The following is a 144,179-nucleotide window of genomic DNA, read 5'->3' as shown; positions in this document are numbered from 1 at the left end:
CAGCTTGTTACCTGTATAAAAGACACCTGTCCACAGAAGCAATCAATCAATCAGATTCCAAACTCTCCACCATGGCCAAGACCAAAGAGCTCTCCAAGGATGTCAGGGACAAGATTGTAGATGATGATTGCTCATGAAATAAGATGTCTGATGCAAGAGAAGCGGAACCTCTGCAATGGTGCATCATTGGCAGTGATGCACTTTTCTGTTGAAAAACTTGTCTCGATTAATAATGCACCTCATGTCATCAAACATGAAAGCAGTCACCTTGGAACCCTAAGCAGAGCTAGATCTGTACCTGATGTTTGATGTTATTTTCCATCAGGGCCTTTTATGTGGTGAAGAACTGTGGTGTGCTTACTAAAATTGAGGAAATTCCAAGTGAATGTAGGTGCGAAGTAGGCGTACCTAATAAACTGTTTATCAACGATGAAGGCTAAAGTCTAATATCTGTCAGTGGCCCCACAATGCCTTTAGGGTTGAGTAATGGGTTATATTACAAGTTGTCACAGATGGAATAATACGAGTGACGTGGCACAAATTATTACACATACTTTCTTGTGATTTTCATGAGTTAATCTGTAATAATGCTAGATTTCCTCCAAGTGCGAAAGATGGAAAATTCATAACCATTTTTTGGGTGCAATTTATACTTTTATTGGACAATGTTTTCACTTTGAGTTTCTCCACCAATGATATTTTGGGGGCGGGGGAGCATTACAGAGTAAATAATCCAATTTGTTCACATTAATTAAATCACCTACTATATTTCATGTGAACATTAGTAATTCTGTTGCACCCAGTCAGCGAGTCATCTGACATGGGCGCCCGAAACCAAACCTTATATTAACATCTCTTATGTTTGAAAAAAATCTTAGTCCTGCTAGCACATTTATAATCATTTCAAAGATACTTTGATATTATGATAAAATGAAGTTGGATACAACCTTCGTTTTCAAGAATGCCTTCTTGGTGATTAGCGTTGTGCAGAAATGGGCTTTGAGGCGCTGTTCGTGTTCGTGCCGCTGAATCTACTGTTTATGTTTCATTATAGGCATTTCCTCATAATTTCTTCATCCCTTTATTGCAGAACAAGCAAAAATAAATCTATAAAGTAAATAACACATGCAGTGTGTAATATTTTGAGCTTGAACATATGGACTAATGCTCTCCTTACCCAGTCACTGACTTTTGGTCTCCTCTAGACAGAGTGAAAGTTGGGTTGTATCGTGTGATTTTTGTAAGAATATAATTATGAAACCCTGGGGTTACTTATGCAATCATAACATTTTGTTTGTAATTAATTTCGCAAACTATATGGATTTTTACCTCACTGTTCAATAAGATCAGAGTTTTGAGTATATTCATGACATATAATCCCAATGAATTCCATTTCAGTTCCAGGTTTTAACATTACAAACTAGGGAAAAGTTCAAGGGGGCGAATACTTATGCAAGTCCAGGAGTTTCTGAGAAAAAAATCGATTATTGTTGGTTTGGTACGAAGATTAACTAAATTGTTAAGAGATGTCATATACCCCAAAAAAAGTGGAATATTCAATGTTTATTTTATACAGTTATCTTGAAGGGTGCCAATAATTCTGATACAGACCTTATTATGACTGCTGTATCTTTTGCTCTAGCGTTTTACTCTTTGCAAATGTTTGCACATGTGTACACTTGCATATTTTTTCTCTGCAAAAAAAAAAAAATTAAAAAAAAAAAGGCAGCAAGTATTATTATATATGGTTTATATACTCGGTGGCCACTTTAATAAGAACACCTGTACCACACAGAAGTGGCGTGTTGTTGAGAGAGCTCAAAGGAGAATGTCCAGACTGCTTTGAGCTGACAGGAAGGCTACAGGAAGTCAAATAACCACGCTGTACAACCATGGCGAGCGGAAAAGCATCCCATGACATGCAATACTTCACTTTGTAGGCACAAGCTCGCTGAAACTGGACAGTTGAAGATCGGGTGACGTTCAGCTGCCAGGTTCGATGCTCAGTGCGTTGCTGCCACGTGATTGGCTGAATGGATAATTGCATGAATGAGCAGGTATACTAGTGTTCCTGTTCAAATAAGCGTATACTGGACTACATGGATATATAACAGTGCACAAAAAAAGACAGACTGTGATATTCACGGTTAATTCTATCAAAAGGTTTATTAGAATACACAAACAGAATGATGCATCTTATAGGACCTGAACAACAATAACAGTCTCGTTTTTTTAACGTCCAAAATATAGATGGTGAACATTTCCTGCTTTATCAGTGCATTTTGGACTTTATTTATTTATTTATTCATTCAATTCAATTCAACAACCCGATAACAGGATAATGTTGTGCAGATATGAATTTTGAAATCACTTACATGAATAAGTCTAGTGTGCTTTGATATGGTTAATCGGCTAAACCACTAAAAGTGTATCTGTGTGTGTATTTATATTCTGAGCCCATATATGTGACAAAGCTACAGGAAAAAAAAAGAAATCAAACACTGATGTATCAAGATCGGATATAACCGTGAAAGTCACACGTTGCTCTGTAGCTCTGTTGCTATCGTCTCACCAAAAATCCCAAGCCAGGAAGGTGAAAAGTCCACAGCAGGTGAACATGTCGGGGGAAATGAACGAGTTGAACCTATGATGAACTTCCTGTTTTTTTTAAAGTAAAATACGTTAGAGGTACTTCCCTTCTCTCCCAAATTATACTGTGAATATAAGACGCCAAAGAAATATTCGCTGGTATAAGAATACAAATAAGAAAAGCAGATTGGCTCACTTATATATATATATATATATATATATATATTTACAAAGACATCTTTACGGGGGGGGGGGGGGGGGGGACACCACCCATTTTGAGCAAAGGTAGTTTTCAGTAACTAAGGTTTTTTTTTTTTTTTTTTTTTTTTTTTTTAAGTAGACTTCTACCTGGGCGATCAGAAGGAAATCTGCTCAGTATGACACTACATCTTAAATCAAATGTTCATTTGGTGAAATAAATACATTGTAACAATACTGAAAAAAAAATCGAACACTGATAGTGTTTAACGTGACAGCAAAAAAAAAAAAAAAAAAAAAGAGCGCTCGTCTCTCGCTGATCTACAGATGATCCAAAACCACTGGAGGCCCACGTGTGCCAGGTCAAAGAGAAAAAAAGGAATTTGCATTTTTATTAATTATATATATATCTTTTGAAACAGCAGCCTGTCAAAATTCTGACTTCTGGCCCAAAATAACAGAACTTCAACGCCTCCGACTCAGAAAACCTGTGGTGCCATTCTAAGTCCGTATCATATTACGATTCATTTGGTCAATAAACTATTCTACAATGTAAAAGCTACTTTTATGTGCAATTAGCATGGCAGCTTCATGGTCCAAAAAAAAAAAAGCACTTTGCTGCTTTGTGATTGGAACTTGAGCTTGTGCTCCTGTGAGCCAATCCTAGCTTATAGACGTCACCAAAACACTTCCAGTGGTCATTGCAACACCGTCTGTGTTAATGCTCTTCAGGCTGTAGTGTCAGCAATCAGGATTGCATCAGCATCCGGCACCTTTCCTCTGATCCTGAAGCATGTCTGTAACCCTCACTATGTCCTCTTCTGGCACCTAAAGGAGAGAAACGTTTAATAGCCGAGTGTAAAAGGATACTGAAATTCACTGCAAAGTCCTGAAATGGGTTTATAACGGGTTTTTAATAGGCTTAAAGGAATATTCCAGCATTTTCTTTTTACAATAACCTCCCTTTACAGCAAAGATTCTCAAAGTGGGATCTGTGAATCATAACCAGGGGATCCATGTTTTGTTTGTTTTTACAATGTTGGACATTACAACCTTGGAGTTATAAATTTGAAATAATTGTTCAGGCGGGAGTGGGGGAGGTGGTGACATTTTTTTAGTCACTTTTTTTGCTATGTAGAAATAATAATATAATAATAAATTTTATTCACGGGCGCCTTTCAGGACACTCAAGGACACCTTACAATTAATAAAGATACATAAGCAATATATGAAGAAACAACATACAATAATATAAAAAAAGCTATATCAAACAGAATAAGCTATTCTAAAAAAAAAAAAAAAAAAAAAAAAATTAGTTTTAAAAAATGATTTAAAATATAGTTCCATTATCACATGTTGTTGCTATATGGCAACATACAATTAAATTTGTCTATTTAACAGAATACTCCAAATAGATTAACCTGTTTAAATGATTTAAAAAATGATAAAATGTTAACATTTCAGATAGTACTTTAATTTTTAAAAAAAATTTTTTTTAAGTAATTTTGCCTAAATATTGAAATATCAAATATTTCCTTTTTTTGTTTTCGGTTGTGTCAAAGTTAAAGCCCATTTCTCCAGTTCCATAGGAAAATATTAGTTTTGCATTATTATCCATCGAAAAAAAAAAAAAAATGGAGATAAATTAATTTTTGCCATATGGCAACATCACGCAGTAAAAGGTCAAGAATAGTTTTGATAAGTCTTTCTCTCGTAGTTTTAGAGTAAACACGTCTTCAGTTATCTGCAGTCATCTGTGGATAGAGATTAGCACTTTAAAAGAATACTTTAAATAAATTCAGATACATACATTTATATGTATACGTATAACACGGCTACATTGCTCGTGGTATTTCTTACTGCGCAGAAATGCGACTGCACTCGCTTTCTAAGTAGGATTTTACTCATTAATTCCAAAAAAATCTGTCTTACAAGATACTATCTCAAACCTCAAAGTCTTATCTCTCCTTTCATCTAATGCTATTACTCTGAAATACAGAAGAAGATGCCACTTTTAGTGAACTGTCAGCATGATTAAAGGTGACTGACTGACAAATCATGCACCGCTGTGTGCGTTTGAAGTGCTGTTTGTGCAGTGAGGGTTTAAAAAAAAAAAAAAAAGTTTTATGCACAACTTTTTTTTCAGTAAGGGTGGAATTACTATGTTAAATAAAATAAATAAATAAATAAACAGGAAAAAAAAAAAAGTACTCAAGTGAAAATGTTAGTATCAAATCACGTTTACTGTGTGGAAAATTTATCCACTAATAATAATAATAATAATAATAATAATAATAATAATAATAATAATAATAATAATAATAAAATGAAACAGCAGATGTCCTGGTAAGAAACACAAATGCTAAAAAGAAGACAAAATCAACAGGAAAAATAGTTTTACATTTTAAATTATGATGCAAACCTTTATACGGCCCCCTCCTGTTAACATATAATCCATGAAACCGAGCACACTACGTTTATATATTCATATTTCTATATTAAATGTTCATATTAAGCTTGCATTATTATTATTATTATTATTATTATTATTATTTATATTAATTCTGTTCGGTATTCAAATTTCTTTGTCGTCTTTATTTTCTGCTATGGGCATATGGATTCTCTATAGGTGTGAGACTGAACGAATTTTTGTGAAATAAAAAAAAAAAACGTAAAAAAAAAAAAAAAAAAAAAAATAGGTTGACTCACCAGGGCATGGTCGAAACTGAATGTACTGATATAGTAAGCCGAGATATCACAGTCTGCTAAGGGCTGAGAAATCTGAGCTACGATCCCACACTCATCTGAAAGAGAGAAAGAAAGAGAGAAAGTGAGAGACAGCAGTTAATCATTAAGCGTACACCGACACCGCTCTGTGATAAACCATGTCTCCTGTCTGTTATACAGAAACACTACAACGGAAATCTATGTTCGAAATTAAAACATAGCCAGCGTCTGGAGTGGTGTTCTTCTGCGACAAAGTTCAACAGCATCCCTTTCCTGCCTAGCACGATTATTTGCTCGATCCTGTCAGTACATTATGCTTGTCGGTTTTTATGATGTTCCATCCCAGCTTAAATGGCCTTGTAAATGTGTGTAAAGACGTCCTGGGGGGGTGGGGGTGGGGGGTGGGGGGTCAGTCTCACCGAAACCGAGTGGCTGGCCTCCGATCCGCACCATCCTCCAGAGCTCGCCGGACGAGCTGGTGAAGAGCAGATCTGCTGGGAATCTGTGCACACACACACACACACACACACCATTACAGAGTTTAACTACTTTCCCAGAGGGAAGAACTGATGCTTAGTTGTTACCAATGGAGACATGTAAACAAAAGCTATGTATTATGTTTACTGATGGATTGGATAAACCTCCTTAACAATAGCTTTGATACGACTTTCTCTCGTGTCGGTCTCATCCCAACACCTTTACTGTTATGGTGCGAGAGTGTCCTAATTTCTAAAGCGTGTATGATCACATGCTTTACTTGTTTACTGATGAACTGTAACAGCTGCCTATTATGGCGAGTTTACACCTATACACCACGCCCCCATCCCCCAGACAGACGACAACAGGGTAGGTTTCTATAACCCCAAAAGAACGCCGCAGTGTTCAGCTCGTTACGTTTTGAAACACCTGTATTACGATCGGTTACGTTCGAAAAATTTGCTTCGAACCGTTTTTGAATACATCTCCGCAAATCACCACAGATATGGTACTTCCTGCCATGACGATCCGTTGCCGGGAACCCAAGAGGGCTAAACTGACCGTACGCTCAGGGAGGGATTGGTGGGAAACTCTCTCTCCGCTATCAGTCATAGTGACACTAGACAATCACGGGAATCTGTGAGAACCGGGCGAATAGTGGTTTCCTCAGACTTTGTTACGCCACCTCCTGACGGTGCATGAGCAGCATCTCGAAAAGATGCGATCGGCTGCAAGTATTCAGCCGAACCCTGGGCCGCCGAGTGAAGAAATTCATAAGAATTCATAAGCATTCCCGTTTCCGAGATGCTTTTCAGCTCACCACGGTTGTAAAAAGTGATCGCAAACATTTACTGTAGCTTTCCTATAAGCTTTACTCACTTGAGCCGACGTCCCGCCCGCACAACCGCCTCTCATTCGATGTTTTCTTCCACCCCGCCCTCCCCCCCATAGCATTCTGCGTAACCTCTGGAGAGAAGTGTGTGTAAAACTTCAAGAACGCTGTCTGAACTCCTCGAAGGAGACACAGGAGTGCGGTACGGCGTGTGCTGCGATGTGCGCCTTACTGTCGCTGTGCCTCTGTACCCATCACGAGGGAGACGTAGCCATCGATCAGAGAGAAGGAGAAGAACTTGCACTCCAGATCAGCAGTGACATTCGCATCTTCTTTAGGACTGCACACACGATACGAGAAAAAACAAAAAACAAAACAAAAAACAAACATAAACACATGAAAATGCACCGTGTTTCCTATCGCTCCGGTAAACCGTATTACTCGGGTGGGTACGCGAAAACAGACATTCGGTGTCGAGCTCAAAATATTCGCAATGCAATTAGTAGTGATACGAAAATGTACTTCGGCTAAAAGAGAATTCAAACTAGGAAAATAAATAAATCAATCAATCAATCAATCACAGGATAGTATAATAAACTATGATAATTCATGCTACTTATATTAGCATTGCACAAAAAGTGGGAGTTTTGTTCCCTTGTTTATCTCGATTCCCACAAGAAAGGAAGCGACACTGTCAAAATATGAACGAAGACGCATCAACCTCCCACACGGCCTCAATAACGTGTGAGGGGCAATAAATGGAAGCAGGGTGTGATGAGTCATAAACATGAAAGATTTTTGCTCGCTTTGGTGCACTGAAACACGCACGCATCTCAAAAGTTAGAATATCGTGGAAAAGTTCCTTTTTCCCCCGTAATTTAAATCAGAAAGTGGAACTTTCATATATTTTAGATTCATTACATAAAGTGAAATATTCCCAGCCTGTTTTTGTTTAAATCTCGACGACTACGGTTTACGGCTCACGGCAATCCAGTATCTCAAAATATTCGAATAAAGGATTTAGAATACTGAAAAGTATGTTCATTTATGCACTCGATGGTGGAGTGCCAAAGACATGCATGGTCGGCTAATTGGCGTGTCTAAAGTGTCCGTAGTGTATGAATGGACGTGTGGGACCAAATCCATATTAATGCTGATGGGTTTGGAAAGGGATGTCCAACAAGCTCATATAGGTGTGATCATTATGTGTCTAAATACGTTTTGCCATATAGTATAGAGAGAAAAATCCAACTGCAGCCAAAAACTGAAACATCTGATTGGTTTTCCCAGGCAGTCACCCAGTTAATGATTCAGAAGTTTTACCGTATTAACAGTTGTTCCAGACAATCGTAACATTTTTAGACCTCCGGCTACTGACAAACATTCCCACAGTAGAGTGATGTAATGCGGGCGGGAGTGTGTGGGTTTCAGTATTGTCAGCTAAATGCTAGGTATTATAAAACGACATGGATAATTCCGTGATTATCTGTCCTACTTGTTTTAAAAAATAGCCTGCAGTGATCACATACTTAAAAAAAAAATTTAAATACGAAAGAAGGAGGATGTGCAGCACATGATAGTTGTTACGCAAACCGTTCCTCCATCGGTTATCATCTGATAAGAGGTGTGAACGAATTTCCTCACTCTTAGACGTTCGAAATGCTTAGTGCTTGGTGTAATGAATAAATCTGATAAATGTAGATAAGACTAGTCGTGGGTTTTATAGTTAAAATAAAAACAAAACAAAAAAATACTTTAAAAAAAAAAAAAAAAAAAAAAAAAACCCTAAACGTCTGCACACATGAATTCTGAGTGATTTCTTCTTCTTCCTACTGAGTGAACATTCATATAGATACGTTTGCACAGATCTTATTATTCGTATTATTATTATTCACAGTCATTCGTGCTCATATATCGACTCGAACCCATCAGACGTGCGTTCACTCGGAGCTGCTGTCATTTCCGTACACGGACTGAAACTTCAAAAGCAGCAAACCTGCTGGAGTAGAAGAGGACGTCGATGAGCGTGGTGGCGATGCCTGGCAGCGTGTCAGGATCCAAGCTCATCACACAGAACTGGTTCCTTGGGATCAATACTGGGTGTAATGTAGAACGAGGGGCTGAAAGCAAGTGCGCGCGCGCACACACACACACACACACACACACACACACACACACTGAACTCAGTGCTACAGATTCGAGTCATGTGTATGAATGTAGAAGGTTGGGTTTGCTCAGTCTCACCCTCTCTGCCGTTCCCATGCAGGCCGTTGTTCACGTCCTGGCTATGCACCGGCACCGACTCCCCATTCACCTCCCGAAAAATGTTAAACTCCTCAGCCAGGGTGTGGATCACCACCGACAGGTCTTTCTCTCGCACCTGAGCAACCACACACACACACACACACACATCAGTGCATATACCTTCAAATATAAAGAGTGATTGTAAAGCTGAATAAATTATTGGTATTTTAGCTGACCTTTGACCTTGTCAGTTTCTCTCTCACTCACTCTCTTTCTGCCCATTCATATCCATCTATCAAACAATCTCTCTGTTCATCCAACCAACTGTCTGTATCGTTCGATTCGTTTATCCATCTAGCTGTCTATTCATCTATCCGTCTATCCATCCATCCATACTTCCATTAATTCATCTATCTATCTACTTATCCATGTCCATCTATCCATACATTCATGCATATATCCATCCATTTGTCTATCCATCTATTCATATATACATTCAGATCATCCATACTATAACCATCATATCCAACTATCTATCCATACATCCATCGATTCATCTATCCACTCATTCATCTATCAGCACCGATGCAATCTGAGGAGTGTTGGGCCGACGGATAGATGGATACAAAGATGGATGGATGGGGAGGTAGATAAAGAGATGGATGCATAGATGGAGGGGGTGGACAGGTGGATGGATGTATAGGTGGAAAGATGGGTAGACAGTTGGATGGATAGATGGCCCATCCATCCATCTATCAATCAAGCTTACATGGCCCATCCATCCATCCATTTAATGATCTGCCTGGCCATCTGTCTACACATCCATCTATCCATCCATCTTACCATCTGTCTGCCTATTCATCCACCCGACCATCTTAACATCTGCTGCCCATCCATCATCCGTCCGCCCATCCCACTAATTTTATGCGATAGAGAAGAACTTCTACTCAAAAGATTTATAATTTGAAGGAACACAGGTCTATAACGTACAACTGAACACACCTGTGAATAACACTTGAGCAATTATCATGCAGCAACAAGTCAGACAAGAACTGCCAAAACAACAGGAGTACTAAATGCACCGAATTATCACAGCTCAAATGCATATTTAATTTCCTTCACTGTAATTAAACAGTAACGCTGCATTCCTGTTCAACTTTAAAGTTTAAAAAAAAAAAAAAAAAAAGTCCCATAATTATAACCTGAAGCACTTCGTTAATAAATCATGTATAAAAAGGTACAGCATGCTGACGCAACTATTTAACCGCTCAGGTTTTATCTGCTGCTGTCAGCACCTTCCGTTCCGCCAAGAGTGGTAGGAAAACATTTATATTTACGTGACAGCTTCGTCACTAAGTCCAAACATTTCCGATGACTACCTGAATCGTTCCGCAGGTTGGTGATCGGCACATTTTCAGGTGTGTTTAAAAAGGTGTTGATAAAAATAATGGAAATCGATTAAGATGCGATGTTTTTAAACGCAGCAAGTGGTCATGCTAGTAATAAAAAAAATAAATAAATAATAAATAAATAAAAAACACAATCTTAATGCAAGCTGTATAAATAAATCACAGAAATAAAGATGTCAAATCTAAATCAAATCAGGAGGAGCCTGGAAATTCCCAGCCCTCGTTCAGAGCCTGGAGGCAAGATGGAGGAGTTGGAGGCACACTAATGACATCAAGACGGGATTGACTGAAACAACAATTATTCAGGGACTCGGGGACACGTCACTGAAACGACATCCGATGAAGAACGTCCATTTGAGGACACTTTTCATTGTAATAATGTTGGGATTCCAATCCACTTCCATACCAGGATGAAGTCCGTCTGATAGGTGGAGAGCATGAAGACGGACACGTGCTGCTCGGCCAGCGGGGCGATGACGGACTTGGCGATCTTGGTGACACCGACGGCCTGAGAGCTGCTGGAAGCGTTGCCATTGGAGACGACATTGAGGGGCAGCCAGGTGGAGCCTTCCACTTGCAGGTGCTCAGAGTGGGGAAGATCTGGAGGAAACAAGGGCAAGGGAGGTGAGGTACGAACGTACAGTTGAAGAAATCAAACAAAAGCAATTGAAATAGTTCAACACAACGAATGCTTCAAGTGCGTGCAGAAGTTACATTTTCAGATGAATTTGTGGAAACCACTTGAAGCATTGGTTGTGTTGAACTATTTCAATTGCTTTTGTTTGATTCGTTCATTGCAAACAGCTGAAAGTCTGTACATTTGGACGATAAACCTGATTTGCAGTGGAGGTCATTTTGACTGCAACTGTACATGGAGTACGTGAGCGCTAACATGCAAGTGCAACAAAAAGACGCTGACGCTTTGAAGAAATTTCGAGGGGAAAAAAACCCCCCCAAAAAAACCAAGTGCCAAGTCATCATAGAGCGGATCTAAACAGAAGGAAATCAGAGCAACAAGGTTCTCTCAAAGTTCAGATGGTGAAATCTCTCTTAGCAAGCTTGTGATCAACCAGAGTAGGTGGCTATTTATAAAATCAACAACAGGAAGTCGAAGCAAACGGCTTATAGTGAAAACTGTCACTTCTCACTGGCAAAAAAAAAAAATAAAAAATAAAAAACTGCTGGTGTGCCTTTGAACCAATAACATGGGGAGCGACGCCGCCGTCTGGATGCGTCATTGTGTACAGAGGAAAACCTACGCATTCATCATCCATGCCTCTTTCAAAAACTGTCACGAAAGCCATTTTGATGATTGCCGATAAATATCTTGACACGGACTTGCTTCTACAAAACAAAACAAAACAAAAAAACCAAACGCCAGCGCCTAGAGTACATGTTTTCCCGTCGTTGAGAAATTCGTATTCGATGAATATGCAAATTAGAAGCAGGGATGTAGTATGATTCAATTTACGGAGGTGATTTGAAATAAACAGATGAATCAATTTGACCTGCGGTGAAATGAGGGCCTATTAGCCTAGAGTCAAACTTTACAACAAGCTCTCGTTCCATCTTTCCGGCTGAGCGTTGAATCGTATCGGCCCTCGGGTGAGACTTTTTGAACTAAAACAGATTCTTCTGAACTTCGCCTGAAAACCGAATTTCTGAACTCATCGAATGAGTCATTTGAGAATTGCCCACTGACTTCTCATTTTAAGGATCATCCTGGATGCATCATTGCATCAGTTCGTTGCCAGTAGTCAGGGCTCGGTGCACAGAGCCACCAGAGGTAAAAAAAAAAATGAAGCCAAGTCAGTACGCCACTTGCCTTCATTTAGGCAGAAAACCAACTAGAAAGAAGGCTAGAATTCTTAAATTAATAACACGAACACTACAGCTTGATTCGAATTGCTTTGTTCGACTGATTCATTAAAAAGCACGAAAAGGATTTATTGCTTGATTGGGTTTATTGATCTCATTAACCGCACCCTGATAAATACCATCCAACAACCTACAATGTTGTTGGACTGGATTTGATTCTGGGTCCACTGACTATTATGTAATCGAATATGGTCAAAAATTGTACTACAGCCTGCCACTAGAGGTCACCTGCTCACATCGTGTATCGTATACTGTATACAAGCTATAGCAAGAGCTCTTCCGCTGGTTTTATAAAATCCTGGCTGAATTCTATAACAGACTGTGTAACGATGTGTCTTCTCCGTTTCATACTGTTAGATGAAGATCTTATAACAAGAGTTCTGTGACTGAAGAAAACGACTAGGTTCTGTTTAGGTCATCGATCAACATGATACAAACTCGTGGAGAAAACAGACTCGAATAAACAGAAACATTCGTGTCATTCTATGTCTCCCTCTGTTGGTGGATTTTAGGTGAATATCACAACGGTGGCCTCGCTCTAAGATTTTAATAAAGGAGTGGAACGCAACGGGGTCCTGCAACGTGGTCCTGCAACGTGGTCCTGCAGACCTGCTGCTGTAGCCCATCTGCTTCTGGTTTTGACCCTGTTGTGCAGTCGGAGATGCTTTTCTGCTCCCCACGGTTGTAAAGCGTGGTTATTTGAGTTACTGTCGACGTCCTGTCAGCTCAAACCAAATCGGCCCAATCTTCTCTCACCCCTCTCACTCTAGACTCTAGCGATTGTTCCCAGGAGCGCAACAGGTTCTGAAATACTCAAACCAGCCCGTCTGGCGCCGACTACCAAGCCACGGTCAACTCTTATGTGAAAAAGAATTAAAGCTCTTGACTCGTATCTACATGATTTTACGCACTCAACTGGCTGATTGGATAATTGCATGAAAGAGCACAGACGTACACGTGTTCCTATTAAAGTGACCGGCGAGTGTATTTCATAAAGGTCAACATTTAGAAATAGTACAATCCCACTTGAAGATGCATCAGAACGTGCTAAAGGTCCGTACCTTCTGGACGATTCCTTTCCCATTAGCCTAAAACTGTATACTGGTTTAATGCCAAAACTATCAGTTACAGCAGCTTGACTGTAACTTTAACCATAAACTAGAAACCAGACACAGCTACAGTTATGGCAGTTTAACCGGATGCTATTTTTATTATATGTGCTCTTCAGGGCAGTTCATCAAGATCACTTTTACAGCTTTCCTGAGCTTCAGAATAAATACTAGCTGTACTAAAAATCTGGTGCTAACATAAAAATATGCTAACAGCTAACAGTAGAAGATTTCTCTTGGTGAGCGAAAGTTTGCCAGGTGAAGACGATGAAGAAAGCGGATAAATTCCCAAGAGTAGGTTTTTATTAAACCCCCAGTACAAGTGTAACAGAATGAACACAGCCGTATTGAGCAACATTATCTAAGCTAGCCAGCTAGGAACACAGCACAGCTTGTATACTTGTAAGTAATTGACTTAGCTAATGTTACCACTCCAGCTGGAACTATTTGTCTGTACTAACGGCCCAAGCTCAAAAACAAGCTAGCTAATGTTTGTACATCATTTTATCTAAAACAAGCACTAGTGAGTGACTAACATTAGGCCAATGCTGCGTTCAATTTCATATGCATGGCCAACTGTTGTGGTATTAACCCCTTTAAAACTTGGAACGTTTTCATAGCTCTGACTTCACACAGCGTTAACGTTTTTTTCAACACGACGGAGATCATAAAAGTGAAGTGTAACCGTCGAGTCTCTTAGTTTTTTAGTAATCTACCACCATATCTGAGGTAAATATTGATATTACCTATACTTTTGTGGTGTTTCCACTGTTATTCCGCCTTTACATTGCTTGTATAAGACATAAGTTACATGCTAGCTGGTAAACCTTCGGACTCAGTGCTGAGCATACAGTGTCTCACCTTACCATGTCTGGAGCACCAATTTAGTTTAAGTGTATGCACCATACTGGGGTTCTCAAACCTTTATTTATTTATTTATTTATTTATTTAAACAGCCAATGACCCGTTTAACTGTAAAATAAATTCCACAGATTCCACCGATTTATTTTACCAACACGGTGCAGCTATTAAAATATTAGGCTCGTTATTAAAATGACCTGCTCTCCAATTTAAGAAACACTGCCATAATTATGACGTCGCATAAACCAGGAAGTCAAGGTCACTAGCAAGCAAGCTAACACTAGGCTAACTATTAGATTGTGTAAAACCAAGTACTGGCAATCTAGTTAATTCTAGGATAAGTATTTAATTGCATGAAACCAAGGCTGAATATTATACCGTGTAAAACCAAGCATTAGCAAGCAAGCTAACATTAGGCTAACTATTATATTGGGTAAAAAAAAACAAAAAAAACATGTACTAACAAACTAGCTAACACAAGGATAACTATAATATAGGGTTAAAAAATTAAGTACTAGCAAACTAGCTAACACAAGGATAACTATAATATAGGGTTTAAAAAAAACAAGTACTAGCAAACTAGCTAACACAAGGATAACTATAATACTGGGTTTAAAAAAACAAGTACTAGCAAACTAGCTAACACAAGGATAACTATAATACTGGGTTAAAAAAAACAAGTACTAGCAAACTAGCTAACACAAGGATAACTATAATACTGGGTTTAAAAAACTAGTACTAGCAAACTAGCTAACACAAGGATAACTATAATACTGGGTTAAAAAAAACAAGTACTAACAAACTAGCTAACACAAGGATAACTATAATACTGGGTTAAAAAAACAAGTACTAGCAAACTAGCTAACACAAGGATAACTATAATACTGGGTTTAAAAAAACTAGTACTAGCAAACTAGCTAACACAAGGATAACTATAATACTGGGTTAAAAAAAACAAGTACTAGCAAACTAGCTAACACAAGGATAACTATAATACTGGGTTTAAAAAAACTAGTACTAGCAAACTAGCTAACACAAGGATAACTATAATATAGGGTTAAATAAAACAAGTACTAACAAACTAGCTAACACAAGGATAACTATAATACAGGGTTAAAAAAACAAGTACTAGCAATCTAGCTAACACTAGACTAACTATTTAATTATGTAAAACCAAGCTAGTGCTAGGCTAACTATTATATGATGTAAATCCAAGCACAAGCAAGCGAGTTAACACTAGGCTTACTATTATACACTCGACGTCCACTTTATTAGGAACCTGAACATTCATGCAATTATACAATCAGCCAATCACGTGGCAGCAGCACGATGCAAAAAAATCACGCAGATACAAGTCAAGAGCTTCGGTTAATGTTCACATCAAACATCAGAATCTCTGTAACTTTGTAACGTGGCGTGATTGCTGGTGCCAGATGGGCTGCTTTGATTATTTCAGCAACTGCTGATCTCCTGGGATTTTCACACACACACACACACAACAGTAACTAGCGTGTACACAGAATGGTGCGAAAAACAAAAAACACTGAGTGAGCGACAGTTCTGCGGGTGGAGACGCCTTGTTGATAAGAGAGATCAGAAGAAAACGGCCAGATTGGTTCGAGCTGCCAGGAAGTCTATAGTAACTCATATAATCACTCTTTACAACCACAGATTATATAAAGTAGCATTTATTTGTAACATATTTAGCTACAACAAGTAAATAAAAATCTATATTTTTATCTAAATCTGTGCACGTGTGTTACCTTTAAATCCTTCCTCATCGAGGACGACGGTGTAATTTTCTGGCGTTTCTGTCAGACTGAAGAATTTGCATCTAAAAAGGAGAAAGAGTGAGATAGCAAGAGAGGACAGAAGAAGGGAGAGAGAGAGAGAGAGAGAGAGAGAGAGAGAGAGAGAGAGAGAGAGAGAGAGAGAGAGAGAGAGAGAGAGAGAGAGAGAGAGAGAGAGAGAGAGAGATTAGAAGAGTCAGATCGGACATGGTGTAACTAAACAAAAACGATGACAGATTGCTGCTAGGAGTTTTTTCCCATGGTGCAACAGTTATGGCTGTGAGCTAGACACATGGGCCCAGTCGTTCAAAAAATTTAATCTGGATCAGAATAGTCCGGATTTGAAAATCCCACATTTTGCTATCCAGGATCAAGTAATCCATCTTAGTTTTGTGTCGGTTTTTCAAAGCAATATTGGATTGGATCACCCAGATCCAGATATAAACCTTTCAAGACGACCAAATCCGGATTACTGGTGCCCTAAATCGGACTAGGTGTCACAATGTAAGCTACTAGCTATGTAAAGAACAACGGTTGGTTGATTATCCGGAATGGGGTCACTAAGTGTTTTTATTTGAAATGCGTTTTATTTGAAACGCAAATACACAGTGGATATTTTAAACACGCGTTTTAAATCATAAAAAGTCTGAATGTCCGATAGTTAACGAAATAAGAACGTTCAGCGTCCTTCGTGCGTGGAGAGCAATGAGGGACGCAGTTGTAAGAAAATACTTGTGACTGGTTCGTCTCTGATGATTTTTTCATTGTAATTAATATACAGTGAAAATTTGTTAAAATTATATTATATATATATTATTTTTGTTTGATATTGACAGCTGTTTAAGGGATTATTTATGAGGACAAAATGGATGGATGGATGGATGGATGGATATACACTATATGATACAAACGTTGTATTATTGGACCAGTTTTATTACATTTTGTTCCTGAAATCCTCCCTGAATGCACCCTTCTCCTGGGGATCAGGATAATCCTGACATTTTTGGATAACAGGTATCCCAATCCTACTAAAAAGTTTTGAACGACACATACTGAAGGTTTGATCCTGATCAAAAGCAAGATTGGATTACGTGATCTGATCATGTGCCGTCTTTCGGAGATGAAGATGCTCCGACTGGCTGTTCTGCTGGAGGATAGGCAAGAAGCCATCTTCTGATTAATACAACATTCAGGGACAACGAGGGGACATGGGGTGCGTGTGTGTGTGTGTGTGTGTGTGTGATTACATCATCTCAGGCACTGACCCAAATTTTTCAAGGGAAGGCAGTGAAACCGAAGAAAACATGGTCTAATTTATTCAGATCCATTGTCTCAGAACCATTTGGGTTGAACCATGTCTACACAGGGGGTGGGGGTATGGGGGTGTGGGGTGTTTACAAGTGAAATATCTAATGCTAGAAACGTAAATGTTGAACTTTTACTTGTTACTAGGAGAAGCAATGACAGGGGATTCGACTCGTCACGTTATTACACTTTAGCTGTTAGATAGATAGATAGATAGATAGACATTTTAGCTGCGTGTTACATAGCCTAAACGTTTTAGATTTTATCGGTCTGGTAGTCATGCAAACAGTGAAACTCAAACATTAACCCCCCCCAACCTAATCTGATTTTTAATTTTTTTTTCCTTCGGTGATGAAAATAGACTACAAAATTATTTCCGTCATATTTTGGTCATTGGACTATTAACTTTCGGCTAGATGATGGAAAACGACAACGATCTTACTCAAATAAAACTGAACAGTCACTGGGTTTAGTGTTTTATCCCCCCCCCTCTTCAATTTTTTATAAACATAGAACAGCACGTTTGTACGACTACGATGAACGTACAACGTATACGCAGGTCAGAGAAGACCATTTAGCATTTCGTCTAATCTGGCAGTTCGGTTCTGACATCCTCGCCTTTGTTTTCATTCGTCGTGGAAAATTATGTCAGGTTTCGTTATATATTTATTTTCACCAGACGGGGTGAATTATTATATTTCGTTATCGTCTAGTTTACATGACGCCAAAAAAAAAAAAAAGGTTGCTGAACATGTTTTGTCTTGGTTTTAATCAACGACGTTAAACAACCATGAAGCAAAAACTAAAAAATGTAATAAACCTCCTCATGTACAACACCAATATTAGCATGTGGCAGGATGTTATGTGATGTTATGACAGGACTAATGTGTTCAATAAAAAAATATACATTACAATTTGTCTTCAAGAAAAAGGATTATATATGCAGCGATTTAATTATTATTATTATTATAAGGAAGCTTATCGTAAATAAATGTGTTGACTGACTACATACTGTATATTTATAAGGAAACAGTTACATAATCGTAGAATGTAATGATTGATCCTGATCAAATCCTTTCCCTATCTGAAATAAAACTTGTCCAATCTTGTTCATAAAATGAACCGGTATAAATAATCGTTATTTCAAAATAAAAAAAGACACAATCACATCATAACATAAGCACATCGTTCCTCAAATGTTCCTCTTGTGCACCGTTAATCCATTCATCTTTTGCTCTCCCATGAACCGGCGCCCCGCTGAGCAGCTGAATCCTGTTTGAAGCGCGACTCAGCAGAAGCGAGTCCAACAGAACCGGTGTTCGAGCAGAAGGGGAAAGCGTACAGCTCCTCCCGCAGAGCTGACTCGCAGCAACAGCATTGTGTTAGCTACCCTCACACTTCCTGTTCACCCCCCGAGAGCCCCTAACGCTGCACTTCCTGCGAGTGCTCCGAGCCCTTCGCACGATCAGAGTCGCAAGAAAACATCCTTTAAGACACGAAGATGACGAGAGAGCAGAAAACAAAGTCATGGTGACATGACAGTCTAGTTGTTTTCCTCGTCACGCCACGATCCGAGCGGTTTCATTCTTCAACGCAAACCTTCTAGTAGCTCGCGTCGGCAGTAATGCATACCTGGGTCATATAAATAAAACAGAGTCGTATAATGTTTCTTGGCGTTCTGGATCGGCTTTTCCAAACAATTTCGCGAAACACACCCAGAAGCAGTGAAGAAAGCATCGACGAGCTTCAAGCCAACCAACTACGTAACAAATATGGTGTTCCTGTGGGCAATTCCATGCGAATAGCAAACTTACGATGGAAAACAAAACCTTCCTTCTGCATACTGCCAATGTTTATAATTACTGAGCTGGAGAAACCAGTGCAAAGTACTTCAAACTGTACTTCCACCTTCAAGATGCGTCACCAGGAAATGGTTTTCTAGTCTTCAAACAACGAAATTTGTGTGACTATAGTACACAGATCCATAACACCAAAAAAAAGTGTCAACAAGTGTCAAAAATTTCACACGTGTGAGGCTAAAACATTCCCAAGCGTAGCGTGAAAAACGGGCCATCTTAACGCGAAAAGGTCGCACACGTAACTACGCACACCTTTGAAAATGGCAGGTTTTCGTGGTGTAAAAAAAAATGGGACCTTTTCCCACCCTCGACGTTTAAAAATGACGTGAAATACAATCAAACATTTTAGGCAATAGATATTCAAAATAAATAAATAAATAAATAAATAAATAAAAAGTTGCAATAAACTGGATGTATAAGCGTGAACACTCTTTCAGAATTGGGGAGGAGGCCGTGTCAAGAATGAACCGATCACATTCGATCTCACGTTCAAAAGTAATCATCATGCATCGGTCATTAATGAAATGATTCTGATTAACCCTAAAAGACGACCATCTGTTTCTAGGATTTTCTTCACACCGCTGGAGCCATGGTCCGCAAAGAGCTTACGAACCAAACATGCGTGGCTTTTCACATGTTGAAAGACGACCGGGAGACGGGTATTAAAGGATTTTCAAAACGTCAGATGTGCCGTGGAACACAGTAAAGGCCGTCATCAACAAATAGAGAAAATAGAGCAGCAGAGTGACATCACCAAGAACAGGACATCCCTCCAAAATTGATAAAAAAAAAAAAACAAGACAAAAACGTACCAGGGAGGCTGCCGAGAGACCCACGGCAAAACTGAAGGAACTGCAGGGATATCCGACAACGACTGATTACTCTCTGCATCTCACAACATTTTCCTGTATTCTTCACTACGGGGTTGGACGGCTAGACGGAAGCCCTTTCTCACAAAAAAACAAACAAACAAACATCCAAGCTCATCTAAATCACCCCAAACCATGTGGCAAAATGTGTTATGGTCCGATGAGACCAAATCCAAAAGGTATAATAATTCCATAATTCCAAAAGGTATGTTGTTTGGTACAAAAAAAAACAAGCACATCAGCAAAAGAACACCATACCAACAGTGAAGCATGGTGGTGGCGGCATCATTCAAGGTGGAGGGATGAACGATTAGCTACAAATACCAGTCGATTTTAGTGCAAAACCTCCCGGTGTCTGCTAATAAGCTGAAGATGAAAGCGATTTCACCTTCTTTGCACGACAATGACCCAAAACTTACACCCAAATCAACAAAGGATTGGCTTTAACCAAAAGAAGATCAATGTTTTTCATTCATTTCAAAGAAATGTCTTGAAACGTGTCTTCTTTATTATCATATAACGTCTTATAAATTCCACAGGAAATGTAATCTCATGGGTACAAACACTCACGTCACATCCATACCACCAATCAACTTCAATATATCTGTGATATATAAGTAAATATCGTTCTCTTAAATATTTAGCTGGATGTTCTGGAGTTTCCATGAAAGGCTTCATCATATACACCAATATAGAGACCGTTATCTATTCCCTTTGTTTGATCCGACGTCCAGGAGTCTGGACTTTCACCTCTAAAATCGCGAAACATGCTGCACTGGCCATCGATGTTGTATTTGAGCCTTAATAATGCTCTTAAACATCATCCGAGGGACAAGCAAACCCAAACACATCCACACTGATTACAATGTGAAAGAGTCAAACAAAAGCCCTCAGTCCACCACTGAACTATACCACAAAGCCACAACCTGAATTTCTACAAACCAGTCTTTTATACAAGCATGTTTATTCTGTGCTCGTTCGGTTCGCTCTGTTGACTTCAACTATTCACCTTCAAGTCTTCTCAAACTACTGAGTCATCCATCTTCAGAGCAATGCTGTGAAGATATTGTGCTGGTGTTACGCAACAGGACGTACTAACAGACGCCAGACATGTTAGTACATATGATAATAAATGCAATACTGAGCATCAGTGTCGTCAGACAACAAGCACTTCTGTATTGGACGTTTTTGCACGGACATTTGCGTTGCAAACATCCGCTAAGTTCTGTGAACTTATCTGAGGAACCCAAGAGGAACGGTCATCAATTTCTGCATTTCTTACTTTAACACACTAGAGTAATCTGTCATAGGTGAATACTCAAATACGGCCTTTGGATTTCTAAGCTACTCTAGCTTCTCAGGACATATTGCTAAGGGTAATATTTCGTGAACAAGCTGGAGAATCTTACTCAACGTGGTGCCAGGAGGCAGCTATCTAGTCTACGAACAAAGAAATCTTACTCTACACTACAGTATCACCACTGCAACAGTCAAGTAAGCATGTTTACAACATAGCGATTGCTACATTTTTATTCTGGCCAGAGTTTCCCTTTAACCACGTGAATGTGTGATTTCTATAGTCTGTGTAGAATTGTTCCAAAACACAAAAAGTGTGCCATACATACCACCAAAAGGTGCCATTAATTACACACACAAAAAAAGTTCCATCTGTAAGGCTAAAACACACCAAGCCATAATGCACAAATGTCCCATCAACAACACACAAATGCCCCACCGGTAATGTACAAATCTCCCACCCATAAGACTAAAATGGTCCCACCGCCAACACACAAACGTCCCACTTATAAAGCGCAAATGTCCCATCTATACCGCACAAATGTTCCATCCGTACCACGTGAATGTCCCATCTTTAACGCACAAATGTCCCATATACAGTGCCCTGCAATAATACTGGGATCCTTTCTAAATTTTTAGCAAAGAAGGCTGTGAAAAAAAAATGTCTTTATTGTTTAACCTTTTGATCTTTTGTTCCAAAAATAATCTGCTCTCATGGATATCAAACAATTGCAAACACAACAAAGGTTTATCAAAAAAGAAACATTTGATAAATATGTGTGCAACAATTATTGGCACCCTTTTAGTCAATATTTTGCGCTACCTCCCTTTGCCAAGATAACAGCTCTGAGTCTTCTCCTATAATGAATGATGAGGTTGGAGAATACATGGTGAGGGATCTGAGAGCGTTCCTCCATACAGAATCTCTCCAGATCCTTCACATTTCGAGGTCCACGCTGGTGGACTCTCCTCTTCAGTTCACCCCACAGGTTATCTATGGGGTTCAGGTCAGGGGACTGGGATGGCCATGGCAGGACCTTGATTTTATGGTCAGTAAACCATTTTTGTATTGATTTTGATGTATGTTTTGGATCGTTGTCCTGCTGGAAGATCCAACCACGGCCCATTTTAAGCTTTCTGTCAGAGACGGTCAGGTTTTCATTTAACATCTGTAGATATTTGATAGAGTCCATGATGCCATGTATCCTAACAAAATGTCCAGGTCCTCTAACAGCCCAAAAACATTAAAGAGCCACCACCATATTTAACCGTGGGCATGAGGTACTTTTCCATATGGCTACCTCTCTGTGAGCGCCAAAACCACCTCTGGTGTTTATTGCCAAAAAGCTCTATTTTGGTTTCATCTGACCATAGAACCCGATCCCGTTTGAAGTTCCAGTAGTGTCTGGCAAACTGAAGACGCTCGAGTTTGTTTTTGGATGAGAGTAGAGGCTTTTTTCTTGAAACCCTTCCAAACAACTTGTGGTGATGTCGGTGACTTCAGACTGTAGTTTTGGAGACTTTTTGACCCCAAGACGCAACTAACTTCTGTAATTCTCCAGCTGTGATCCTTGGAGATTTTTTATCCACTCGAACCGTCCTCTTCACAGTGCGTTGAGACGATATAGACACACGTCCAATTCCAGGTCGATTCATAACATTTCCAGTTGACTGGAACTTCTTAATTATTGCCCTGATGGTGGAAATGGGCATTTTCAATGCTTGTGTATTTTCTTATAGCCATTTCCCATTTTGTGAAGCTTAACAACCTTTTGCCGCACATCACAGCTATATTCCTTAGTCTTACACATTGTTATGAATCACTAAGGCAATTTCAGCTATGTTTTACCTCATATTTATACCCCTGTGAAACAGGAATTCATGGTTGAACAATTTCCTGTGTACTTAAAAAAAAAAAAAAAAAAAGTAAAATCAAATGGGAATTTACTTCAAATATATTTTTCTCATATGAATTCATAGGGCTGCCAATAATTGTTGCACACCTATATTTAACAAAGTTTTGTTTTCTGATAAACCTGTGTTGTGTTTGCAATTGTTTGATATCCATGACAGCAGAGTATTTTTTTTTAATGATTTTTCTGATCAAAACTGTAAACAATAAAGAGAAGTTTTCACTGCCTTCTTGGCTCATATTTACCAACGGTGCCAAACACCCTACCCATAACTGTCTCGTTCATAAGGAACATATAGCCCACCAATAATACACAAACATCCCACCTCTAATTCACAACTGTTCTTCCTATAAGACACACACGTCCCATCTGTAACACACAATATGTATCATCCCTAACACCAAATATCCCATCCCAACTCTATATCTGTAGGCTTTAATCATGGTTTCATATGGAAACTAACCATCAAGATTGGACACAAACATGTTCAAAGCAGTCTCTACAAATGAACAGATCCTATAGAAGTCTGGGGTTGAAGAATCTGGACCCTGGTCAATCATGAGCAAGGTTTCAAAACAAGCTGCTTTGAAGTGAACACACTCCAGTGAAGGCTGAAGGCCACAGAGAGAATCATCAGCAGTAAAGATCATGCAAAAGCACAGGAATGGAGTCATGAAGGTGAGAGAACAACAACCTCACCTGGTTCTGTTCCGCAGGAATATTAGTTTGATCAGTGGGTGGGTGTAATGCTGCAGCCCACTTCTGCTGATGCTCGTTACTCTCAGTCTATGATCTAGTATGTGCAAGTCCATTGCTTCTTCTCGAGAAGGAGAAGGAGATGAAGAAGAAGAAGAAGAAAACACCACGTGTTCAAGTCCCACAACCACAAGTATCAGCCTTAAGGATGGATCTGCTCGTGTAGCTCCGCATTCCCGAAATATATACTGGCTTGTTTTTTTGTTTTTTTTTTAAACAGCCATTATTATTTGCCAAAGGAGACACGTTGAGACTCAGGAACTGCACAGCAAAAGAAGGAGGAGCCAAACCACGCCCCCTGTAGTTAAATCGGTAGTCAAACTAAACCCCGCCCCCTCTCTTTTAAAGAGACAGCGTCCTTCTCCTCCTTTTCTCATGAAGAGATTAGCCTACACACCTGTGTGGTAATTTACCGCTGTCAAAATTGGACATTTTCTACGATTTATTTCTTAAAAGTCCATATCATCCTCTAAACTGAACTAAAACATGATTCTCTTGTGTACGTAGTTCATATCACAAGCACAAGTTCTACCATTTTTAAGCTAGGTTACACCTGAAAGTGAAAAAGAAAACAATAGCATTTAAAGATTTCATTCCATTTGTAATGTAATGTAAAAGTATTTTAATACACACACACACACACACACACACACACACACATACATATATATATATATATATATATATATATATATATATATATATATATATATATATATATATATATATATACACATAAACTAGACGTTTTGAATGGGATGTTCTGGCTTTGATTATCAGGCACATCCATAATCAGACTGAGGTAAAATCACCTGAGGTAAAGGTCACGCAAAGGTTTGAACCTGAGCCTCAGCGTTGTCTGTGCAGACTGAATAAGCTCTCTTGTTTGTTTTGATGATGATAGGATGGCACATCACGAGACATTTTGAGAGCAGGCGTCTGATTACGAACTAAGTTGATTCGGCGTATGTCCATTTTGCTATGGCATTTAACTATCCAACAACCTTGATCATGAGAAAAGCACACCTGGCTAGCAAAGTTTGGCTAGCAACGACTGTGTTTGTTAAATTTACCCAACGTGACCTTGTAGGAAGATCGCCAAGGCGATGTTAAAAAGAAACGAAGCAAAATAACCTAAATAAAACATTTCCACATTATTTTTGTACGTATTTATGTTTTCCAAAAAGTAAAGAGGTCAAAATATGTCATTGGCAGAAACATTTGGGGCAAAAGCTCCTGTTTTGGGCTGTTTTCTGAAATTCTGAGAAAATGTATGGTTTGTAAAGAAACTTTATTTATTTGTTTGTTTTTTTGTGCTGTGAACACAACTGGACAATATTCTGCACTCTATTCTGTACAAAACACAGTGCATTAAGTGGTATTCTTTACCTGCTGGGATGCATATGGGCACCTTTTATAGGGAATGATAGGATCACAGTGCTTTTAACAAGATATACTCTAGCATGCTACGGAATGCCAAAACTCCCAAAACAATACACCGTATACCAAATTGGGTGCTGTTTTGAACATACCATTAGGTTATTATACTGTGTACGTTAATACCAGTAAATCCAGTAATAGCAATATATATATCCCAACTCAATGCAATAAGACCGGTTGCACCAAGAAGGCGTACACTTTGTCATGAAATACTGGACGGGTGAGTGAAGTTCCTTAGAATCTCAAATTACACACTTCTATTTTCTACTCCCCAGGAGCTATAATTAAAACCACAATGTACAACACTGTGATGGTTTGCTGCAGAGCAAAGGGTTTGTACAGTAATTATATTTATTATTATAATATAATGTTATAATGTATTATATATTTATGATAATGTAAAATAAGGAAACCAGAATAATCCTAAATCTTTTATGGAGTCACTGTTTGTACCAGTTTTAAGTGAACTGTGTGGTAATTACAGGAGAGCCAACATTGTTGTACATATAAGCATAATTGGTCAGGCTAAAAAGAAATGATAGATTATTAGATCATTGAAGCATTAGAATGTCCTAAATGTCCGCATGCTGTTAGTATGGACTCTTAACCAGATTTTGTTTATTTGCTGATTCTACGTTTTAAAAAAAACAACCCTGTTACTCATTTAGCTGCCAAATCCAGCTGTTGTTTTTCCTTAAAAAAAAAAAGTTGAACTTTCGCTTCATCGCCATGACAGCAGGCAACAAATGTTTTTACTGAAATGGCTATAACGCTTGAATGAAATAAGATATTTTCACCAAACTTGGCACATTATATAGATTTATACACAGACACACACATGTATATAGGCTCCATCTGAGGTCACATGCACAAAATGGCAGAGCTTGGCCACGTGGTGGTGCTATAACAGGACAAAACATAAAAATTGGCATTAAATATAGAACCACTTTTCCAATGGACTTTGTCACGTCAGTGTCTATGAGGACAGTTGTGAATCTTGAAAAACATGACCGCCATCAACCAATCAATGTTCATCAACTATTAAACAAGGTTAACGAAGGCCGATAAAAACAAAAATCGGTGGGCCTGTTTGACTCCCTGCCCCTGAAGTCTATGCAAAATTTGAAGAAGAAAAAATTGCCACCAGGAGATGCCATTTATATGCTATATGCTATGCTATATTGTATAGTATGCGCACACAGTATTGAAATCATATGTTTGATCTCCTCGTTCTGAACAATTTTTCCTCATGACTCACTGGTGCCAATCAAATTGTTCATTAAATGTTTGCGATTTGTTTTGAATGGTTAAATGCATGTTTTCCTAGATTAACTGTTGGGAAAATCATTTCATTTTTTAAGAGTTAGGGCTAAATGGCACCCGAATTGTGGAATCAACTATAAATTTTATGTAAGAGTTTTAATACAGTCCGTTGTTGGTCCATTTTTACTCCCAGCTTTTAATTAAGAACGTTTTTGGTTCTAGAGAGACTTCTAGAGAGACTAAGACTATTTTTTAGGGTCTCTTAAGCTTTCTACATCTTAGCCGTGGTCTTACTGGATAATAAGCAAAATGTGGCCTGGTTGCGCTGGAGCAATGCATCTCCAAACCATCACGATTAACACCGCCATGCTTGACATTTGTTCACAACATCTTTATTGTTGACTGCAGTGGTTTTCCTGCAGAGGTATTTTCCTGAACACATTACCCTGCTCCTCTGCAACCTCCAAAAAGACCTGTGCAAATTTCTTATGCAAAAATAAGGCAGCAAATTTGACTGCAGCAGATACCTCTGATATAGTACGTAGCCCTGTTAGAGCTGTACTTCATGATAATACAGAGTAAACACTGGTATCATTTAAAAACTGTGGACTCACAGGAATATTCATTTTCATTCGATATTTTACGACAGATAAATGACGGTGTAACTGATTGTTCTTGTGGCTGAAGCTGTCAGCTGCAGGTATAATGCAGTCCAGAGGAGTTGAGAATCCACCCGATGGTCACCGTGACACATGGCCAGCCTGTGGGTCACTGCAGAGGTGAGCTATTTGTGGGGATCAAGATCCTTGACTCCATACTCTGGATTAAGGGTACTGTAAAGAAAATGAAAGTGTTCAGCTTCAACTAAAGAAAGTGTGAAAACAAGCTGTCCCTTTTGGTTGTATATCAACCAAATAAAATGTTAAGGAAGTAGACATACGTGACGCTGAGGCCGTCTTCAATAAATTTGTCAATAAAATTGTAATTGATGGCTGTATGTGAGCAATAATACTCCTTTGGATGTGCTGTTATTTGAAAATAATCAAAATTGGGTGGTAACAGTTGAATATTTTCTTACAACCGCATATTCACAAGAGTTTTATTCCTTACTTAATGCATTCCTTTTTTTTTTAAAAGTAAGATCATGTAGCTTAGTAATGTTATTTGTGTTAAGTCTATGTAGATGTAGGTATGTTTATGAAAAAGACATTGGGTGAGACAGACATCTGTTACTTGATCAGATCTGGAAGTCGAGTCAACACCTTGAACTCTTTGTCAAGTTCCTCAAACCGTTCCTGAGCATTTCTTGCAGTGTAGCAGGGAGCATTATCCTGCTGAAAGAGGCCACTGTGATTAGGTTTGATGTTGCTATGAAGGGATGTACTTGGCCTGCTACAATGTTTAGGTAGGTGGTAGGTGTAAAATAACATCCACGTGAATGTCAGGACCCAACGTTTCGACGACCCGGTCGTCCACATGATGTAAAAGAAAACGTGATTCATCAGACCAGGCCACCTTCTTCCATTGCTTCATGGTCCAGTTCTGATGCTCACTCACATGCCCATTGTAGGTGGTGGACAGGGGGTCAGCATGGGCACTCTGACCAGTCTGTAGATACGCAGCCCTGTACTCAGCACGCCGTGATGCACTGTGTGTTCATAGCCAGCATGAAGTTTTTCAGCAATTTGTGACACAGTAGCTCTTCTGTGGGATTGGACCAGACGGGCAAGCCTTCGCTTCCCACGTGCATCAATGAGACTCTGTCTGACTCCCACAAGACCTGCCGTTTTGGATATGCTCCGACCCAGTCATCTAGCCGTCACAATTTGGCGCTTGCCCATTTTTCCTGCTTCCAATACATCAACTTTGAGAACTGATTGTTCACTTGCTGCCTAATAAATATATCCCACTCCTTGACAGGTGCCATTGTAACGAGATAATCAATCCTATTCACCTGTCAGTGGTTTTAATGCTGTGGCTAATCGGTGTACATCAGCCTCATAGCTTTAGTGCAAAACTGACGAATCAAAAATCAGACACCAGACTTTATTTGCCCACATCTGATTAATACCACTAGATGGCACCAACACTTTGTCTAAAACCCACGTCCCACGGCAGTGACGATCACAGTGTGTGTTGAATGATCCAGAATACTAAACACTCAAGGAATGTAGCCCTCCAGGACCTGTAGTTCACATCCCTGTACTTAACAGAGTGTGTGTCTCACCTGTGTAATATACACTGACATCCCAGCCCTCTTTCAGCCACGCCGCGTTCCTCGTCTCTTCTCTGGACTGCAGGTCTTTATAGGCTGAACAAGGGAAATAAATATACATTAAACATGCATTAGATATGCATTTATTATTTGGGAATAAAATATATATTTTTTTATATATAAGTAGGTTACAGGATCAAAACATCATCTAAAACAGTAGTGCCATCAGCATTATATGGAAAACTATGTTAATAAATTAGTATAAATGATTATATGAATAAATATTATAAAAGATTAGCTTTTTTTTTTTTACCTACCATCTATAAAATTAGTAAGTAACAAGATAATAGTATAACACACTAAAAAAAACAAACGCAATGTAGTTTTTAATGAAACCAGTTTTCACGTCTGGTTAATTTTATTATTATTATTATTATTATTATTATTATTAATAATAATAATAATAATAATAATAATTTTTATTTTGTTTCGTTACAGTTTATACCGTATGATACCGATACTCATGCTCAGCGTTCTCAACGCACTAAAAGTTGGCTCTGAATTTCAGCAACCCGAAAAATGACATACCCCAAAGATGGTGAACGACATATAGCTCTCCAATCTGAGTGAAAAATCCTCCCACTGCTTCGTTGTTTTCTTGGCGGTATTTGATTGCTCGAGCCCTGTCAAGCAGAAAAGATTTGGCGACTTTAAAACCGGAGTTTTTCCTACAGCACGATATAAAAGAGTTCAAAGAAATGTCGCGCAAAACCACTTTAAAGCCACGCTCGTGCTGAAAAAGTGTCATGCGATAAAGCATATACAGCAGGCTTACCAGTGATTTCCCCATTCTATCATCGTGCCCGGCTTTCACGTTTCACATGCACAGACCAAAAGAAGGAAATTATTACATAATACTGCATTTTGAATCATTTCGATACAAGCAGAACAAAGCGAGATCTAGTAGTAAATATCTACACTGGTACCATTTTACATCAAGGACCCAATACTAACATTAGAAGGTCTAACTTTGTTAAAAGGCACATGGAGTACATTGTTTATTTCATCTACAGAGTGTGTGTGATTACCACAGACAAGAACTGTGGAAGAACAGAAAACCAGGTCTAAGGACGGTTGTTGGAGTGTCGAATTTATATGTTCATGTTTATGTCAAATGTCTTCGTATAAATTCGATACAATTCGTATAGTTAAACACAGACCTAAGAGTAATAATGTATTACAGCGAGCGCATTAATATTAGTAATAATAATCAGACGTGGATTATTTTCCCGTAACGGTACATCCTGAAATGTTTTATCGTGTCAACTTAATGTTTATCAATGAAAAGTACATTGTGCTTTTTTATCCGTTAATAGTTACATTTAATGTTGCAAATGAATGTCCACGAAACAAGTTATTACCAGTTACCACTTACAGAAGCTAGAAATATTTGTTCCCTCACCGCCCTGTTTTTGCTCTCACGAAGTTACTAAACACAAGTTTGTGAGAAACCAGAAAGCACAAAGTCCTTTGTCTTGAACGATCTGAGTGGTACAATTTGCTGACACTGAAAAGTCCTCGCAGAACATTTAGCAAGGATCGCATGTTTTTTCTTTGTTAAATGACCTGTTTCTTATTAGCCATAAATGATAAGCATATTAGAATGAGCGTATTAAAATAACGCTGTGATTTGAATGACGTCCGGCACTACCGTCAGAGCTGCTGTGACCAATCAGCGTTGAGAATTAGATAGGTACAAAGAAAGCTTCTGAAGTTCTGAACATAGACTAGTCGTTTGTGGATACAATACTGAAGTAAAAAAAAAAAAAAAAAAAACACTACACATTAAAACGACATTTTAATTCAGAAATAAATGTAAACATTGGCATTAATTTCACTATTTTACAAACTATACGTATGCCTTTATCCAAACATGTTTTAAATAGTGAAAAGTATTCATTCATTCAAGTGGGTAGTAGTGTACTGTAACATTTCATAAATGGAGTAAATTAACAGGGTTTTTTTTGTTGTTTACCTTTAATCTGTATGTTCTCAGTTCGTATATATTCGGACCGGGTCGGGGTACAGGATCATTCCAGAAGCTGAACTCGAGAAGAAGCTGGTTCTGCCTAGAGATCAGCATCTTATTCCTCTCTTTGCGAAACTCAAGATATACCTGGACATATCAGAGAAGTATGCAAGAAACAAGATAAGGAATGGATTAAAACACCATACTGAAAACTCAACAGGATATAGAGATCCATCCATCCATTTTCTGTACCGCTTATCCTTCCTTCAGGGTCACGGGGGAACCTGGAGTCTATCCCAGGGAGCATGGGGCACGAGGCGGGGTACACCCTGGACAGGGTGCCGATCCATCGCAGGGCACAATCACACACACACTCACACACCCATTCGTACACTACGGACACTTTAGACATGCCAATAAGCCTACCGTGCATGTCTTTGGACTGGGGGAGGAAACCGGAGTACCCGGAGGAAACCCCCGCAGCACGGCGGAACATGCAAACTCCGCACACACAGGGCCACGGTGGGGGATATAGAGATGATTAAAAATATTCATTCATTCGTCTTCAGGGAACACTGGGTGTGACACGGAAACATACCCCGAATGCGTTATGTTTATTAAAGGATATTAAAGGTTTAGAAATGTTTCTAATCGTTTCCTAGCCAATAAAGAAAAAATATGAAGCAATTTTAATATGATCTCGAATTATTTTTTTGATGTATAGCGATATGTTTCGAGGGGATTTTATTTTGTGCTTACAGACAAAACATTAATGAATAATACATATTAAGATACCTTGTTTTCTTGGACTTTGTTTAAGCATTCCGTCAGAGCTGGATATCCACCGTAGTATCTCCAGAGATGCACTACGAGAACCAAACATCAGGTGTCACAACAGCACCATATAACATGTTAAAGCTGATAAAAAAATAAATAAATAATACTCAAAATATCTAACTCAAACCAGCTACAGGAATAAAGTTGGTGTTTCTTTGAAAAAGAAAAAAAAAACCCACCTGCTTGGTCCTGTTCTCCGTACCACGTGTTCCAGCTTCCCACAACTTCACAGGGATAATCTGGATCATTGTGCAGCTCTCTCTGAACTTCCGTTCTCACAACACACACACCGCGTTCACTTTCTTAAATGTGTTTCAATGGCTAATGTACTTAAAGCAAACGCTCCTTCTGTACGTCTGGTCCCTTCCTATTTAATCAAGCATTCGGCTAGTTAGTAAACTTTGTCTCGTGGATCATGAGACGAAGCCGGATGAGGTCATGACTCCGCATGATGTTCTGATAACAACTGCATTAAGCTTGAGTGATAATAACAAACTCAAGGACAGGACATCCTGAAAACTCAAGTGTATTCACATGAAGAGGAGCTCTACTCACGATAGCTCGTTGTACGCCTCCAAACAGTCGGGCTTGACGTTGTGAACTGGAAGGAAAAATACAACCGTCGTTGATTTTAAGCAATGATTTTTGCCTAATACATTTATGCATAACTCGCTTTATTCAAATATTCCTGCATGAAAAAAAAAAAACGAAAAAAAAAAAAACACAAGCGCATTTGTTTAATGTCAGGCTAAAATAATTAAGCCCATCTGCTTTGACGGTTTTATAAAAAACAGCTTACACTGGATTTTGTAAAGGCCACTGGTCGCTTTCTTGGACAGCAGATTGGAGTGGGCATCTTTCCTCGCATCCACTTTGTGTTCAAACACAGAGCTCCACCAACCACCATCGCTCTTATCCGCCAAGCTCCTAATCAGTTTCAAAGCAAAGCAAGGTTTATATAGCTTATTAACATTTTTGAAAGTTTATATATATAATGGCTGGAATTATAAAATGTAGGGTTTAGGTTTGCCAAAAAGCCAGATGGAAATGGATAAATAAATAAATAAATAAATAAATTCATTCCTTCAGGGCTACAGTGGATCCAGAGTCTATCCCAGGAACACTGAATGAGACACCAGTCACATTCACACCCTCATTCACACCTAGGTTCAATTTAGACTCGACACGCCACCTAAAGGCATGCTTTTTCGAAAGTGGGAGGAAACCTGAGAACCCAGAGGAAACCCTCGTGGACATGGAGAGAACATGCAAGACTTCACACAGACAGTAACATGAGCTCAGGATCGAACCCTGGACCCTGGAGCTGTGAGGTGGCAACACTAATTATACGTTCATGTAAATGGTGAGTCTCAGTAACTACATATAATCTAAAGAGTAATGAAGCGGTAGTTCTGACAGGTGGTTACATGACTGTATAGTAATTTGTAATTATATCCATAGTGCAAGCTATACTGCATACTATCATGATGAATAGCATGTATAATACAATAGCATGCGCATCCCACCTGTTCGTTCATGCCATTATCTAATCAGCGATTCAAGTGGGAGCAGAACAACGCGTAGAGAGCTTCAGTTAATGTTCACATCAAATATCAGAATAAGGAGAAAATGTGATCTCAGTGACCGAAATCCGACATTTGAGGATTAGAAAAAGACCAGGTGATGTTCCCCCCCCCCCCCAATGTTCAACTGTCCAGTTTGGGTGCGTCTATGCCCACTGTAGTGGTCTTGGCTGACAGGAGTAGAACCTGAGTAGAACCAGGAATAGACCTCAAGATTTGACATGTTGTGCTTTCTGAGATGCTTTTCTGCTCACCACAGTTGTAAAGCGTGGGTATTTGAGTTACCATAGAGCTTCCTGTCAGCTTGAACCTTCCTGTCTGGCTATTTGCCTATGAACTCTCTCATCAACTAGACGTTGCTCTCTGCAGAACTGCCACTCGGCATTCCGTGTAAACTCTACAGACTGCTCTGGAGAACATCAGCAGTTTCTGAAATACTCGAACCGTTTTTCTGTTTGGCATTAACAACCATGCCACGCTGAAGGTCAACGAGATCACATTTTTTCTCTCCATTCTTCATCTGCATGATTTTAAGCATTGTGCTGCTGCTACACGATTGGCCGATTGTACGAACGAGCAGGGGTACAGGTGTTCCTATTAAAGTGGCCAGCGAGTGGATAATGTGCTCAGTAGTAGTTTATAGCAGCTTATGTATATTCTCAAACTTTTCGACCCTCTACAACCTTAAACTTAGTACAGATATGTATACTTTATGAACATTATTTAAATGTGTACAATAATTTGTCTACTTATTAGAACCATGAGGTTTTCTATATACCTGACCGTTCCACAAACAGAACCCTAACCCTAACCCTAGGTTACTTGTTTTTGAGTTATTGAGATTTGGATTAAACCCATTCAATTCAAGCGACTAGTCCAAAGGTTAATATTTATAAGAACTGAATAAGAAATCTTTAGTAATTTCCAAACACTGAGACCAAATAAATAAATAAATAAATAAATAAATCCTGGGCCCCACTTTGAGAACCGTTGATGCCACTTGGAATTTGGGCTATAATGCAACCAAAACTGCATACTATCATAGGTTGCTAAATAGTGTGCTAAATAGTACACACCACAGGTGCAGTAATTACTGAGTAATTATACTTCAATTAAAGTATAAATAATGTGTCGTAATCTTTCTCAGTTAAAAGTAAAAGTGAAAGTAAAAACGATTACTTTTTAAATGCTTAAATATATATATATATATATATATATATATATATATATATATATATTTTTTTTTTTTTTTTAAATGTTTTTAAGTAACGAAATGAAGCCAATATCATGTTTTCATGTGGAAATGAAACATTTATCGCGTAACTAAAACTTTCCGAAGATTATTTTCATTTTAAAGCAGCTACATGAAAACATCATTCAATCTCTGTAAGTTTGCTGCTCGTACGTGCGACTAACGCTCCGTAGTTTGCTAATAAAGAACCAGTAATAAATAACCAATTGCTTCCTAGCTAATTGTTAGCTACTGGAATTTTTGTTAGTCTAATTTGGCATTAGCAATGAAAACAGGCTACAGGTAGTTAATGTTAGCAAATTAGCTAAACCTATCTTAACATGCTTAGATGGAGTTCATGCCTTCTCGTGAGGTAAAAGGAGACGCCTCATTTTATATATTTAAGTCTTTGTTTATCCAGAATATTGAGGTTGGGCCAGGGGCGCTCGTCCTAAAGTTTCACACTGCAGTCCGGTGGCTTAGCCATATTCAGATGCACATGCACATGGATAGTTAGAGTGCTAAGTACATTGTGTAGCATGAGAATGTTACAGCAGATGATCATGATCATTGGTCATTAGCTTCTAACCTGAGCCCATTCTATGATATTTTCAATGAGTACTTTGAAGCTTTTTATGTAAGCTTTTTCTTTTTCTTTTCCTTGGAAATGTACTCAAATGTATTCAATTTCAATAATACTCAAGTAGAGTATAAATATGGTCAAATACCATACTTAAGTATACAACAAAGTACAACTAGTTTCCACTGTTGTACTCTGCTACACACTCTGTAGTATATTGATACATGTAACTTATTAGGTTCTAACTATTTAGTAGAGCAGTGGGAGGTTTTAGATGGAGCCCCAGCGCTCTGTGACAACATGAGCCTTGATGACGTGCCGTTTTGACGTAAGGTACAATTTAGGATGCTAACACATGCTTTGGGATGCAGCCACAGGTATAGGAATCTATAATTAGTGTCACATGCAAAACCTGTAACCATGATCCAGTTGTAATCATTCAGAGTGGCAGAGTGAGGTTTACCTGTGCAGCTGAACACCTGGGCGGAAGAAAGTTCTCCATAAACCCCTGGGGTTCCGGAGCAGAGTCAGACAGCTTGTTGGTGCCATGATTTCAGTTTGTTGGTTACTTTAGAAAAAAAAAAAATCCCTGCTCTTCTGCCCTAACAGGTCGGGGAGGTTTCCAAACACTGAGTGTGAATGATTAACCAGTTTTCTATCTGTGCGTTTAATCACTGAGCCGTGCAGCTACCTTTGCACTTGGGCAACCAATCCTGTGACGTAACACACTTTGCTTACTTTGAACCCAGTGCTTTTATATACAGCGCCCTCCCCTAACACTGGCACCGTCGGTGAATATGAGCAAAGAAGGCTGTGAAAAATCGTCTTTATTGTTTAACCTTTTGAGCTTTTGTTCAACATTTTGTTCAAAATTACTCTGCTCTCATGGATATCAAACACAACACAGGTTTATATATATATATATATATATATATATATATATATATATATATATATATATATATATCTTTGTTAAATACAGGTGTGCAACAGTTATTGGTACCCGTATGAATTCATAAGAGAAAAGTATATTTGAAGTAAATTCCCACTGATATTTAAAAACTTTTTAGTACACCTGGGTGACTGGGAACAGGAAATTGTTCAACCATGACTTCCTGTTTCACAGGGGTATAAATGTGAGGTAACACATAGGCCAAATTCCCTTAGTCATTCATAACAATGGGTAAGACCAAGGAATATAGCTGTGATGTGCGGTAAAAGGTTGTTGAGCACAAGCATTGAAAATGTCCGTTTCCACCATCAGGGCAATAATTAAGAAGTTCCAGTCAACTATAAATGTTATGAATCGACCTGGAATTGGACGTGTGTCTATATCGTCTCAACGCACTGTGAAGAGGACGGTTCGAGTGGACAAAAAATCTCCAAGGATCACAGCTGGAGAACTGCAGAAGTTAGTTGCGTCTTGGGGTCAGAACGTCTCCAAAACTACAATCCGAAGTCACCTACATCACCACAAGTTGTCTGGAAGAGTTTCAAGAAAAAGAGCCTCTACTCTCATCCAAAAACAAACTCGAGCGTCTCCAGTTCGCCAGACACTACGGGAACTTCAAATGGGATCGGGTTCTATGGTCAGATGAAACCAAAATAGAGCTTTTTGGCAATAAACACCAGAGCTGTCCGTTCATCGCTGTATATTTTCCAGGGTATTTTTTTCTATCCTTCAATTTACACTTGTTGCCAATCAACATCTTGGATTATGCTTGGCTCACAGTTGAACACTACAGGGAATCTTTTTCAGCGTTTTTAAACGTTTTCCTGCTTTTTGTAAGCAACTAAACGATTTTATTCCTTGCTCAATGCCACCCAACGCTGAAGAGGAGAAAAACAGCTGAATATGTGGATGTGTTGGAAGTCTATCTGAGGTTATAAACGCCATCAGCACGAGAGCTCGGTCATGCGTGGGAACATCGCTGTGTATAACAGCTGTTCGTATTACACACAGCAGGTGCCGCTCTCACTAACCCTTCAGTCAGTTACATAATTGAGAATAGACGTCCATGCTGCTCTGTTTCTTTGTGTATTCTTTGCGGTTTTTAATACATTCGGGAGACACAGGTGTACAGCAAGTGACAGATTAGAATCGACTGCTCTGGCAGAGGTCAGCTCTGTAGATTTTGGAAAGGTCTTATTTTGCCACCGTGTTTCACTTGGAAGTTTGGTAGAGTTTCTTTGATCGAGTTGAACAAGTCTTCAAACTCTTGGTCCACGCTAATGTCCTGTGGAAAAGAATGACAAGAGCATGATGTCATCATGTAGTACTATAAAAGACACAGAACAAGAGGTTAATGCTTTAAAAATCCTCCAAAATGTCTACAATATGAGGATTGAAAGATGGCCAATTTCTCTCGAAGCACCTTTAACAGGAACCTAGAAATCATTGCGAGCTAGTTAGCCAGCTAGCCATCGTGCTATAAAGTGAGCGTAGTTTCCTTGGGATCTATTTCAACTACCAGAGCAAAAGACAAACAAATTATTTGGCCATACTGTGTCTTGCAATGTCAGTTGCTTGATGTTAAATTCTTAATTATGAAACTGTGGTATAAAAGCGATATCGCACTCACAATACTGTGCTGATATTCAGTATCAGTGCACTCTCGCGTGTGCGATAATATTTCATTAGAACAAGTGCATTAATATAAACCTGTGATTTGTCTTCTACCCCTAAAGCTTCTATCCCTACAGAGCTTGTTTAAGAAAATGATTCAACAGTTTCTGACCAATTCGAATCAAAACATCAACAGCGCCGTGGTTTAAATGATGAAACACAAGGGGGGGGATCTGAACATCGCATAAAAACGGATTTTGTGTTATTTCATCACAAGACGTAAGAGCCAATCAGGCTCCGATATGCAAATGCGGACCATACGATAGGGGTTTAGAATGTTGACAGAATCTGGATTTCTTGATGAAGAAAAAAAAATAATAAATAAGAATAACAATACATTTAAAAATGTAATAAAAAAATCTGCACTGGCTCTAACCCTAACCCTAACCCTAACCCCCTAACCCTAACCCTAACCCCAACCCTAACCCTAAACCCTAACCCTAACCCTAACCCCTAACCCCAACCCTAAAACCCTAACCCTAACCTTAACCCTAACCCTAACCCCCTAACCCTAACCGCTAACCCTAACCCCAACCCTAACCCCCTAACCCTAACCCCCTAACCCTAACCGCTAACCCTAACCCCAACCCTAACCCTATCCCTAACCCTAACCCCTAACACTCTCCTCTAGAACGCAATAAAAATCTCGTATGATAGCACTACTCGAATTGTTCTCCGCTTGATGCATCGCTTTGCTTGCGTTTCCTCATTTGTAAGTGTCCTCTATTGAAAGTGTCAGCTAAATGAATAAATGTAAATGCAAGAAAATATGCGTTTTTTTCTATATCAAGCAATTTCTTCGGCTATTCAATACAGAATTGTCTAAACCAGTGGTCACCAACCCTCTTCCTGCATCTCTAAACACATCTGTTTTAGTTGCACTTCTTAAGGCGATGATTAGATGGTCAGGTGGGCACGATTATAGTTGGAGCTAAAGTCTTCAGGCAGGTAGATCTCCAGGAACAGCGTTGGTGACCATTGGTGTAAACTATTTTGGGCTGACTTTAGAGGAAGATTACATACAGAAAAGTCCAGGTACTCCATTGAAGATGAAGGGTTTCCTTCTACGGCTTTAAGCACCGCAAAACATCCGGCCGACCGAACTGGATTCCGAGCCATCTACAATGCCATGAGAATCATTGGAATATTATTGGGAAAACTCTACGCGTTTAGTTTCGTTGATATGCCACTTTGAATGTCAGAGTCTAGAGAAACCACATTCCTTCACTCTTACTTTAAGAATCCGAAGGTTGTTGTTTGCTTTGAGACCCACAGCTAAGTGGACTGCTCCTTCAGGAGGTATGCGGTTGATACTGTGAAAAGAGGAATTATATACATAATAAATAATAGTGTTTTATAACGACTGACGTACGTAACAAACTAAACTCGCCTTTTCACTACCGAGTCGATGTGAATAGCTTTGAAATGGGACTGATTCTGTCACTGCAAGAATCCATCAAATCAGGTCAAGACCCGCTTTTTCTGAGCTGTGCCCGAGGCAAATCATACGTGACCTTTGTTTTAAGACATGGCTGATAAGTATCAGAAGTCCAATCAAGCTTGCTTTGTCTTCTCTCACTATCTATAATAGATACCAGCCAATCTGTTACATGAAATGCTGCAGAGATCTTATGGGTGATTTGATGATTTGGATAGCACTTTTCTAATCTTTTTTTTTTTTTTTTTTAAACATTGAATTTAAGAAAAATGTTTAATTATTCCTTAAAAAAAAAAAAAAAAAAAATTCTACTTAAAACTAAAGTTGGGAGCAAAAAGGTACTAGCGACGGACTGTATTAAAACCTTTACATTAGAGTTTATAGGTGATTCCATGATTGTGGTGCTATTTAGCTCTTGTAAATCTTTTAGCATTTTTTTTTTTTCTCAACATTAAATCTAAGAATACATGCATTCAACCAAATCTAGTGTGTTAAACCCATCTCAGGTGACAATATTTAATTTTTCCCGAAAGGATGACTTGAGGAAAAGGATGTTTCAAGTATAAGATGTGAAACAAGTGTTTTAATGATTATATTTCAAGGTAAAGAGCAGGAAGAGTCAAAAAATACTGTTTTCTAAGTTCAGTAAAGGTGCTATTAATACTTTAAGTTTTTTTTATTGTTGTTGTGAGTGACACTTTACCTGTGTTATTTATTTATTTATTTATTTAATGTCTTTACCTTCACTTTACATTCCCATTTGTAAACCCAGAATCACCGTTGTACTCATGTTCCAAGGAAGTTCCATATTCCAAGTCATAATGTGGCTTTGATAGTTAAACAGATAAAGGAAATGATCAAAGAACGTACCTGATATTCAGTTCCTCCAGCGTGTTGTTGTCTTTAAGCCCCTCACCGAGAACCGATGCTCCCTCCTTGCCCAGTCCGTTGTAAGATAAGTCCACAGTTTGCAAGAATATGTTAGCCTTTCAACAGTGACAAAGTCATTGTGAGTGGATTATACTGATTACTGACCTCGCTTCATCAAGGAGTGTAAAAATGAGCCAAAACTATAATCATGCTAATCACGTTAGCTTGCTGACAAAATACCCTGAAGTATAAATGTGCTAAAATACACTGCAAAATACTGCAACTGGAAACCGTATTTAAAAAAAAAAGAATTGCAATGATACAGAAATGCACTTTGTAAAGAAAACATGAGATCAGTGGTGCTAATTCGCCTAATATAGCTAGTTTTCTGGTTGATGTTAGCAAACAAAAGCGCTGGCTATCTTTCAGAAACCACACTTGGGATAAATTGTGAGACCTCTTTGGTTTCTAAAATATTACTGTACTACAAATGTTAGCCTGATGTTATATTTCACTCCTGTTTGTTGGTAACAATGTGGCAAGATCATAGCTACGTCACGACATCGCTAGCTAGCATCCAACTCGCTGTCTAGCAATAGTGACCATGTGAAAACTTTATAACATTAAAAAAACATCTATTATACCACAGCACTGATGAATTCTTGATTCCGATTGGTCAAAAGGTTTGTTTTTTTAGCAGCTCTGATAGTAATTCTAGCTATAAAGGCAAATAACAGGTTTATATCAATGCACTCGTTCTATCATCTCTATATACATGTATAACAGCTTACACAGTATGACGGACACGCCATTTAAACCGATTCAAAATGTATATAATTGATGATATGACGTTTGCTTTAAGATGTTGTCTCCAGTGTAAGCATTATATATTAGTCAGAGGTACATTATACAGCCAAAAGTATGCGGACACCTGACCATCACATCCATATGTCTTCGTTGAACATTCTATTCCAGATTTAGTCCCCCTTTACAGTCATAATCACCTCCACTCTTCTGGGAAGGCGTTCCACTAGATTTTGGAGCGTGGCTGTGGGGACGTGTCTGTTTAGCCACAAGAGCGTTAGCGAGATCAGGCACTGATGTCGAGTCAAGGAGGCCTGGGGTGCAGTCGGTGTTCCAGTTCATCCTAAAGGTGTTCAGTAGGGTTGAGGTCAGGGTTCTGTCCAGGACACTCGAGTTCTTACAATCCAACCTTAACACACCATGTCTTCATGGAGCTCGTGTTGTGCACAGGAGTATTGTCATGCCGGAACAGGTTTGGACCTCTTACTTCCAGTGAAGGGAAATTGTAAACCTACAGCATGTCAAGACATTCTATACAGTCGTGTGCTTCAAATTGCTTGGCAGCAGTTTGGGGAAGAACCACGTATACGTGTGAAGATCAAGTGCCCACAAACTTTTGGCCATATACCGTACATACACATACACATAAGTATAAACTTCATGCTTTAATAAATATGAAATTGTACTCTTAGGTTAAATTGCCGTTGGATAAGAGTAACTTTTTCACAGCAAAATATTTGCTATGACTATCTAATAGAAACTTTTTCTGAACACCACTGTTTGTGCTGTATGAAAAGCTCTTCAGGATTAAAGTATTCAAAGTTTAATCACGGTTCTTGGGTTGATAAATATCTGAGTGGGTTCCTGAAAAAAGCGCTATCACGTTTACCGAAAGGCCTTTAGCTAAAGCGATGGCTCCTTTTCCACGAATGCAGTTCCAGGACAGACTGAGTGACTTCATTCCCGTGTTCTCAGCTACAGCAGCGCCCAGAAGTTCCCCTAAGGGCCAGGGAGAGAGAAGAGAGTGAGAAAAAGAGAGAGGAAATGAACTCACACGGATGCTATTGAAGTATGTGGAATGTGATTATCTGAGCGTTCCCAGGTAAGAAAACGTTCAGGCATTTGCTCAGACATCAGTGGAATGCCCTCAGAAATGAAGAGCTTCGTTACATTTACCTCAGCAACATCTTACTGCTATTATCGAAATGTTTACAAAATGTAAGATTTAATATGTAGTTAGTGAAATGTCTGTCTGACGTTTTCTATGTAACGTCGTCTAGCAGACCAAATCCAGACAAGCACTATCATTATGGGGATGCTCTTTGCTAGCCAGGTTAAAGGTACAAACATCCATCCATCCATCCATTCATCCATTTTCTGTTATTATCCTACACAGGGTCACTGGGGAGCCTGGAACCAAACCTCTGTAGAGCACAATCACACACTACAAACAATTTGGAAATACCAATCAGCCTACATCGCATGTCTTTGGACTTGGGGAGGAACCGGAGTACCTAAAAGAAACCCCCAGAGCACATGGAGAACATGTAAACTCCATGGACACAGAGCGGAGGTGAGATTCAAGCCCACTTACGCTGGAGGTGCGAGGCAAACATGTCAACCACTAAGCCACCGTGCCCCCCTACCCCCATTTTAAACATATTAGGAGAAAATCCAATATTGCAATTCAGTGTATTTCATTAGATTCTTCATTTCGGGGTCCTGTTTACATTTTCTCCCCCAAGGCCAAAGGTTTGCTTGGAACAGTTTCAGGATAATCATGTTATCCTGGTCGGTGTCATGGTGGATCCGGAGCCTATCGCAGGAACACTGGACACGAGGCAGGAATATACCCTGGATGGGACATTAGTCCATTTACCCACTTATTCCCTACTTATTTACACTCAAGGCAGTTTAGCGTACCCAGTATACTGTACCTACCAGCATGTTTTTGGGAAGTGGGAGGAAACCAGAGAACCCAGATACATGCTCAGAAACTCCACCTAGACAGTAACCCCGGGTCAGGATTGAAAAACTGAAGATCCAGATGTACCACTGTGTTGTGAGGTGATTTCAGTTACGGGAAATTATTCATCACAATTGCAATTCACCTTACAGCCAGCAGAGGGCTCTAAAAATGGCAGCTTTTAAAAGCCAATTAAAGTAGAAATAGATGAACTATGTAGTGTTTTTGCTTTATCATATTGCTCTATGTTTGTCACAGTGGCAGGAAGCTAAACATACGGCTCAGTGTATTTGCACGATAGCTTTAGGAAGACACAGATATTGCCATATGTATGATCAAGAGAGAGGTGCCAGTTGGATGTGTTCTGACTGTATGATTCATAGCTCTCTCGTGGAATATTTTTCTTTTTGAATTATACGTATCACAAGACACTCTTGTCATTCAGTGTCTCGGAGCCAGAAGGCTTCCATCCACAATCCTCCCACCTGACACACTTCTACGGCTCATCGTTCATTGTTCAGACTGTTTAAATCACTGCTTATATCGTTCCATACTGTTGTACTGTTACTGTGTTTCATTGAAAGAAAACACCAGTGTTCAATCAATTCTCCGAAACTGGTAACAGCTCCAATAACGGGCCGGGGAGAAAAAAAATCTGAATGATCCAATAACAAAACCTGTTTCTCGCTTAATTTTCCAGGACAAACAGACCTGGCTTTTGAGGAAGGGGAGTAGACTGCAGATTTTCTTTCCATCAAATCAAATAAATACAGAGGTGTGACGCTGAGGGATTTACCTGCTGCTCTCTGCCTTTGATTTGTGTAAAGGGTATGAGGATATCTGTGGCTCGTCTCAGTTAAACAGCACAACTGAACCAAATCTAAATGTCATTGTGGACTTGTCAAGAATGCCTATTTTCACATGATTTATCTTCTCGTCCTGAGACTGCACAGCCTCAGGCCGGTCATCTGTCGAACGACTGGCTCTGTGGAAGCAGTCTGACGATATGGTTTCTCTGAAGTTGTTCTTGCGTTGCTGACAAACCAACAAGGACTTAATGTTTTTAGTGCTACATAATGCTAGTGACTAGCCCCATAATAATTCCTATTTAACGCACCTCAGTCCAAATGAGCATTTAACTGGCAGTCGAAGAGGTATAAGATGCAGTACTATGAGTACCTTGATGTCTATACTCATTTAGATGATTTGTGACTGAAGGCACTGTACTGATCAGACAAATTGAAGTAATACAGAATTGAAGTAATGCAGATTTGCTTTTGGAAACTGAACTGTCAGTCATTCACCTTCAGCAATTCATCTTCAATGTCTGGTAACAGATGGCATTTCCACTCAACACTACACCGGATAAGGAGAAACCTTTAAAATGGAATCAGACTGAATTTCATATTTTGCTCCAAACACCACCCGTAGCTTGCTAAACCTCTGCATAAAACCTCTTAAACGAATATGAAAAGGAGTTTATTTTGCAACTAAGACACATTTCTGCATTAAAGGAAATCCTTGTGACCCTTGTATCCAAACCTTTGATACCATGAGGTATGAGGCGAGAAGAGACTGGCTGCAATCCGTCCCTAGGAATCTCAAAGGGAAGGACTCTCAAAGTGACAGACCACTACATTCCTTATAATAAGAGCACAGGACTGTGAATGACTCCGAAATCAGCCTCTCGTCGTTAGCTTTCATCTCTCTTCCTCAGGCTGTACCTGCTGCTTCTCCCAGCCGGTTGTGGCTCAGGTCCAGATGTTGCAGGTGCTGGTTTTTGGTCAGCGCCGGAGCCAGGTGTTTAGCCGCTCGCTCGTCCAGATGGTTCCCAGAAAGGTTAAGGGAGATGAGGGAGGTGTTCTCTAGCAGCATGCTGGCCAGAGCCTTTATCCCACACTCACCGAGTCTGTTCTCTGAAAGATCTATTTCTGCAAGAAGGTCAGCAACAAATGCTTTTAATGGAGTGTTTACAAGCACTTTCAGGCATTTCCATATGATGCTTTCTTTAAAAATTGGTGAACCACAAAGTATTGTTAACTAGCCATGGTCTGTGTCTGAACTAAAAAGGATAATGCTGCTTCACTGAAATAATAATGATAATGAGCATCACTGAAAAATTTCTGTAAATATTTTCATGCATCCACGTCTTAGCTGATGTCAAACACACACACTTGCTGATGTGGTTTAGGCCACGGTATGACTTCCTGTCATCTAGAAACAAAACCTCGGGTTGCCCCTGAATGGTGTAACTTTACGGGGGCGGCCATTTTGGACAGGAAGATGACAGAGAGGAAGTTAAAATGATTTGAAACTTAAAATGATAAGCATGAACTGCTATTTTACTAAATAGTTTATCCACAATGGGATTATGTAACGTGTGTAACGACAGGATTTGTGATTTACAGATTTGGGGAATTCCAACAATCATAGTTGTCATAATTCCAGGCAGGGGTCAGAGATCTAGCAAACAACAGCAATAAAAAAAAAAACACACAGAACAGGTGCACACATTAAGTAACAGCCCAATGACGGGACAGGGGCGGAGTCAGGACCAAAACACACGCGACAAAAAGAAATAAATAAAAACAAAAACGCATGGAATCAACTCATATCAACTACACCGTGGGCTGAGAGGGGAAATTTATAACAGGTGATATACATTTGAAGAAATTATATGAAGATATAAACAAATCCTGCTTAATGAACTACATTTGGAGTACATTTAAAATTCTGTGGAAAACTAATAAATGAAAAATAGTATGTGCAGTTTTATAGTATTGTTAAATAAATAAATAAATAAATAAACAAACAAATAAATAAATAAAAATTAGATAGATGAATAGATTAAAAAGGTTTAAGCTTGCACACATAGTAGTACTGCTTAACGTAAGTTAAGCTTAAGTTAGCCAATCGTCTTTATTCTCTTCAGCCTGAAATCCTTATTAAATAACAACAGTATTTTTTATATCCCTTAGACACTAAAACCAATCTTGAGCTTTCATCACATCGTCTGACCTACTAAGCAGGTAATGAGACGCCAAAAAAAGCAGCTGGAATGAAATGAAAGCTATTTCTGTCTAACTGCTAAAGATATATATATATTGACTTTTAACAAATGTGAGCAAAGCCAATAAGGTGTGTGTGTGTGTGTTGTGTGTAGACAGGGTTGACGTGTGCTTTGTGTGTACGAAAGAAGACGCTCGTGAAAGACAGAAAAGCACCTGTGATGTAAAGGTTCTCCTTCAGCATGTCAGCTATGGCGGCTCCACCTTCTCCCTCCATTCCATTATCTCGCAGATTCAGCTTCAGAATGGAGGTGTTGGTTACCAAGGGAACTGCCAGGGCTTTGCTACCCTACAGAGTGCACTTTATTATTTAGTCTCTGCTTCAGTCGTATGAATTGTGGGGAGACATTCGTTTAGATCTAATCTGCTTTAGATGCAATTTTATATACTGTTATCAAGAGTTCCGGGGTCACCTGAGGGCCGAGTCCGTGGTGCATCATGCTCACTTCTGTGCTCTGTATGTTCCTGAGGAAGTAGGACACTGGAACCACGTTGAACATCTCACACGCCTCTCGGTAACGCGCCTCGCCTGTGAGGTCATACCTCCCTGGCTTATCTGCAAAGTGTTCATGACGTCATCATCATCATCATCATCATCATCAGCGTGGCTTTGTTATGTATGGAATAACACACAAAAGACCAAGCAGTTATCTGACAATTATAACGAACGGGGTGGTGTGATACGCCACAACACGCATTGGAGTGCCGCTTAGTGATGGGAATTCCAGCTCTTTTGATTGAGCCAGATCGTTACGTTCAGCTCAGCAATAAGAACCGGCTCCCCAAACGGCTCTTCATTTAGTACCACTTCTGGCTTTTATAATTCAGCCAAATTTAGCAATATTTTTTGACCTACGATTACTTCATGTGCACAGAGACCACTTAAATGATTCGCTGTGATTACACTACACCTTTAATCGTACATAATTGTGAATTATGCTTGGCAGAAAACCCTGGAATAATGTAAAAACATCGAACACTATTACACATGTGTACTGAACGTTATATTTATATCGAATATTCCAAAACACAAACCGTTCCAAACAAATCACACACTCACTGCACCGCTGGATGTACAGTTCTGATATGAGGCTGTGAAGGTTGTCAGTAGACCCTGCTCCATGTGATAGTTTTACCTTACAGATTCTACATTTGTCCTTTATGCTGTTTTTTGTCAATATTCGGTCAGTGCGTGGCGTTCGCGTGGCCGAGCAATGTGGCGAAAAGATCATCCTATTAGTCTGTCTTGTATTCATTTACAATAAATAAATAAATAAATAAATCGGCTCTCAGGCGACTCCAATTGTTCACTTAAAGGAGCCGACTCATAGAGCCGACTCGTTCGTGAACGACAAATCACTAGTGCCACTATCAGATCAGGGAATTCAACCACGCTGTGGTATAATGCTGCCTTTAAGTCCTTTTGGAGAAGTTTGTGCGTATAGTGTAAGTGTAAAGATGGGGATACAAAGTAGTGTGTGTTCAAATGGTTTTTTGGTCGGGAAAAAATGGATGGTATGAGAAAACCTCTTCTGCTTAGATTATTTTTGTATCATCGCCAACAAAAAGTCTTGTTGAAAGGAAATAAAGAACTGAACAGTTAATATGTATAATTTCCATTTAAATCTTACCGGCTGCTGTAGGCGTCACATTCCTATCGGGGGCCACAATGACTTGTTGTTATTTGACACGCCCCCTACTCGGAAAGTCGATAGACTCGTAGAAAAACACGGGTTCCTGATTTGTAATTACGACATGACGTAGTGACGTTCACGCGCTTTCACCTCGCAATTACGATAGAGTTGTGCTCATAAATTTACACACCCCTGGCAGAATCTGCAAAATGTTAATCATTAAAAATAAAATAAAATAGCATTTTGGTGTTTATTTAGTACTGCCCTGAATAAGCTATTTCACATAACAAATGTTATATATACACTACAGGTCGAACGTGTAGACACACTCATTCTTTATTTTTATTTTTTCCCCCCAACATTTTAGAATAATAATGGAGTCATCAAAACTCTGGAGTAACACAAATAGAACTATGGGAATTATGTCCTGATTAAAAAAAAAAAAAAAAAAAAAAAAAAAAAATCCAAAATAAATCAAAATAATTGTAGCATCTAGTAGACATGCTTTTTGTCTAGAATTTCCAGAAATGTATTCTCGGCGTTTTCTCACCCGATTTCTTGAGGAATTCCCCTGAGATGATTTTTAAACAGTATTAAAGGAGTTTTTTTTTTGTCTACATCACCGATTTCATACGTTTAATCACGCACCTTCAGATCAGAAGCTTTTTAAGATCAAGATTTCAGTCGAGTGTCCACAAACTTTTGACCCGTTGTGTACATATAGTCCACAAGACACAAGATGACTGGACTTTACACAAATGAACCAGTTCAAAAGTTTCCACACGCTCGATTCTTAACCCCGTGTGTCGTTACCTGGATGATCCACGACTGTGTTTATGTTCTGTGAGAGTTCTTCACGACTCCCTCGTCTGTCCTGAGAAGTTAAACTGCCCACTGTTCTTCGGAAAAATCCTCCAGGTCCTACATGTTATTTACTTTTCCAGCATCTTCTGCATATTTGACCCCTTTCCATCAGCGGCTATATGATGTTCAGATCCATCTTTTCACACTGAGGACGACTGAGGGACTCGTACACGACTACTACAAAAGGTGCGAACATTCACTGATGCTCAAGAAAGCAACACGATACATTAATTTCAAAAAGAAAAAGAAGAAGTATTTTTTCTTTACCGTTTTTGTCATTGCTCATTGCAGCACTAAGCCTCTTTTTCTATATTCCTCAACACATTTACGACAAATCCGGGGTCTGTTCTCTTTGATTTATATTTGATATTTGATTCGATCCTCACTTGCACAATGAGCCTGATGTTTACGTTTTTTTTTTTTTTTTTTTGAAATCGAAAAGAAAGCTCCGTTGTTCGTCATTAAGACGCCAAATTATGATAAATGAAGAAGAATTCCCAAGGCGTTCATTAAGGCATGCAGAGGCGCAGTGCATTAATACAGCAGATGGTCATCTCTAATAAGCTGAATAAACAGCCAGCTAGAGCTAGAGACAGCAGACATGCTACTGAGGGGGTTAAAACAGATTTATGTAGATAGATGTAGGAGACCGCGTAGGCGTCTCTGTATCTTCGGAACGAGCAGGTGAGAAATCGAGAGAGAGGGAACTTTGTTCACACTCTGTCTGAAAACAAAAGTATGACTCATGACTGTTAGGCCGCTTTATTTCCCTGTGGAGCATCGACCACACACTCTCTGGCCCTTAGCTTTCTGACACCATCTATCATAACAGAAATCGCCCACGATCTCACTCTCACTTTTTCACTTTTAATAAGAACTCCTGCTACATAACCTTCAGGCTCCAGCTCCGTGTCATAGTCTTCATCCACAGTGAAACACGCTCCAGCTCCCTCCTGTCCGTCAACCGCTTCACTGCTCCGATCGCATTCCTCCTCCTCCTCCTCCTCCTCATCAGCGCCATCATCATCTTCGGATTTCTCCCCTGCACTCAGCTCTCTCTGGCGGCAGCCACTTGCCCGGACGACTGTCTGAGACACACACGTTTCTTTCATTCCTATTAGTTTTCTGATTAGTTAGTTACGGTCTGCTTCACCAGCCTTGAACTGATACAAAACCTCGTTTTTATTCCCTTTCGACTCTTATTCAGACTTGACATGAAATGAAACTTGACAAGATTTTGTACTCTTGTAGCTTTGAGATGGATGAGACATGAGATAATAGATTTTACATTATGTTTATTAACTTACACGTGAGGCGGAATCCAGTACAAGCTTAGAGCCGAGTGTTAAAGGAGTATTGTAGTGCAGAAGTTGCGTTTTAACGCTTAACATTAGCTCGTAGCTATAAGCCGCTTTGTTCTGTAGTGAACCTCGACGTTAACGTTTGTGACTAGCGCCATGGTCTATGAACAGACGACCTATATCCGTTTTTAAACTGAAGCGGGGGCGGAAATAAACACCATCATTAACTGTTTTCATCACTTCACTAATAAGACCAGCGAGAATGTTGGTGAAATTTTCAAAAATCCTTTCCTTTCCTTTCTCGAGGGGATTGAGCATTTCAGCTAAAGCTAAGTGTATGGATTTCAGGATCTGCTTGGGATCGTGTTTTAAAAAATGAGTCACGTAAGCTGTTCCCAAGTTGACTTAAGCGTCGACCCCATGTTGACGATCCCTGCTCTACTGGTTTTAGCTACACCGTCTGTAGTGTAGAATCCTTTGAGAGGAACAGAAACCTGTTTCATCCAAACTCCAAACTTATAACGGAAGTCTACGGGGCAGACGTTCAACTCTTTCTTTAAACGTTTCAAAATATTTCACAATACGAAACGAGAAATGGTTCAATGTCCTCCAATAATAAAGGTGATAGAGTGAGATAGACTTATGATATACATTTTTATATGTATGTATGTATGTATGTATATTTATATGTATGTATAATGTGATTTTCTTACAATTTATTTACTTTTTTCCCCATGTACGGCGTCCCTACCCCCCAACCCCCCAGCCCCAAAATTTTCTTGATGTCATCTCAGAATTTTTTTTCTTTGCCACTGTCATGTCTGGCGTGCTCCTTAGAGATTCAGGACTCAATTCAATTTGAGTTGTATAGCGCTTTTTAACTATAGACATTGTCCCAAAGCAGCTTTCACAGATTCTGTAAATTTAGACCTATTTTGAAAAAAGTGTACAGTACATTTACAAATTTGGATGTAGCTTTAGATCCGTAATAAACGAGCCAGAGGCAACCTAAAATCTCAGCAGGATGTGAGGCTGGGATTTGATCTCACGACCTCCTTGCTATTGTTGCTCATTTCGATGCTGCACTCACCTGGCTGTCCACGCTGCCTCGGCTGTAGATGTTGCGAGGTCGGCTGGGTGGCCTGCTCCTGATCCCTCCTAACGTCTCCTCCTCGTGACCTTCATCACCGTCATCCTCATGAACCGAGGGCAACAGCGTCTCTCTGGCTACCTTTTTACCCACCATCTGAGTCTCGGAGTCTGTGTGCAGGGTTATCACTGTGTTATAAATGAAATTATACTCCACATATCAAATCGTATACATATAGTAGGTTTAAAACTTCCACAGACTTGTCATACCTTCAACCAAAAAGATTTGAAGCGTCTAACCGGTGTGTATTTTAGGAACGCTGTGTAAATAAATCAGTGCAGTGCTACCACAGTGACACACACACACACACACACACACTGACTAACTGCACAGCTTCAGCTCTGAACTTTACACCACATGCTCCAATCAGCAGGGGGTCTGAACAGATGAGGGCGGGGCTTGTGTTCAGCTGGGTTCACTTTGTTGACAGGTTGCCATGGTGCTGATCCTCCACTCACATCACACTTTCTCATGTTTGGGACTGAGAACAATTGATATGATTTTTTGGAACAACTCAATCGCTAAGAACTGTTACAGGAACTATTTAAGTAATAATAAACGCATAGATCCAGTTCCCTCCAGAATGATTGGAACTTTTCATTAAAAAAAAAAAGTTTTAAAAATCATTTAAAAAGAATTTCATAATTCAAATTTTCCACTCAAACAATAGGAGAAATTGTTTATCATAATTGTTTATTTCACAAAATAATTAACGACATTATAACAGTTGTTTTATTTATTTATTTATTTATTTCAATAATCATATTTTCTCTCCAAAATATGCATGACAAATTATCGACACCAATACTGAATAGTAATTGCAAACAAACTGTTTATGCTGGGGTTGGCAACTCTAGCTAACCAAGATCCCATTGCTCATACACAAACAAACAATACGGCACACAGTCATTTCCCACAAGTCACTGTGATGTGATATTTTCAAGCCCTTGCATTTGAAAATATCACATATAAGAGGTACTTGGTGGTATGCTGTTATAGGAAAATGATCAACAGCAGGGTGTTTATTATTTCCCATTAACAGCACTTCACGAAGTGTTATTCCTCTTATACCGTCGCAATTTGTGTATGATTGCACTTTTTTAAAACATTAAAGAACCCCATACTTTTTTATCCATTTATACTTAGTGTTATCGCTTACAGTCCCCTCCGAATCTACTGGAACAGCATGGCCAATTCATTTGTTTTTGCTGTACGTTTGGGTTTGAGGTCAAAAGATGACTATTTGAAAAGAGTTTAGATTTTCGGCTTTTATGTCCTGGTATTTATATATAGGACTTTAGCAGGGGGAGAAAAGTGGAAGGTTTTAGACTGGCCAAGTCAATCACCAGACCTTAACCTGACTGAGCAGCATTTCACCTCCAGGAGAGGAAACGGAACAGAGACCCTGCCCCTGAAACAAACATCTGAAAGAGGCCGTGGTAAAAGCCTGGAAAAGCATCACAAAAGAAGAAACCAACAGTTTGGTGATGTCAGTGAGTCGCAGGTTTGATGCAGTTATTGCAAGCGAGGGATATGCAACCAAATATTAAATGTTATTTACTTTCATTTACGTCAAGCCTTATCTGTTCCTATACTTTTGCTCGCCTACAAATTGGGTGGTCTGATACAAAAGGTTCTATGTCCTGTGTTGTTTAACACGTCTAGATGAAAATACCAGGAAATAAAACGGAAATCCTAAACTCTCGTCTCATATCCATGTTTTGATCTCAAACCCAAATGTCTTTGGTGTACAGCACAAACAAAACCGAATCGGCCTTGCCGTTCCAATAATTTAGGAGGGGAAGCTTTAACCAGTCCTTCCCTCATCAGCATCTCATTCTTTCCCAGTCTTGAAGTTAATAAGACCAAAAAAAAAAAAACCCCACAGCTTGTCGTGTCATTGAAGACGCAGAGATCGCAAACTCCTCCATCTTGAAGACTCCCATGGAAGAAAACCTAGTGACTGTTACAAAGCACTGACACTGGAGACTCCTTTACATGATAAACCAACTTTAACTTCATGTCAGTGATAATACACGTTTGTTCAATAAACAAACAACTTTTATTAGTACTTTTAGATCATGTGGAGCAGCCATCATACAAGTCTCAGCAAGTGTAAGTTGCTACTATAGAAATAATAACATATTAGTACGAGAGCATTAATATAAACCTGTGATTTGCCTTGGAGCCGGAACTACTTTCAGAGCTGAGATTCTAGAAAACTAATTAACACCTAATCGAAATCAAGAATTTACCAAAGCAGCAATGAAAGACATGGCACTACAACTCATGACATATAAATGTTATTTTATTATTAAGTAGATGCAAAGTATTCTGGAATATGCAATAAAGAAAATGCGTTAAAATGGCAAACGCTTCAAGGTTCATGTGTTGCACAATTTGCAGGTTCACAGCAGTGACTAGAGTTCTTTTTTTTTTTTTCTTTTTCTTTTAGCAGCAGCGGAAGAAACAAAAACGGAAAACAAAGAAATAGTCCCTCGAGCTTTTTTTCTGTCATGATAGTTGACTAGACACAGTGCTGAATAAGAGGAACAGGACACAGTGGAGTCATGCATTTGCTTCAGATTCTCCAAAAGCAAAAGGAAAAATTAGAGACTAGACATCAGAACTATACCCCCCCCCAATCTTATTTCTAAACGAGCAACATTTGAACAAACCAAAACCCCAATACAGGACCCATAATCAAAATACATTCTTAAAAAAATTCCCATACAGGTCGAATATATTGATGTAGCCTCAAAACATGTATATATAATTAGCGTATATGCACTTTTTATATCATAGAATGGATGGAAACAATCGGTCGCAAAACAGCAATGACAAACAGAGATGCCCGTAACGAAACAAAACGAGTTCATTCAAGAGAACTTGACATTTTGGGTAAAATTACACTTCAAGGATTTATGAAGATACAAAGTAAAGCACGGCCAAAGAAATATACGGCAAAAAATATCACTATACTTGAAAAGCATTTGATTATTTATGTATTTATTATAATTTTTTTTACCATTTATAAGTATGTAACTGAATGCAAGAAAAAATTATATATCAATAAAAATAAAAATAAAAAACATCCAATATCTTCTTACTATGAGTAATCATGAAGATCAGGGCTGAAGCTAAAATATTCTTGATGCAATTGGGCAGAAGGCTCCTATTTTTTTCTTTTTTGAGAATATATAAAAACATGAAAATGAGATAAAACATAAACATCTAAAATATATCAGTAAAGGAGAAAATGTCTTCTTTTTTTTCCCATTTAGAGAAATGATAAACATGTCATTTATTAACCAAGCCATTATAGCGCCTGCGTGATGGTCTGGTTGTGTGACATTAACTGAATTTCCCTCTGGGAAACTCTGGTGTCTATATATCTTTCGAAAAATAATCTCCAGAACGCCATTATGTCGTAGGAGTGTAGGGAAGAGCCTTCGATATGTCTCAGAGCCCTTGGAGGAAAGATCTCGTTATGTAATTAGTGTTGATTCCTCAATGGATTCCAAAAAAAATAATAATAAAATAAAATAAATTACAATTATGAACGTATTGCCTTCACACACTTTTTTAAAGACGATCGCAATTCAGTTATACACTTTCATTCTAGATCAAATCTTTTGTAGCTCTCAAATTGATATTAGCACTGACCTGTCATGTCATATATTTTCAACATGTTAGTTAGTCAAGTAAATTAAATGTTCATAGGGATAAATTAGGCTTGCATAGGGTCTTGGTGACGTCTGACTTAAAATTACGTAAGCATTTACGAAGGCTTATTCCAACATCTAGAGTCACAAAAAGACTGCTTTTGTCCATTTGTTTTCAAATTGACATAACGCCTAAGTCAAGTGACCTAACACTTCCTGATCTGATTTAAGTTACAATGACAGATGACTTTGTAGCTCACATTAATTCTGGTACAGTTCCCTCTGAAACCATTGGAAAGGCCAGGCCAATTCATCTGTTTGGGCTATGCACCAAAGACCTTTGGGTTTGAGATCAAAAGATGGATATGAGATGAGAGTTTAGGATTTCAGCTTTTATTTCCTGGTGTTTACATGTAGATGTGTTAAACAACATAAAACATAGAACCTTTTGTTTTTGCAGTTGTTTTTGTTTCAGGGGGTGTCTCCCTTCAGTCTTCTCTTCAGGAGGTGGAATGCTGCTCAATTGGATTAAGGTCTGGTGATGGACTTGTCCAGACTAAAACCTTCCACTTTTCCCCACGATGAAGTCATTTGTTGAGTTAGCAGCGTGTTTTGGATCGTCGTCTTGCCGCATGATGAAGTTCCCGCCGATTCATTCGGATGCATTTCTCTGTAAACTGGCAGACAAAATGTTCCTGTAAACTTCTGAATTCATTCTGCTGCTACCATCAGGAGTTCCATCATCAATAAAGATTAGTGAGAATGTTCCAGAAGCAGCCATGCAAGCCCAAGCCATAACGCTACCTCCACCATGTTTCACAAATGAGCTTGTATGTTTTGGATCATGAGCAGAGCCTTTCTTTCGCCACACACTTTGGCCGTTCCATCAGTTTGGTAGAAGTTCATCTTGGTTCCAGAACTTTTGTGGCTCGTATTTCTTTTTGCGAATTCCAATCTGGCTTTCTGATTCTTAATATTTCTGCTATCAAAGTCTTCTTTGAACGGTGGATTGTGAGACCTTCACCCCTGCCCTCTGGAGGTTGTTGGTGATGTCACTGACTGTTGTTTTTGGATTTATCTTCACAGCTCTCACAATGTTTCTGTCGTCAGCTGTTGTTATTTTCCTTAACTCACCCATTCACTGTCTGTTACTCCGTGCACCAGTGGTTTCTTTCTTTTATAGGACATTCCAAATTGTTATACGGTCTACGCCCAATGTTTGTGCAATGGCACTGATAGATTTTCCATCTTTTCTCAGCTTGAAATTTGGCTTGCTTTTCTCCCATAGACAGCTCTCTGCTCTTCATGTTGGCTCATCCTTTTTAACAACATATGCAGTCTTCACAGGAGAAATTGGAGGCTAAAACCAAGAGTAGATGTTCAGAGCTATTTACTGTTTAAAAAAAACAATCTAACCGGACACACCTGGGTAACAAGAAACACCTGTCAGTCACATGTTCCAAAAAAAAACAACATTCTTGCTCACCTACAAATTGGGTGGTTTGATACGTGCTGTGTTCTATGTCGTTTAACACGTCTACATATAAATACCAGGAAATATAAACTGAAATTCTAAACTATCTTCTCTTATACATCTTTTGATCTCAAACCCAAATGTCTTCAGTCTACAGCAACAACAAATGAATTGACCTTGCCGAGCCAATAGTTTCGGAGGGGACTCTATATTGGAGTCATATAATGATGATGATGATGATGATGATGATGATGGCATCAAAAACAAATTCATACTGATGTAGTGACAGACACTGTGTAGTATAACTAAAAGCAAATCTTAAAAGCAGAGATATGAAGAACTTTTTTACATAATGGACAGAGACGATATACATAACTCGGTTATTACATCGTAATGATTGATGCTCTGCTACATGATTGTGTTATAAAGCAGGTTATCATGCCTGAACACTGACCTACAACCTACAGTCAGCTGACATTACCTTCTATGTATGGAATAAAACATGACAAGGTGTGCTGTTCCCCCTTCCTATCACACCTCTCCATCGCTCATTATTTTTCCTCTAACAGTACATCCCGAAGTGTTTTATTCCTCTTACACCACAGCAGGAAAGCACTGAGACTGACACTGGAGAGCTCCTTCCATACATGTTAAATAAACGAGTCCTAACAGAAAACTTTACCATATCAACAATGAAATGTTTTCTTTGTTAAATAAGGGCACTTTTTTTTTTTTTAACACTTATTAGTAAGCTTAGATTATGTGGAGCCGTACAGGTCCATGTAAATGAGCTGTTACTATAGAAAGAACATATTAGAGCGAAACCTTTTAGAGACGCTGTAATAGAAAATGAAATCAACACCTTCCGACCAATTAGAGTCAAGAATTCAACAGTGCTTTGTAGAAAATAATAGTAAATATCCTGAAAAAAAATGCCTGGTACAACCTTAATTTTGTAAAAATCCATTACTCGACAAAAGCAGCCTTGAGGTCAAATAATGGCTGTTGGAATGCTTTATAAATGCATATGCAATGTTATGTTAATCGTCATAAAAAGTTTTATGTACGAGTTGTGTATGGACACTGTGCTTAAGTAAAGTATTACTTACTTTTCTTTCGGTTCTTTGTTTTGTTTTGTTTTTTAAAAAGAACGACCGAGACAAATCCGAGAAAACACATGGACAACGTGCAAATGTATCACAAAAGCGTTTGACACAACCAATGCCATTCTGAGATGGGAATCTCAGCCTGGCAGAAAACGCTCGATTTTTCTTCCTCCATTCCTTCACCTTTCTTTCACGGACGACTGACTCGAACCAGACATAATATGCTGACTAAAAAAAGAGCAGATTTTTTTTTCTTTTCTTTTACAAAATGGTTCTGTTGCAGTCCAGTTTGGTTGAATGCACTCATTTGTGATGACGATCTAGCATCGGTGCTGAAGCTGCCACTATTTCAATCGGAAATCACAGAGCATGCATTTAAATCAGCATTGATAAAACACTCTATCAGTGGTGGCATTTGTAGTTCCTGATCCATACACGATATGATGCGCACAGTGACTAAACTCAAAGCTAAACCATTTATCACAACACATAATACTTATGTTTATACATGATAATATATCAGGACTTGACATCGTGGGGTCTCGGTCATGCATCCACGATAGGCAGATTGAATTCAGGCGCCCGATGTGCACGGCTTATTTATAAAGAAGAAGGGGGGGGGGGGGGGGGGGGGGGGCGACATGTACATAACGATACATGAGATAAAAAGTGCATTCCGGAAAAATTCCCAGCAAAGAAAAGAAAGAAGAAAAGTAATTAATATTATAAATGTTGATTCCGACCACACAAATGCAGTAAAAACTACCAAAGAGTCAAAACATAAGAACCTGAAAAAAAAGACAAAGTTGGCACAGTTTTCTTAAGTAGCAGTTGTTTTTGTTTTCTGTCCTTTTTTTTTTTTTTTTTTTTCGGGGTGGGAGGGTCCTTTTTCATTGTTGCTCCTGAACTCCGGAAATCCGATAACAAAACGGGGCTTTATGAACAAAACACCCTGCAATAAACAAAAGACAAAAGGAAAGAGGACAATTAAAACAAGGTTCATCCGCCAATGCGAGGACTTTGAAGTGACTCGTCTCACAGGAAGCACGGTGCTACGCGCTAATTGCTGCGTTCGGCGCGCAAGCTCTCACAAAGAGTGCCGGGTGAACAAGCTCTTATCTGCGCCGGCACAAGCGAGACAGCTGCCGTAAAGGAGCCACTCGCTCAGCACTAATCCCGTTACAGCACTGTTCTACTCGACAGCACTGTTCTCCATCACTGTTTCTATAGTTACGGCTAACATGAGGCTTCGGAGGTAGCTGTGCTTATGTCAAGAGCGCAGAGCACTCCTACTGGAAACACATTCCCCTCCTTCCTCCAGGTTTCTAACGCAGGGGCAAGATATATACTCTGCGGATACCAGTAGGAATCCATGGAAAATGCTAGTTGTGGACAAATCCTAGCAGCTGGTAAAGTGGCACTATGCACAAGCTAGTTATTGAAAAAGCTAGCTAATTTGTCATTTAGTTTAGAAAGATAATGAATTCTTTTGTCAGGAATATAATCGGTTCCCTTCAATATGTTGAAGTACTAAGAAAATCTCACAACATGTAAAACTACACTTTAATTACACGTAGCTGCAACTATAACTTCTCTAACTTCCACGTGCAATATTTCAGCCATATCCTATTGTTACGTTGTGGTGTAACACGCTAGCATATATAGTCCGTTACAATAGAACCTTGTGGACGGTAAACGTAGACCTGTCAGCATCATGTGAAATAGAACAAATGAGATATTGAACCAGACTAAAGAAAGAGAAACACTCACTCATCTGAGTCTTTCTTGCTCTCTTCGATGTACGCGATGGACTCTGACCTCAGCCGGTTCGTCACCTCGTAAGTACGCAGAGTAACGCCAAAAATGTCTTCGTGGTAACGATTTTCATCCTGCATAAGATATGAAGACACAAGCCTGTGTCACAAATTCTGCTTCTCTTATTAAACTAGGTTCACGGGTTGTGAAATTACACAATAACATTGTCATTTACAAAAGATTATAAGCAGCTAAAGATTCAATATGATATGATTTACAGCTGTTTTGAAGCACTGTGATATAATGTGATATTTTTGTGCAAACAGTTTGATTTTAAATCAGAAAAATATGTGAAGCAGTTTAACAATTGAGAGCAAATAGGCCACGCCTCCTTCAGTTAGATTGAAAGGCAAAAGGCCACACCTCCTTCAATGCAAATATCGGGTAGAGAGGCCACATCATCCTTGGGACTGAAAGGCATAAATGCCACACCTCCTTCAGTGGGACTGGCCAACACAGAGGCCACACCTCCTTCAGTGGGACTGGCCAACACAGAGGCCACACCTCCTTTAGTGAGACTGACCAGCACAGATGCCACACCTCCTTCAGTGAGACTGACCAGCACAGATGCCACACCTCCTTCAGTGAGACTAACCATCACAGAGGCCACACCTCCTTCAGTGAGACTAACCATCACAGAGGCCACACCTCCTTCAGTGGGATTGACAAACACAGAGGCCACACCTCCTTCAGTGAGACTGACCATCACAGAGGCCACACCTCCTTCAGTGAGACTGACCAGCACAGATGCCACACCTCCTTCAGTGGGACTGACCAACACAGAGGCCACACCTCCTTCAGTGAGACTGACCAGCACAGATGCCACACCTCCTTCAGTGAGACTGACCAACACAGAGGCCACACCTCCTTCAGTGAGACTGACCAGCACAGATGCCACACCTCCTTCAGTGGGACTGACCAACACAGAGGCCACACCTCCTTCAGTGAGACTGACCAACACAGAAGCCACACCTCCTTCAGTGGGACTGACAAACACAGAGGCCATACCTCCTTCAGTGGGATTGACAAACACAGAGGCCACACCTCCTTCAGCAGGACTGACCTACACAGAGGCCACACCTCCTTCAGTGAGACTGACAAACCCATAGGCCACACCTCCTTCAGTGGGACTGACCAACACAGAGGCCACACCTCCTTCAGCGGGACTGACCAACACAGAGGTCACACCTCCTTCAGTGGACTGCCAAACACAGAGGCCACACCTCCTTCAGTGGACTGCCAAACACAGAGGCCACACCTCCTTCAGTGGACTGCCAAACACAGAGGCCACACCTCCTTCAGTGGACTGCCAAACACAGAGGCCACACCTCCTTCAGTGGACTGCCAAACACAGAGGCCACACCTCCTTCAATGGACTGCCAAACACAGAGGCCACACCTCCTTCAGTGGACTGCCAAACACAGAGGCCACACCTCCTTCAGTGGACTGCCAAACACAGAGGCCACACCTCCTTCAGTGGACTGCCAAACACAGAGGCCACATAATCCACACAATTAATTTAAAAGTAAAAAGTGCTACGTTATTTTCTGCAAATGCTGTGAGCAGCCATGTTGATTTGATGTCACATGCTGAACTCCAAGTTGAGAAGACTGTGTGTGTGACTGAGTTAACAAGTAGTGGGGCATTTTTTCTAGTCAGACGTCTGAAATTACGAGTTACAACCTTTAGTCAAATGCAGCATACCAGGCATAGAAGCCACACCTCCATCACAGCTATGTTGCAAGGACTGAGACCGAGCAGTGTATCTTTACACACAAACAGTAAACTACTTTAATCAAATATCAAGAAGAGGTAGTCGCCCGGTTACCACTAAGCACCGACACGACTCTTATTTTTCCTGCATTCATATGGATGTAATTATTACATTTGGCTCCATGCACTGCTAATACATTTAACACAATTACTCAGAAAGATCAATTAAACTAGCAATCTGAAGCAGATCTGACCCTCAGTTTGCTGATGTAGAACCCAGCATCCTCCAGAGGCATGTTGCCGTGTAGTTTGATGATCTGCTGGATGGTCTTCAGCACGTCTCCAGCCATGGTCACGTCCCCACACACGTAAATGTGTCCCCCCTCCTCTTTCAAATATCGATACACCGTCTCAGATAACTGCTCGCGAAGGACGTCCTGAACATATTTCTGAGGAAGAAAAAGAGGATGTGAAGATAGAAAAGGAGAAAGATGGTAATGAAAACCTTGAAAGTGTCAGTGTTGGTGATAAGACCATATATATTACACTGAAGAGAAGACCTTTTGCATCAGCACTGTTCCCATTCAACAATTTTATACTGTGAATGAGACACCTGTATCTTTCATTCGGTCACATTTCATGGTGTTGTTTTCTTCGAAGCGCTCATATTTTTCAGACTATATCAAACTTGCCCGTGTTATACAAGGACACTCGTATTGGACACGTGTTCCGATATGAAAACAGCTACCTGTATAGGCAGCATTTGAGAAAGACGTCTCATTTAGAACCTGTACGAGGTTGATTATTCTGGCCACATATGAGAATGGTATTGGGTCTCCATCTTAGCGTAGCAAATCCCATAATCCTTTTAAGTGCACAAGGGGCTCGACAAATATGGCATGGCATTCCAAACTGTCACTCCAGCTGAGGAGTATGTTTACAAAAGTAAATGAATTGAAAATGGTCTCCTAGCTTGTTAGCTTAGCTTAGTTTGGAGATAGCCAAAAGCTGTTCTGAGGTTAAAACAAGCCAGCTAACATTGATTTGTGATGAACAAATCAATTGCACATTGTGTGAAACGGCAATACTGTACAGATTGGTTGTACAGGGGAGTGTATGGGGACAAGACCAGAACAACACTCAATCCAAACCAGAATGAGCACAAAAGCAACTAGGAAAGTTTGAGGACACAAGTGATCAAGTAGTGTTACACAACTACATATTAATTTTTAAACATATTTTTAGCAAATTCAGAACTTTTTCCTGGTACATTCTGGTTTGTTGCGTGTTGGAAGGTGCCTGTGTGAACATATGCTCATCCATGATGATGGCTGTAGGTGTTCCTAAATCATCAGAACTAAAATAAATAAGTGAGTAGTGCTTTTGAAACATCCATCCATCCATCCATCTTCTATACCGCTTGTATAGGTCATGGGGAACCTGGAGCCTATCCCAGGAAGCATTGGGCACAAGGCGGGGTACACCCTGGACAGGGTGCCAGTCCATCGCAGGGCACAATCACATACACGTTCACACACCAATTCATACACTACGGACACTGTGGACACGCCAATCAGCCTACCATGCATGTCTTTGGACTGGTGGAGGAAACCAGAGCACCCGGAGGAAACCCCCGCAGCACGGGGAGAACACGCAAACCCCGCAAACACAGGGTCACGGTGAGAATCGAATCCCCGACCCTGGCGGTGTGATGCGAACATGCTAACCACTAAGTCACCGTGCGCCCCGCTTTTGAAACAAATGGTACAATTTCAGTATAATAGCAGTTACAGTATACCAACACCCCAACTACAGTCACGGGTGTTCTTTAATCTGAAACCTACCAAGGATTCCTTTCAGTTAAAATGCCCCCAAAAAGACAGGGACCTTTGAACCATACAGTTACCGAGCCAGCTGTCTCTATAAAGGAGCACAGCTACTCTAATCCAGTTTAATCATCTTGAAATGAACAGCATTACTGCACATTTCACTAAATTTCACAGGCCTTTGAAAATTCTTCTCAGTATTTCTTTATGTTTTTACCTTTGGTCTTCCAGGCTCTCGTGAGTACGCAGTGTAGAGTTCTTGAAACACTTCCTTGTTCTTGGCCTGGATGGTCTCCTCCTTGTAGATGTGGTCCATTTGCGACTGTCGACAACCGAACACCAGGAGCATTGGGCAAGACTTGATGCCTGTTTGATGAGATCCATAAAGCACTTATTCTTAGTCGCATCATGACTGTGTACTTTCTAGAAACTGTGTCATGGATGCTCAAGGGAATTTCAGCTTTAAAACTTGCCTTTATTTTCAAGGTCGTAAAGTCTCTGTTGCCAGAAGCTTCTGAAGGGGGCGATGCCTGTTCCTGGTCCAATAAGGATGCATGGGACTTTGCTGTCCTTTGGCATGCGGAAGGTTGGGGCTCTGGAAATGAACGTAAACTTCTCATCGTCAAACAAATAACAAATCTGATTTATTAAGCTGTGATGACTAATTTCATCTCCAACACTTAAAGGCTGTCTATTTATGCACTGTTCACAAAATTCAGATTGTTTGGCTACGTTACGGGTGCAGTTCTAAAAATCTTTACACTTTTTTTTTTTTTTTTTTAACCAAGCAGTGTTTACGAAATGGCTAATATTTCCAGTCCTGAAATTAGCTCCACCCACAATGGGTGGCAAATTAAAAAGCATTTGTGGTTTCAATAGACCAGGTGGGTCAATTGGAGAGAACTGCTCGTTCAACAGAAAACAATCCAAAGTGGACATATCACCGATATGGAAAAGATCGTTACCCTCTGACGAAGCACGGCACCATTTCGTCCGCCTCCAAGCTGTTGAGCCAGGACGAGCACACTCCGTGGTGTATGGGACCGGCTCCGTCTGCACAGAATTAAACATACACTTGTTTGACTGAACACCTCTCCAGCACAGATCTGATGCCTAGTGATTAAGCCAGCTGGGGTCTCACGGAGCACATCTCAGATGGATTGGGATGGCTATAATTTAACCGGCAATTACGCTATTATGTACATCATTTGATGTTTACAATGCATTTAGTGAGAAGGGCGAGGAGAACGAGTGGAGGAGTGCGAGAGGTCACCTCATAAGTGCGAGAGATGATTACCATCTTTATTTTGATCAAATCAGTCGTAACAAATCAACTAAATGATCCAGTTTCTATCAAAAGAGCTGCTGAAAGTGAGAAGGCTCTTAGCGTATTGCACTTCATGTAAAATTGCCAGTAATTGCTAAGTTCCAAGAACAGCAGTCTGGAGTCAGTGACAGGTTCAATGGGCGTATAAGAGTTTAGAAGTGCCATTTTTTGTTACATTGATCTATGTATTCTAAATTGACTTAATTATAGCTTTATAGGTTGACAGGGATATTTCTCACTTAACTGGATAGTACGTATCGCCAAAAAATGAACCATCCTATTTATTAGTTCACTCCTTCGTAGTGAATACCTAGTTGTTTTGTTTTGTGTTTTTGTGTGTGTGAGATTCTGTTTTTTGTTTTGTTTTGTTTTACCATTTTGGATAAGCCCTCTCTAAATCCGATGGACTTCTGTAAGAGTTTGCGAGGTTCAAACCGTCTTACCCCGAGTGCGGTAGGAGACCACAGCCACGGTGAGATGGATCTCGCCTGGGTGGAGGTCTGGTGAAGAACTGATGGAGTAGTAGCGCGGCTGGAGCAGGGGTAGCTGGGTAAGGAGAAGTGTACAGGGCACCTGCAGAGATGGAAACTCCTCTAAAACCTCCACCATGGTGGGGTTATTGTACCACTTCCACTCTTCATACTCCTGTAGACCCTGCATACACACGAACACGACAGTGTGATAGAACACCATGAACATCATTGTATTTATTTGTTTGTGTGTTTGCTATTTATGTATTTTTTAGAGAAATATTCTCATTTAAACGCTAGCACATTGAATAACATTCTAAACTCTGGATGACACTTAGGACAATTTTTGTATTTAATTTTAATTTAATATTTGTATTAAACACCTTCATACTAATACTTGGTAGAACCTTGATTTGCGGCAACGCCAGCTTTAAGTCTGCTTTGCGATGTTTGAGAGTGATTTTCACCCATTCTTCCTGGCAGATTTGCTCCGGTTGGTTGGATGCAGTTTGTTGAGTGCAATTTTCAAACTGTGCCACAGATTCGCAATGGGATTCAGATTTGAACTGTGACACCTTTATGTTTTCACTGACTCCTTCTCCAAACCTTTAGTTGTTTTTTTTATCAGTATTTTTAATCTGTATATTGCTTCATCAATTCTCCCTTCAATTTTGATAAAAAAACACAAGTTCTCAGGATGAAAAGTGTCCCCAGAGCATGATGGTGCCACAACCATATTTCACTTTAGGGATGGTGTTATTTAAGGTACTTTATGGCTTGCTTTTAATTTGCGGCACACATAGCACTTTCCCAAATACTGTATCTCAATCTGGGTCTCATCAAACCAAAACCACACATCTTCACTAGTCACTCTCATGGCCTAGAGAAGTATGGTTCTTCTTGAGCAGTGATTTATTTTCTATCCACGCCTCCCATTCAGTCCTCAATTATGCAGAGCTCTTGAAATGGTTGTCTGGTGCACCTTTACTCCACTCTCAGCCACTGTACTCTGTAACTCCTTCAGAGTGACTGTTGGCCTGTCTTGTATTTGTATTTGGAATCTGACCGATTCCAGGGGGTTGGAATACTTTTGCAAGCCACGCTATCGAAATACTTCACTTAAGTAACTGATTCTTCAGCCTTGAAAAACTTTAGTCCGATTTCCCTCCATAAATATGAATGGTACAGTACTTGACATACCCGCTTTGTTCTGTCATGAGCGCATATGCATATAAATAGACCCAGTATTCTCAGGTGCTTGCACAGCGATTATATCTTCCACACTGGCTCCAATTTAAAACACAGCTCCAAGAGGATGACCCTCTGGATTTGAACATGGATCATATGTCTGTCATCATCATGAGCCAAAAAGCCCTTGTAGTGAAGTCCTCAGCTTCACAATTGGCATTGTGCCCAAAAAGCGCCAACGCATCTATTGTCCGTTCTTCTCCCACACCAACACACCACTTTTTGTAGCCAAAACACGCTCATGACTTTATTGGAAAGGACTTCACATGTATTTATGAACAAGGAATTATGCCTTAAATCTGATTGGAGTACTTAACTCTGTGGTGATATCACTGAAAAGCATTCAAGTTTTTTGGAATTTGGGACACATGCCAAAAGCATGTGTACACATGGGTAAGGTTATACATTTACTGTTTCCGTTTGCAGACGGATCGGTGCAGCATCAGCAGTTATGCGTACATTGTACCGGTCTGCCCTGGCAAAGAGTTGAGCCAAAAGGCAAAGCTGTCGATTTACCGCTCAAGCTACGTCCTAACCCTCACCTACTGTACAGTAGTGACCAAAAGAATGAGGTCGCGGATACAAGTGGCGCAAATGAGCTTCCTTTGCAGGGTGGCTGGGCTCAGCCTTAGAGACAGGATGAGGAGCTCGGACATTCGGGCGGAGCTCAAGGTAGAGTCGCTGCTCCTCTGTATCAAAAGGAGCAAGTTAAGGTAGTTCGGGCATCTACTGTAGCTAGGAAGCCTTCTGGATGCCTCCCTGAGGAGGTGTTTCAGGCATGTCCAATGGGGAGAAGACCCTGGGACAGACCGAGGATTAGATGGAAAGAGTCGATCTTTTGTCTAGCCTGGGAGTGTCTGGGCATCTCTGTAGAGAAGCTGGAGGAAGTGGCTAGGGATAGGGAGGTCTGGGTATCTCTGCTTAGACTGATGACCCTGCGAGTTGGACCCAGATAAGCAGAAGAAATTGGATGGATGGATGGATATTTTTACACAAGTTTTAAAAAAATTATATTAAAAAAAGCACCAAAAAACAATTTAGAAAAAGAATAAATCACAGTTATGACATGACAGGGTGTGCCGTTACAGAAAAATCAACGTTGGTCGAAGTTGTTCAACATTTTTTCTTTCTTCACGTACTGCGAAAATGCAGCTTGTCCCGTTACTAAGAATCCTGTTACAGCTTTACCTCTGTGTCTGACTGTTACAAAGCGCTGACACTGGAGACTCCTTCCAAAAATGGAAGAGACTCCTTCCATTTGTCTTTCTTAAACATCGACACGTTTCCTTTTAATCTGTTTACTATATGTGCAGTGTCCAGCATACAAGTCAATGTGTTATTATAGAAATGACACCTTATAAAAAAGAAGCTTAACTTATTAATATAAACCTGTAATTTGCATTGCAGTGAGCACTGCTGTCGGAGTCGCTGTTATAGAAAATGAATCCACACATTCTGATCAGTTGCATATCCCAGCTTGTTAGGAAGCTGGGGTCAGAGAGCAGGCTATGGCAACCTTGGAGTATATAGGGTTAAGGGTCTGGCTTGGTTGTGCTGGGTCTTGAGTTCCCGACCTTCTGATCACTTGACCATTGTATATAAATAATATACATCAGTGCAGCACATGCAAGAATAATGAACACGATTAATTTGTAGGCTTTTGAACCACTAGCACAAACAGAGAACATTTTACAAACACACCAGTTCAAGTTGGTTGAAGTTTGGGTCAGTGTGCTCTGGGATTAAGCTTAAATGTTCAAAATGTCTGTTTGAATCATACAGAATTGAAGGCAAGCCTAAAATGAGCCTATAATAATATAATCATTCATAGACGGCTCTTGCAGTCCTCTGCAACATGCATGCTGCAGGAGTGAACATATTCATTCTCTGCTCCTCTCCAGCCATTCCCATCGCTTTGGCTTTTCTCTTTCCCTCTATGTTCCCTTTACCAATCATTCAGTCTTTTCCTTCAGAGTCAGCTGAACCAGAATGGGGGTGACTCACAGCCTTGGCAGCCATTTTTAGCAACACTGCGCCGAACTGCAAAGCCCGCGTTACAGTGGGAGGAAGTGAGAGGGAAATATTTCTGAGGCAGCAGAAAATGGCATTGACACTGAGTGATTGGCAAGGGGAAGCGAGACAGTTGGAGGGGTAATGAAGGATCTGACTGAGAAAATTGCTGCTAATTTGAAGAGCAAAGCCGGAGTCATGTGCGGCGGAGGCGGCGGCGTCTTTAGCCGCGCGCAGAGGAAGTGTCGGACAACGGATCGGAATACATTAATGAAACGAGTAAAACTGGCAAATTAGGCTGAAAATAAAAAAATACAAAAAAAACCCCCACACGACACTCTTTCAAGAGGTTTTTGCGAGATCGAACTATGATCGCATTCCATGCGTTGTTTGATCGTTTGTTTGCGTTTGTTCTTCCTACCTTGCTGAGCACTTCTAGTCTCTTCCTCTGTTTCTCGTTGGTGGCCAAAAGAGCGAACTGTTGCAGAAGCAGAGGGCTGGGAGAGGTCGTGATGTCCAGAAAGTATTTAAACGCTTGATAAATGGTGCACGGAGGAATCCGACTCTCATCCATCCAGTTACTGATCACTCCTGTGGAGGAGAGTAAATGGAGGAGAGTAAAGTCATGACCGAGACTGCAAAGAAGACAGACAGTCCTAATATCACTTGCATAGAGAGTAACATCACATGGTGAAGAGTCAGATATGCTTTCATACACTTCTATAATGTGTACGTCTGAGATGAGGGGATCCTGCCTGGGCCTGCCCTTTGTATTTCTGTCTAGACTGTATTTAATTATTGAATAAATAAACACAAATGAGCGACTGACCTCCTGCATCTAGACAGTGCTACATACTGAGAGGCTGAGATAATTACGGTCCTTATGAATTTATGTTTACGCCAACCAGCAGGTTGCATTTCGGGCATCTCTGATTTGCAGTTCTTTAAAAGAGACTAAAGATGCACAGTATGTTGTCCCTTATACCATAATACACTATACCACATTAGATACCATTATATTACTGTTGAATTCTCGATTCTGATTGGTCAGAAGGTGTTGATTAGTTTTCTAGAGCAGCAGCTCTGAGAGTCACAAGTTTAGATTAATTCTAATATGCTATCGTTTAATATAAAGCGATTATTAAAATGTCTGTAATTGTTAATATGGTGAGGTTTACGGTAAGGAGGCATTTATTCAGAGTTTTTATAAGGAGTCTCCAGTGTCAGTGATATGTTATAACAGTTCAAGATAAAGCTGTAAATTAAATTTTTTATAATATATTTTTTTCCAACATGGAAAAAGTTCTCAAGATGGAAGGATTTGTGGTTTCTGGGGGGGGGGGGATAATCAAGAGAGAAATAAAGAGAGACGCTGGTGAGGGAATGAATGTTCTTCTATATCTTCACTGATAACATGTTGATAATAACTGACTTGTCATTAAATGCAACTATAAATGGACAAAAAAAATGATGTATCTTTATTTAATTTATTAAAAATATAATCACTAGTTATTATATCGCTGTGGTATAAGAGGAATAAAACACTTCGGGATGTGCCGATAGAGCAACATGATCAACTTTCAGGCAGTAACAGTGACACTGTTGATTATTTTCCCATAGCAGCGCCCGGAGTCGTGTTTTATTCCTTACATAAATGAACACAAATGTACCACTTAACTCTTGAATCTAGACAGCTCTACATGCTGAGAGGCTGAGATAATTATGCTCTTTATTCATTTATTATTTAACCTACTGGCAGAATGAAATTCCAGGTTGCATTTACAGCTTCTCTGCTTCTCAATTCTTGAAATAGGAGACGTTGATGGGATTAAAACTTCCATGTCTTTCTATTTCATGTAAACTGATATAAATTTCATTGAATATGTTGATATTTTGTACTTTGTCCTGATACCTGGCACATTTCCTACATTCGTGTTTTGTATAGAGGTCAATTTACGTCCACCATCTTGGCTGGTTGAGTATAGAGTGGCGATTACACACATTTTTTAATATTTGGTCTCTGTCAAAATGTACCACATCCCACTGTAGTGTCTTATTCAGGAGAATTTGATCAGCTTTGGTCTTTGCATCCTCTTCGGACTGACTAACTTGCCTAATCTGTGATGAAGAATCTACCTGTCATCTACTATGTCATTACCCAATGCTGTGTTCCTCTCCTCAAGAAACTCCACCCTCACGATTTGATTGACAGGAGGTGCATCCTCTAGTTTGTCGATCAGAGCTGTCACCAGGTCTTCGTTGTTGCCGGGGAAGATGCCCAGATGGTCTCCAGGCAGGTATTTGAGACTCTCGTGGTTGTTGGCGTGGAGCTGGACGTAGATAGTAGATCGACTAAGAGTCAGGAGAACACAACACGCAATTGTGAATGGTTAGAGCGCCGCTAATGGGCCTCCGTTATCTTTTAATAAAGTTCTGTAAATGTTTTCGTTGGTCAAACGAAACTAAAATTCCTTCTAGATTTCCAAACGTTTTGGTAGCAACTGATTTTTAAAAAAAAAAATTTACATTCAGTGACCCATACGAAACTCAAAAAGCTCACAGAGAGCTGAAAATGTCTGAAAATGTCTGAAAATATTGACAGAGCACCTCCTAAGCTCGGCATGCACTAAATCTTCCAGCAATGCAGCTCGGCCATTGCAGCGAGTCTTCTACAATAGATACACACGCACTCTTCCTCCTTCCGAAGAGCGTCATTACTTTGGTCCTAATTGATTGGCTAGTTTTATTTGTTCATCGATAGCAAACATGTTTCCCAATTTAAAAAAAGAATTAATTAATTAAACTCATGTGTGTAACTGAAATAAATAACTAAATCTAAACCTGACAGCTAAATCTGTATATAAAATTCTACTAACTCATCAGCAATTATATTATTTGTAGCTAAACAATTAAGCTTCACAATGACCGTACCGTCCTCAGTTGACATAAACCCAGGCGCTCTTGTAGGACACGAACTAGATTTTCATGAATACCATATTTCTTGTGTTAATGCTCTTGTATTCGGCTTGATATACTGTAAGAGGCTCACCGTTCAGCATTATGAGCCGTGCTCCTGCGTTTCTGTACTTTGCACTTCGAGAATGAAAATGTAAGCGCTGAACAAAAATGCTTCTCTCATGTAACACCACCTCAAATCAGGGTCATTGGAACATTGGATTGAAAATGAGCACAGTCAGTCCACTGCATCATCAGGAAAGATGTCATTCCGTCCCTACAGCAAAGGTTTGTCGAACCTTTATGAGTACTTTGTTAGAAAATGTTCAGAAATAGACATTTATTTATTTGTTTGTCGTATTTGCAACAGCACATCAATGCACAGTCGTCAGAACACTAATGCTAGAAACTTGCTCATGGCTGAGGCTAATTTATTTAGCGCACACATTGTTCATAAAGACCATGTAACGGCATAATAACAGTGAAAACAAAAATAAAATCATCAAAATGATCAAGATTTACCTGAAATTGATCAATTAATACATTACTAAAAACGACTAGAGTTAAAACTACACCGTATTTACACTTAGCATCCACTTGAGTCGAACGCAACATTAGCGGTCAGAAAATGGTCATTTCTGGAGTAATCAACGAAAGCGTTAGAGCCACATGTCCTCTGTTAGCTCGGAATATTCCTCAGGCTGTTTCTGGAAACTTATAGTAACTTATAAACAGAGAGTATACGCTAGCTATAAAGTGACCATTTTTATTCTAGCTAACAATCATGCTAGCTAGAACGTAGCGGGAGAGTTTCTATGTTCCCAGGGTCCTAGTCAGTGTTCCCAAGATTTATATGCCACATAATGAACACATGGTGATTTAAAGCTGGAGTTAGGCTTCAACATAAGTAAGAGCTGGGACATGTTCATACTTAACAGTTTGTTCCTTTTATGACTGTGTTTTATAGGCTACAGTATGGAATTTCTTCACTTTAGTGTAAGAACACATTTCAGTATTGTTCATGCATAGTTCATTTACCTCAAAAAATCTGAGGAAACTAATGACCTCAAAATTTTTAAGTTGATAAATCAATTTCTTTAAGCCAAACACGCTTAAATATCACAAGTTTGAGTAAAATTTTTGTGATATTTAAGTGTATTTGGCTTAAAGAAATTGATTTATCAACTTAAAAATTTTGAGGTCATTAGTTTCCTCAGATTTTTTGAGGTAAATGAACTTATCAGTGTGGATGTATGAATTTAGACCAACAGCCATTCGGCATGTCCGTAGTTCATAACTTTCAAAAAATTTCAAGTTTGGATGAAGGATGGATTTTAAACTAACGTACGTTGTTATACGTTTAAATATGTCTTTGGTGTTTAAAGTTAAAAGGTAATAAAGTTAACAGGGATCTGGGAACATGAGTCCTGACTACAGAAAACCTTTGGGAAAGTTTACTTAACGTGTGTTAACCGAATAGTGAACTGGGTAACACAGGACCCTGGGAACATAGGAATGACCCCGAACGTAGCTGCTAAATAATTAATATGAACAATGAAAAGTTCAATACACAGTGACCATAATATCAACGAAAAATATGTTGAGAAATTTACTAAGGCTCCTCGGCTAAACTGATCTAATTACATTTAGCATGGACTACAAACAAAACGTCAATGTTATCCCACTTTATTGAAAAACCCCGAACTCATTAGCTCTGAGCTATATAGTGATTTCTAAATTAAACCATTAAAACCATTTTTAGGATGAATTTATTACTGAGCAATAGTTCAGGATATTCCTCAGGCTTTCAAACAACATTAGGACTTTTTTCTCTTCCGCTTCTCTTTCAACCTGTGTAGACTTTACATGTTTCATACATTGTATAACGCACAACAACAAGACAGAGCTAGATCTTAGTGCTGGTAATGCAACGTGATCTGAAAGCACACCGCTCTTACAGAGGTCGCGAACAGCTCGCAGCTTGCTATCAACGTGCGAGTGTGGAAAACATGAACCCGACGGTCTTTTTGGTGCGCACTGCATTAGTGCACTTAATGCTTTTAAAGTACTCTGAGGACCAGCCATGAAATCAGATCACTTACTTTGACTTGACACTCTGAAGATTCTGTCTCATCAGGAACTTGGCACCGTACACCTTCTTCCTGTGAATGCTGTAAAGAGCTGAGGAGGGAATACAAGCCTCAGTCAACAGCTCGAAGCACACAACCACTTAAGAAATTCAAAATTGCCGCCCTGCCTTTAAAAAAAAAAATATATATATATATATATATATATATATATATATATATATATATATATATATATATATATATATATATATATATATATCTTTACACCATAAAAGGAAGGTGTGGAAGTATGAAGATTCTTTGAAAATCCATTTTGGAGCTATTTTATTGCTGATTAAGTTGAATTAGCAAGCTCTGTACCACACTGTAAAAACCAGATAAGTTCATTTACCTCAAAAAATTTGAGGAAATTAATTACCTCAAAATTTTTAAGTTGATAAATCAATTTCTTTAAGCCAAATACAGTTAAATATCACAAAAATGAACTCAAACTTTGTGATTTAAAATGAATTTTTGTTATATTTAAGTGTATTTGGCTTAAAGAAATTGATTTATCAATGAAAAATTTTTGAGGTAATTAGTTCCCTCAAATGTTTTGAGGTAAATGAACTTATCCGGTTTTACAATGTGGCATTATAAACTTGTAAGAGAATAAGCAGATAAGAAAAGTCCCATGCCAGGCACCAGCACTGATTTAGTTACTAGCTCACGTATAATCGCAAGCTAGTGTGTTGTACAAAAGGAGCTAGCATATAGCTAGCTTTAATCTGCACGACCCACCCACTCTGGAGCACAGACCAGGAAATGACACACCCAAACGTAAATAGCTGTCATTCAAGAATCCTTTACACAGCATGCATAATAGTGTGAGCTCCTGTTTTGTCTAGCAGGTTTTGATTTATACTCCTGACATAAATGACCAAATTACAGATGCTAATTGATATAAATGTTTATATGTTACAGCGGTCATATGTTGAAGCCGTAAGTTTTAATAAGTATACGTCGGTTAATTTCTGCTGTAAATGACAGTAAACATAGAAAGGGGTCAGTGGTGACGTCATGCGGCACAACAGGTTATAATATAGCTAGACCCATCAACAAAAAAAACTCTAAACATCACACCATAAAAACGCACACTCGTGTGGCTCAAGTGACACGACGTCATATGAATTTAAAAACGAAATAAATATGACGGCGTGTTTGGCTTTCGTTCCGTTTCTGAAAAAGGAAAACACGATCTTTTCATACAACTTGAGATATGCAAATCGCAATTCAAACTGTGCGCCCGTGTTGGAGATTCCCGCTGTTAAAATGAACGGTGAGGGTACGGAGATATTTTTCGAATGGGCTATGAATTAGTAATGCCATAAGATTTAATATATCACAAAATTGATATTCAACCATTTTAATTCAGAATAGCCAAATACCACCATCTATAATCAGAACTCTAGCACACAGATGTGTCTGAACAAAAAGTAATAAATAAATAAATAAATAAAAAAAGCATCTCTAAAGCGTAAGTCGAAACTCTGAACTATAAATGTGGATTTGTTTATTTATTTGCTTGATAGTTTGTTTGTTTACTGGTCACCAAATTCTGCTCTTCACTCAGATAGTGACATAACACTAAAGTCACAAAGTCTAGCTAACCAAGGATACTATCTGCTAGCTACTTAATTCTATTCAAGACTCCACAACATGCACCTCACATAACTTGCTGTTGACGTGTATCGAGCAGTTCAGTTTAACATTTCACATGAAACTGTATTAATCAATGAAACATCACACATCGGGGTCAGTATGTAGGTTATTATGTTAGATGGTTTTGAATAACTCTTCATAATTAAAATCAAAACACTGGCTTCGTGGAATGAAGAATCACTGTGTGGATCCCGAGGCTTCACTATACCTTGTGTTAGTGTCGGCGCTTCAGCTGTGTATGTCATGCGGAACTTGCTCTTTTTCCAGCTGCGGTCGTTACTAATCAGCGAATCGTTCGCCTTTTCGATGTTCACGTCGTCGCCGACACAGAAAACGTCGCAGGCAGCCTGGAGGATCAGATATTAAATGTTAGAGCTTAGTGTCTAAATACATTTGCTGGAATGAATACATTTCAAGTATTGATTTATATCCGTCCATCCATCCATCTTCTATACCGCTTACTCCTTCCTTCAGGGTCACGGGGAACCTGGAGCCTATCCCAGGGAGCATCGGGGACACCCTGGACAGGGTGCCAATACATCGCAGGGCACAATCACATACACTCACACACACCCATTCGTACACTACTGACACTTTAGACACGCCAATCAGCCTACCGTGCATGTGTTTGGACTGGGGGAGGAAACCGGAGTACCCGGAGGAAACCCCCGCAGCACGGGGAGAACACGCAAACTCCACACACACAGGGCCACGGTGGGAAGTATTGATTTATATTCACCAACACATGCATCCAACACACCAACACAACATCCATAAATCTATCTACAGTACAAATTCAACATGCATCCATTCATCCATTCATCAAGCAATCCATCCATCCAGCAATCCATCCATCCATCCAACCAACCATCCATCTATCCAGCAATGTCTTCATCTATCCATCCATCCATGCGCCGGTCCATCCATTCATCTATCCAGCAATCCATGCACCAATCCATCCATCCATCAATCCATCCATCCAACCAGCAATCCATCCATCCATACACTAATACAACATGCATGCATGCATGCATCCATCCATCCACCCAATTCCCGACTCTTGTCTGTAAATGCACTCTTGCTCCCTAATTCCTACAAAGTGTACTGTGGCTGCTGCCTTTGTAGTTTTTTTTCCCCCTACTTCTTCTGTTTCTAATTTCCTTATAATTTCCTTATATTGATTATGATGCCTGCATGTGTTCTGGCCACTGCTATGTACACCTTTGATTCTTGGATATACATAAATAAAAAGAAAAGTTTCAGATTTATTATAGTGTGGTTTCACATGGTAACGTCTTACAAATCATCTTATATAATATTAAAAGAGCTTCATATACGAATAAGGGAGTCTGCAAACAATTACCCTGGATCTAGCCGAGCCAACACTGATTCTTAAAAAAACCTAATCTCATTACTATGATGTCCACAGGGCATACGTGTTCATTGCAAGTACCTTGAATACTTTCTTGGCCCAGGTTCTAAAGGCTTCCTCTTGGCCACACAGTTCGTCTCCCTCGCCCATGCGGAGTATGCGCTCTCCTCCGAGCTCCTCGAACAGCGTGTCCACAGCGTGGGCAAACGCACAGAAGTGTGGGTAGGCCCGGGAGCCAAGGCCAAACACAGAGAACCTATCAGAGACATTCAGAAAATGAAAAAAACTAAAGTGTGGGCAGGCCCTGCGGCTCCAAGGCCAGTAACAGAGAAGCTACAGGAGAGGGATATGCACATAAACACACAAGTGAGAGGGTTGCTGGCCTGGAACCTGGAACAAACCCACTTAAATCACACAGATAAAGAGTGTGGGTGTAGCCAAGGCTGGAGATTTAGAAACGAAAACATAACACACAAAAACACACACATTGCAACGGGATATATTGTAGATAAATTTAACGACACTGATGTACGACAAAAACGCACACTCCGTTTGGGAATACCTGACGTTAGCGAGCGGTCCTGTGCTCTCAAAGTGGGCTTTATGCTCAGGTTCATCGCTGGAGGACTTCCGAGTGTCCGAGTATGAAGAGACGCTGTTGAAGCGCACCTTGTAGCTCCTTCGAAAGAGCAAACATTACTTACTGGGTGGAACATGGACGTGAAACAATAACGGAAGGAAACAACAATTCAGGTTGGATTTTGGTTGCTAATTACAAATTTCACACTCTTAAGGATTAAATTAAAGGAGCGATTTGTCCTTTTAGCACCTTCTGCTGCTTTAATTGCGACGGCAATGAAAACATTCGCCTTCCATCCACAACCCCTCTGCAGAAATGACACGTTTCTTGAGGTTTCTTTTCAGGAAAAGGGACAGAGCTACACAAGCACTGTTTCACCTGGAGGCAAGGCTGATTTCAGGGCCAGAAAAATGTCAACAGAATCCTAAAAGCCAGATTGCATGGCAATATTGTTGATATTAATAATAATAATAATAATAATAATAATAATAATAATAATAATAATAATACATTTTATTATTCCTATTATTTATGATTATTTTATTAGTATTTTTGAAGTGTAATATTATTATAGGTTTAAACACCTTTAAAGTTCACAATCTGCCGCTTTAATGCACAGTTTGTGTTTACATGTATTTGTAATTCGTGACTGCTTTCTGAAAGCATCCATTTCTGTTACACAAATGAGCCAGATAGTAAGATTGGTTTACATATTCCTCCTTTGAGGAAGAAGATATTGTCTTTAGAAAGTAAACATAAATAGGGAGAGGTCATATTTACAACAACCGCAATAGTAACTAGTGTAAGTACTACACTGATCTGGTGACTATGTATGAGTGAGGTCAACTGGGAGCTCATTGACATGCGGTCTGACACAGAAGGTGACTGAGCACTATAATGAGTAGCCGTATATTTTGCAAAACACCATCTATCTATGCATAAAGGGTAGGTTATATAAGGTTTAACCCTACAAACCTTTTTGGTTTATCCAGCTAAGGAAACCATGTAAATGACCTTTCGCTTGTCCTTTGTGTAAAACGTGTGTTTAGTTTGACCTACTGGAGGGAAAGTTTCTATCTAGAACCTTACAGCAGACGTAGTTTCAAATAAAAGCCTTTTACAAAAGGTAAGAGCCCTTAACTTAAAATGTCACACCAAAATGCTTTACTCGATACACTGCAGCGTCACTCACCACGATGCGACGGAACACATTCTCAAAATTAGCATGACAATCTGTTTCAAAACTCTTCACAGTGTGGAAACACATGTAGGAAAAAAATCCCGAACTCACAACTTACCGCCTGCTTTTGGTGTTTTATAACGACTGCATGAATATTCGAGTGTGTGTCTGCAAAGGACACTGTACAGATTAATGATGGCAAAGCTACTGGGTGGGAGGAAGAGAAGAGAACCACTTGTGCGTGTGTGTGTGTGTTTAAACACGCACGCACACACACACACACACACACACACACACACACTCACTTTCTCTCTGTGCTGGTGGTTGGGTGTCTCATCTCCATCAATGCCGTACCAAATTTCTGCATCAGAGAAACAAAAAGGGGGGGGGGGGGGGGCAGGGAGACAGAAACAGAAAGCAAAAGTCAGAGAGAATAAAGAAAGAAAGGAAGAAAACAGAGACAGAGAGACCGAAACAGAGAGATAGAAAGAGAGATAAAGACAGAGAGAGAGAGAGAGAGATAGACAGACAGGCGGAGAGAAAGACAGACAGAGAAACGGAGATTGAGAGACGGAGACAGAGAAAGGGAGAAAGAGAGAGAGACGATAGGGAAAGCGAGACGGAAAGAGAGAGAAGCAGAAAGACAAAGACAGAAAGCGAGAAAAACAGAAAGACGTATAGACAGACGGAGCAAGACAGACAGAGAGAAAGTGAGAAAGACGGGCAGAAAGACAGACAGAGAGAGAGATTGACAGAGAGAAAGGCAGACAGGGAAACAGAGATCGAGCGGCAGAGATGGAGAAAGGGAGAAAGAAAGAGAGATGATAGAGAGAGCGAGACAGAGAAAGAGGCAGAAAGACAAAGACAGAGAGCAAGAAAAACAGACAGACATACAGAGACAGACAGACAGAGAGAGACAGAGTGAGAAAGACAGAGAGAATGTGAGAAAGACAGAGAGAGGATGGGGGGAGAGAGAGACAGAAAGACAAAGACAGAGAGCAAGAAAAACAGAAAGACATACAGACGGACAGAGACAGACAGAGCGAGAAAGACAGACAGACAGAGAGAAAATGAGAAAGACAGGCAGAAAGACAGACAGAGAGAGAGAGAGCGAGAGCGAGAGAGAGAGAGAGAGAGAGAGAGAGTGTCACTTAATGAAGACCACCCCAGCCTGTGTTGAGTGTGATTCCCAGCAATCATAAGTGTAGAAATGAAAGAGGATCATGTGAATGAAACAGCACTCGCTCACCTCTCCGTTCTCAGGCGGGTCTCCGTTACCGAACGTACTGGTGACCGCCAAAACCAACGTCTCGTGCTCCAAGTGCACAACGTCGTAATCTTCCATTGACATGACCTGTGAATACGCAGTCAAAGACTAAAGCACACACCCCGTACCTCAGCTTCAACACATACACACCCTTACCTGGCTAACACAGAACGGTCGTCTATACTGTACGTTCATTTGTATTACACACAAGCACGGTACGTTACATCAACACAAAGTCATTTAGAAATAGCTCAAATGGACAGGAACGCATCGTCAGGAGCCAATGAAGCAAAACAGGATGACCTACTCTCTCTCGCCTGTCAATCACAGTGAAACACTAGCCGATCGTGTGCGTCTGTGAGCTCGTGTATGTCAGGGAGGGCAGATAGAGCTTTAATCCCTGTGACTCACAGTTTTAAGAAGTTGCAGCTGGCTCCTCGCATTAACATTACATTTACGGTATTTGGCAGATGACTTTATCCAGAGCGACTTACAATGATCCAAAATTTTTTTATAAGAGCGCAGTTGAGGGTTAAGGGCCTTGCTCAAGGGTCCAGCATTGGCAGCTTGGTGGTGCTGGTGGTGGTGTTGGGATCCGAAGTCCAATGACCTAACCACTTCCTTGGTTTGTAGCCAAGTTCAAGGGAAATGTCCCTGGAGGTTGACCATTTTGCCCGAAAATAGTGCATCATGCCTGGGGAAGCCCATAGCTGAAGCCCCTGGTGGAGCTCGGTCCAAGGGAAATGTCTCTGGAGGTTGACCATTTTGCCCGAAAATAGTGCACAATGCCTGGGGAAGCCATGTTGAATGAATGATAATGAGTCTTTATTGATCCCATATACATATGCACAGTGAAATTCTTTTTTTTCTTCCTGTATTCTGACTTTCTGTAAATAAAACTTCGGGTTTTATCCTGAGAGGATGAGTCTACTGGCGTTTGTCTAATTTCCACGACGTAGGTTAATAGCAACGGAACCCGATGGGGATGTGTTGAGCAAAATCGGCAAAGACACGATACACCAGCTGAGAAAATACGTAGCGGGTAAGAGCGCGCACATGTTGTGCATAATAAAAACAAAACGAAGTACGTGTAGTTTTATTCTCAGTGGTTCGTGGTTTTTCAGACACCCTGGGGTTACATTTCAGTTGATGCTTTCTACGTCTTCAGTCTTTCCTGTCTCAAAACTCCGAGCAGATTCGCCCGAGATTCGTAGCGACCGTGATCTGTTCCCTGGGAATAAACTGCTCGAGAATCTCTGCTCTCATGACTCAGCAACAGCAATCTTCCAAGAACAAACATTTACTTATTGGCTACATGTTTGGTTTGCGTATCTTCCTGTCAGACTGACATTTGCGTTTAGTTTACAAGTTCACGTCCTTCTAGACGTGGAAGGAAGACGGGCTTCCTAAAGGTCCGTGTGCCTTTAATAGAGAAGAAGTAGGAATAAGCAGCTCAGTTCCAGCTGTGGGCGGGGCTAATTTCTGGGCTGAATCTGAACTATCCTCGTGCGTTTCATGCCTTGCGAGTTCTTCTAAGGAATCTTCGAAATGATATGATTATTACAGGCTTGGAGACGATTTTAAAGATTACAAACTGCACCTTCAAGAGCCGTAATTCCGCTCCAGGGCATGTGACTGTTAATTCAAGCTAATATCCATTAAGCCGGATTAAAATGACAATGACGCTGGCAGCTCAGAGCAGCGTAGCATTGATGAACTCTTCACTCAGTACTTTAACAAGGTGCTAATACGCCGCCATGCAATTACGGGTGAAGACGTGGCAGTGTGTGTGGATTAACGAATGCCTTCAGGACATGATGAGACGGAGAATGCGAACGACAAAAAAAAACAAAACAAACAAATAAACAAACAAACGGAGCTCTCACGCCCAGGTCATGTTTATTCAATCACATATCAGCAGCACTAGCAGAACGAAAAATCTAAATTATCCATGAAAAGTCCACGCTATGTCACACAATCGTGCCTTTTCTATTTTCTTATTTTCTCTGAAGCCTCACACAGCCTGGGGTGTTTTGTGATCTTATCTTAAACTACAGCGCACCACTTGGCTGAGTAAATTCTCGCGTGTCTCTCGGCGATTTACTGCATGGGAGGAAAAGAGATTGTGACAAAAGACACATTCGCGCCGTCCAAGCTCTGCGCTCGGCTCTCCTCGGTGTGAAAACAGATCTGACGCTCGCTCTGCGATCTGCAAGGCACCGAGAACCGACCGTGCCGTGGCCGAATCGAAAGGAAACGTCTGGGGTGTTTCACCGCTGAGAACTGAAGCCGTTCGAAATACAACTGCTTTGTTTTGAACAGGTTCTAAGCACTATTTCGTTCCAAGACAGCAACGTGGTCAACGTGCAATGTTACCTTCGCATCGAAAGCGTGCTTGAAAATCTCACAGAGGGTCTTTGCGTAGTCCTGCGATTTCCCCGTCTCGGTGGCGAACAATATGGTGGCCTTGACTCGCTTGGCCATGGCCTGACCCATCAGCTTAGCCGAGAACTTCACAGCCCTACACAAAACACACAGAAACACACAGATAAGCACAAAAAATGATTGAATTTCTCTCCTCTAGCAAGATACGATCTTTTCAGTTAAATCTTTCATGTTCCGTGTCCTGGAACAACTTGACCGCTGACCTGACCTCGATTGTGTAAGCACTGAAACCATTAAGACCTGCAAAATAGCTCCAGACTTTCAATATGGTTTATATCACAAAGTTGCTGAAGTCTTGAATCTGATTGGTCAGAAGGTGTTTTATTCATTTTCTATAACGGTAGCGCTGATCATAGTGATGATCAAGGTGCGATGTACTCGTTCGAATACGTTACCGTTTCTATAGTAACAAGTTATCCACAGGGACACTTACGGCAGATGTTCCCCATAATCTAAGCCTAATAATAGACGTATATAAAAAAATGTCTTGTTATTTGTTATATATATATATAAAATAAGAAAAACATATCATTCTCTTTTCTTATTTTTTTTTAAAGGGAGGCTAGTGAAGGAACGACTTTTTATAGCTTCTATAGCATAAGTGATTGCACGAACTAACAGTGAAGTTACGCAACTTTATACGGACGAAAAAAAAGTAGAACGCTGTGTATTGATTAATAAATCGACGATTGTCGGAAAATTGCTGTGGTACGAGAGGAATAAAACACTCTGGAATGTGCTGTTGTAGGAAAACATTCAATTGCATTCTCTGAGGGTGACAGAAGCTCAGGCCACATCACATCACAACGATGCATCGTGGATTATCTTCCCGTAACGGCATGTCCCGACGTGTTTAATTCCTTATACAATATCCCTCTGCCTCACGTCTCAGTGAGTGGACCTGTCGGAGAAGTGTGCACGAGTAACGTAATGTAAATAAAAGAAATGAATCAACGTCTCTTTGTATCATTTAAACAGGAACCTAAAGCGTTTCTCCTTTCAGACAATATTCTCATTCTATACACTGTGTCATATCAACACGAGGCTTTTCTTTAACAATGACGCCACCACAAAGATCCATCTGCGTACATCCTGCATGTAATTACAACAGTTAAAGCAAAGTGGGAGTCCAAATTAAAAAAAGAATGAAAACACATTAAACTAAGTCCTGATTAGGAACCTTGAAGATGATTGAGTGAGCTACACTGCTGTTTCATTTCCTCACTTTCCGCTACCATTGCGATGCGTAATAACGCAAATGTGGTGCAGGAACACACGGAGGATACACTCTCGCTCTCGCACACACACGAGCACAGACGAAACCTGTCTCAAAGGCAATGGCTGTCAATCATAATCACAATCAAACGGCCAATCAAGGCTGTGGAATGCAGAGCGAGCAGGATGGAGCTCCTTCTGGCATATAGTAAAAAAAAAAACAAAAAAAAAAAACACATTTTACGTTATAGATTATATAAGGAGAAAAAAAAACAGGAAGAAAATGATGGAAGCGTTTCCATGCGCACTCACTTGGCGAGTTTCTTAAAGCCGATCGCTCTTTTCTTGGTGGGAGTGCCGTTCACTCCTTTCCACACATGAGTGTTCCAGGGGTCAGTCTGCAGAGAGGTATAATCATAATTCATCAGCAGTAACCCTGCATTCTACCCAGGGCGCTTCCGGATCCATCCGGATCCATCGATACACTGATCCGGATAAAGTGCTTGGATGAATGAATGAATGAATGAATCAGGACAAAGTGCTTGGATGAATGAATGAATGAATGAATCAGTGAATCATTTTGGAAAGAATGAATCAACTCTTCCAGACCTACAGTCTTTTACAGCCGTTCTGCTTTGGTTTAAAATGAGTTTTGCCTTTTGTTTTCGCCTAATACACTGTATACAATGATATACTATAAATAGTATAAGTCCATATATACATTACTAGTCCATAAAAATTTATTGATTGTGGTACAAACTAACATCGCATAAAAGGATTTGAACCACTCAGGTCAAAGCGGGTTAAAAATAATACTAATGATAATTTCATGGCTTTATATGAGAGGATTCCTGAACAGTTGACGTTTTTTTTTTTGTTAAAATTCAAGAATAATGGCAAAAATACACTTTCCACAGACTTTATCTAGATTTTCAAAATGTTTTAGATATTATATGTTAAAAAAGTTATTGTGTAATTGTGTATCAAAAAATGGGAAAATATTCTGTTAAATACTGTTATGCTACAGCACACAGTGGGGGAAATAAGTATTGAACGCGTCAACATTTTCTTCAGGAAATATATTTCCAATGAGGTTATCCACGTGAAATTTTCACCGGACATCGGTATTAACTCAAGAAATCCGGAAATATAAAGAATTCACAACATTAAAGTCTGTAAATGAAGTCGTGTGGAATAAAGTGGAATGACACGGGAAAAAAGTAGTGAACACGCTAACTATTTAATACTTAGCGGAGAAGCCTTTGTTTGTAATGACGGCTTCAGGATGCTTCCTGTATGAAGAGATTAATGGGCCGCAGTATTCAGGTGTGATTTTTGGCCCGTTCTTCTAAACATATTGTCTTTAAATCCTGTTCAACTGGATTCGAGTCAGGTGATTGACTGGGCCATTCTAACACCTTGATTTTTTTCTGTGAAACCAATTGAGAGTTTCCTTTGCTGTATGCTTATTAATGCTTCTTAATCACATTTTTACCTGTATATCTTCAAATGTTATATAATTTCCAGACGATAAACACTGTCCCATTTATATATACAGTACATACAGTATACAGTGTGTTGCACAATTGATTTCTTATGATAATCATAAGATAGGAAGCTTCATTTTACAGTGCTGGCAAGGAGAAATGTAGGAAAGTCTTTCCCCTCGTGTTTACCTGGTATTCGAAGGAAGGTGTGAGGCGGTAGTTGAGCAGCTCCTGGTGGAAGACGGGCGTTATGCTGCCCGACATTGGAGGAACGATCCACACCCAGTCACCCGGGCATCCACCTCTCACCCGGTACTCGTTCTCCATGTGCTTCATGAAGGACTCTGTGGCTGAGTGATGGTCCACGATGGTCACCTTGGACATCTGAACATGTGAGATTACGATAGAGTACATATCTGAATTATGAGATAATGATAATAACCGAATTATATGATTTGGACGCCTAGGTGTAACTGTCAATAAAGGATTATTTTAAAAACGCTTTAAAATCAACCAGCGAATAAATACTACTTGTTTACAACGAGAATTTTTTTTCCAATCGCTAAACTGTGACGCTACAGTTTGGATTGCAATTGCGACCTCTGCGACAAGATGCAATTTATAGTCTATGCAACAAATAATTCCTAAACTAAGCAATATGTAAGGTAGGATCATCACAGACTTTTAAAGGTCAATAACTTTGTGAGAAGAAATGGATCCAGGGACCAGTGAAAAACACAGCTCATTGATCATTCAAATGCGTACATCGGTTCCACGTGAATGAACGGAGCTACGTTAACACAATTACAAAATACATCCAGCATGATTTGATCATGTATTTTCAAAACCCTGGATAAAAATCAAACCTTGCGCTCTCGATCAAACCCAAGTTGGTGGTATTGCGAGGCAGCAACCACACCTGAGTTGGCCAGGTCAGATTAATTCTCGAGTCATTTCTTCTCGTCAGCGGCAAGATTTTACGACGTAATTGTATCACGTTAAAACGAGATGAATTGATCGTGCTCACTCTATACAATTTAAACTAGTAAATAAAAGCTCGTTTAAATTAAATTTCGTATAAGCAACGAAATCGCGTTTTGATGCCTAAATATCTTCACGTAAACTACACATAATACTGTACGTTCTCTTAAATCTTAAATCTGACCGACTATATATGATCTCTTCTTCAGTGTCATTTCTGGAGCCAGACATTCCTTATGCGTAATCACTCCATAAACTCCATATGATTAACCCCTTAACGAGTACAAATAATGCACTTTGTTTAGAATTAATAGACACATTCGGCAATCCGTCCTCAACAGCACCTGGTAACTGTAAAGAACGGCAATATTGATTTCCACCAGTGCCTGGTCTTTCCACAGAGAGGATGTCTTCCTGGTGTCCAACCCCATCATGGTGGCTACTTCCTGTTAAAACAAGAAGGTGCAAGGTTTAAAACATGGCTGACTTGAAACCATTTATAAAGTGTTTCCCTCATTGACTACGTTTACATGGACAGCAGTAATCCTTAATCTGAGTAAGATAATAATGTGATTAAGGTGTTTACATGAGTCGCTTTTAGAGTACTCCTGTCATGTTCTTGTTTTACATGTTTTAGAACATAATTAGATTAACAGCCCGCGTCATCACGTCACCGCGCCACGCCGTCCGACGTCCCTCCGGAATCTCACGTATCGACATACAGTCCGTCTTCGTTATGGGACCGTATACAGTTTTGGGTGTTTTTATTATTTATTTATTTTTTTTACGAACGCTTTAAGTGCAGTTAATTATTTGTCATGCTGTACGTGCTAATAGACAACTGCTTGAAGCGGTGGGTGTGTCCCAAATCGCGTAGTCACCGTCTATACGGTAGCCGAGATACATGTATTTTCCCCCATTACAGGCCTATAGTAGGAAAGTATGCGATTTGGGACACAGCCGAACTCTCTTGTTCGCCGTAAAACGTAAAACTGCCGTGTGTGATCGCGTCCCGTCGCAAAATGCGGTGAAAACTCCCACACGACGCTCATAATGTGATTAAAGTGTTTACATGTCACTACTACACGTCCATAATGCGACTAAAACAGGAGTACTCCACCTGTCTTAATCCGATTATTGCTCACTTCGATTATGACCTTAATTAGATTAAGGTAAGTAAAAATTGCTGTTTACATGGTAGTTTCTTAATTAGAGTATGTATGTCTCAATCGGATTAAGAGTGGATTATTGTTGTCCATGTAAACGCAGCTACTGAAATCATCTGAAACGACTCATTCGTCTCATTGTCCCGTTAACAAGCCAATCCGAAAGTTACACGCCATCCTTCAATGAGGAGGAGCTCGGTGCGACGGCGTGGAGATAGACTGCAAGAAAACTCTTCACGTCTGTGCCATGGAGTAATTTTGCTACTACTATGAATTCTGTATTCACATTGCATTTTAACGTTAGAATTCACACATAATATATTATAATGCCTAAATTAAGCGTGTAGAAATGCACAGTAGTTGTTATACACACTTTATAAAACATGAGTATATGACACAATAAAAATGTATATAACACACTAGGGCATCGCAGGCTTTAGAGGAAGTAAATGATTTTTTTTTAAAACGATAAAAAAGTCTTTCTGAAGGCTTACGCTAGGCATTACACGGTATTTTGCATGCTATATATGCTTTATAATGCAAGCCAGCGTAAGTACTACTCAAGTGTTTATAAAAGGTATAGAACACATGCTGTAGTTAGGTATGATAACAGATCATTAAATGAAGTTAAATCAAGCTTTATAGCGTATTACCATATTATGCGATGCTGTGTTATGCATTATATTATTTTACAAATGCTTTAAAATGCAAGATTATATGTATGAGCTGTACTTTTTTTTTGTTGTTGTTTTCAGAGCACTGTGATAGGTCATTACAGGCCTTGGGTGAAGTGGACTTTTTAAAATACATGCAACAAGTACTTATAAGCGTTCATGTAGGTTTATGCCAGCCGTTATAAGGTATACGGCATGGTCTATGAGACGTTATAAATGCTATATACATATAAATGACGTCCACGCTGTATGTTCTATATATGTTCTGTTTAAGTGCTTATAAAGGTAAGGAGTAACAAAGTAACACTTCCTGTGAATACTGTATTCATAATGTATTATAACATTTAAAACGCTTGGAAAATATACGATTATATAAACACTTGCGAAGCTTCGTCAATCATGTTCGAAATGTGTCGTGTGTCTATAGCGTTCCTATGAACAGATATAATGCGTTACGTAAGCTTACCTTAAGAACTCACGTACGTACTATCGATTAAAAAAGTGTCGCTAGAGCTACTTACGTGCATTTATGTAGGCGTATGTCAGGGGTCGTAACGAATTATTCATGCTACACGACATTATAATACGTTATGATTACAGGATTCATAGGATGTGTTACCGGTAAATATATTTTACTCTAATAACATGATAACACTGTCATCATTGCTATCATTCTGTGCTCAGTCATGCAGATAAAGGTAGTGGACATTAATGCGCACACAGGTGGGTGTTGTGTAACATTCCACAACCTTCTTCACTTCCTCCTCCACATAATGGTTATGGTAATGAGATCTCTGAGCCTGAAAGGAACGATGTGTCATAAATGATTACTTTTTTTTTTATTGTTTAAATAATGCATCTCAAACTATGTCTCATTTCAACACATTCAGTTCTGCCAACTTCGTACATTATAAGTGATCATCTCAGGTCCTGGAAGCATTAGGAAACAGCATAGGGAGCAGCTGTGGCTCAGGTGGTAGAGCGGGTTGCCCGCTAAACGTAGGGTTGGCGGTTCGATTCCTGGCCCATGTGACTCCACATGCCGAAGTTGCTCCCGATGGCAAGCTAGCGCCTTGCATGGCAGCTCTGCTACCACTTGTTTAAGAGTGTGTGTGTGAATGTAAAGCACTTTGTTGAATCTAAAGTTTAAAAAAAAATGGACTAAAAGTGCAGATCATTTACCTTCAGTGGTAGTAGTGGGATAACTTAATAACTGATATAGATGGCAGGATATAGAATATAAGACGATAAATGTGTGTCATCAGTGAACGTAGTGTGTTAATGTAAAGAGTGAGCCGTAGGGAATTTAAATTCACCTGGACTAGCATAATATAAGGTCATGGTTTAATCAGAAAAATGTATGAACAATGAATTATAATTGGCGCATTAACATATTTCTGAATTAGTATGTTGTACCCCAGCAAATGGGTTAAGATAATAGAAAATCAACCACTGTCATTATGCTAATGACAGCCGTGTGGGATAATATTGGATTTAGTTTAACTGATATTCATAATACAGAGTGCTGCATTAGGCACAATAATAGCTAATTAGAGTGTGTAGATGTGAGGTTCCACAGCCTCAGGCTTTAGAGATTAATACCTCTAAGATGTTGTAGCGTGAACTGTCACAGAAGTCCCGGACGCCGATTTCGGTACCCATGTACCACCCACTGAAGGGGCAGGCAGGGAACTCCAAGCCTCCGATCTCTAACAGCATGTTAGACACAGCGGGCAAGCCGTACCACTTCAGATTCAGCTCCTTGAACCATTCGAACCTGGATGATGGAAGGAAAAGAAATTCAGATGGTAATTTACTTATAAATAGCCCTTAGGCGCCGGGTCATGGTGGCTTAGTGGTTAGGATGTTTGCCTCGCACCTCCGGGGTTGGGGGTTCGAATTGTGTCTCCGGATTTTTGCCTTTTCAGCCTTTTTTTTTTTTTTTGCTATGCTTCTAAATAATATTTTTCTATCAGAATAGACGTGAGTCAAAAGAACTTCCATTCCCTCCTCTGAGAAATTTCTTTACAAAAACAAAAAAACAAAACAAAGCAAACAAACAAACGAAAAAAAAAAACCCCCACCATTTGCCAAAAGATGCATTAAGCACACCCAAATTAGCATCTTAATTTAAATATCCTGTTGTTTACAACTTCATCTTGCAGGAAGTCACTGGTTTGTCTTAATGTGCCCATGACTAAATGCGTTCACGGTGAACTGTGCCAAAACTTTCATTATCACTTTACCAGCACCTGCAGGATTCTCAGGTGTTCGCACATGTGGCCAAATTGGCCTCTGGCTGCTTTTGAGCATCTGCTGAGCTCAGTAAAGCTCCTCACTAGACAGCTCAACATTTACAACCTGACTCTGCCAAAGTGCCGTGTTACACCTTGTTCCAATTTGTTTCTTCCCCACTTAAAGTTCCTGTACTGACAATTACATAAAATAACAGAAGAAACACCTCTGTGATGATTAGATCTTTTCAACAAGTGGCAAATGTTCTTCTTTAACGTTTCATTGTTATCACTAAGATTTCACCGATCTTATCATGACCTCCACCTGTCCTAGTTTCCCCATTTGCATTGCATCCCAGTTCAAAGGTAATGAACACCTTGTAATGTAATCATGTGTTGTTGTTTTTTCCTGGTCCGGTCTCCGCCTCGCTTTGCTGCCCTAGTGTGTTCACCTGTTGCGTGTCACTCCTTGATAAGTTTTTCTCTCAATGCCCTGATGTATCATTGTCTTCTTCACCATCCTCGAAACTGACTATGGTTCCTATAATAAATATCACACCAATCTCACACACTCGCATCTACTCACCACATGTCCACACATGTACCCCCCTAGTAGTTCCTGGTCTGTAGATTAGAACGAACCTACTCTGGAGCAGGAGCTAAAAGGGTTCCTAAAACTACAACCCAGGAACCAAACTCTGATAGTCTGATAGAAATGTTGTATGTAGAAATGTTTTTTGTTTACGCTACGTGCATGTATGTAAATCCTGAGCTTATAGGTCATCATTAGTCCATTTGTATTGTTTAAACATCAATCCCTTTTAAATGGTACTGTTTCAAAATCAGCGTAAGTAGCACAGGTTGCGCTTCTCTCAGCTTGTCTGAGGCATTATCAGTGCCCATGGAGGCTGACAAACTGGCACTGTCTCTCATGTCGAATCTGGGGGAAGGGCCAGTTTTATGCTGCCTTGGCTTGTGTCCCTGACTTACGCATGCAGGCCACTTGTTCTCAGCATGACTCTCGTGATGCTAATACTCTGCCAGCCTCTCAGATTCACAGCACCACATTCACAGTTTCATCATTTGGGTACAGGCATAAATGTAACAGAATATGCTAGAAACTGTCTGTTTACGACAGTGACATATATAATGGTCCTGTATACCAGGAGTACACCAGGACTCTTTCCAGAGTAAAAAAAAAAAATCCAAGAATTTTAAGAACAATATTGTAAATATGCTCAATCATGTTCATTTATTCGAAACATTAGAGTTTTTATTATTTCTGAACTTTTAGATAGCAACAGCATTCCTAGGTTTTTAAAAATACAGTTAGATTTAAGTTAATATTTTTTGTACTTGGTTATTAGTTGAATTTTAACCACTTTCATTTCAAGTGACCAGTCAGTTAGGCTATCTATGATTGAAGTTGATATCAAGTTATCAGTAATCCACCACAGTCATGGTGGTGAAAAAAAGGCAATGCAGTCCCACACTGGACCCCACTTTGAGAACACTGGCTATATTAAAAAAAAATTCTTAGCTACCATCCAAGCAGCTTACTCTGGCCAGATTATAGGGCAGCACTGAATGCATCCTTCTCCATTTAGGTAATCCCATAATCCTGTTCACTTGACCAGAGGTCTATGAAGTTTTGACAAACATGGTGGATCAAATGGTAGCACTTACCTTTACAAATGCAAAAAAAACAATCCCATGTTGCCAGGATCCTCCATATTTATATGGCACATAATGTAACGATATCACTGATTTGTTATTTGGACATGACAGCAATAAGATGTCAGTCACAGCTAAAAAAATTTTTAAAAAACTAACTTAATTCAAATAAATGCAGAAAAAATACACTAGCATATTTTAGAAGCAAAAACAAATTAGATTAAATTAGATGCATAAGATATGATGTCATGACAGTTTGATTCAAAAACAGCTAGTTTTCACCTAAGGAAGCTATGACATTTTGTGGTTCCATGACTCCAACCATTTGTTTACTGTAGTTCCTTCAAGTCTACAGCTTTGACGAGTTCCCACAATAGCCCATGTAATATTAAGCGAATACAGAGATAGGAACATGTTTTTCAGGTTCCCATTATGTGCTATATAGAGCTGGGGAACACAGGACCCTGGGAACTGGGGAACACAGGACTCTGGGAACTGGGGAACATATGACTCTGGGAACTGGGGAACATAGGACCCTGGGAACTGGGGAACATATGACTCTGGGAACTGGGGAACATAGGACTCTGGGAACTGGGGAACATAGGACTCTGGGAACTGGGGAACATAGGACCCTGGGAACTGGGGAACACATGACTGTGGGAACTGGGGAACACATGACTCTGGGAACTGGGGAACATAGGACCCTGGGAACTGGGGAACACATGACTCTGGGAACTGGGGAACATAGGACTCTGGGAACTGGGGAACATAGGACTCTGGGAACTGGGGAACATAGGACTCTGGGAACTGGGGAACATAGGACTCTGGGAACTGGGAAACATAGGACCCTGGGAACTGGGGAACACAGGACCCTGGGAACTGGGGAACACAGGACTCTGGGGACTGGGAAACATAGGACCCTGGGAACTGGGGAACACAGGACCCTAGGAACTGGGGAACACAGGACTCTGGGGACTGGGGAACACAGGACTCTGGGAACTGGGTAACACAGGACTCTGGGACTCTGGGAACTGGGGAACACAGGACCCTAGGAACTGGGGAACACAGGACTCTGGGGACTGGGGAACACAGGACTCTGGGAACTGGGTAACACAGGACTCTGGGACTCTGGGAACTGGGGAACACAGGACCCTGGGAACTGGGGAACACAGGACTCTGGGAACTGGGGAACACAGGACTCTGGGAACTGGGGAACATAGGACCCTGGGAACTGGGGAACATAGAACCCTTTGCCATATTATGTGCCATATAAATCTAGGGAACATTGGACCCTTTTTCATGTGTTCATTATGTGCCATATAAATCTAGGGAACATTGGACCGTGGGAACATAGTTATCCTTCAACTCAGTGTATGTCACTAGCTAACACTCATTTGTATTGGATTAGTCTTGGCAGTTTGCCTGAAGTGATTAATTGACTGGCTAAAATGTAAGCCTATATTAAAACCATTCATTTTAGCGCATCTTGTTGAACATCTCACTTACTTTGGGTGTGTGATGTCGACTTCCAGCACAAGGTCGTCAGGGATCTCAAACAGCTCTGGATCATTGCCGTTTGCTTGAAGCAAAAGGGGCAAGATATCGAACCGGCCTCTGGGCGCTTTCCATCCCTGCTGTATACAGATCTACAGTGTGGCCGTAGGAGACCACACACACCCACACACACACACACACAAACACCTACATTAGGACTAGACAAGTGGGACTAATATAGAAGCAGTTTATAGGTCTTTTTATGTCTCTTTTGTTCTGGGTAATTGTGTCTGGGACAGCTCTAAGAAGTGACTTCATAAATTTCCAGCAGACCCATGGACAGATATTTAGGGTATATTTCGAATTTTCCATAAATAAATGGATGCGTGTTTTTTTTTTTTTGGAAAGCCACAAGTTCTTCTTGCCGTAATTATCAAAAATGACGCACCAGATAATCAGCCCCACAGCAGGAGGCTTGAGGACACATGCTGTCTCTTCTGACAAATGAGTTATAGCATTTTAATCATTTCACTCCACAGTGCTCGTATTTTTCATTGTTATTAACTAGACACTATATCGCAGACAGCCTCCTTGCTCTTTCAGTACTCCCAGGCGGGTGAAGCCATTATAATTTTGTCTCTAGAAGGCGATGATTTAAAGTCTCACCTCAGTGAGCTCCAGAGAAGCAGGATCTCCCAGAACAGAGCCATCAGGCTGCTTGTAGCCAGCGTAGCGAATCAGTTGGCTATTCCACACCCGGAAATCATGTTTCCCATCTGTCCTCTGGGGGAAAATGGTGATAGCTGACCTGCGGATAAAATTGGAAATCAGAAGATGAGGACGTTAACGCAAGGATGCCTCTGACAGATTGATGCTACCCATTGGATTCCAGCTGAGATGTTTAAAAAGGATATTTCACTTTGAAAAAAAATGGTACTATTTTTAAAAAAAAATAAGAACACTACATCAATGTAAAGTATGCTCCCTGATTTGGAAAAAGTTCACCACAGAACTCTTGATGGAACTTTTGACTGCACTTGATCTATTCTGACATGACCATGAGTCAGCCAATAGAAGTCGGAGCAGCAGTGGTCATTCAAGTCATGGAACGTGGAAGTCTCTCACAACGAGAGCTGTACAATCCAAGTCATAATATTTTTAAGGAGCTAACGGCAAGCCACCTCAAAGCTCATGGGTCACTGGTTCAATCCTGAGATCTCTGTGCAGAATTTTGTGCATGTTCTCCCCATGATCCTGTTCAAACTCTCCGGTTTTTCTGGTTTCCTCCCACCTCCCAAAAATTGTCCAGTAGGTCGACTGACTACACTAAAATTCTCCCAAGGGTGAATAAGTGTGTGCATAGTGGCCTATAATGGACTGGTGTACCATCCAGGATGTGTTCCCATCTCATGCACAGTAGTGCTCATACGATCCAGAGCCTGAGCATGAGGCAGGAATACACCCTGGAGGAAACCCTTATGCTAGTACATTTTCTGATGGATGCCAAAAATGTGATTGCAGCCATGTACTGTATATCAAGAGACGCATGCAACTCCAAAAATAAACACAGTCTGTTGGTTTTTTTTTTTTTTTTTTTACCTTATTTGACATTTCTTATTACAATTCAAAGACATATGAATGTCACAGAGAGTGACATGGACAAATCTGGGTCATGATACTGTTTAAAAAAGCATCATGAACATTTCCTGATAAACAATAAGAGCATTTCTTACAAGCAGAACAGCAGGTGGGGGACCACCTGTGTCTCAATGAGACGTCCCGATGATGTAATGAAGGAACACCGGATCATGTTTGTCACCGGAGATCAGGAAAACGACACTTTCTGAGGGAAAGTGGATAAAAGGGTTTTCCCTCTGCATCTCGATGTCTCTGTCTTATTTCAACCAAACCCCTTCTCTCTCTGATTGCTCCTCTCTTCCAACCTCTGATCAATGCATAACGTGACACTAATTAAGCTGAACACCGAGTAGGTGTCATGTATGATTAGCTTTGTAGTCAGGCAGAGATAGACTTTGACTCCGCAGTGGCAGGTGCCGCCCACAAGGAGCTCTTGAGAAAGGTGATGAAAAGAGGTAGATAAGCAAAGCCGCAAAAGTATATAGATGAGAGGATTATGAGGGGGAAAATACAGAGCTAGAGAAGACGTGGAGGCGGAAACAAATGAGTAATCGATATAACAATAACGTATGAGTAATAAGTTTCTCAGTGCTCAGGAAAAAATTTGTAATTCCTAAACCACCCCACCACCACCACCATCACCCCCCCCCACCCCAAAAAAGAACCTATTTCCATCACTTACCTGAGGTTGCCTTTGTTAGTGGCATATTTGATGTGATTGCAGATGTAATTAAACATTCCATGTGCTGTTGTGCAGTCTCGAGCATCGAACACCTAGTCAAAAACAACTCCCTTATTATCATCATAATCATCATATAATTGCTGTAATTCTGGGTTTGTTTTTGCGCATACAGATGGCTCTCACCAAAGTAAACAAAATATCTAGAGCAGCAACGAAACTAAAGCTTAAGGTTTCTACCTGCAGTTTGGACCACTGGATCCTCCCTACGCAGCGAGCGGCGTTCCTCCAAGCGTGTTTGGCTCCGTAGATTAGCTCCGTGTCTTTAAGCTGGTATGTTCCAGACGTTTCAATCTCCTTCTTCACCTCCTCCAGTCTGTCCTCATGTGCTTTCGATCCACACCTGCAAGCCACCCACGGATGGAGCATTAGCCAAAAGAAAAAAGAAAAAAAAAAAGACCAGTACGTATTGCTCTTTATGTGAACTTATGACATGATGCACGAGCCTGCCTTTTTATTGAAGTGTAGTACTGGTTGATGAAGTCTGTAGCCAATGGTAGCAGCTCATCTTTGGTTTGAACTTCATCTGGTTTACTTCTCATGTTCGGTATCATCACTGAGCCTATACACACGCTTTCGTTGCAAATTGGCACCTGCAATTGACAAGCGGTCCCTTAAATACAGAGAGATTTTGACATCTTTATCAGCAAATGGGATATCGTGGTGTCTCAGTGGTTAAAACTTTGAGCTACTGATTGGAAGGTTGTGAGGTTAAATCCTAGTGTTGATATTCCATTATTTCCTCCACAATTTGGTCCCACCAATCAGCCAGCTCTCTCCTATCATGAGATCGCTACCAACTGGGAAGAGTAAAGGCTAACATACGCTTCTTCTGATACACTTTGGACCTGCTGCTCATGATGCATCACTGCGCAGTGTAACACCATCATAGGTAAGATCTATCCACTCCTGTTCGGCATCCACGAGCTTGCAGATGCCCATGGTTGGCAAGTGTCACTGTGATTGACAGGGGAGACAGATTTTGTTGTCCATCCCTTCCACAGAGCATGAACACTTTTGCTCTTAGACTCCTGGCCACAGATGGCTGTGGCGTCAGCTGCTGTGCTTGTGTCCTTGAGTAAATGTCTTAAGTTTTGATGTCCCATGCAGCCTCATTCGCAGCAAGCTGTGATGTACTGTGTTCTGACACCTTTCTATCAGAGCCAGTATTAACTTTTTCAGCAATTTGTGCTATAGTAGCTCTTCTGTGGGTTCGGACCAGATGGGCTAGCCTTCGCTCCCCACATGCATCAATGAGCCTTGGGCACGCATGACCGTGTCTCCGGTTCACCGGTTCCCCTTCCCTGGACCACGTTTGGTTGGTACTAACCACTGCATACCAGGAACACTCCACAAGACCTGCCGTTTTGGAGATGCTCTGACCCAGTCGTCTAACCGTCACAATTTAGCCCTCGTCAAAGTCGCTCAGATCCTTACGCTTGCCCATTTTTCCTGCTTCCAACACGTCAACTTCGAGAACTGACTGTTCACTTGCAGCCTGATATATAATGTCATTAACTAAAACTTACCTGGGACCTCAAGGGCTCTTTCTAGCTTTTTAAAGGGGTCTACTTGGAACATTTACCGAAAAGGAAATTGGGTGTGTTGAAGGATTCCACTTAAAATCTTTAAGGGTTCCACAAATCAATATATTCTTAAAGCATACAATGAGATGAGATAAACCTTGTCATCTGACTACTGATGATATAAAGGAGCATTAAATCCTGGAAGCAATAGGTTAGCATAAAATGATTGGGGGGGGGGGGGGGGGGGGGGGGTCCACAAGGTGTTTCAGGTCCCTTAAAAGAAACTCCATTGGCCAGTCTTTGTTTAAATTGGCTTCCAAAAAAAGAAAAAGAAAAAAAGATCAAAGACCTAAATGCAGAGTCATCTTAACCGTTAATGCGTTTGTTAAACTTAGATGCAATTGCGTCTTCCAATTGCGTAAAGACATGCAGACTTCAGACATCAGAGATAATACAAGCAGCATTGGGCGGAAGGAAGGAGAAACAGAGAGAGCGAAAGCCAGCTTGGTTCTTGCCCTGAGCAAGCTCATATGGTCAGTGGAATAAGATTAGAGTTGAAACACACTGTCACTTTGGGTAGCCACTAATGCGGTCACTATGGTTGAGGCCAAGCAGAAATTTAATGACAGTCCGGCGCCGGCTTGGGCTGCTAAAACAGGTGCAGTATCCTGAACCGCCCACTCGAAACTGCTGAAGCGTAGCGAGCCTGAGCCCACTGACCCTTCATGCTATCCAAGAGAACTTGGCCCAGATTTCACCAAAGAGCAAGAATGAGAACAAATGACCAAGGAGGAGTCTAAACCGATAGTAAACAACAGTAACGGAGGTAAGATGGCTAACTCTCTCCAGTAGTCGGGACCATTGATTGATGGATGGATGGATGGATGGTTCTTAGCGTCAGCATGTTAAAAATAAAACGTTCATTTGCCTGTGCACATCCGCTAGCCCTGAGGCACCATGAATTCAGTCATGCAGCTGTCTCTTTCTGCAGAGGAACCCAAAAAAAAAAAAAAAAAAAAAAAATCCTGTGTGATATATTATAAATCATATGATCTGTAATTAATGGTGATTAGCATGCAACACCAAGCGCTCATGAAAGCGTGTAGAACCTCGCGTCCCTCTCTTCCACTTGTTTGCAGGAAACCAAGAGACGTGAAGATGTTTGTGAGGGTCCTCATGCTCAATTCCAACACTCACTCATGTCTCCAAAAAGAACCGAATCTAAATTTGAAATTCTGCTTGACGTATGGAAAGGAGAGAGAGCGAGAGCGAGAGCGAGAGAGAGAGAGACGGCTAGACGTCAAGCAGAACGTACAATCCTCCTGACGTGTGTGATTTTATATCGTCCTAATTGAATTAGATACTAAACGAGAAATCACAGCAAACTGAAAAAAAAAAATTCAAGCACGCTGTTCCTTATCTTCTTTAATTTTAACCCATTATTAAATTCTTTAATGGCATCCAAATGTAAAATGAACTGTATATGCTATACTGCTATGAGTGAGAGTGTTAATGATCTGGAGTGTGTTGTGTTTCAGTTTATTACCTTGCTGCAGCTGTGATGGAGTACGTCATTGTACACCACCCCAGTCTCCCAATTCTTTACCTTCATGAACCTGGGGCATTTTGTTGGGCTCCCATTTTGTGGGGTCTTAGTTGGAGACACTTGTGACGGTGGCTGTGGAGGAACAAAGGAGACAAGGACGAACTGATGTATGTACTAACTGGAGATGAGGAACATTGATAAAGTTGATACTCCATTTTCTTTGGAATTAAATAGAAGCATAAATGATTAAGAATCAACATGCAGAAATAGAGATAGAAATAGAAAAGAATACAACGGAAGAAATCGTCAAAAGTACAGGGTATGAAAGTATATTTAGCTGCATTTTTGATTGCGATTGGTGAACTTTTTAGTTATATATAATGTATACGATAACATCTGCGCATTTAATATTAAAGATTTTTATTGATTTATTTAAAAAAAAAAACACTTCTATTCCATCGTTTCGTATTATAAACTTATTATTAAGACAATTTTGACATCAGGTGATCAGAAAACACTGGAGCTTTTTTACTCTACTCTATTCGAACACATCCATTGCAATAAATCCATGACTTTGATTGGACAGAACTCACGGCCATGCTCGAGTTCAAGTCTAACTTCGGATTCAAGATATTTTCTACTTATGCGCTGAGTGAAACATTTTAAAAAAAAAATAAAACAAATAAAATCGATTCTTGTACTCCTTGCTTGTAATTCCTTTAATCTCGAGTCATTATTCTGTTTCCTGTCATAACTGTGAAAGAAGGAAATTACATTCCTACTCGCAACGCCAGTCAAGACAATTAAGTAGCCTTTGTAATTGAGCTCCGATTTGACTCTGCCATGGGAATGAGGAACGCCAATAGCGTCTTTGTATTCAAAAGCTGCCTGTAAGTTGTTTTTGGGGTCAGTAGTGACGAAGAGCTCGACTGTGTAAGAAAAGGAAATCAATCTAATTGCCCTTACACATCTCTAGCGTTTCAGACAGTGGCTGCTTTTCAGCATGCAGACCCATCAGGGAGTGTGGAATTGTGTCATTTTCTATGGACATGAATGAACATTTCAATCAGCGCCCATCGGGATCTCTTCTCTTCTGTAATGGCAGGTGATCTTTTCTTGAATGGACCGGATTCTTTACACAAAAACAGGGCCGGGCATTTCAGAGCTAAAGAACACTGTGCGGTTATGATTATGTCTCACAGCAATCATGCACTTTTCCTGATATGGAGGAAGAAAAGACAAACGGTAAGAGCTCGTCTCATTGAACCGTCTCAAAAAATGGTTGCGAAAATAAATAAATAAATAAATGAATAAATAAAGGCGGGGTTTTCATTTCTCTCAAACTCTGAACGTATTCTATGCTCCTTTAAAAGTTGTTGCACAGCATTATTATAAATTTAAAAAAATAAATAAAAAATCTATTCAGATTGTATCTAAATTTGGAAAGTGTTGTGTAATAGCTTGTCACAACTTTCCATAAACAACAACTCATTAATATTCCATATGATAATTCATTCCGAGGTAATTTTCTCTTAATGGCGTTAAGATGAGATAAACCGCTACACAGAGCTTATTGTTTCATCAGTTCTAGTTGGTAGCCCTTTCGCTGGTCTGTTTCTATTTCCGGCTCCTCCTTGGAGGGGTTTAAATGAATTCCATCATTTATCCAGGATGATTTTTTTTTTCTTCACAAAACAAAACAAACATCTGGATGCATCTGTCTAAAATCCTTCAGATTACAGTATCTCTGTTGGTTTGTTCTTGTCTGACGTGCCTCGGGGTTTTGCCATTCTTTCACTCATGTGTGGGTTTAGCAAAAAGATCCCACATGGTGTTTTGTATTTCATTTCCGTCCTCAAAGTCCGGTGGCAGAGGGATATACATGACAAAAATCACTGCATGACATCTTTAAGATGAAATGAGGTCAAATCTGGACAAAATCGAAACGCTTCATCCTGGTCAGGGGCGCGGTGGATCCGGAGCCTATCCCGTGAACAGTGGATGTGAGGTGGGAATAATCCCTGGATAGGATGCCAGTCCACATACACACACACACACACACACGTCCATCACTCGATCATTCATCCTTAGGGAAAATTCATCTTAGGCAATTCACCTACTGGCATGATTTCGGAAGGACGGAGGATAGACACGGTCACGGGGAGAACATGCTGCACCACCGTTCCTACTGTGGCACACTGATTTATGACTACACATTTATTACACTCATTTATTCATTTTCCTTGTTAATACTGCAGTCTAAAGAAGCATTAATGCTGGAAATGTAATCTATAACCTGCGTATGGATGTTAATTAAAGTGCAGTTTGTCTGCTGTTGTTTATCAGCATTTAACTACATTAATAAAAATTTTAAAAAGCTTAAAACTGTTGAAAAGGCTACTTGTCGACTAGTAAAAATGAATACTTCTCTCACGTACTTGCTTCAAAGTAAAAACTGAAGCCAGATTTTACATAAATAATGTTTGTAAAACGGTAATTATAGGCGTTATTTACAAATGCGAACGAAAAATCCCTTCCAGCTGTTCTGTAAATATTACCACGAAGAATCACTGAAGGAACGGACGTGCAGGTGTATACAAATATATGAATGATTTCATTTTTAGCAAACACTTTAACGAGTCTTGATGGATATAATTCGGTGCATTTATGGGCCTGCAGTCTCGTAAGTGAATAAAATGATTGAGCTGAAACATCAGAAGCTTTTTGCCTGCGAAATGGCAGCAGATTTAGCAGAACAGACAGGCCAAGCAAGTCAAGTACAACTCAAGAGCGTGTAGTTTTACAGCGTTTAGACCGTCAAAGGACAGTATGTGCGGATTTTATTTTAAAAAGTTCCATTTAGCGACGTTTTTTTCTTTGAGCTGAATTAAAAAGGCACGATTCGAGAATGTTTACCCCCTGGAAAAACAAGCAAGTCTTCTGGTATGTGTTCACAGATTTGATAACTCTCACCAGATTGAAATCATGCTGAATCCTTTCCATGAGCAAATACAGGATGGTGTTGCCATGTAAGTTAAACTGTCACTGTAGTAATGTTGTGAACAGTGTAATTATTTCTTCAGCACGCAGAGCTTTCCGAGACTTCAAGGCTCCTCGGTTCGAGTTCACCGAGCCCTTCAACTGCATGAGTGCTCCTTATTAGCCAGGAAATTATGCGGGATTCGGCTTTCGGCGCGCAATCTTCTCCAGATAGGAGAAATACCCCGCTATTGCACACGAGCCCATTAGACTAACAAACAGAAATCTGACGTCTGACGCAATCCATTAGACATATTCTTCAGTGACGTTCATTATCTTCTGATCACCGGGAGAGAGAAGAAGAAGGAAAAAAAAGCGAATCGTGTTTACAGACGTCAGATAGAAACGCTCGCTCGCCTTAATAAGTCGATTCTCCATCAGCACATCGGCAATGTGACCGTTAAGGACACACGAAAGGTTGCTTGACTAGAACGCTCGGCGATAGGGGGTCTCAGTTCGAATGTTAATTAGAAGTATCGTGCACCGAAAAAGAAAAAGAAGAACAATAATAATTTTGGGGGGTAAAATCAGCAACGCATGAACAAGTCCAGAACTGTCAGACGGAAATAGTGAAAGAAGGCAAAATGTATAGATAACCATCTCAATCTTAAATAGCTAGATCTCTGAGGGTCAAACTGAGACCTTTTACAGCGTGTCAGCACGGATCTCTTCACAACAGACGTGGCCCGACTCTGAGTAACTCAAGCATCAAATAGCTTTCTGATACACATTGCAATGCCACATGACAACTATGACAACGTGAGCTAGCATTCACCTCACCTCACCTCACTAGATACTGTTATTTATTTATGTTGTATTTCATTTATCTTCCATCACACACACACACACACACACACATGTACGTCCTTCTTCCTTTCACCCTCATGATGTACAATGTGTAAAGATAGCCCTTACTGTAAATAGCATCTTATTGTTTTTAAATACAGGACCTGAGTGATATATTGCGTATCCTCTTTCCTCCGAAAGGGTGCCAATAATTCTGGAGTTGAGTATTTAAGGAACAAACACGACGGGGTGTGCCGTGTGAGGAAAACCCATTGTGACAGCGGTCCTGAAATATTTTTATTTAAATTTGCCCGTTTGTTTGTTTGCCAATTCATTAAGGAAAGATGCGCTTTTTATCCATTTACAGTTGCGTTCAACGTTGTGGAACGTCCGCAAGACAAGTTAGTTTGTGTGTTCTTCTTTTGTATGTTAATAATCCGAATTGTTGTCCGAGGCGCTGAAGAAAATTAAGATGAAGTAGAATCGACCTAAGATTAAGAAAAGTCGTCAACCCATTCTGACCTATCAGAATGAAGCATCCAACAGTGCTGTGGTATAGAGACACACAGCCTAAAGGTAAATATACGTATATCACTTCAGGGATTTGCTACAGTGTAATTATTAAACTCGGTGATAAATGTAGAGCAAAATGTAACACAATGTTTCTCTAGAAACAGGATGTCGCAGACAAAAATCCAATCATCTGAGCAATTGAAGTGCTTCTGAAGCTGCAGGAGGTGACATCGCTTGATATTCTTGAATGTCTGAAGTGATCTCATTATCTAAGGTTTCAATCTGATGGACGTTTTCTCAATGATTTAAAAAAAAAAAAAATAATTAAAAAAAAAAAACCCAGAAGACAAATTCGTCAAGGTACAAGGTTACCATAGCGACTTTTGAAGAAAAAAAAACTTCACCTGGTGTCTTTCCAATCATCAACTGTCCAGTGTCAGATTCGTGTTCTTAGCTGACAGGAGTAGAGCCTAACGTGATCTCCTGCTCTAGCCCATCCGCCTCAAGGCTTTATATGTTGTGCATTCTGAGATGCTTTTCTGCTCACCACCGCTGTAAAGAGTGCTTATTAGAGTTTCTGTAGCCTTCCTGTTCCTCAAACCAGTCTGCCCATTCTCCTGACCTCACTCATCAACGAGGTGTTTCTGCCCGCAGAACTGCTTCTAACTGGACGGTTTTTGTTTTTCACACCATTCTGTGTAAAAACAGGAGATTTCTGAGATATCCAAACCATCCAATCCGGCACCAACAACCACGCCCCGATCAAACTTACTGTGATCACATTATTTCGCTATTCTGATGTTTGATGTAAACATTACCTGAAGCTCTTCACCTATATCTGCATGATTTGATGCATTACGCATAGCTGCATGAACGAGCGGGTGTGCAAATGTTCCTATTAAAGTGGCCGGTGAGTGTAGATGAGCATGCAGAGGCTGCAGCTTAACATTTCCCGTTCTCACTGCATCCTCGAATACATCCTCTAATTTCAAATGAAAAAAATAAATAAATAAAACCATTATATGTATTTGACTAATTTGAACTAATGCACTGCTGATAAGCTAAAGGAAACAGTTGTGGGGGGGAGGAGGGGGGGGGGGGGCATATTGTGTAAATTTGAAGGATACCACCGAAAAAACACCATGTCAAAGAAGTGCCTCTCTTTTTCTTTTCTTTTTCCCTTCTCTGCTCCAACTCTGACCCATACACTCCTCAGCTGTCACGCAACCAAAGGGATTAATCACCCAGAAGCTGTGTATTACTCCAGCGAACGACAGAATGACTCGGTCCCTCTCAACCCCTATGTGACCACACAGCTGCACTCATTCATTTATCTCTCTCTTGGATCGGCTCCCTTCATCCGGTTGCTTTCAGCGAGCTAACACGTCACCAGTGCCACGTGCTGGGCTACGGGGTGAACATCGTGCCCTCTGCCTCCACCCGGCTCTCTGTACGCCTCAGTGACGCTCTGCCGCAGGTGAAACGCACACGTGCTTCAACAAACACACACACACACACACACACGAGACGTGCAGCGGCACAAATGCATAACCACACACTTCGCTACACAATAATGAGTAACGTTACAGTCGTGATGAGCTGGTCAGTATTGAAACACCAATTATTTAGAAGAAAATTAGGAACAAAGCAGATCTATCCTCATTTCCAGTCAAGTGAACGTCTGCTTTTCATTAGACTATAATCTGATATTTCTATAAAACCAAATCAGGTTAACCGAGTATGAATAAAAAGCGGCAGTCCATTAAAAACAATATGTAACGTTAGCCAACTAGCATGAATATATGGCTGCTTAGAAAATGTGAATTTATATATATATATATGTATATATATATATATATATATATATATATATATATATATATATATATATATATATATATAGGAATAACGGATAAATAATTGGTTTAAACTATAGAAGAGTTAAGAGAATGGCTATGCAGTACTGAGGTACTTTTTACCTCAGGAAACAAAAAAAAAGCATTACTTAGCTCTTAGCTTAGCTAGCAGAGGATTTTCCTCCCACCAAAAGTCATTCCATTGCTTCAGAATTCATGCCACATGCACACATACATGCAAATAAATAAATCAACAACAACCAAAACAACAACAAAACCCACATGGACAAGTTCGTTAGCAAGCTAGCACTTTAGCTTACTATTATAACCAGCAAAGGAGAGTAAACTGATTTCTTTCTTTGGTTTTTTTAGCATCTCGGTCTGAGAGAAACGATATTTTGTTCGGCAGTTTTAAATAAAGTTAACTTGAACTTGAACTAAACAAATCTTGCTGATGTGTTCCTCTCTGAAGTTCATCGACGATACACGCCTCAGCCGATGGCACAGAAGGGGACTAGCGCTGCTAGTTTTAGGGATGATTTGTGTCATTTTTTTTTTTTTACACTTGAAGGACAGTATCTATTTTATCTCTCCTCAATACACCTCCTCAGATGGTCTCACTGCAGGTGTTTGAGTATGTGGTACTAAATGTAGTGTCGATACTGAACATTAAGGGATTACAGTACAGAAGTCAGCAGAATGTATTGTAATGTATAATATATTGCAGTTTAGTTCTAGTTTTGTGGAAAACTGAGCACGAGACTGATCTATTTAGACTCTGAATGAAAGACGTTTTTCCATTTTCAGGCACATCTAATGCTGTTTAACATCTGCGAACGTTTTTATCACTTAAATTAGAGCAGCTATAAACTTTCATTCCCTCATCTATATTCTCTCTCTCGAAGTTAAAAAGGACAATTTGTCCCGATGCTGAGAAACCATTAAGTCCTGAAAACTTACCTTTACAGCTTTACCTCGGACTGCTACAAAGTGCTCACACTGGAGACTCCTTACAAAAATGCTAAATAAACAACTTCATCATCTCCAGAATGACATATATGTTCCGTTTTAAATAGCGAGGGTTTTTTAAAAAATATATACATATTATTATGCTTACGTTATGAGGATCGTCTACCATGCAAGTCCTGTGAATTAGCTGTTACTATAGAAACGATAACGTATGATTTGCCTAGAAGCCAGAACTCCTGTCGGAGCTGCTTTTATAGATAATGAATCAACACTTTCTGACCAATCAGAATTGAGAGTTCGACCGTGCTGTGATAGAAATAAAACATTAAACACTACTTGTCGTAGTCTTAGGAATGGCAACACAATCAAGCATCGTTGTTAATGTTATATGGGAAACAGTATAATACAGATAGGATTATTAGCAAATCTGGTTTTTAGCAAAAGTACAGATTAGCTATACATTAGGAGCATCAAGTAAACTGCATGTACTTAGTATACAGTCCTATCGATTCATTTTCAACTTTTTATTGAAAGTAGACCTCTTTGAGCACGCTCTTTGAATACACCATGTTAAAAAAAAAAAAGTCAAATACATCAGGAGATGGATGCGTGTGTGGTAAAGACTGGTTTTGTTGTACCTTGTCACTTTCTGAGTACGGGTTGTTGAGCACCGTAGGCATGTTGTCCTTCCTCCAGAGGTCCTCAAACACTCTGTCATTATCGGAGGCCAGTTGGGCATTGCTGTTTATTCCCACACCGAGGTCTCTGAAAGTAGAAACCCTTCACATCAGTACTCGTACACTTGGGGGGGGGGGGAGCATGCTACACATGTAAATCTACATCTACAGTACACACGTCCTGCTTCTCTCTTTCCTTCTCACTTAAAAGATTACCTAGGTCTCTATGGAACATGAATAATGAGAATGAGAATGCTAAAGCAACAAGTAGTAGAGGTTGGGTAAATTGCGTTTAAGTTTGTTCTTGTAAATAAATCGATTTAAAACTTTCTTGCTTCACTATGAGCTAAAACACAAGGGTTTTATTATGTTGATCACAAACCAAACAAATGAATACAAAGCAATTTAATTTGAATAGTATTAAAGAAAAGCATTTTCATATTTAATACTAATAAAAGCAATTTCATGTTATATATATATATATATATATATATATATATATATATATATATATATATATATATAGTTAGTTAGTTAGTTACTTATGAAAGTGCGACTTTTTGAACCTCCTCATGTTTGATTGTAACAGTACACTAAAAAAAAAAAAAAAAAACGTTGCATTTTACAACTTAATTTCTCCCATAACCTTTTTTCATATATATATATATATATATATATATATATATATATATATATATATATATATATATATATATATATAAACACCATTTGAGACACCAACGAAATAAAACTGGAACGATATCATGCAATATGTATGCATATTATACATTTCCTATATTATATTATAAAATGATACTTTTTTCATATATAGTGACTAGGTGGGAAAAAAACGAACGTCCCTTTATTTCACAATTTTATCTACAAAATACAAATCTAAGATGTTGGTAAGTCTTGTAACAAGACAACAATCAAAGAAAAAAAAAAAAGAATAAAGAAAAGAAAGAAGTTTAAAAACAAGTTTTACTCTGACTCTGTCTATGAATCATTTGAAGAAAACCTTTTGCCCTGATGTAAGGAAGTAAGTGATAAAAACATTCACGGGGCATGCTGTTACAGGAAAATAATCAACCCCAGGGTGTGTGATGCAGCGCTACACAGTAGGGATAGCTGATTATTTTCCAACGACACTTCCAAAGTCCTGAAGTGTTTTCATGCTCTTACTGTATATGCCAGCAATCCGTCCATGCTAAAAACATGTCATACTTTTTATCCATTTATAGTTACATTTAACGTTGTAGAACGTCCCTGTTATCACTTACATTATAGCAGCTATAAACAGGCCGTTTCTCTCTCCTGAAGTTAATAACACACGTTTCATCACGTTACTGACAAGCCACAGACTGTCCTGTGTCTGACAACGTAACGTTACAGCTTGTTGCGAAGCACTGACACTGGAGACTCCTTCCGAAAATGTGAAATAAACCTCCTCGTCGAAAAACTTCACCATATCAACAATCACACACGGGTTTTTCTTTTCACGTGGAACATTACACAATATAAACCGTGAAGCCGGAACTACTGTCACAGCTGCTGTGATGGAAAATGAATCAATCGACAATAAATTCCGACCAATCAGAATAGAGCATTAAACAACATATACCGTCGTTTGAATGAATAAATATTCATCTATGTACTGTATTATTGATGTTACTTGTTGTATTAAAGGAACATATCTGAAACAAAATCACTAAAGATCTTAAAGCAGATCTTTTTTTATCATTATTTTTGTCTTAATTGTATGAAGATTTTACACTCGATTATCTTAATTTTTATTTTGATTTTATAGCTCAGGACACACACAAGTACTAAAGACAAACCCGGACTATCGCTCCCCACCTGCAGGTAATGATTATTTAAACACGATCGTGCTAACTTACAGTACGTCAGGGTTAAAAACAGTAATCAGGAATCTCCCAGCGAAGCCTTGAATGAGCGCGAGATATGCGACGTCATCGTGTAAACAAACACTCGCGCTATAAATTCTTCACACTCTGCTTTCCAGAGTTGCATGATGGGAGAGTAGTGACACATACACCACAAATGTGATAGGAGTGACTAAACGTGTGCGGCGTGTAGGAGACGTTTGTTTTGGACTCGGGTGACGGCCGCTGCGATGACAGACTGAACACACGGGTCACATTACTGACTCTGATTCACAGATTAGTGGACATTAAGGTCAGCTATATTTTGTTCTGATTAAACTCAGAAGAGATGACCTCTGACCTCTGAAACGCGCAATGAAATGGTGAGCCAAATTCGGTTCCTAGTTCGTAGACATAAACATGAAGAGCAATCACTCCCTTTGTGTCATTTAAAAAAATAAATAAATAAATAGTCATCGAATGTTTGGGAAATCCTTCATATGGTCAAATGTTGAGATTACACGTCACGCTCTCTCACACACACTCTCTTTTCTTTCTTTCTCTCATTCTCATTCATTCTTTGTCTCTATTTCTCTCGGTTTCTCACCCATCCTCTCTCTCTCTCTCTCAACTTCTCCCTCTTTTCTGTTTCCCCTTGTCTCTCTTTCTCTTCACTCTTTCTTTGTCTCTCATCCACCTGACTCGCTCACCCTCTTTTTCAAACCCTCTTCCTTTCTGTCTCTCTGCTACTCATCTCTCTTGCTCTCTCTCTCTCATTTTAACCCTCTTACTATCGCTCTCTCCTCCCCCTGTCTCTCTCCTTCTCTTTTAACCGTCCACATGTCTCTCTTTCCAGCTCTCTTTCTAGCCGTCTTTCTCATTCTCTCACCCATTTTTCTCTCTCTACCTCTTCCTCTCTCTCTTGCTCTCTTCCACCTCTGTTTATAGAGCCTTCTTTTTCTAACTCTTAATTTCTGGCTCTCTTCCCATCTCTTTTTCTAACCCTCTTCCTTTCAGTATCCCCTTCTCTCTCTCTCTCTCCCCCCTTCTCTCTCACTCTTCCTTTCCAGCTTTCCTACACCTATCTCGCCTTCCCTGTCTCTCTCTCTTCACTCTTTCACTTTCTTAGAGTCTCTCCTCCGCCTGTCTTTCTCGCCCTCTCTTTCAAACCCTCTTCTTTTCTGTCTCTCCTCTATTCATCTCTCTCCCTCTTTTTTTTTTTTTCACCCTCTTACTGTCTGTCTCTCCTCCACCTGTCTCTCTCCTTCTCTTTTAACCCTCCACCTGTCTCTTTCCAACCTTCTTTCTCATTCTCTCACCCATCTTTTCTCTCTACTTCTTCCTCTGTCTCTCTCCCACTCTCACATACATATATACATATATATATATATATATATATATATATATATATATATATATATATATATATATAGAGAGAGAGAGAGAGAGAGAGAGAGAGAGAGAGAGAGAGCATATTGTCCTTGAGTTCTTTTAACAAAGTGAGAATTGATAGGACAAGTTTTTAGTAATTGTCTTTTGAAAATTCGAATTCTCTCTCTCTCTCTCTCTCTCTCTCTCTCTCTCTCTCTTCCTCTCCCAAATTGTCTGCCACTTACACGCTTTGTCACTTCCTCTATTTGTCATTCTCTCTCTCCTCCCTCTTTCTCCTCCTTTCTTCTTCTCTCGCCTCCCTTTCTTACCCTGTTCTCTCCCTCTCTTTTTAATTGTCTTCCATTTAGTCCCCCCACCCCTTTTTTTTCTCTCTCTCCTCTGCCTTTCACCAACTCCCTTTCTCTCTCTCCCTCTCTCATTACTGGCTGTGAATGTGGCTCCCCGAAGCTACCCGAGTTCACTAAAGTTTATCGTGCATATCACTCACAGCAGTAAGCTCAGGTGCGGAGAGAAATAACCTCGGTGTGAAATCTTAATGAAACGCACATGCTTGAAACGGGAATCTTCGGCGCAGACGTCGCGATTTTCACGCGACGGAAACGCACGATAAGACGCCATTTATAGCTTAAGCAAAGAGTCATTAGCACAACGAGCAGAGATTCAAATACACAAATTCTTCGGCTGTGTGTCACTTTTGCCTTTTCAATAGTATCATTTTCAAGCATCACTTTTTTTTGTAGACACTCAGGAGGACGCCTTAAGTGTTTGATGAGCTCCTACAGCATTGCAGCGTTTTCCTGCCGAGTTTAATTTGCTTCTGTTCGCAGTGGTAGAGGACTTAATTAAATAATGGGAATTTTACTGTGTACATGTCTACAATGTTTTGTCAATGCTTTCTCTGTCTTTAATCAGTAAAATAAAACATTGAAGAAATTGCACTCAGAGACATTTGGGCTCGTAGATCGATACGACTCCTTCATTTGGTGCGTTTGCGTTCTATAATCCTCTGCCTACATGCTTTTAAAAACAACCTTTAATATTTAATGGCATTTCTGTTTAAAACAGCTTTCCAAACAGCTACTTTGGGTTTGCAGACTCACTCGGCCGTCTGTCAGAAATGTGCATGGTAATATTTTTATTTTTCCCCAAGCACACTTATCTGAAATATGATTTGCCTTGGAAATACACAGCGAGCTCCAGGAAACCTCTGACTCATGCCCTGGGGATGGCAGTGAGCTAGTCTGGAGAACCGATGCCTACAGATTTTGCAGGTAAATCAGATTTCTATCAGCAGCCCCCAACTATTAGGCTAATTGACTAATCCAGATCAGGTACAAACTAATAAGATCATCATCTAATAAGAGGAAATGGCTGCAGTCTGGTCATATTTCCAACAAACCACTAACTAAACTCGTTTATAAACTCTGTGCATTTCAGTATTGGATGATGATGATGATAATGATGATGATGATGATGATGATAATGATGATGATGATGATGATGATGATGATGGTAATCACAGAACATTTATTTGCATAATAACACATTCAGAAAGTATAGACGTTCATTAATATATTAATAGTATTAACAGCTTTCCGAAATCATCGTTATTAAATATTTAATAATGGAGTTAGTTTGATTTTGGGTAGCTGTAGAATTGTCTGATTTTTCAGATATTTTTCCTACATAACTCCTAAAATCTAGAATACATTTCTAAAGAACATTAGAAACACAAGTTTCTACCTAGGACACTTGTGTTTTTTCCCTCTAGGGGAACCCATAAGGTTATAATAATAATAAAATAATAATAATAATAATAATAACAACAACAACAACAACAATACCAATAACAACAATTATTATTGTTGTTATTGCTATTATTCTTATTTCTATTATTCTTATTCTACTTATTAGTATTTTTATTGTCGTTGTTGTTATTGTTATTGTTGTTGTTGGTGGTGGTGGTGCTTGTGGTGGCGTTAGTATTATTATTACTATTCTTATTCTTCTTATTCTGCTTATTATTATTAATATTAATATCAATGTTATTATTATTATTGTTGTTGTTGTTGTTGTTATTATTATTATAATTATTATTGTTGTTATTATTATTATTATCATCATTATTGGTATTACTATTATTATTATTATTATTATTATTTTAGTGGTGGTGGTGCAGTTATTATTACTATTCTTTTTCTTCTTCTTTTATTATTATTATTATTATTATTATTATTATTATTATCATCGTTATTGGTATTATTATTATTTTATTTTTTTAGTGGTGGTGGTGGTGCAGTTATTATTACTATTCTTTTTCTTCTTCTTTTATTATTATTATTATTATTATTATTATTATTATTATTATTGGTGGTGGTGGTGGTTGTGGTATAGTTATTATTATTACTATTCTTGTTTTTCTTATTGTTTTGTTGTTGTAAATCTATTACACCCCTTTTGTTTGTTTTAACCCCTTAAAATTCCCATTAATGCCCTCACACCAGTGACCACTAGCTATAAGTTTCATTGCAGATACTAAATCATTTATAGACTATTAGCAAAATCTATCACCCTAAAGCGTGCTTTGGTTTGTTCCTCCTGGTAAACTCTTAAACATCGATGGAGAACCCTACAGCAGAAGGACTTCAGAAAGGACAGAACCCTTAACTATCCATCCTTTTCGAACCCTTTCAGATGGATTCATTCTGTCCTGCTGCATCCGTGTGAATGATGGTGTGCCTTCAGTTGCTTTCATAAAACAAACTAAACAAATTTCATGAGGCAAATATTTTCCTTAACTAGTTAAACTTCCAGTTTCCTTAACTATTTAAACTTCCAGGTTATTCATTCAGGAGTCACTAGGAATTATTCTCTAGCTAAAGTGAAACTAATAGAAAAAGGAATGAGTGAGGAATCTGGGACATGGTGTGGACTTTAATACATTAAATGCAGTGTTCCCAATAAAGGGTTAAATGATCAGTGTTTACATGTGTCCTCATTCTCCATCTCGCCTCCTCTTACCTTTCCACCTGCACTTCGGCGTCCCTCTTCTCCACACTCCTCTGTCCCTCTCCATTCATGTCCCTCTTGTTGTTGTTCTTGATCAGTTTAAGCACGGGCTCGATCTCCTTCAGCAGCTCATTGCTTTCCTCCACACCATTAAGCAACGCGTCCGGCCCGCTCAGCGGAATCAAACTTTTGGGCTCCTTACGTGCCGTAGACGAGGAGGTGGAAGAGGACGAAGTGGAGGACGATGACGCCAGGTTCTCGATGGCCCTCAGCTCCTTGGGTGTGCAGCGCTGACAGGCCCGCGCTGACACCGGCTTGGTGACACGCACTGTCCGAGGCCGGCCGTCTCCACTCAGCGTGGTCTCCAGGTGCGTACTGAAGCCCTCTGGGCCGCGAAGAATTAGGACGGCATGGCTCTCGGGTGAGACGTTCTTGAGCGTCTCCAGTGCTCGCTCGTAGCTCATGTCCACCAGAGGCTTGTTGTTGACGGCGAGTACGATGTCGCCTACCTGTACCAGGCCGCACTCCTCGGCCGCGCCACCCCGGATTAGATCCGAGATGATGACGGGGGGTTTGCACACGCGCTGCTTCACCAGGAATCCCAGACCACCCACTCTGCGCTTGAACAGGCGCACGGAGATGATGTTGGGCTGGAGCTCACACACACTCACGTCTGTGTCTTGCATGGTGATGCCACTCTGTACAGTAACACCACTCTGCAAATACGCACCAAAAAAAAACAAAAAAAAAACATTAGAATCCATGCACGTTTATGAAAACCGATCTCTTTTTGATTGATTTTTTCAAAGCAGCATATCTGGCTGGGGATCTTATATATCAGATATACGAGAGGTTAGGAAATTCATGAACACACCAGAGAACTTTCAGGACACTGCATGCTTTCGTGCCAAATCCAAAAGTGCTACTGTCACCCACTGCTTATCTCCAAAAGCAATAAGTGGAGACGCCGGTGCAGTTTTGCTGTGGTCCAACACATAAGCAACGAGTAACCTACTTTAAAAACACACACTCGAGGCTGTCACACACTCTCTAGGCTCCCCACTTACCCTCTACAATAAGCTTGAACAGAAATATAAATAATCACAGTAATCCATGATGCACAGTGAAGGCAAAACACCCAGATGGCTCAACAATTCCGAAGAATAAACCTGATGAGTCTGGCAGTTTGCTCAGTGATTAATCAAATTAACACCAGTGCATGTTAGGAGCATGATGTTCTCAAGAAATTATTGTGGTTGTGTGTGTGTGTGTGTGTGTGTGTGTGTGTGTGTGTGTGTGTGTGTGTTTAATATAACATCATTAAGCAATGCTCTGATTTTATTCAAAGATCCGTCTGGCATTTTTCTGTAACACCGACTCTCCTAAAGCAACAAGTGCACGCGACATCAAAATCAATAAAACCATCATGCCTGTAGCCTATAAATATATAAAAATTAATATAAATAAAGTCTAAATTAAAAAAAAAATGGGTATACAGTTTCTCAGAAAAAGAAAGAAAACTTTCACAAATATACACACCAAAAAATATCTATATTTAAATATAATTTAAATATATATTTATATATAAATATCGGTTATATATATATATATATATATATATATATATATATATATATATATATATAAGCTGAATGCACGCGCAAAATCACTCATGCACGAGTTCATTCTGAAGCCGAAGGCACGAAATGCGCGCGCAGTTTCGGAATTTTGTTGTGGGTTTTTCTTTCTTTCTTTCTTTCTTGTCGCGAGAGGAATCAACAGGAGCGCGCGCACAACACAAAGTTGCGCCTCTGTCGCGATTAGCTCGGAGTTTGGCAGCATGACACATTCAAAAACCATGTAAAGCTTCTCATCACGTTCTATAAATGTAAGTAATAATAATAATAATAATAATAATAATAATAATAATAGCAATAAACATAAAGATGAAATGATGCATATAAGCTTACCGTTTGGAAAACGCGCGCGCAGCTACTGAGTGCGTGTGTAGTGTGTTATGTCTTCTCTCCTCAGTCCTCAGTGTGTGTGTGTGTGTGTGTGAGAGAGAGAGAGAGAGAGAGAGAGAGTTCAGCTTTTTTGTAGTGAGTCCCGTCAGAACAGCAGCCGCAACGGCATCCTCCGCAAACACGGAGCGCACGCGACAGAGAGAGAGAGAGAGAGAGAGAGAGAGAGAGAGAGAGGAGGGGGGAAAACGCCTGCGCGGTGCACCATCGCCGGTTTTTATCTCCCGTCATCACCGAGCTCCCCCTCCCGCTCTGCTCCAATTAAATGGCGACTTGCATTTCTGAACATTTTTGTGTCCGTGTGTGTGTGTGTGTGTGTGTGTGTGTGTGTGTGTGTGTTTTGGGCGGTTGTTCTTTTGCCAAACGTTTTGCGCACCTGCTCTCCAACAAGAGCGCATGACTTAAACGCGTGCCATACCGCGCGCGCTGTTCCATATGGAGGAATAAAATTGGCATTTTGTCTCAGAGTATACAGAACCATCCAGTATTACAATATCAGGTGCACATCAACACGTGCCACGATTAAATTCTCACTGGAAGTCATGTGACCTACGGGGCAAATCGAGTCCAGCTGTAACACTTGCATCGCTACACAACACAACAGTCGCTGTAGCTGTCAACAGTTCCTAACAAATCGTGTAGATTGTGTAAGTTGTTTGTTACAGATTTGCTTTAATTGTGCTCATGGCCACAGTAGGCTATAACATCCTGTACATTTCAATGAAAGTGTATATGCTGGGCAGGGTTGTGGACAACCCAGGGAGAATCCACTGGGCGTGAGGCAGGAACACACCCTTGGGAATGGGAGTACATTCCATCACAGGGCACCATGCATACACACATACACACACATATCCATCACAGGGCACCATGCATACACACATACACACACATATCCATCACAGGGCACCATGCATACACACATACACACACATATCCATCACAGGGCACCATGCATACACACATACACACACATATCCATCACAGGGCACCATGCATACACACATACACACGCATTCACACCTAGGGACAATTTAGGTTGTTTGTAAACACAAACCGGTCCAGATATCCGATCCGATCCGACTTAGTGTATATATATATATATATATATATATATATATATATATATATATATATATATATATATATATACATATATTTTCAGATAACCTTTAAGAACACCTTTGACGGAAGAAGAACGTACTGAAATCATTCTCACGGCTGGATCGGGACACCCTGTACTTTTGTGAATCCAGGGAAATAGTTGTTATGGTTACTCATATATAAAATATGCATCTAAATAGTGCTGTGCTTCGCCGTTCGAGTGTCGGTATCAAGAAAATGAATAATATAAAAAAAAAGAAACAGATAAACCTAGTGCTTATCATTTTGCAAAGCTGTGCGCATAAAAGTGGCGTATGGAATTGTGCAATCGCTGCGTGGTTTGGAACAAATTCTTCTATGTGAACGTAAACCTGCAATTACGAGCCCCGCCCCCCAAACGAGCCCAGAATCAGTCCCGAGTGCAGTCATGAGGATGTAAACACTCTTAGAGTAGTTAATCCACCTGCAGGCATGTGTGTTTTGGAGAACACCGGAGAACCCAGAGCAAACCCATATGGACCATACGGAGAGCATGTGATACACCACACAGACAGTAACCCGAACTCAGGATCGAGCCAGAAACCCAGAGGTGTGAGCTATGAGATGGCAAAGATCCCCAGAGCACACTGTGCCACTCCACAGTATAATATCTGAAGTCAAATGGAACTGTTTGTCATTTTAGTTTACGTTCCTCTGATGGATTTTGTTTAGACAACTTCAGTTGGTCTAATAGTACAGATATAGTCCAGTACATTCATGACGTGGCGTCTACTATACACGGTCCGGTTAAACTGCTAAAAACAGCGGTATATCTTATTCATCTTGGACAGCTTTCTACTCTAAGTGCAGCGCACACTACTTTACTGTTACAGCACATGCCATTGATCAATGTCTGCAAGTCCCTGCAGGTTGATGTCCCTCCACATGATGCCGTAAACAAGTCTGTTGTTTGTTTTTGCAGACAAACTTGAAAAAAAACCAGGTAAAAAAAAAAACCTATATCTAATTTTTAAAAATTTTGTGTGTGTGTGTGTGTGTGTGTGTTAACAAGAGATTCAAACGGTAACCAATATCACGTTACACTTATTTCGTTTCAGATGGGGCAAATTGGTTCCGGTCCAGATTTTAGATTGACGTCTGAAAATTCTAAGAAAAAAAAAAAACTGCTTCTGCAATCAATAAACAAGTCTGAGAAACTGATTGGACACTAACTTTTATGTTCAAAAGACACACGTTCTAAAATATAGTTCGTAGTTTATAAAATATACCTCCATAGTTTACTAGAGCAGGGGTTCCCAAACTTTTCCAGTGCAAGGAACCCCAAATGGCATTAACATTTGACCGAGGCCCCCCTTTTGCAAGATGTCTTTAAAACACATTAAAAATACAGACTTCTGAATATATCCCCCTTTTTTTAAAATTAATAATTACATCTTACATCTTTACATTACATTACATTAGGAATTGATTGTGTGTGTGTGTGTGTGTGTGTGTGTGTGTGTGTGGTTGTCTGAGAGTGAGAATTTATTTTTCACACCAAATTGTTGAGGCCCCACCCGGGCACCCCCTGGTGGCCCCCAAGGGGACCACGGCCCCCACTTTGAAAACCACTGAGCTAGAGAGTCTCTAATCAGTCCGGGCAGGATTTCATAGCATTTTTATTATTATTTTTTTGTGTGGTTCTTGCGGCCAAAAATGTTTGATTTTGCTGTGGCTTTTTTCCCCTAATTTGCGAAATTGCAATTGCATGAAATTGTTTCGCACTGTGATGTTTGTCTCTAAATCAGACCTTTCCGCTGTACACGTGTTCGACACGCGTGAATCGATGAGCGCTTTGACTGAATGCGTGTTGTGATGGCATCACATGACGTGTCTTGGCCCAAATCTGCGAAAAATCTGCGGTAATTTAGAAAAATTGCGAGCTCCTCAGAATATCGCAGAGTTTGCTTGATTTTGCGTTCATTTCTGGGATCGCATAATCCTGAAGGGACTTCCTAATGGACCTACTGTTTCTTGTTTTATAAACAGTACACAGTCATAATTCTGTTACATTTACGGCATTGGGCAGACGCCCTTATCCAAAGAGACTTATATATATATCTCATTTATACATCTGAGCAGGTAATGGTTAAAGGCCTTGCTCAAGGGACCAACAATGGCAGCTTGGTGTTGCTGGGATTTGAACTCACAACCTTCTGGTCAGAAGTCCTTAACCACCGAGCTACCACTGCCTCCTGAACTGTAATTGGTCAATGGCAGCCATGTTTTTTCTGATGAATACAATATATTAAATAAGCAGTTCCTGATAAACACTTACTGAAATATTACGTGTTCATACTCCTGTATAATGATGAACTCACCTCACTCGTCTTCTCACAGTCATCTGCAGTGTATAACTATCACGTCTCCTTAAAAACCCCGAAAGCATTTGTTACTTGTTTCAGTCAGTCAAGCTTCTCCCCCAAAGGGTTTATTTACCTGAATCAACATTTTTTTTTTTTTAAATAACTACTGAATTCCAAACCTTTCAAGTACTGTGTTCTTAATTGAATTGGCATTAGATAAAAACAAATAAATAAATAAATCCGAGATTGATTTTTACACAATTTACCTCCACGTTTAAGTTGTTTATTTAAATCAAGAGTTGTGGAAAGCCCACCCATACAAAGATTTGTCTTTTCCTTGTTCTAACCCGCCAAATTCAGCCCGAGGCAGTGTTGATCGAGAGTGATTCGAATAAAGTGTGTTGTTAAGTTAAAATAGAACTCTGCAGTGCGTTAAAGGTCACGGAAAGCGTTAAAGAGTACAAACGTCCTGTAGAGTATATTGGTCAGTGAATCAGGATTATATGACTGGATAACTCACCGTTCAGGAGATATGGGATCAACACAGAGAATGTTTTGTTCATTATGGCATCACTATGAGGTTTCCTTATGTTCATGAGTAGTTGAGGGAAACCAGAACATTTCCACCAATTTCCATCAACATTTCCCCATGTCTTACGTCCGGACAAAAGATCGATTCATTCCTGCATGTAACATGATTCTGACTCACTTTGTTCAAAAAGAGATTTTATTCCCTCATCAAATGCTCATCACTCGGGTTAATTTGGGAAAATGCCTAGAACTCATACAAATTTTTGCTTCATTTGATTTAAAGGTAATCAATCAGCTGTTTTCCTCACATACAGACTGATTGATAACTCATGACGTCGGTATTATAAAGATCTACCCGGGTAAACAGCTATTTTGTGGTACGGTATGCAAGCGCTGATTTGAGTCGAGTGCGTGATAATCCGATATGAACCCGATTAAGACGGTACTCTGATTAAGAAACTAACATGTAAACAGAGATTATTGAGGACGTTAATCCGATTAAAGTCACACTCGAAGTAAACACGAATGGAATTAAGACGTGTGGAGTATTCCTGTTTTGGTCGCGTTATCGATGTGCGTTACAGACACGTACACACCTTAATCGCACTATTAACGTCGTGTGAGAGTTTTCACCGCATTCTGCGACAGGACACGTACACACACGGCAGCGCTCGACCGTTTGACGGCAAACGAGAGAGCACGGCCGCGTCCCAAACCGTGTACTTACCTACTACAGTATATAGTAGGTGAAATACACGTATCTCAGCTACGATATAGTAGGTAAGTACGCGGTTTGGGACGCAGCCCACGGCTTCAAGCGGTCGTCTATTAGCACGTATAGTATGACAAATAATTAACCGAACTTGAAGCGTTCGTAAAACTTAAAAATACAAACACCCAAAACTGTATACGGTCCCATAACGAAGACAAACTATACACCGATACGTGAAATTCTGGAGGGAACGTCGGACGGCGTGGCGCGGGGACGTAACGACGTGTGACGTTAATCGCTCTATGATCTATATCACGTAAAACACGAACATGACAGGAGTATTCTAAAAGCGACTCATGTAAACACCTTAATCAGAATACTGTCTTATTCAGAATACGCTCGATAATTAGATCACCGCCGTCCGTGTAAACGAAGTCAATGTAACAAAATAAACTTGGTAGAAGAGTAAGTGGAAGAGCAAGGCAGGGGTCAAACGCAGTAACAGCACTAATCGTCAAGATAATGGAGTAATCAAGAGATAGCAAGAGAGGCTCAGTACTTACTCAACAGGAGATATTGGCAAGACTTCGCGACGCATGTTTAAAAAGTAAACAGGAAATGAACTGATAGCTTGACGGTAATTGGCGGTTATTGACTCCATTCAAGGACTAAAGAAGCAAAGACTTCTAAGCTGGCTGAGTGAGAAACCTGAGTTTCTTTTCTCTGAATCATCCATTCGGAGCATGTAAGGTGCAAGTGATGTTTGGTTTGAGTTTTTGTACGAGTTCTTGTGTGTTTTCCTTATCTGGTGCTGTGCACAAAGACCTTCCAGTCAGGAAAATGAGTATAGCATTGTGCACATAGAGATCAAAAGAAAGTGAATAACTTCATGGTGGTAATGTTTGGAGCTTGTTCTTTCTTTTGTTCTTTTTTTTAAATAAAAAAAAAAAAAAAACACATTTTTTTCAACAGTCTCATTCTCTCCAGGTCGTTCTGGCATGTTCAGATCGCTCGCTGTGGAGTTTCTCTTGCCTCCGAGCCGTGAAGGTTTTTTTCAGCAGAGGTTTTTCTGCTTTTTTGTCAATCATCTCTTATTTTTTTCCCCCCCTTTTTATTTTAAATCTCCCACGGGACTTTCAGCATATCCCAAGAGAGGGGAATGCAGCACTTAATGAAAACAGCATCTGATAAATAAACACACACACACACACACACACATACACACACACATACAGGACACACTCAGACATGCACTGATGCATAAGCACTTACATACGTTCGCAAGGATAACGATTTAAGCACTGAGCTTAGAGTCGACACTGGTATGAGCGTCATCTGACATCGGGGGGGGGGGGTGTAAACTTTTGAACAGGATGATGTACATGTAAATTGTTATTTTTACTTCTGGGAAACATCTCATGTAGCTTCTGAAGGGCAGTACTAAATAATAATTATTTTTTAAAATATAACAGTTTACACCCATCATCCTGTTCAAAAGTTTACACCCCCCTGGCTCTTAATGTATCGTGTCGCCTTCTTGAGCATCAGTGAACGTTTGCACCTTTTGTAATTTCTATACTATGTTTTTTAAGTTCACGAGCTAAAAGATCTAGACAGAAATTAGTAATACCAAACCAATACAGCGTACGCACTCAGAATGGAAACGGAAGATTTGCATTTTGTTGAAATGTTTTTGTGTTTCTTAAAGATTTTCGGTGTCAGATTTGCACGTCTTCAAATTTTATCCTCAAAATTGATCGTCTTGCCTGAATCGTTACTCCGTTTACATGAGTCTTTACTGAAAACCAAATGCACACAGCATTTGACTCTGTGACATGAAAATACACACACACACACACACACACACACACACACACACACACACACATGCACACAAAGGCACAGATAGATGCATGGCCTGCTGGCTGGCCGTGTCATTATGTCAATCACTTCCGACTAGAGTGCTACCATCTGCCTCCCTAATGAAACCACGCAGCCCCGATCACACACTCATTCTCTACTTCTCTCTCTCTCTCTCGCCCCTTTCTCTCTCTAACACACACACACACATACACACACGAGCACGAGCTCATTCAATGCTGCCCAAATCCAGGACTTGTAGCTAGAATCGCAGCTGTTACTATTTATACAGAGCTTCTTCTGTTTTTTTTTTGGCTTGTGCATGAAAGACAGAGTGAGAGGGAAAAAAAAAAAAAAAGATTAAAGACATGCCGAATGATAAAGACTCAGAGGAACAAGTCTGACATCTAACATGTCTCAAGAACATTATACTCTGTCAGATAGTGTTAACAAAACCCCGGCAATACACACCTTATTAATCATCTCAAACTCCGATTTCCCAACAGAGCTGTCTTCTATAATTATCCTCATTAAGATATTTCATCGGTCAGGGACGAGGAAAATTGATCATTATTAATAATAATATTATTATTGTTCGAATACCTCTTGTTGCCATGGAAACGTTGTCGCTTTCTTGCATTTAGCTCCTTCTCCGGTAATGTTTTTGGTGTGTCAAAAGATCTGACGTGTCTGAAAAACGTAGACAGACGTAGAAAGAAAACGTCACAGGTTTACCTCTGACACTGGAGACTCCTTCCAAAAACTGCTAAATAAACATCTCCTATCGGAAAGTTTAATTGTGATGCTGTACATACAGTAAGATCAGATAAAATCTTGAAAAGAATTTTATCTGATCTTACTTAAGTTTCACCATACCAACAATGAATGAAATTACGTTTTTAAATCTGTTTATAGAGTGTACAAGTCCCTGAGTAACTGTTACTATAGAAACATTAAGGTATTAGAATGAGCACATTAACATCGGGTGGGTCTCAATCGGCTCGCTAGTTCGGTAGGCAGGGCACTTCGGGCCATTTTAGGTCTGTTTCAATCGTAAAATCCTTCCGGTGTTCTAGAACATCCGTGCCCTAAAAAATCCCACAATGCACTGCAAAAATGTTCCCTTACTGGAAATGATGTTTCGATGATGATCATGTTTTCTTTGCCATGTGCATTTTTGTTTTGGTTTCCGTCTTGTCTCCTCTCTTGCCTTGTTATTGGTTGTTATACTATTGTGTCATCATCATTCACACCTGCTCCTCTTTCCCCCTTGATTAGTTTGTCTACTTATACCCTCGTGTTTCAGTGACACATTGCGAAGTAAAGCATTACCAAGCCTTCGTTTCTGTGTTTGTTGTTCCGGTTTTTGACTTATTGCCTAGTTATCTCACGTGTTTTCGCCTTGCCTAGTTAACACTGTTTGTACATCGCCTGACCCACGCCTGATTTTGGATTCTGCACCCTGCCTTATGTGAAACTTACCATGACGGAAACGTGTGATTAAGCTAACAAATTTGTAATAACATATAATGTCAGAAAGATATCGGTCCTGCCTGTTGTTGATAAAGGCCAGTGGTGATGTTGTACAACACAAGTACGTAGTCATGAGTCAACGGTGTCCCATTGTGTAGTGAGCCAGGGCCCTTACCCAACTCCTGTACACAGTATACTGATATTATCATATATCAAGGAGGTAACTCTGGACTTCATTTCCCAGCAGTCGCTGCACCATACATCATTGTCACATGACCATCTGCACCTGTATCACTCTGTTTAACAAGCACTCATATAGCCACTGTTTGTACCGCTTCCTCGTCTTACGTATTGTCTATCTTGACCTTTGTCCCTGTACCATGTTTTGTTTCATCAATTATGTTTAGCCTTAGCCACAGTATTTTGCCTAGATGTCTTAGTGTCTTTGTTTTGTTGTTTATTTGTTTATTAAATGTATGAGAATCTGCACTTGCTTCCGTCTCTACTTTTGAACCGTGATATATATATATATATATATATATATATATATATATATATATATATATATATATATATATATATTGCAGATTGAGACCCACTACAGAGCAGATTGAGACCCACCCATCATTTGAATTAGACCTTTTGACCAATCAGAAATGAGAATTCAACAGCACTGCGGTATAAGTATGAGTTACCACCTAAAGATGTGTCTCAAAAAAGAATGTAAATGGTGCTTATTAACACAATGACTACTTATTACTGGTTTTAAAAAGCTTTTTTTTTTTTTTAGACTATTTACGTACTCACTCAATGTAAACAACAACTTCATTTGACTGAACTAACTCAGCCTACTTCACATACCAATAGGCAACCATTTTGCAACTGTTGCTATGGTTACATTTTGGAGGGCATTATTTATGGACTTTATGCTTACATAGTATTTCCTGTAAACATAATATATCATGTCTTCTGTGCTAACAATTTCTGTGATAAACTCTCCTCCCATCCAGGGTGTATACCGACCTCGTGACAGGCTCCATATCCACCTCAAACCTGACCAAGAAAAAAACATGCTAACTGGAGCTAACGTTTGCGTGTGGTGTAAAACTGTCATGACATCAGATATCATGGCCGCTATGATGATAATTACATACTAACATGGCACTCTTGGATTACCGTAAATAACTTGTCAGAACAGTTTATGGCAGCATGTGACATCTGTCACTGTTTACTATCTAGTATTAGTAATAGCATAATGAAATTTATTAATGTAGCATTTGAGATTGAGTCCACAATCTCATCATTTGAAAGTGGAAAAAAAATATTGATGATAAAGCACATAAAAAACAACAACAGACAGTTGACTACTATTAGAAGTACCGTAGAATAAAGATGGAAACCTGTGCAAGACGGAAAAAACGTACTTTGTTTATTTTTACATGAAGATTGCGGAAAGGACCAAAGTCTATTATCTAAAACCCCTCACCCCCAACACCAGCATCAACACTCTAAAAAACTCTAAAAACACTGTTTAAACGTCACATCAATACTTAAAAAAATCATCAGACCCATTTCCATAATTTAAATAAATTGATAGAGGGCAACTGTCACCATTGATGTTGGTGGAAGGTCCATCCATTCATCTTCTATACCGCGTTATCCTGTTGAGGGTCACGGGGAAACCTGGAGCCTATCCCAGGGAGCATCGGGTACGAGGCGGGGTACACCCTGGACAGGGTGCCGATCCATCACAGGGCACAATCACATACACACTCACACACCCATTCATACACTACGGACACTTTAGACATGCCAATCAGCCTACGATGCATGTCTTTGGACTGGGGGAGGAAACCGGAGTACCCGGAGGAAACCCCCGCAGCACGGGGAGAACATGCAAACTCCACACACACAGGGCCACGGTGGGAATCGAACCCCCGACCCTGGAGCTATTTGGTGGAAGGTCTTGAGTTCAAATCCAAACACTGCCAAGTCACCACTGTTGGGCCCTTGAGCAACGCACTTAACCCTCAACTGCTCGGTTGTATAAATGAGATCAACGTAAAGCGCTCTGGATAAGGGTGTCTGCCAAGTGCCATAAATGTTAAACTCGAACAGTATGTGTGTGTGGATTTCATAATCACGCAACAATCAATGCACAACTTAGTGATATCATCATGTGGTGTATCTAACAGGGTTTCCGTATGAACAATGCTATGAGTTGTCTTGAACAAACAAATCTACCATATGATTTTTACACTGTGACTGCAAGGCAGTAAAGGAAGACACATCTCTCGGCATCACAGCAAGACAAAAGGAAATAGAATAAGTTGCAAACATTAAATTTAAAAAAAAGAAGGGTTTTTTTTGTTGTTGTTGTTGTTTGTTTGTTTTTGTTTTTTTAAGCTGTTTTTCTTTTCGGAGGAGAGCCATCAGCCATAATAGCCTGTCTTTTGTGAATTTCTAATGAAGTCATCTGGCCTTTGGTCACTTCCAAGTGAATAACACATTAATAGTCCGGTTTCAATATGTGGACACGGGCAGGAGAAATTTGGAAGATTAATTGTATCTCGAGGCAAATTCTGACTAACTCTCCTTTATTGATATTCTCCTGTTAATACTGAGTCCCTACAACTTATTTCCTCACCACAGAAAGTTTTCTGATTGAAAGACAATTTTAGCTTTATTAAACTCGGTAAAGTCAGCTTCTCTGGCTTAACTTCTTTTAAAGACTCACTTTGAATTATGTTTGTCAAACCTTGCTGACCTCTTAATTAGATTTTCTTATTATCCCGTCTTCAGATATCAGTAGTTAATTAAGACCTTGGGTTCGAAAAGCACGTCTGAGACTATAGCATTCTTTTCCGATTTAATAGGGCAATTTTCAATAGAAATGATATTATTGACAACAACTTGAGGGGAAAGTCGAATCTTTGAAATATTTACACGAATTTCAGGGTTTCTTAGTTTTCTTGCTTCAGTGTGCATTCAAACAAGTTTATGCAGTGGTCCATTTTAGATCAAATCCATCGGTGTGTCGCTGAACACGCGCTTCAGTACTAGAGATTAGGCAGGAAGAAAATCTGACCTTTTGTACAAAGCGGTTGGTCAATATCACAAATTTTCTTACATTTACTGTAAAAAGGGACCTAGAGATAGCGCAGAATCCTAATATTAAATATTCAGGATATTGAACATTTGCTTTCTGCGTTTTAAATATTTCAAAATGTCTGAAACCTTCTGTTTATTTCCAATTTTTTTTTTAAAATAAAAAAATAAATAAATAAAAATCCAATGGGGAATTTTTAAATGAAAAATTTCAGTGTGGTCTCACACTTGTGGGCCCTGCTGTGTATATCGAAAAACCTTTTTTTGTATACATACAAATAAAGACCTATAAAAGTTGACATAACGAAGCTTTCTGTATCGAGATGTTTATTTGACGGTTATGGAAGGAGTCTCCGGTGTTTTGTTGTGCTTTGTACACTGTAAAACCGGATAGTTCATTTAACTCAAAAAATTTGAGGAAACTAATTACCTCGTCGTTTTTTAGTTGAGAAAAATCATTTCTGTAAGCCAAATACACTTAAATATAACAAAAATGTATTTCCGATTAGAAAGTTTGGGTTACATTGTTGTTATATTTGAGTGTATTTGGCGTGAAGAAATTGATTTCTCAACTTACAATTTTTCAGCTAATTAGTTTCCTCAAATCTTTTGAGTTAGACGAACTCATCCGCTTTTACGGTGTAAGAGTCAGCAAGTTTCCCACCACAGGAAAGTCTTCGATAACAGAGAACCTTGTGCTTTTTTGGCTTCTCTGTAACACGACAAGCTGCGATTTTTGACGTTTTTTAACTGTCAGAGATAAATAAAAGAGAGGCTGGTGAGGGAATGAGCGTAGCCGCTACAACTTAAGAGGTAACAGGAACGTGTTTCACAGACGTTCCCCAACAGTAAGTGTAACTATATATACTTCAAAATATGATGTTTTTCGATATTAAAAATTGTTATACAGTAGTTGGTCAACTGCAGTGGTATAAGAGGAACAAAACACTTTGGGACGTTCTTGGGTTTTTTTTCTCTCTAAATCTTCATTTGTCTACAGTCTGTGCTCTCTGTAGCCTCAGATTCCTGTTCTCGGCGATGTTTTGCTCTTGTAGCTCATCCACCTCGAGGTTCAGGATGTTACGGATTCTGAGATGCTTGTTGTAAGGAGCGCTTATTTGAATTACCGTAGCCTTCCTGTCAGCTCCAACGACTCTAGCCATCAACGAGGGATTTCTGCAGTGCAGACCTGCTGTTCGCCAGATGTTTTTTGTTTTTCACACCATTCTGTCTGGTCGTATCGTGTGCCGATCGGACTGAACGGGTGTACAGATCTTCCTTTGAACGCATTTATGAGTGTAATCCCATCTTCTCAATACATTTTAGTGTTGTAACTTTTCAATATCGCATTTCCACCCACTTTTGGTTGTTAACATTGGCTGGTGTATTATTTTTATGGCATTGTGAATAGGAAACAGATAACTGTGAAACTGCTTGCAGTTGGGTGACGCTGTTCTGGTAATGTCCCTATAGCAGGCTAGTAGCTACATTTGTCCAAGTGGAAATCTCATGAATAACAAAAGTTGCTTAAAACCGACGTCAAAAAAAAAAAAAAAAATCCCAGATAGATATATTACCATGCAGACGTTAGGTAATATATACTGTAAAGAAATAAACCATCGTAAAAACAGGCTGATCTAGTTTTTCATTTCCTCACATAACCTTATATTTATTACACCTTTTAGCACGTAACCGTTTATTTTTTTTTAAATAATTATCCGAACATTTAACGGAAATGATACACATTATGATCATTTACAAAATAATTCTGTCTCTTCCTTGTATAGTTGACCGACTTTTTTTTTCCGTAATCTCATAATACTGATAACTCACTAAGCCAAGCCACAGGTACAAAACCAACACAATTACTGCAGACAAGATGCATGATTTCATAAATAAGTCTTTATTTCTCTGGGCAACAGCTTAACCTGACCAAAAGCTTCACAAACAAAAAAACACAGATTTGGTAAGAAGGCCTGCAGTGTTTCAAAGATGACATTCATAACATTTTTTTTTTTTTTTTTTTTTTGTGATTATAAATATCGTCCAGTGTACAAGAGTAGAAAAACCTATAGAAATATGACTGTACAAAATATACACGAGCCGATCGACCCAGCCTTGGTTTTTGCATGTGATTTCAGGCTGCTTTCTGTCTCAGTGAGAAGATGAAGTGAGCATGTAGCAGCGATGAGTGTTATGTGATGGTATGATCAACTGAATCTCATTTTTTATTTATTTTTTAAGGAGAGCTAAAATGTGAAGTTTATTGGAGCTGTAACGATGCGACTACATTCACTGATTAAAAGTTATAATCAGTTTCACATTCACTCCCACACACACATATACCTAATAGATTTTTGAGAGGATGGAAGCCTCTCAAAAAAAATAAAAAAAATAAAAAATAATTATATCCGTGTTGTGTGCAATTAAGCATTTCAGAAATGTTGGAAATAAATCAAATGATTGCTTCTTTTTCTGCTAATATTTCACAGAGAGGACATTAGAGTGTCGCACAGCACTCTTCTTGCTTTTTTTGTCCTTTTTGAGAGGCTTCTTTTTTCCCTTTTCATGTCAGTGCCTGAGAGGAACTCTGTCTCTTCATGGCGCTAGGCTTTGTAAAGCACATATGGATGACTTAGGGCCAAACAGCACAATAGCAACAGGTTTGCAACTCAGCCTGGGTCGGGCACCAGTGCCGTCATGAGCCAAGCGAGTATGGATATGAAATTTAATCAAAGCACATGCAGTCGCTGGGAGGTAGAATCCTACGAAGAAGTTCATGCGTACAGGAACGATATTTGTACTGTTAGAAATCCATCCATCTTCTATACCGCTTATCTTTCTTCAGGGTCACGGGGGCACAAGGAGGGGTACACCCTGGACAAGGTTGCCAATCCATCGCAGGGCACAATCACATACACATTCACACACCCATTCATACACTACGGACACTTTGGACTGGGGGAGGAAACCGGAGTACCCGGAGGAAACCCCCGCAGCACGGGGAGAACATGCAAACTCCGCACACACAGGGCCACGGTAGGAATCGAACCCCCGACCCTGGAGGCGAACGTGCTAACCACTAAGCCACCGTGTGCCCTCGTTAGAAATCCCCCCAAATAATCATTTTCCCATAAGAGGATGCATAGTGAAACAAACAAGTTTCATGAACATGAAAGGACCCTGATGTCCAAATTGCAAATGAGCGGTGAAGAGAGATAGAACGCGTGCTATGCGCCTCAATTAGACAAGATATGAGATGAAGATTATTAATGATGCCTAGCGCTGCAGGCTTCTTTCATCCAATTTGCAGAAATATCTGAAATATTTGTTCATTATCAATAGACATGAATCATTCCTCGAAAAAAAAAAAAAAAAAGGCCAGATTTTGTTTTGTTTTTAAATATTCTTTCACATTTCCAGACTTGAGAACGTTACAAAATCAACCATGAGGGTATTCTGCTCATATTAAGAGATGCGATGATAAATAATGTCTTGTTTTTGGATGAAATGCTTCAGATAGGCATGCTGAAAACGCGCGTAGGGTTTAGTCTGATATTTCCATGTATTCAGTGCCACGCACCTCAGCTGGGGAATCTGAGGAAGTCTGGAGAATGCAAACGGAATGCAGAGGCACCCAAAAACACACACATGCACGTATACATATACACAGACGCACACACACACACACACGCACACACCGAGAGTAGATGGTGGAAGGAGGGGTGTTTCACACACAGTTATCCCACGATCCACATGTCATTCCCACTTTCATGCCATCCCTATAAAACTCAAAGTTAAACCAATAGGACCATTAAAGCTGTAATGAAATCAGGGAACCGATATACCTTAAAGGTGCAGTTTGTAATTTTTAAAAGTGTTTCTAGACGTGTAATGCAATCAATAATAATGCAATCAATTTAAAACCGTCACACAATACAGTTCAGGACCAGATCTGGCAACCCCACCCCCATGGCTTTTAATTAAAATGAAATTAATTAAATTAAAATCCACCTGAAGTACTTTATGTATTTATCTACGCGAATGAAATGTGTCCTGTAAATCAAACTCAAAAAGGTTCGAACGCATCGAATATCAGTGGACTTTTTACGTCTCAACATCTTAGCAAATCAGCAGCGCCTCAAGGATGTAGATTTTGATGGTTCGGGACGATTTTAATAACAACATTGCCTCAGAAAAACGAATTCAAGAAGCTATCACATCTTATTTATGCTATCGGATACTATCATATCGGATCATTTTTACAGAGTAACCCTGTACACCCTGTTATAGGCAGCTGAAAGTCAATAACATACAGTCTTCCAGCATACAGTCTCACAGCTTGTTCTGAGTGCTTTTAAATGTACCTTTGTTTAACTGTATTCGAGGTCATATCCCGGTGTTTCCCATGTTTCAGAGTTTCTAGCCCAACTAGATCTTAAAAACTACAAACTAGCCCAAAATACTCAGCTTGGGAAAAGAAAGACACGTTTTTCTTCTCAGCTTTTATGTGGGAAACAAGGTCACCGTGGTGCGCACGCATTTCATATATAGCAACATTATCCACTCCAGAATCCCACTTTATCCTCTCCTAATCTTTGCAATATATTTTACGATAGAAATGGTTTTGTATGTCATAGACACTCTGTCTGAACTTACAGTTTGCTTTTGTTTTTGCATAAATGTATTAGATTTAATTCAGAATATTTGCTATAAAACTGGATGGCAGTCGCTAGCCCGATTTGGTATCTCTGTAATTATCTGTCCTGTTTGCTGCTACTCCGCCACTGAAAATGATTATTTCTGACCACTAGATGCAATAATCCATCCACACATATCCCATACTGCTTTCCCTCACAAGGTGGTTTGTAGCCTATCCCAGGGTACTCAGGGCAGCCTGGACAGGGTGCCAACCCATCGCACAATCACACACCCATTATGGGCAATTTGGAAATGCCAATGAGTCTACAGCACATATCTTTGGACTGGGAGGAAACTCCCAAAGCACAGGGAGAGAATGCAAACTCTATGCACAAAGCACGAAGGCGAGATTCGAACCTCCAGCCACGGAGGTGCGAGGTATGTATGCGCTAAGCCATTAGGCCACATACAATAATAACTCTTTGGAAGCTAAGTGGAACAAGTGGAGCACACAATATCTAGAAAGCCGAGCAAGTCGATGGGACATATATCTGTCAAAATAGCAATATTTTAATATCATTGGTCACTCAATAGAGGTGATGAATATTTAAGTGGAATTTAAGCTGAATGGAATTGTAAATGAGAACATGAACATTATACAGCTGATATACACTATATGGTTTCTCCACCGTAACTGAATCATTTTTACTATTTATGATAATTAAGGAACATTTGTATAAATAAATAAATAAATAAATAAATAAATAAATGTAGCACACTAAATGCTTGTTGCTTTAAATGATATTTCTCTGTAGATTTCTTCATAATGTCCATTCATGTCTTTATGTTTTCTGGCCCTGAAATTAGCTCCACCCCCATCTGGAACAGAGCTCTGTTTCCTTAAAAGGAAACTCTCATAGCTCAAGAATAAAAAAACAATGGGGTGCGTCGGGAGAACAGAAAGGCTTGTTGATTTATTTTTATTTTTTTTTTAATGATTGCAATTACTATTTAGCCAGCTCTAAAATTACAAACTGCTCCTTTAATATTTTATTTCCATAAATGAAAACCGTTGAATAAGTGGGAGTTTGAGGGGGGTAAAAAAAAAGAAGTAGCTGTAGGCAAAGTGGTCTATCCATCTTACAGAAACTGATCAGCATGTGCATGTCCTAGCTGAAGTCCAAGAGAAAAAAAAATCTAATGACAGGACCAGTTTGAACTTACAATCATTTGCATATTGTGTGTTGGTGATGATGATGATGATGATGATGATGATGATGTTCGATGATGATCATGCGTTTCCATTTATCATTACACATGTAAAAGCAAGCGATGCAAAATAACCCGAATCAAACTGAGGAACACTGAAGCCAGAGCCCAGTGTAAGCATATGGAGCGAGGGAGTGCTTTGGATTCTCTCATTCATCTGAGATCATTCCAAATCATCCAGTTTGCATCCAGGAAAAAAAAAAAAAAAATGGCTTCTCTGCTCTGCAGTTAGCATGGCATTACCAACCCCCTCCTATTTAAAAAGACCACAGGAAGTCAGTGGGAAGACTTCCTGTCATGTGATGGTTGATGAGAGCAGGGTGTTGGTGGAGTGGAGAGGACGGGGGACAGGAGGCAGTCCGCTACAGCCTGTGAAAAAGGGAAGGAAAACAGATATAAAGAGAAAGATCAGGCATTGTAGAAACACACAGACACAGAACCTTAGATTCAAGGTGCCCCCCCCCCACCCCACCCCCGTTATTATGACATGTATGGTGTATAGTAAGCAAAAGCTTGGTTATTTTGACTCACCCTTAATGTGGAATCTGTTATAAAAGTAACACATAGTAGAAATTATGTATAGCTTATAAGATATCGATCAGCTTTTGTGTCATATGGTAATTATTACGATTATGATTATTATTATTATTATTATAATTGTCACAGAAATAAACAGTAAAAACAGAGGTAAATACAGTCTCATCCCCAGACGTCCTGCCTACACCTCACAGAGCATCTGATATCTTTTGTACACTTTTCTGGCAACAAGCTCCAGAATTTTGGCTGCTGTAATTTGATTATCTCTCTACATTTATGGATATACAAACTTCCATCCATCGGTTTCCAACTGGATAATAAACTTTGGAACATAATGGGAGAGATATTGGGAAAATGTTTTTGTTTTTAGAATTTCCTCAGGGGCAGTGGTAGCTTGGCAGTTAAAACTCTGGGTTATTGATCAGAAGGTCGGGGGTTCAAGGCCCAGCACTGCCAAGCTGCCACTATTGGCCCTTCAGCAAGGCCCTTAGCCCTGTCTACTCCAGGGGCGCTGTATCATGGCTGACCCTGCACTCTGACCCCAACTTTCTGACATACTGGGGTATGTGAAGAAAAGAATTTCACTGTTGATATGTATATGTGATCAATAAAGACTCATTAAAAACAGTGAGTGGTAAGTGAATGTGGTTGATCATTTGGAATTCAGTCAAGGAATTAGGTGGATCTTGGCCATGTTAAGACTCTTTAACAAACAGCTAGAGGTTATTCCTTAGATATCAACTCGGACATGAGGACGTTTATACAAATTCACACAATCGAGGAGGATATTTTTGGTTATTAGTGAGGTCATAACTCAAGGTACCTACGCTACCCATGTCTTTCAGCATACACTTTTGTAGCTTTTCATGTCACTCGAGTCATGCAAAATTGGTAGGAATTTGCAAGTGTAAGATCACATTTGAGTTCAGTCAGTACTTAGCTGTTTCTGTGGAAGAACAGGCTACAATATATAAATACACCGCATAAGCTTTAATATATGTAATATACACTCTTTGAAAAAAATTCTTTAAGGGTTCTTGGGATGGTTAATGCTTTCTGAAAGGAACTGACCTCTGTTAGAATAAGCAGTTCTCAAGCAGCCTTTGTATGTTTAAGCATCCCCAATGCTTCCTAATTGTACTATATCTACTGCACTTCCAGCCATCAACCAATCCTTCATGTACTCATCTCTCTCTCTCTCTCTCTCTCTCTCTCTCTCTCTCTCTCTCTCTCTCTCTCAGGCTTTTAATTGGGATCTAGTTACATTCTATAGCTTCCTTAAGATGTTAAGATGTCCTTTTCTAAATTGGAACTGTCTGTGTAGTGCTCTGCATAGAACTTTTAAGGCTTGGCCCAGAAGGAAAAACTTTTTCCCCCAAAGTGCAATAACCAACAGAATTAGCTCAGACTATTGGCAGATGAAAAGCTTAGAATGGACAGAGGTTCTCCTTGGAATGTTCTCTGAGAGGGAAAGATGGTTGTAAGGCTCAACATAGAACCTTTTATAGATTCCCTCAGAGGGACAAACAAAAGAAGGTCTTAGATTGAACCTTTATTTGCATGTTTTTTGTTAATGTGTAAGGGCTCCACTGGATGGTTTGGATCAACTGTTCTGAACCAATGACTGCTCATTTTGAGGATGTCTGAGTAAAGCTGCCCCCCCCCCCCAAAAAAAAAGGCTCCTCAAGGGTTCTTTGGATGGTTATTCATACCATTTACCTAAAGGGATTCTACCTGGAATGATTTGTGAATGCGAAAATTACTGCATAGCTTCCGTTATTTTAAGGACCTGCATGCAATCTTTACGTCTCGTCATGAGCACAAACCGAGGAACCCTTCACAGTGCTAGATTTAACGTTTTTTGTTGTTTTTTTTTCTCTCATAGTGTAAGGGGTGGAAATGGTAGCTGTAAACGCTGAGCAAACTGAAAGCTGACTCACATTTAGAAGTCTGCTAACCTGCTGCCACATACAGCGTAGCTCTTTCACTGCTCATCTCTTTTTGTTCTTTTTGAGTCTCCAGATCTTGACTAATGAGTAATAGCTCAGAAAAGTATGTAGGTGCCTTTAGATAGGTTAAAGAAAAGCCCACACACTTCAGCAACATGTAGATGCCTTTCAAACTAGTCATTTGAGCTGCAATATTAGTTTGAAAGTCCTCCCACATAAAATAACGAGATGCGTGGATACCTGGAGCCTGAAGAATGATTAGAATAAAGCCGTGGGGTTTTTTTTTTTTTTTTTTTTTTTTTTTTCTTTCAGTGTATACAATGTATAATTGTAATTTTTAGATGGGAGCATAGAAAAAATAAATAAATACAATTTTTGCTAAACTTTTGGTTTACCTTAACACCTCAAGCTCAAGCTTACCTTAACACCTCAAGCTATTTAGCACTTTTAACGCAAAATGTATGAGAGAAATTATTCTTGGAAGGAAAAAGGGGGATTTTGAGGATGGAAAACCAAAAAGATCTCAACAAAGGAGCGTGTTTGAAACATATAAGATACACAAAGGAAACCCGGTGGTCGGTGTACACTTCCACATGCTATATTGGTGGTTTTATAGTACGTATGAACTTTTTTTTTTCATTTTTAAAAACAACCAGACTTCATATAGGAAGTTGTAGAAAAGAAGAACGCTAAAAAGGCTAACTGCTTCTATTAATTGAGCCATTGTCACGAGATCTGGCTGGTCTAAATGGGATAGCATGGCTTGGTGTTAACAAATGACTTAAAGTGAATATATTTAGGGACCAAAAACAACAGTACAACTAATGGTGGTAAGTACAAACAAACAGAATGGGAGGAGGTAAAGGCTAGGGCTAATTTCTTTCTAGGCCAGACTGTAGAAACACACAGCCTAGTGAAATGCCCCCTGGTGTTAATATGTACTGGGGCTAATTCATTCAAGCCTGCATTGTGACTACATCCATAACATATCATCGGCTGGGACTGATGTGAAATACAATATAGGGTTTAATAAACACGAACAAGGTGGATTACGGTCTTGAGCATTTGATTTTCCAAAATGCCTTCAAAATGGAGGATAAACTAGAAGTAGAAGTAAACGTTGGGCAACCGATGTACAAAAATGACACGAAGGGAGAAAAGACAGAACCATTAGTTTTGTTCGGTTTGAATGAAAGGGCTGACTCGTGACAAGTGCAGCTTTTCTGTTTACCGTGCTTGCTAATCGACAGAGACATGGCAATCATGAATGGTGTTGCCTAACTGTCTTTCAATGAATATGTTCCCGTGTTTATGTGTTTAAATCGTTACTGCGTGTAATCGTTTTATGTCTATAATGAGACTCCATGGGGCTCTAGGACACAATCATAATGGTTTCATAATAGTAACACTGAGTTACTAATAAGGGTAGTAGTTTATTTTTTTATCTTTCCCATTCAATATCAAGACCAGCCCTAACCTAATATCATGATAATGAATGGGGAACCCTAACCCAATATCATGACTAACCCTAACCCAATATCATGACTAACCCTAACCCAATATCATGACTAACCCTAACCCAATATCATGACTAAGCCTAACCCTAACCCAATATCATGACTAACCCTAACCCAATATCATGACTAACCCTAACCCAATATCATGACTAAGCCTAACCCTAACCCAATATCATGACTAACCCTAACCCAATATCATGACTAAGCCTAACCCAATATCATGACTAAGCCTAACCCTAACCTAATATCACGACTAACCCTAACCCAATATCATGACTAAGCCTAAACCTAACCCGATATCATGACATTGACTGGGAAACCCTAACCCAACATCATGACTAACCCTAACCCAATATCATGACTAAGCCTAACCCTAACCCAATATCATGACTAACCCTAAACCTAACCCGATATCGTGACATTGACTGGGAAACCCTAACCCAACATCATGACTAACCCTAACCCGATATCATGACTAAGCCTAACCCTAACCCAATATCATGACTAACCCTAACCCTAAGCCAATATCATGACTAACCCTAAACCTAACCCGATATCATGACATTGACTGGGAAACCCTAACCCAACATCATGACTAACCCTAACCCAATATCATGACTAACCCTAACCCAACATCATGACTAACCCTAACCCAGGGTGTCCCAAGTGTAATGTTATACAATCACCTATGTGGTTTCTGACATGCTACGATACACAGTTATCTTAAAAATATATAATAATAATAATAATAATAATAATAATAATAATAATAATAATAATAATAATAATAATAATAATAAAGGATATTTCATAACCAAAAACTGTGGTGTCAGTGATTCATGAAACCAGAATCAATAGAGTGTAGATATATTTTATGTTGATATTTAAAAAATATTAAACTAAAATACAAACATGCACCTGTGTGCAAACCTTCTTTTGTAGGATTCTATTCTATTTCCTAAGAGTGTAACAAGATCTCACAGCACATTATGGGAACATAGACTGTCTCTCAGACACCGAGCCTACACTGTATGAATTTTAGACGTTTTTACAAGCCACTAATGTTAGATGAAGAACATTATGTAAGGCTGTGCTCTCAGAAGAAACAGGCTAACTGAATTAAAAGACGTTTATTTTGTTCATCCATTTTGATTGTGATTTATTTGCTCCAGATCCCTGTGATTTACAGGAGGATATGCCTGGGATATGAATGTGTTTTGGTGCTCAGAAAATGCCAAAAGGTCATTAGAATGCAGTCTGATCCCTAACACAACTCACCTCCCTCCTCAGATCAGATTCAATTAAAATGCTTAGACTTTTGATTGACAATCTTGTGGTGTCTAATTTCCAAGTTAAAGGATGTCGAATCTCTGGGGAGAAATTGCTCTCATTCCCTAAAAGCCTTCATATTTATGACATTATAAAGCATGGTCCAGTGATTAAGGCTTTTTTTATTCAGGGGCATTTTTTTTTTACTTGCGTTTCTAAAACACACCATCAGACCTGTTTTATATCCAGAGCATTGCTCTAAATTCTTCATACGTCATGTTCTGCTGAAATACTAAAGGCACCAATGAATGATCTTAGACCTGTTTATTGTGAACAGGCTATCAGCCTATTCGCTCAGGTGCATAATTAAATGGGAATGAATGATGACTTCGGGCATGGCAGAGAGAGACACCAAGCCAGTGCGATCAGGAACATTTACCTCACTCTGCTAGTTTCAAAACTGCAATTATAAAATAAATTGTTTTTTTTTTTCCTTCAAAAAGTTGTGTAATTGTTTCAAAATAAGGGAACAGGACTACATAATAGATATTACATCTCTGCATGATATCAGCTGCACTTATTACAGTTATCTAGTAAATAATCATAGGTTGGAGATTGTACATTAATGATAGGTTAGAATTAGAGCTTCAACTCACACGAGTGCTTACCTTTGGTATGAAAGATTGTGATCATGTGACTGAAATTCATTGGTCAGTTTTAGGGTTAGAAAAGAAAAAAAAAATCTGTTTATGAATCACATGAATCGTATACTTCTGTCTCTGGTGTTAAATCACAGCTTTAAATGAACATTTAATTGAAACTAAGTGTGATCGTGAACTAATAGAGTCAACTCCAGAATTATTTCCACCCGTCATGACAATTAAAATGAGAATACAATGAATGTGATAATGTTTTCTTAAGCTCTGCTAAAAAAAAATATAAATAAATAATTTAAAAAAAGAATAAATAAATACATTTTAAATATTCAAAACACTCCAATTAATAATTAATGAAGCCTCCTCCGGAGAGCCGGACATCACGGAGATTCTTCCTGGGTAATTAGGTTGTAGGGGATTTTTGGACTCTCAGTCATGCGCAACAAGGTCCTTTGCTGTTTTTTAATTTAAAAAAATTTTTTTTTAAGCTTTGTGCATGTTCGATTCGGACTGGTTCAGATCCAGAGACTGGCACGGCTATTTCATGTCCCACAATCATTTCTGTGTTGACTTTGATGCGTATTTGTGGTGTATATTCTCTTAGATTAGATATATCCGCCAAAAGTCTGAGATCACACTGAAAATATGGGGTTTTCAGAGAAAGTTGAAGAATTTCGGAGAAAAAAAAAAAAAGAAATGATCGGTATTCGAGATTCTGCACTATTTCTTGGTCAGTGTTTACATGTAAGTAAATTTGTAATATTGAGCAATTCCTTAAAGTATTTTTTTTTTTTTTTTGTATTTTCCTTGAATCTTATCCCTTACTTTGAAGCACGTTTTCAGATGAATGGATCTGAAATTTAAAAAAAAAAAAAAAAAAAAAAAAAAAACCTTTTCCATGCCAGCTCAAGTGCATGCTGTTATTGAAGCAAATAGGAAATCTACCAAATATTACGAAACTCTTAAATTCACGTAAATATTACTAAAATCTTCTTTTCTGATAATGAAATTTCCCACCCATTTTTCTCCCAAATTTGGTCTTGCCAATTCCCACCCAGCCAGCTCTCCCCTATCATACATGAGGCGAGAATGAAGGCTAACATATGCTTCTTCTGAAACGGCTATCCACCTCCTCCTTCTTCTTCTTCTTCTTCTCCTGAAAGTGCTATCCACCCTCTTCCACATACATGAGCTTAAAAAGCTAGTGGCAAGGGAGACCGAGTATCCCATCCCTCCCACCCAGACCGCATGACTGCTGTTGCTCCCTTGGTGCCTGGCCTGTCGCGTTGTCAGGATTCAAACTCATGATCTCCTGATGAACGCTTTTCTGTTGCGCCTTTTCCAGTCTGTTCCAGACTTTTCCACCACACCGTATATTAACTTGGTGAATTCCCACCTCCTGTTCAGTGTTCCTGGGATAGCGTCCACACCCACTGCAGCCCTGACCAGGATAAAGCGCTTACTATTAGCTTTCTTGCCAATTTTTAACAGTACCGGACTTTTCCATTATATATGTAGGTCGACAATCAGTCTCTACGCTTTGACTTTCTCCATCGCGAGCGATTTTTATGATCGACCTCACATTTAGTCAAAGGCAATAATAGCTTTTGGGGTCTGAGAGGAACGGAAAAGCGAACGCTGCGAGATCGTCAGGAGATCACAAGAGCCAAACAAGCAAAATGATTGGTGCTCTCTGTGTGGGAGGGGCTTACTCTCACTCTCCTGTCAATCACATCGACACTAGAAAATCATGGGCATCTGTGATGCACGTGGAAGAGGGTACGTTTTCCTTGTCGCGTTCCTCCGAGTGTGTTACACAGCATGAGCGGCACTCTGAAAGGATGCGACTGGCTGGCTTCGTGTGTCTCGGAGGAAGCACGTTTTACTGTATTCTCCTCTGGATGGTGGGTGGAAAATTGGCACGTGACCAAATTGGGAGAAAAAAAGTGTCAATTTGCATTTTTTTTTAAAATAATTTTGCCACATTTTTAAGAGAAAATGCTATTATTTAATGATTTTTCCTCAGTAATTTTTCCAATCATTTGAGCAGAAAATTGGAATAACTGTGTGTGATATTTATTCATTCATTCATCGTCAATAAGCGCTTTATCCTAATCAGGCTTGCGGTGGATCCAGAGCCTTTCCCAGGAACACCGAGCATGAGAGGCAATACAGCCTCGATGGGCACGGCGAATTTTTTTTTTTTTTTTTTTTTTTTTTTTTTTACCCGATAAGTGCCTATTCTCTTAAAGGGTGGCAATAATTCTGGAGTCGAAGCTATACTGAACTCGTTCAACATAAAATGGGAAACATGAAAGAAAAAAAAAAACCAAGGAAGAGGAGAATAAAAGAAAGGACTGAAAAACATAAGAAAATTCCAAAATGAAAATCTTTTATTGTCGTATTTTTTTTCCCATAAAGGATGAGTGAAAAGAAGGAGCTTGTGATGAATAAAGCAGTCACTAAGCTGTGCATCATAAGGCATCTGTAATTACAAGCATTTACACACCTACAACCTACAGTACAGGAACTCAATCATGGAAAAAAGTCAAACCAAATATTCACACACAATTCCAAAGCAAAACAAAACCGAAAAAAAAAAAAATAATAATAATAATAATAATTATATAATAAACTCAAACATGAATTCATAATTAAAGTCTTAAAGGTCATGTAAGGTGAGAAAGAAAGAAAGAGAAAGAAAGAAAGAAAGAAAGCAAGACGACGCGATTCATACGTTTGTCGTAAATTCATTTACAGCTACGAATTCTAACCGAGGTCCATGTCACGGTGAACAGGCTTGGAACGATCGTTAACAACCACTTCCTGTTTACTCCACACTTCCTCCTGGCTCCCGTACTCCAACCTGGCATGATAAGGACTTATAGAATGGACTACATAATATCACAAGTAGTGTTTTAAACATCTATCTTACTTTTTTTTTTTTTTTTTTTTTAAAGCAGTCTAATGATGTTAACCTGGATGAATCAAAATATTAAGAGTATGTATGAGAATATTCTACTTAACCACTGTTCATTACATGTGAGCTTCTTTTTTTCTTTTTTCTTTTTTTTTGTTTGTTAAAGTGGTCCCTTATGGGTCCCTCTTCCATGCATTTAAAACGTTTAAGCTGTACAAATATAAATGACCCACAAAAAAAAAAAAAAAAAAAAAAAAAAAAAAAAAAAAATTCAATCTCAGTGATCTGAAAATAGACTTCAAAAACAGCAGCGAGAGATCTAGAAGCAGTTGGAGACCTGGTTGTTATGGAATAGTACGTGAATAGTACGGATTGTCTACACCCAGAGTGTACAGATGGCTAGAACAGGTTAGCAGATCTTTTGAAGCCATTCGCAGCTTAATGTCACCTTCATAGTCATACATTAAGAGCAGAATATGGAATGCCGGAACCGCCGCATTTTCCACTATCGACAACTTTGCATGCAACCGTCGTTGGCGTTTCGTAATTTACACATGGCGGTGGAAAAATCTCGTATTGTACAACGCTGTGTTTTTGAAATACGTTCACCGCAGCTCTCGTCCTTATCCTTACAGGCTCAGAAACAGCGCTTAACCCCAACAAGGTCTACACGTCATCACACTTAAATATAATACAGTTCAAGCGCCTATAATCGGCGTGTACAATCATAAAACCGGCAGAATGTTTTCAAAGCATGCCATTTTATTTCTTTTTTCTTTTTCTTTTTTTTTCTTTTTCTTTTTTTTTTAAAATTACTTTCGGTTTCCTTTCTAGTTCATTTATTTATCGAGTTATTTTTAAAGATAAGGATACTTGTGCGCCCATAAAGAGTAGTAAAGCTTTGTGACTTGAAACGGCCACATGAATGCCAACACACACACACACACACACACACACCATACACACACACATTTGTCATACTATCCTTGTGAGGACCATCCATCCACTGAATTAAAGTGCACCTATTATGGGTTTTCAAACAGTACCGTTCATGTAGTGTGTTATATAGGTAGCTGTTTGTGAATGTAAAAAGTCTGCAAAGTTTCAAAAATCAAAGCGCACGACAAACGGAGTTATCGACTCGCAAAAGAAGGAAACGATTCTGAACAGCTGAAACGAGTCGTTAGTGATTCCAGACACACTTCCTGTACTAACCTACCTAGGGTTTACTTTTTGAAACATGCTGACAGTGGTAGACCAATCACAACAGACAATCAGAGAAGAGTATGCTCTCTGAAAGGAGTTTAGAACGAATCCTTAAGAACGAATCATTTAACGAGTCGTTTGTGACACTTTGTGGGGGGAAGGTAATGCGGCACGTTAAAGTGTTTTTTGACCTCGGATGCATGTAAATCTATTGCATGTGACCTTTAAAACAAAATCAGGCACGTTTCAAAACCATAATAGGGGCGCTTTAATTATTAATGCGGGTAATGAACGCTATCTAAATCTAAACCTAGTCTTAACCTCAGGAACCTAAAGGAAACATTTTGGCTCTTGTAGATTTTTTTGTTTGTTTGTTTTAAATAAAAGCTGCGTGGTGATCGAGCAAATATTCTGACAAGGTCGCACTTTCAATACTCTTGTCCTTGTGGGGACATTTGGTCACCAAGTTATAAAAACATGCATACACACACACACACACACACAAACATAACACACAAAATGGATGCCAATGATTGGACTGAAAGCAAATAAATAAACACTAGTTCAATTCACAAATCTGAAAATAAATACATTCACTCCATAACCGCACGTCCTTAAGAAAATAAGAATTACAGACGCACGACTCACAGAGGGGGGGAAAAAAAAAACAATTTTGCATTTGTTCATAAAAATGCATCATCAAACGCACTGACATGGCATGTGACTGAACAGAAGTTCATCAAAAAAGAAAACATCAACAAATTAATCGTGAAGAAATTCAAAAGTTCAGAACACAAACAGATTTAACAGGTTTAAGGGGGGAAAAAAAGAACACAGAACGAAATAATAAATAATAAAGAAATCTTCCGTCGTCCATACATGATCAAACGATAAACAGAAGAACATGATGCAGACTTGACTACACGAACAATCCAGCCGTTTCCCCCAGTGCACAGTTTTCCCACAATGCCGTACGTCTAACGCCAATAAGCTCAATCTCCAGGACTTTTTTTTTTTTTTTTTTTTTGGGGTGGGGGTGGGGGGGGGGGGGGGGGGGGGGTTGTTGTTTTTTTTGTTTTTTTTTAGAACCTGGCTCATTTTACATACTCAGCTGATTTCCAGAAGTGGCCGGGGTGCGAGAGGCGGCGGTTGCGCTTGGGCAGTTTCTCTAGCAGCTCCATCAGTTTGGAGAAGCTGGGTCTCTCGTCGGACTTGTGAGCCCAGCAGAACAGCAGGATGTCCTAAACGAGAGCAAGAAAGTCCACAAAACTCTATAAAGCTCAAGCTCTGCTAAGGAATTTTCAGTAAATATTGATATTCCACCCTACTTCAATATTATTATGAGCTATTTTTGGAGGATCCGTGACATATTAATGACAGTTCCACAAAAAGGTGGAACGATAAAAAGGGGGAGGGGTGAATATATATGCGAGATGAGCGCTCTAATGAGCCGTTTCGGAAGGAAACCGTACAGGCACAACCCCCCCCCCCACCCCACCCCCCCACCCCCCACTTGGTTAAATATGTAACCTTTCCCACTTCACTTTCGCATATAAGTGCATAAAATACTGCGAAAACCTTTCTCTTTTTTTTTTTCCACATAAAGGAAATAGTCATTTTCGTGTCACGTGACTGGGTTTTCATGAAGTATCGGTCTTACAATAAACCACACGATCTAAGACTATTTAAAAAGACATTGTATATAAATAATGTGTTGTTATTCAGCAAAGAACAACAAATCATCGTCGATATGCTGGAGTTTTGTGTAAGGAGACGTTTATTCAACAGTTATGTTCAATTAAATGCTCAGTTTTGTTGGTTTTTGTTTTTTTTAAAGTTCGGTGCCATAATAAAAGTCTTGTTTCGCTGATGTTCCACATTACACCGTAAACGGATAAAAAGTATGATGTGTCATTCTTTAGTAAGTAAAATTGGCAAACAAATAAAACACTTGTCTGAGGAAAATAATCCACAAGCAGTCACTCCGCTTCACCTCAGAGGGTTCTGTCACTGATTATAAAACAGCTCGTTCTATTGCTTACGCTGATGACGCTTTCATCCGTTATCTTTGCTGAGTGACAAATTAGACAGATTTTTGACATCTTTTTGAGATATTTCTTACCGGATGTTACAGTGAGATTTCCATTACAAAACATATTTCTTTCATGAGATCAACCTGCTCACCGATATCTCTTTGCCCATGCCGATCTGAGTGAGGTTGGGTCTCATGCCGCTGCCCACTTGCCATATGATCACCTCGGCCGGTTGGTTCTTAAACGGCCACTCCCGTGCATGTAGCTCGTACCAGATCGTCCTGGAACATAGACGATATTTATTACACACTCCTACGCACATTTGTCAGAGGAATTCAAGTTCGACGCTGTACGTAGTACGTAGTGTAACATGAAAGCACTCGTGATACCCGTCCGTTAGACCCGAGTTGACCCTCTCATGGTTAAGGAGTGTCCAGAAAGAAAAATTGATTAAACAGTCAAAGGAGGCTCTTGACTTTTGAAACATGCCCAAGATCCTGCTGATATGCTTTTCACCATAATTAAGTTGGAATTAAGCCTAATTAAAAATCAGTGAGTCGAGTGTGAATACCGAACAAACAAATCCTCTCATCAGTACAGGACAGCTTCAAAGAGCAAGGCAAAGAGACAAACGTCAATAGCAGATCATTACAATAACCATGGACAATCATCCAGAAAACATCCTGATTTGATACTGAATATGAATTAAGGAGGGTGGAGTGAAAATCCACGTCCCGCTGTTCACAGCATGTTCACGTTACAAATCAGAGACCCGGTGAGAAGCCCAGAGAAAACCGATGTAAACACATAGAGCACAGAGCGCCCATGGAATAAATTCAATATGGAGAAGTGTCCATGTCTCTTAAGAGTTTAGAGCCAGAGATCCTCCATATGGACACAACAGATGAATACAATTGTGTTAGGAGGCAACAGAGCAGCATCCATCCATCCATCCATCCATTCATCCAGCCCTTTTCACACAGTGTAGTGAGCAAGGGCTGAACACACACACACACACACACACACACACACACACACACACATGCGGTTTCTGCCTCTGGACACATTAGAGTCCAGCTGTGTGAACTCCACATTAAGCTTAAGGTTTTATATTTGGCTCAACACTGCCAGAAGTCAGAAGTACAGAAACATATGCAGCAGTGCAATGCATAAAATCATACAGATGCAGGTCAAAACATCCAGTGAAAGCAAAAAAAACCTCCAGTAAGCAGCGGATCTGCGGGCATAATCGCCTTGTTGATGTCACTGGAG

The 144,179-nt window shown here is 39.7% G+C and overlaps 5 protein-coding genes across 8 annotated transcripts in view; all 5 read right to left on the bottom strand.

Annotated features, from left to right (window-relative positions):
* Nucleotides 1-2,140: 2,140 nt before the first annotated feature.
* castor1 (cytosolic arginine sensor for mTORC1 subunit 1) lies at nucleotides 2,141-24,397 on the bottom strand. Its single transcript, XM_017452422.3, has 9 exons — nucleotides 24,056-24,397; nucleotides 16,088-16,158; nucleotides 10,883-11,076; nucleotides 9,068-9,203; nucleotides 8,820-8,943; nucleotides 7,056-7,163; nucleotides 5,934-6,016; nucleotides 5,497-5,591; nucleotides 2,141-3,615 (listed from the first exon to the last, which is right to left on the bottom strand). The coding sequence occupies exons 1-9, from the start codon at nucleotides 24,166-24,168 to the stop codon at nucleotides 3,547-3,549; spliced, it is 993 nt and encodes a 330-aa protein (XP_017307911.1). The 5' UTR covers nucleotides 24,169-24,397; the 3' UTR covers nucleotides 2,141-3,546.
* A 2,794-nt stretch (nucleotides 24,398-27,191) lies between these two features.
* Nucleotides 27,192-35,850, bottom strand: nipsnap1 (nipsnap homolog 1 (C. elegans)). The gene is given in 10 exon segments (NM_001200374.1): nucleotides 27,192-27,648; nucleotides 29,043-29,126; nucleotides 29,619-29,713; nucleotides 29,866-29,897; nucleotides 31,066-31,206; nucleotides 31,855-31,925; nucleotides 32,076-32,170; nucleotides 32,452-32,497; nucleotides 32,696-32,823; nucleotides 35,754-35,850. Coding segments are annotated over 10 exon segments (843 nt in total). The 5' UTR covers nucleotides 35,840-35,850; the 3' UTR covers nucleotides 27,192-27,583.
* Nucleotides 35,851-35,999: 149 nt separating this feature from the next.
* Nucleotides 36,000-51,362, bottom strand: lrrc74b (leucine rich repeat containing 74B). 4 transcript variants are annotated; one of them, XM_017451308.3, is made up of 11 exons: nucleotides 51,221-51,362; nucleotides 50,952-51,121; nucleotides 49,453-49,648; nucleotides 46,476-46,618; nucleotides 46,219-46,300; nucleotides 44,719-44,925; nucleotides 41,918-42,027; nucleotides 40,225-40,340; nucleotides 39,151-39,229; nucleotides 38,940-39,035; nucleotides 36,000-37,527 (listed from the first exon to the last, which is right to left on the bottom strand). In XM_017451308.3, exons 2-11 carry the CDS (start codon nucleotides 51,105-51,107, stop codon nucleotides 37,411-37,413), a joined length of 1,302 nt encoding a protein of 433 aa, XP_017306797.1. In that variant the 5' UTR covers nucleotides 51,108-51,121; nucleotides 51,221-51,362; the 3' UTR covers nucleotides 36,000-37,410. The 4 variants fall into 4 exon arrangements, with proteins under 4 accessions (XP_017306797.1, XP_017306796.1, XP_017306795.1 ...); XM_017451307.3 differs by having other exon boundaries at nucleotides 46,219-46,351; nucleotides 51,251-51,362; XM_017451306.3 differs by having other exon boundaries at nucleotides 46,219-46,351; nucleotides 50,952-51,139; nucleotides 51,221-51,360.
* Nucleotides 51,363-53,298: 1,936 nt separating this feature from the next.
* nos1 (nitric oxide synthase 1 (neuronal)) lies at nucleotides 53,299-113,976 on the bottom strand. Its single transcript, XM_017451264.3, has 29 exons — nucleotides 113,724-113,976; nucleotides 111,766-112,469; nucleotides 105,431-105,557; nucleotides 97,630-97,761; nucleotides 95,008-95,150; nucleotides 94,738-94,900; nucleotides 94,501-94,592; nucleotides 92,847-92,988; nucleotides 92,193-92,332; nucleotides 88,381-88,555; nucleotides 85,283-85,384; nucleotides 84,147-84,341; nucleotides 82,783-82,868; nucleotides 81,187-81,331; nucleotides 78,793-78,897; nucleotides 77,849-77,904; nucleotides 76,346-76,462; nucleotides 75,865-76,039; nucleotides 74,620-74,758; nucleotides 72,723-72,801; nucleotides 69,824-70,017; nucleotides 68,087-68,256; nucleotides 64,381-64,591; nucleotides 63,576-63,663; nucleotides 63,084-63,205; nucleotides 62,828-62,976; nucleotides 61,039-61,233; nucleotides 59,027-59,145; nucleotides 53,299-58,208 (listed from the first exon to the last, which is right to left on the bottom strand). Exons 2-29 carry the CDS (start codon nucleotides 112,437-112,439, stop codon nucleotides 58,193-58,195), a joined length of 4,251 nt encoding a protein of 1,416 aa, XP_017306753.1. The 5' UTR covers nucleotides 112,440-112,469; nucleotides 113,724-113,976; the 3' UTR covers nucleotides 53,299-58,192.
* Nucleotides 113,977-139,119: 25,143 nt separating this feature from the next.
* The window catches only part of ksr2 (kinase suppressor of ras 2), a 91,422-nt gene continuing 86,362 nt past the window's right edge, over nucleotides 139,120-144,179 (bottom strand). The window contains exons 20-21 of the mRNA XM_047149732.2: nucleotides 143,059-143,188; nucleotides 139,120-142,115 (exon numbers count right to left, since the gene is read on the bottom strand). Coding sequence (XP_047005688.1) covers nucleotides 141,969-142,115; nucleotides 143,059-143,188 — 277 coding nt within the window. The 3' untranslated portion in view covers nucleotides 139,120-141,968. The remainder of the gene's footprint in view (nucleotides 142,116-143,058; nucleotides 143,189-144,179) is intronic.

Source organism: Ictalurus punctatus, chromosome 22 (genome assembly GCF_001660625.3).
Source record: "Ictalurus punctatus breed USDA103 chromosome 22, Coco_2.0, whole genome shotgun sequence".
NCBI lineage: Eukaryota > Metazoa > Chordata > Actinopteri > Siluriformes > Ictaluridae > Ictalurus > Ictalurus punctatus.
This window is presented reverse-complemented; position numbering and strand designations above follow the sequence as displayed.

Excerpts from the sequence above, each read along its gene's own strand:
- castor1 (XM_017452422.3), bottom strand. The coding sequence starts at position 24,168 with ATGGACTTGCACATACTAGATCATAGACTGAGAGTAACGAGCATCAGC. Across the intron at positions 9,204-10,882 it reads ATCAGACGGACTTCATCCTG|GTGCGAGAGAAAGACCTGTC; the intron begins GTATGGAAGTGG and ends GTGGTTGCTCAG. Across the intron at positions 6,017-7,055 it reads GGTACAGAGGCACAGCGACA|ATTCCCAGCAGATCTGCTCT; the intron begins GTAAGGCGCACA and ends GTGTGTGCACAG.
- lrrc74b (XM_017451307.3), bottom strand. The coding sequence starts at position 51,107 with ATGGTGGGTAAAAAGGTAGCCAGAGAGACGCTGTTGCCCTCGGTTCAT. Across the intron at positions 42,028-44,718 it reads CCGGCTGGGAGAAGCAGCAG|GGGAACTTCTGGGCGCTGCT; the intron begins GTACAGCCTGAG and ends CCTGGCCCTTAG. Across the intron at positions 39,036-39,150 it reads ACAACCTTCGGATTCTTAAA|ATGGCTCGGAATCCAGTTCG; the intron begins GTAAGAGTGAAG and ends ATGGCATTGTAG.
- nos1 (XM_017451264.3), bottom strand. The coding sequence starts at position 112,439 with ATGCAAGACACAGACGTGAGTGTGTGTGAGCTCCAGCCCAACATCATC. Across the intron at positions 94,901-95,007 it reads TACTACACTTCAATAAAAAG|GTGTGGATCGAAAGCACATG; the intron begins GCAGGCTCGTGC and ends GGTGGCTTGCAG. Across the intron at positions 76,463-77,848 it reads ACCACCAGCACAGAGAGAAA|GAGCTACAAGGTGCGCTTCA; the intron begins GTGAGTGTGTGT and ends GCTCTTTCGAAG.